This window comes from Cibotium barometz, chromosome 1 (assembly GCF_041138505.1).
Source record: "Cibotium barometz isolate CiBa-2024 chromosome 1, ASM4113850v1, whole genome shotgun sequence".
NCBI lineage: Eukaryota > Viridiplantae > Streptophyta > Polypodiopsida > Cyatheales > Cibotiaceae > Cibotium > Cibotium barometz.
In genome coordinates, this window is record NC_141046.1 from 638,456 (window position 1) to 782,634 (window position 144,179).

At 43.1% G+C, this 144,179-nt stretch overlaps 1 protein-coding gene and 1 pseudogene across 1 annotated transcript; both read left to right on the plus strand.

The window, feature by feature from the left end:
• The first annotated feature begins 14,362 nt into the window (after positions 1–14,362).
• Positions 14,363–74,815, plus strand: LOC147641494 (Zn-dependent exopeptidases superfamily protein). Its single transcript, XM_086783075.1, has 11 exons — positions 14,363–14,598; positions 14,695–14,830; positions 14,917–14,995; positions 37,679–37,881; positions 72,138–72,207; positions 72,327–72,482; positions 72,567–72,722; positions 72,975–73,148; positions 73,337–73,414; positions 73,702–73,842; positions 73,991–74,815. Exons 1-11 carry the CDS (start codon positions 14,511–14,513, stop codon positions 74,210–74,212), a joined length of 1,503 nt encoding a protein of 500 aa, XP_086639201.1. The 5' UTR covers positions 14,363–14,510; the 3' UTR covers positions 74,213–74,815.
• A 24,349-nt stretch (positions 74,816–99,164) lies between these two features.
• Positions 99,165–101,717, plus strand: LOC147641495 (transcription factor MYC2-like; annotated as a pseudogene).
• Positions 101,718–144,179: the final 42,462 nt, after the last annotated feature.

Consider the following 144,179-nt stretch of genomic DNA (forward strand, 5'->3'; position numbering starts at 1 on the left):
TTTGTTGCTGCCCAGCAGAGAAGAAGTGGTAAGGCAGTCCCTTCCACTGTTTCTTCTCCTATTAGTAGGTCTACAACTTCTTCTCCTTCCATAGGTAGTAATAATAGGTCTGAGAAGGCTCTTGATAAAGGCAAGAAAAAAATCAGGTGCAACTATTCTAAGGCAACTGATCATATCATTAAGAATTGCCCTAAGATAAAGGCTAAAGAGGCAAAGAAGAAAGAGTCAAATGCAGCCACAATAGCGGATGCTTCTACAAATGTAGATTCTGCAAATGTTGTGCAGGATACAGAATGGGCGTTTAGCGTGTATTGCCAGTATGACCCATCTGTACATGATGCATGTTTGGCAGCTTCTGTTGACTCTGATGTATGGTATTTTAACAGTGGTGCTACAAAGCACATTACCTCGCATCATGATATGTTCACTTATCTTGAGGCTGTCCCTAATAGGAATACTGTCACATGTGCCAATAATGCTTCTTACCCAGTGAAGGGCATTGGTAAAATTATGCTTACTACTGCAAATGGTAGCGCTTTCACACTTTCAGATGCTTTGTATGTGCCAGGGATAAAGAAGAATCTATTGTCTGTCTCTGCGCTTGCTAGACTTGGACTTGTAGTCAAATTTGTGGATGACAGATGTACTGTTCATGATTTGACTTCTGGTGATATGATTATTACATCTGGCACCTTGTTTCGTGGGCTGTATAGGCTCAATTCTTATGACAAGTGTGTGGAAGATTTAGCAAATGCAGTTTCTGATGAAAAGGCAGTTCAGATGCAAAACTATGGCATGCTCGTTTTGGTCATCTGAACTTTGCTACTTTGCTACGTTTGCAGAAATTTGATATGGTTGCTTCATTGCTCCCTCTTGAGGCACCATTAAAACATGTTTGTGAAGGTTGTATTTTGGGTAAAATGCAGCGTTCTACGTTTCCAAAGGATGGTTCTGTGCGGGCCACTCGCAAATTGCAACTTGTACATGGTGATGTATGTGGGCCTATGTAAACTCCGTCATTTGGTAAACACTTGTACTTCGTGACTTTCATTGATGATTACTTAAGGCATGCATGGGTATATCCACTGAAGGCAAAGTCCAAAGTGTTTTTGTGTTTCAAACAGTTTTTGCTTATGGTTGAAAATGTATCCAATTGTACTGTGGGCACCCTCCTTTCCGATCGAGGGGGGGAGTACATGTCTAAAGAGTTTGATGCATTTCTGGCTAGTCGTGGGATAAAACACCAATGTACAGTTCCGTATACCCCTCAGCAAAATGGTGTTGCTGAGAGAAAAAATAGGTCACTTATGGAGATGGCACGATATATGGTCAAGAGCCAAGCTTTGCCACATGTGTTTTGGCTTGAGGTGTGCTGCATATGTACTCAACAGGTGCCCCACTAAGGCCTTACAGTCTGTTACTCCATACGAAGCTTGGTATATCACGTCCCACAGCAAATCCCACAGCCAATCCGGTTTACGAGCACGAGGCCCATCAATCTCACCAACCTACAAGGTTGTCCATTCAAACACACTACGAGTTAGCAACACATGCTACAAGTCCACGACATCACATAAGTAATAAATCCAACACTTAGTTCCAGCTATCCCTAATTTCATATGTCCTACACATGAAATATTTGGAATCACCCAAGTGCCATGCTTTGAACATAGTGGTAATTAGGCATCTCCAATTAACCATAGAAGGATGGACAAATAAACCGTGACATCTTCCATTCTCTGAATTCGAGAATCTTATTGGGCTCATGTGGAAGAGACGGTGGTTCAACAAGTTCCACCAAAATATTACGACGAGTAACCATGTTCTCCTTATGGTCAATGGTTTTTCAGAGTCTACTAACATGAAAAACAAAATGTACTCGAGAGCTCTCTGACAACTCAAGTTTGTATACTATGCTATCGATCTTCTCAAGGATATTAAATGGACCGCAATATCTAGGAGAAAGCTTTTAACACTTTCCCATCTTGAGAGTCTCCGACTTCACAAGGATTTTCAAGAAAACAAAGTCGCCCTCTTTAAAGGTCACTTCTCTATGGCTCTTGTCAATATATGTTTTTACATGACCTTGTGCACTACGAATGCTATCTCTTACTACTTTTAGCATATCTTACATGTCTTCAAGGAAATCCTTAACAAATTGAATCTTCTCCTTTTGTAGCCCCGCGGTTATAGGAGATCTTAGCTAGAAACCATACATTAACATGAATGGACTAAATCCAATTGCTAAATATTTTGAGCTATTATAAGCAAACTCCAAATGTGGCAAGTACTCCTCCCAGTTGGATTGCTTTTTACTACCATACACTTGAAGCATGTCCTCTAACACTTGGTTGACTCTCTCGATCTAATCATTGACCATACACATACTAAAAGTAGTGTCCAACTTTTTGAAGATGTCCCAAAAGTGACTATCAAAATTTTATCCCTATCTAAAACTATATCTTTGGGCAGGCCATATAGCTTGTAGAGATGTTCGATAAATAACCTAGCTAACTCAAGAGTCTAGTTGAGAGAGAGAGCTCTCGTTGAAGCGTGATTTCTCACTCTAGTCCCAACCCTGCGTCGCCTAGTGCAGCGTGCTTACTCACATGTTGTCGGACGGACCTTTACTGCTATTTGTGTCATGCGATGAGACGTTTGTTGTTATCTAACTTGAGTCCCAGCCTTGTGCCTAATGTACCATAGGCATCTTGGTTGCCTTGTGGTGGTGGATGTGTTGAGTGCTTCTGGGTGGGGATGCCCTATGTTGTCGAGTGCTAGTCTTGGATGGTGAAAATGGGAGAGCTCCTTAACCATACGTTCAGGTACTCTCCTTGCTCCTTCATGGCTCCAAAATGAATCGAGAGAACCCGACTTATAAAGAGCTCACCCCCTTATCTCCTCTCCACCACCCAAAGGTTAAGGTCCTTTACGGGCTTGGCCCCCAGTCTTGTGGTGAGGGAGCACAACCTTGGCTCTGATACCAATGGGATGTCCCTGTCACTCTACGAACACGTACGACACACACTCCGACTATACGAAGATGGAGAAGGCAAGACTCATGTTCACCTCCTAGCCATAGAGCAGAATGAGGAGTCCCCCATCCCATTGGGCTATATGTAGTGGCATGCTTGCCCACACTAGCCTGGACCCCCACATTACTTTGACCCTGGAGTCTCACCCTTAAACCTCGGACCTACTCACCGCCCACTCTTTGATGCGGATACTTGAAGCTCGGTCAAGCTCACATATGCATACACGCTACGTGACATAGCCACTTTAGTATACTGGAGTTATGGCATAGTTAGAGGTGCCAGCTCTGTTAACCCATTCCTAGGGTTAACAAGATCTACCACGATTATCTTACATCAAGGAGTCACAATAGATACACCAAAGGGTCATACATTCAAGATATGAAGCAATGGTGTCCAAAGGTACAACTTGAACGGGGGCTCGTAATGGTTGACGGAGTATTTATGGCAATTCCCACTTCAAGAGCATGTGGCATCAAGTTAGGATGAAGTCCTAAGTGATGTACTTCATGGATATATTATGAGAGTAGTCATTATAATAGCATTAGGCCTCTTATGAGCCTAAAATGCCTAGTCAGCCCCCACAGCTTAAGTGAGTGTGAACACTTATGGCCATGTATATAAGTGAACTTCTCTCATAATACAACATACTCTCCCATTGTGCAATGAAGTCTTGCTCTTGCTAATCTCTCTTCCTAATGCATGCTAGTGAGTGTGTGTGAGTGAAGTGAGATGAGAGGAGGGACGAGTACCCGTAGTGTAACGCGATAGTGTGACAACGCTCGCAGAAGCACGGTGGAATTTATTCTCAAGGAGTTGTAGAGCTTGGAGACCTCGAGCTCGGCCATTGGAAAGATCCTCACACAACAGTTGTGGTTCACCAGGAAATCTCTTGTTGGATGTGTTTCAAGGGGGGTTAGGGTGAGCCATAACATTTTTAGCGCCACTGCCAAGGAGCCATCCCTTGGCTTTTTCCATCGTTTTTCCTCTAATCTACGGATTACCCCCATTTTCCATTATCTTGATTAATGGTTTTCCGTGTAAAAGATATGGATTTGATGGTGATTTATGTGTGATTTGGTGTAGAATAGCTCTCTTTTTTGTTTTTGTAAAGAATATTTTTTGCTTAATTTTTAGCTTAATTTGTTATTTTTGTTGTTGTTATTGTGGTTTTTCATGTTCTTAGGGCTTGCACATAGGTTTTATTAGGCTTAGTTTGCATCCATTGCATCAAACAATGCAATAGAATGCAACTTTTAGTGAATGTTAGCTCTCTTTAGTGTTAAACATAGAACTAAAATCATTGATTCTAGCTTAATTGTGTGTTTTTTGTTGAAATTGTTGTATTAGAGTGTTAGTAAGCATTAGAAGCAGCTTAATCCTTCAAAAAAAATAAAAAATCATCAAAAAATCCTTGAATTCGACTAATTTCTCTTAATGGACTGGTTTTTGTAATTAAGGGTGATTAATCTTGTTCAAGAGACAAAAAATTTAGAAAATGTATTAATTGGGATCTAAATTGATCATGTGAGTAGTCGAAATTAGTGTTTTGAGAACATTTAGATGCATCAAAATACTAAATTACATCAATTGGAAGAATTTTACTCTCTTTGCTTAATTTTGCCTTAAAAGAGGAGACCAAAATTAAGAGTCTAATTAATCTCCTATTTTAGATTAATTTACACATTTGTTGATGCACATAGCTTAGCATTCCCTTGCTCTATCCAATGATATGTTCTATTGTGTGAATTAATTAGAGATTAGTGGTTAATTAGAGTCCTTGATTAGTGTAAAAGAGAAAAGATTAGTGAAAAGATTAATCTTTGATTAATTCTTAATCACTTTTTTACATAACTCATTAAGGCTAATGAGCATTCAATGAGTAGATGCTCATGAGTTGTCAAATTGTCCATTTTGGGGGTCATTTATGAAGGGTGTAAGGGGTGTCATAAAAAGGTTGACTTTTTTAATTCTCACTTATCTTTTCGGGAAAATGCCCATATCTTCTTAATTTTAAATTCAAAAAATATCCCCCCAAAAAAAGAAATTCGTATTTTCCACTAAACTCAAAAAAAAATCGAGAAAAAATGGTTCACGCCATCAACCATTTTTGCACTTTCACGGCCTAAGGTTTCACACCCTAGGAGTCCGTGCTGCCAGGGAAAAAATCAAAAAAAAATTGCACTTTCACGGCCTAATGTTTCACGCCCTAGAAGTCCACGCAAAAAAAATAGAATTTAACTTTTCCAGGAAGTCCCGTTTCACGTCGTGAAATCTTAGGGTTTCACATCATGAAAGAAGTCCCGTTTCATGTCGTGAAACCTTAGGGTTTCACATCATGAAAGAAGGTTCACACCCAAAAAAAAATCAAATTTAATTTTCCGTGAAAGCGAATCCGGTTCATGGCGTGAAATGCTAGTGTTTCACGGCGGTTCACGTCCCAAAAAAAATCAAATTTAATTTTCCGTGAAGTCCGGTTCACGGCGTGAAATACTAAGTGTTTCATGACGTGAAACACTGGCATTTCACGATGTGAAAAAAAAATAAAATTTGTAAAATCTGTTTCCTTCACATTGTGAACTGCACCCTGCTAGTTCATGACGTGAAAGGGGGTCCGTTGGCCCAAAAAAACTCTGAAAAACACCCCTGTTTGGAGGCTCGTATCTCCTAAACCGTTTATCTGAGATGAAGGCGCTCTAGGGCTCATCGAAAAGCTGACATTGAGCTCTTCAACTTTGGTCTTGGCCGTGTGAAGTCAAAATCGATCGTTTTGGCCTCCGACCAGCAGCCTCAAAATTCGACCCAAAAATTGAGATAAAAAACAACCCGAAAGCGTGAAAAATCACAAAAAACAGTACAACGACGTCGAACCATATTCGGGCTACTTTCTGAGGGTCTAAACAACAAAATCACGAACAACTCAGGGAGATAAAGTTGTAGTACTCCAGAAATACAACTCTCATACAGAGTTTCAAAATTCCTTTTGAAACACTCTAAAAAATGTGCTGCAAAACAAGGAAAAAAATTTCAGAATTTTTTTCGTCTTGAGACAGTGATGGAAAATAGGTTTTAGGACCTCCTCTTCCATCTGGGAAGTTACTAGCATGTACTTTTTCCAGAAAATTATATCTAAAAGGTCGTTCACGTGCGTATAGCGCCTAAGCTAATTAGGGCGAATAGACACTCATTTGACCCAACGAAGAGAATGCCAAGCCTCTTAAGGTTGTAACGGGCTGTGAGAAAATATAAAAAGTTAAAAAAAAACATATGGTTGCTCATTAAGGAGCAATTAGGCAATCACACATGGCAATGATAGAGGGATTACCAGGGATCACACAAGGACTGAACCCAATGGCTGACATCTTTGAGCCATTGAGATCTATACCCCAAATGCAACTCCCAATACCATTGGCCATGCTGATAAAAAGCGTATCATTGGGTTTTTCACCCCCTATCACTTCAATCCCACCAGGCTTTGGTCCTTTACCTAATATCTCCACAAATCCTATAGGTACCAACCCTTTCCTAGATGCCCACACCTTCGACATATTGACTAGTATCGGAAGGGGGGTAGCCCAAGGACTCAGTGAGTCTCTCCCAGTGACTCATACATAAATATGGCCGTATAGATTTCCACAATTATGGGCAAATATGACTGCCAACAGATCCAGTTCAATTCATTCAAATGTTTGAATAGAGATGCGAGGCCTTTGGAAATCCCAACTTCCCCACCAAGGTACATGCGTTGAATCTATGTTTAGAGGGAAAGGCTAGTCGATGGTTCATCACATTGATGCCGGTGATCAAGACCAACTTCAAAACCATGAAAATAGCCTTTATCCACGGCTTTTCAAGAGGCCACCACTCAAACCACAACACCCACATGTGTGACATAGTATACAAAAGCCCAAAAGAGAATTCAATCTTGTCGCATGAACAGACATAATGAAAACCTGACAATCTAAAGAAAGTCAGAAGAGGAAACAAGTTCTAGTACATCACTTAGCGAGGATGAAACAAGTTCTAACTCTTCACTCAATGCACCTCATAGACCAATCAAGAAACTAGAACCCACCCAACCACCTCAAATGGAAAATCATGATCATATGACATATGCGAAACACAAAAAGAAAGCTCACAAGAGCATGCTTAGCATGGTTGTCTTACAGGATCACCGGTTGTGATTGAGCCTCATAATGGCAATCCTAAAAAAGTAACCAAAATACAAAGCTCACGAGAGCATGCTTAGCATGGTTGAGTGTCTTACAGGATCACCGGTTGTGATTGAGCCTCATAATGGCAATCCTAAAAAAGTAACCCCCAAAATACAAAGCCCAGAGGAATACCGCTTCCCCTTTCAAGAGGAAGACCTATACTCTCTACAAAAGAGTCATTCGAGAGAGATTGCACGAATTATGTGGTTAAGAAAGCACGTGGGAAATTCAATAATTCCCTTACCAAATTAAAGCAGTCTTCTAAAACCTCATTTGGAGGAATGCTCTTCTCGCATAACATCAGCACTTGCACCCTTAAGGGCTCAACATGAGTTATACCAAGATGTAAGGAGCTCCATAGAACAGGACTGTGAGGATTCACGAGTTTCCGAATAGACCTCATTTAGAATTGTCAGGGGACCAAGTGTACCATTGTACACATTGGCTACTCTTGATGGCTACTCTTGAAAAAGCTGAAAGCCAAAAAGAGAATGAAAGTGAATGGGAATGCAAGAGAAGCCAATGGACAAAATATTGAAATTTTCGGTTACTTTAGCTATGATAAACAATCGGTGGAGATGTAAAATTTAACTTCCATGTTACCCTAGATTTCCTTGAGTATAATGTCGTCTTTAGTGGAACTTGGATACATGACTCGTTGTATTCAATTGATAAATCCATGCAAATAGTCACCTTGAACACTCCTACAGACATTGCACAATTGCTATTTACGGGAGGAAGAGACCTTGGAGGACCTTGGAGGACCTGGAACTTCCAAAATATCTTCCTAAAAAGATCCTTAGGATTCTGGTTGGATTGGAAATTTCAAATAAAATCACCACAACTCAAGCATAGCTTTATCCAACACGAGAACGCAATCTCATGACCCTCGAGTTATGGGATTTGTTAGGTCAACCAACACTCACAGCTCATCATCATGAAAGAATTCCCTTTACACAAGGCTTGAACATGCCATGTTTGAACATACAATGTATATTGAAACTAACCCCCTTACTTGCAAGTTTTTTGTGGTTGAGTATGTGTTGGAAGCAGATTTGATCTTGGGGCATAAATGGACTATTGCTGCCCAAGCACCACTGTGCTTTGCCTAGCGATAGAATCATCATGTGATGGTCAACAACACAAAGTTGACAATATCATACTGCAAGGAAGAGGATACAACCTTAATGGATTTCTATGATGTTGAACGCAAAAGGTTACAAGCCTCTTCCACAGAAACCCCTCTACACAATGACCTACCATCTGCGTCAACGATCGACTCCGATAAAGCATCTACTCCTTCAACCCCATCCTCACCAACAAAGTTAGATGCTAATACCTTGCAATCAACAGCTATTCCTGAAGAAGTTCCCACAGCGCAACCATCTATCTCTTACAAGGAACTTAAAGGAAAAGCCCTGGAGCCTATGCCTCTTCATCGACAAACCCCACCAAAGGAGACAACCACATGCTTGAAAGCCTTATCATCAACACAGGCACTCCACAAGATACTTTAGCCTCATCATCATCAAAAATACCCATGAGTCTCAAACCTGCACTTTCAGTGCCAACCAATGTATAGGAGGTCCCAAAACCTTCCACTTCCACTACAAATAAATAAATTACCAAGATAATACAAATCAAGGTATCTTAATGGTATCAAAATTTGGGTGGAAAAGAAACTACTTGTTGCTCAAGGCTACTACGAAGGTGCCAATCAAATTTGGGTGCCTCGACAGTCAAAGCCTCTTCCTCAATGCAGCACTCAAAGGCCAAGAAAAAATAAAAATACTCCATAACACCATCCACAAAAGCTTATGCGAGTTCCTCACCTCAAAAAGAACTCCACCAAGTCAACAAGTGTGGGTACCAAAAAGATTACTGCAAGCACAAGGGTACTAACAAGGAAATACCAACGCTTGGATTTCCAAGCACATCACAAAGCCCCCTAAGCTTGCACAAATAAGGAAACCTCAGCACCAAATGCATTAGCCACCAATTTATAAGGTTCATCAAAGATGGGTGCCTATGCATGTGCTTCAACAACAAGGATACTATGATGGTAATCCCTTCATATGGTTGCCAAAATCAAACAACGTGAAGAAAACCTCACCACCAACTTCAACCCCAACAGCTTGACCGAAAGTTCTCGACAAGAATGGAGGCCCAAGCAACACAAGCAAGTCACTCAACCACTCTCGTGCATTCAGTACCTATAGAGCTTATGTGTTCGAACAACCCCAATGGTAACCAATCAGCAGCCGTACCTACCACCTCGACAACATTTAAGCCAAAAAATCAAGAATCAATTCCCACATCTACAACAAGGAAGACTTATAAGCGCATCAAAGACAAACTCACAATGCTCTTTTCACCCCTCTGGATGTGAAGTGTAAGTGCAGAAGCTACACAGCAGCCCATAACCTATTCTCAAAAAGGAGAATAGCCACAAGAACCTGTTGCTCGCAAGGTGGTAAAAAAAACACACACACACACACACACACACACACACACACACACACACACACACACAAACACAAGGGAGTCACACATATGGCCTATCAAACAACTCCCAAGGATCTTAAATAGCCATTCCATTTTTGTTAAGCTTATAGCTGACTATTCTTTTGGTTATGATAATGTAGTAGCTGCTCCATGAGGACATATCCATACTCATGCATTGGAGAACATTTGCACCAAAGCCTCACCATCAACAACTTCCAAGTACATCTCTCGATGGGGGGGCCATGGTGGGCGAAAACCTAGTCAATGGTACAACCCATCACCTGGAATTTTCCTTCAAATTATAAACCTCTCTAAACGACGCTACCATCTTCACAAATTAATGATCTTCAATCCTTAGTGAAGATATCTATATTAGCCTCGCAAGTCGACGTAATTTTTTCAATCCTTGCCAACAAGTGGCTACTTCAACACATAGCAGTTCAATAAGAGTCTATATGACTCACTTCTTATACTTCATGCATATCTACTTCATAAAAGCACTTAAATCTACATAAAAAAATAAAAAGCACATGGGAGAGCATGCAGGAACATGTCCTACTCAACAATATTTCATAAGAATCCTACCACACAAAGGGACATCATCGAAGGCCAATTTCTTCAAATGATGAATGTCGCATCAATGAATCAAATGAGTAACTGTGAATCACCATCTCGTTCTGATGATAATGTCTACGTTCCTCCGATTCCTTCCCTCTCTTCTCTCCCATTATTAGCATCTCTTAGTTTCCCCACTAACATAAATCACATGTAACCTTGCTTATGATTGCCAAAAACAAAGTGAGAAAAAAATAAGAACACACAAAAATATAAAAATCCAATCACTCGTAAAAAATCCCACACCCCCACCCCGTTAGGAATTCCCAATAAACCACTAACCTTTTCATTAACTAACTAACCTTTCTTATTCATTCGGAGGGGCAAAAACCATTACGGCGGGTATGAACTTGAGTAGTCCCCAACTCCTTTGCCACCCCCTACTTGCCATTCTTAACAAATCAGCCAGGGTTGATGTGGTTAATACTAGAGCTGGCTCATATTAGTTAGTGCTATGTAGTTAGTCCTGTGAGGTGTGTTATCCCTCCCCCTGTTCCTCTTCCCCTTCTTGGGTTGGTTAATTGGTGATACCCATCCCTGTCGCGTCGAAGGTCATGGGAAAAGGTGGGACTTTCCTATTCATTGGTGGGTAGTTGTTTCCCATTCTCCTTTTCTGGGCTGGGTCCCCATTAGCCTATGAAGGATAGTTGTTTCCCATTATCCTTTTGGATCTTCTTGGACTGGCTCTAAGGGTGGCATCCTTCTACCAAAGCTTATGCAAGGGCTTGGTGGGCTTGTGCCGTAGCCTCCATTCTATTCCTTTCCTTGGTGTTTGGCTTTAGAGGTTGCATTAATTCAAGGTTTCTCTTTTTAGCTAAGGCCATGTTTACATCCAGTTCTTATTTCCTTTAATTTAGGATTATTTGCCTCTAGGCGTCTCTCCATCTCCTCTCTCATTGGGAAAAAGGTCTCTCCATTCCTTGTGATACCTTCCATGTCCCTTTTAATCCTAGGAGTGAAAGAGATTTGCTTGTTAGGAGGTGCTGCTTGAATAACTCATCTTCTTGTTGGGAACATTTGAGTATTGCTCATTGCGCGACCCTCATCAGGCTGAGTGAGCCTCTTGATCCGTATCTGGTTGCAACACTTTGGCAATGTTTAAAAGATGGCTGGATATTATGGGGGAGGTTATAACCCTCTCCCTCACTCATGGATCATTTGAGCTTCTTCCATGGATTCTTCATTAATGGTTTTGCTTGAATTCACACCTTTCTAAGCAAACATACTTTAGGGTGTGCTGGCTAAAAAATCGAATCCAATACTTCTCTAATATAAAGATCCTTGGTAAACACACTATCCTCTAGAGAAATTTTATCTCCAAGAATCTTTTCAGATCTCAAGTGCATGTAAGAATGTTTCATCAGGCTAAATCTTAGTATCTGGACCCAATTTTCTTTATTTATGAGCCTTTGGTTACCCAAGGGCTAAGATATTCACTATGTGAATAAATGTGTTTTTTCATGTATAAACCCTTCAAATTCAAGGTGATAACATGGACTAGCATCGTTCCCATAGTTGATTAGACTAAGCACCATCCACGATTGAGCTAATCCAAAAAATAATCATGACATGAATATCTAGGAGATAATCATGCGCAAAAAAACTCGAGATAGTCACGGCCGTGAAAGACTCTAGTTTTTCACGCCAAATAGACTTGATCTTTTGAGTGCAATTCTTTTCCAATGAACTAACAGTCAGTCTAGATCAGGTAATCACCTTAACAACCTCAATAGATGGAATTATTTTGGTGCGTTTTTCTCAAGAAATTTACGGCATGAATATCTAGGAAATAGTAACACTTGAAAAACTTGAGATAGTTACAATCATGAAAAACTATGGTTTTTCATGCCATTTTTTTCCAAAATAAGAGGATAAGATTTCAAGGATACAACTTTCTATTTTTGGCAAGACAATCCCAAAAATCACCGTGTGATTTTTGAAACTTTTTTGCCACGCTCTGGTTTTCCTCGCTATGAAAAAACTCCTGAGCATGTAAAACTAATTTTAGACTTTGATTTGATCTTTGGGGGTCCAAAACCTGTTTTAACCTCTCAAAAGGTGTAGTTTGAGCCTGCTTACCATAGTTAAAGCAATTAAAAACTTTAGTAAGACTCAAATAATAATATTGTTTATAAAAAGCAAAAAACAACACCACCTTAGTTTTTCATGTGAAAAAGCAAAATGTGAAAAGCATAAAAACCAACAATAAAATGATTGGTTAGCTTCCCAAGTACTCATAACCCAATCCTTTAACTAAAAACAACAAAAAATCAAACTTTTCACCATTCAAAAGTAACCTCACCCACTCAAGTCTTCACTCAAAACCTTATTCACTCAACTCCTTCCTGTTAGGAACCTTTGAGTATTGCCCGTTGTGTGACCCTCATCGGGCTGAGTGAGCCCGATTCGTATGTTATAAATTTTGTAAAATATGGCTGGATATTGTGGAGGATGTTACAACCCTCTCCTTTCAGTCATCGATCATTTGAGCTTCTTCCATGGATTCTTTATTACTACTTTCGTTTGAATTCAGACCTTTCTAAGCAAACACAATTTAGTGTGTAAGTTTTCGGCCTAGAAAGATCGCCCTCTTTCTTTGGTTGATGGCACACAAAAGCTTGGCGGTCGGTACTTGGTCCAATTAATCATTGGCAAACACACTATCCTCTAGAGAAATTCATCTCCGAAAATCTTTTCGGATCTCAAGTGCATGTAAGAATGTTTTATTAGGCCCAAGCGATAAGTTATTCACGATGTGAATAGCTCAGGTTTTTCCTATATAAATAGTTTACTAACCCTTCAAATTCGACAGCGGCACCAAAAATGTTATGGCTCATTTTTATCCCTTTAAAAACTCTTCTCATTTAAGCATGAATAGAAATGGACAACAACCGTCATGGGTGGGGATACTTACATTGCTTCTAAGCCCATGATCTCCATGACCTCCATGATTCACCAGTGGGTGCTAACTCTAATCTTCCAAGCCTCCCTTAGGTCTCCTACACCTCTGTGTAGGGAGACACCTGTCTTAATGTCTACACTCTCTCTCACAAAGCATAAAGAGACACATTTACCAAGAGCAAGCAAGCACCTCCTCTCACCTCTCTCTCTCTCTCTCTCACACACATATAAAAAGGCCTTATTCATCCATATTCAGCAGTTATAGATATCCTTCTACCACACACACACACACACACACACACACACACACACACAGAGGCCTCATCCATCTATCCGGTAGTTGTAGATCCAATATATCCTTCTATGATGCCTCTCCTAGAAGAGGAGGTCACTCTCAATATATGCCTAGTAACAAAACCCATATAAAATGAGTGGTATGTAGGTAAGATTGACAATGGCTATCCAATGAAAACAATGTGGACTACTTATTGGGCCGAGAATTTTCTTACTTATTGGGCCGAGAATTTTCTTGGGAAAAGAAAAGTGAAGTGGGAATTGAGAGGCTTCTAGAGTAGATAGGTCAGTAAAAGAGGCAAGTTTTAGCACACCCATGCACTCCTCCCTTGTTTTCAACATTCTTTGCCAGTACAAGTGGAAGAGAAGAAATGCCAATGTGTCAAATAAGGTGGTTTTTTGCTTTCAAATGCAAAGTTGTGCCTTTATACTCACCCTAAAATGAGCCTTTTTTTTCATTATTTATATTGGCTTGATTGAAAATTTGAAAGTACAGGAAGGAGTTTGAGAGTGACGGGTTCAAATTTTCCCCTCTGCAAGCCATGGCATCTAGTGTGTGTGAGTAGTGTATTTTCAAAAGGATTTTAACTCAGAGTATCTCACGGATTCAAAATATCAAAAAAGAGGGCAAAGAATCAAGGGTGCCATAATATGGCACCAAAAATCTGTTTCATTAATTAATTAGTAGCGGCAGGATAGAGGGGGCTTTGGCCTGGCTATCTCATATATTTGGCCCATCTAATTCAGAATATCAAAAAAGAGGGCAAAGAATAAAGGGTGCCATAATATCATCAAAAAAGAGGGCAAAGAATAAAGTGGTGCAGTCACCCTTCTAGTAGTCGCCAAAATATTTATAAAAAATAAAGTGGTGCAGTCACCCTTAGTTTTGCCATTCCTTGAAAATCATCTCCTCCTCCTGATCAGCATCATCATCATCATCATCATCATCATGGGCGAGGAAGTGGTGGATGCCCATACTGTGGCCAACGAGCTGGTAGCATTCCTCAACGCTTCACCCACGCCCTTCCATGCCGTCCGTAAAGCTCCAATCCCTGCTTCTTTTCATCTGTCAAGAAAATCAACCTCTTCTTTTTGAAAAAAATTAAATTCTAATTTGTTTTGCCCCAACTTAGATGAGGCTAAGACCATGCTCAAGGCAGCAGGCTACCTGCAGCTATCAGAAAAGGCAGATTGGCATCTCAACGGAGGGGGGAAGTACTTCTTCACCCGCAATCACTCCACAATTATTGCATTTGCCATCGGCGAAAAGTATGCATTCTTTTTCCCCTTAAAATTATGTCCTTTTGTTTTCTAAAGGGTAAGGGGTAATCTTTTCATACCTTTTATGTTGGCAGGTATGTCCCTGGGAATGGTTTCATGATAGTAGGAGCTCATACAGACAGTCCGTGCCCAAAGCTAAAACCAGTCTCCAAAGTAAAGATCAAGTGCCTTTGTATTTCCACCCTTTGTCTATGCTGTTTTAGCATTATATTGAACAGAGGAGAGGGAAGGGGGCGCTTTATGTATTACGAACGGACATGCAGTATAGTGGTCAGGTGTTTATTTATTTTTAAAGGCCACCTTTATCCTAAAGAGCAGAACTTAGATCAACTAAGAAGGCCTTGCCAAGCTTGATTAATCAACAGGAGAACATAGATGGTGCCATTAGGATACGATATGCTTGATCTTGTCACTCCGTCAAACATATACAACCTTCGGTCAGACAGGGGATGGGATCTCTCGTTTTTGGGAGGCGTAGATGCATTCAGTACAGGGGCTCTCTCCACTTCTTGGGAGGCATAGTTGCATTTCGTACTGGTACTTCACATTACATGTATCACAAAGGTGTGTTAGGTGTTTAGATATTTTGAAGGCTACGCTAAGGCCTAGTAAGGGTCTTTCACCTTTATCCCAAAGACTAGAGCTAAGAAGGCCTTGCCAAGCTTGATTAATTAATAGGAGAAATATAGTTGGAGCCATTAGCATAGGCTATGCTGATCTTGATTATCAGTCATCAAGTACATACAATCTTCAGGCAGATGGGGGATGGGCTCTCTCCATGACTGGCATCTTTGGGAGGCATAGTTGCAGTTGGCCAATTCCAAAGCTCACACGTGTGATTGCGCTGTTTTAATTGCTGTTTTGACCAGTTGTGAGCAGGTCGACAGCTATATGGGCAGACCGACCAGCATTTGGAGATATTATACAAGCAATGGGCTGTCTAGAGCATAAAACCATCTCACAAGCCAAGAAGGAGCCAAGCAAGGTGGAAAGCGTAGATCAAGGGACAAACTCTAGGCTGAAGGTTATCTTAGCCAAGGGAAGCTGTCTAAGTCAATTCAGTCCTGGCTATATACAGGCAGCAATCTATCATTCTACTCATTTGATAAATCAAATACATCATATGTGGTGGGGGCCCTTGAGAGGGTCTTTGGGACCCAATATTGTAAATTTGTCTCTTCTCTCTCTCTTTGCACTCTTATCTTCTCTACATTGTGCTATTCATTATCAAGAACCAAGGGCTGAAAGTATTTATCAAACTATAATACTCATCTGTAAGCTTCCACATGTTATAGTGGTATCATAGCTTTGCCCTTTGGTGAAGAAATTCAGCCAAGAAAAAAAGGAAAGATTATTTTTCCCGCATGTGGTTGGTTTATTGGCGCTGATAGCACTCCCGATTCCGGTGAGGCTCGTCCCTCCAAGGAGGATGGTTGGTTTTTAGTCTTTGGAAACGACTGGAAATGTCTCCCACACACATAGTGGATTATTTATTTGTGGTTAGGGAATAACTTGACCACTCCCACTATGGCAAAATCCGACGACAATGAGAGAGAACACCAGATCCACGAAGATACTGTCACTTCGATAGCCACGGCATCAGGAAGCAATGTTCCAAGTGGAGACTAGATGCAAGCGATGTTCCAGAGTTTTATACTTCTCATGAAGCAACAAGGGAATCAATTGTGTGAGCAAATAGCCATGATCCAGGTCCTCGAAAAAGCAGCTATCTGTTCTAGGCTCTTTTTCACCCATTCCTCCCTCCTCCCCCTCCCTAGTTCTCACCTAGATCCCTTCCAAGATCCTAACCTCGACTAACTTCATTGCAGAGTTAACGCAACAGGTCCATGCTTTACGTGAATAGTAGTGAGCTTCGGACGCAGGCATCAATCCGCGCTGTTGTGTAGGAGGAACAAAGCCGACACATGGAACACAACGTTTCCTTGCAGCTCTTGATGCAAGGGCGGTACCGGCGACTTCCTCGACTCATCTTCACAAGAAGTAAGTATAATAGTAAACTTGATCCCACAGCTTTGTATTCTTGGATTCATTAGTGTGAAGTTTATTTTGTTGCTGATAGAAAGTCGGATGTGGAGAAAGTTGTGTTAGCTAGCTGCTACATTGAGGGTGAAGCTATATCTCGGTGGACTCATTGGGTCGAGGCTAATTCCCAATTTGGGGTTACTGCCTATGAATGGGACTAGTTTGTCACTGATCTCAAGAAGCGATTTCTACGGCCTCATACCTTGAGCAGCTTCAGGATGAGTTCAGGGGATTGTGTTAGAACGCCCAACCGGTCCTCCAATTTGCCAATCACTCATCTGGCTTTATGGTTGAGCAAATAGGACGAGGACTAGAGAGAGGGCAATTCCTATATGGTTTGTACAATGGTAGAAAGCCCAAGACTCCCCAACCCACAATGCCCAAATCAGCTGATGCCGGCGGCAAGGGCCAGAACCAAGTGGGGTCTTCCCTAGGACAGGCCATGTGGCCATATCTATACGGTAGGTGTAGCTGCGCCATAAAGTTTGGCCAATGTATGACCAATCATGATAGTCCTGTAGTTGCTGGGGTCTAGCATGTCTCCCGCTTTGTGGAGAGGCACGATGGTGTGCATAGTCCACTCAGCTGGTAGGCCCTCCACTAGTGCCCTATTAAAGAGGTGAGCAACAAAGGATCCCACTGTGTCAGCTGCATAAATAAGATGCTCACTCTGTGTACGTGTGTGGTCAGCCGATCTCCCATGCTGTAACCGGCGGATGACAGAGGATACCCCATACAGGTACACCGATTTGTCTCATAGGCCGAGTTCGGTCTTTTGGAAGACGTTAATAAAATCTTTCTTTCTTTCTTTCTTTCTACCATCGAGGCGGTAAAGAAAGTAGAGGTGGTAGGGCGGGACTCCTGTGGCTGTGGGCGGCTGCTGAGGGATATGGTAGAGGCTCTTTGCATGTGTGCCATGTGTGTGGATCTTCAATCGGGGTACGAGGGCGGGGCTCTCTCATCCTGCGCCATGTAGTGGCTGCATCCCTGCTCATGAGTAGGTGGTATATATCCCAGTACTGTGCCTCCTTATATGCACGCCTCTTACAGTGTGTGATTGTCCTCATCTGTCGGCTCGCTTGTCTCTTTGTAATGGTCCCTGGTGCTCTTTGGGCATGGAGGTGTCTATATAGATCTCTACACTCATCATCATACCACCGATTCTGGGGCATGCTCCCAGATCTATCTGTGTGTGCAATGTGTGTATGATGGGGGAAGCTGCGGGTGGCGGTCGTATCTAGTAGAGATGACAGGTGGGTGGTGAGTGTGTCTAGAGGTGACAGGGGATCCATCTGGAATAGCTCTTCATATCGTTATGCTCTCCCTAGATCAGATGACCTGATTGACCGGTTAGCAGGAGCGAAATATTTCACGAAGATAGATTTACATACTGGCTATCACCAAATACGTATTCATGAAAGGCATGTCGAAAGAACCGCCTTTCGGACTAGGTATGGCCATTACGAGTTTCTCGTATTACCTTTTGGGTTAACCAATACTCTAGCCACTTTCGAGCAAATGATGAACGATCTTTTTCGTGAACATTTGGGAAAATTTGTGGTTGTGTTCCTGGATAATATTTTGATATATAGTCGTACTCTTGAGGATCACGTTAGACACCTCACCATTGTCTTAACTATTTTAAGACAGAATCGACTATATGCTAAATTAAGTAAATGTGAGTTTTTCATGACAGACATCATTTACTTGGGACACAAGATCACTAGAGATGGATTGAGCGTTGACTATGACCAAGTTCAGAAGGTTCTGGATTGGCCTATACCGCGAACAGTGAAACAACTTCGTTCTTTTCACGGTTTTGTTGTTTTTCTTCGAAAATCTGTGCGGGAGTACTCTCAGCTCACACTACCGATGACCGACTTGTTGAAAGGTCGTGGACGTAAGTCAAATCAACCTATCACTTGGAATAACGATTTGGATATGGCCTTCACACTTTTGAAAGATAAAGTCAAGGAAGCACCTATCTTAGCATTACCCGATCCTAGTCGGCCTTATGTTCTTGAAACTGATGCTAGTGACTATGCCATCGTGGCTGCTCTATTTCAAGATGGTAGACCTGTTGCTTTTGCTAGACGACACTCAATCTTGTTGAACAACCCTTGAGAAGGAGCTTGATGTTGTGATTCACGCTCTCAAGGTGTAATATGCGGAAGCTTCGGAGAAAGATCGGTAACTTCAAAACTCAGAATTCAGCACTCTTTTTGCGACAGAAATTAACGCACAACACTTGAAAGGAGAAGTGCAAAAAAATAGAGAGAGAGAGAGATGGAGAGGACACAGTATTGGGTCCCAATTACCCTCTGTAGGGTCTCCACCACGGATGGTGTATTTGCTTTATTAGAATGATGTAAATCTGAAAACAAATACAGAATTCTTGACCTTTCTTGGCTGGGAAATCCCTGCCCTTGACCTTCAGAAGTCCACCCCTTTGCTTAGCAATCTCCTTGGCTTGTCTAGCCCTTGATTGGCTTGAGCTCTTGGTGAAATAGTGAGATGAATGATGGGATTGTGGACCTCTCCTATTTATACTACTCTTCAGGGGCAGTCGGCCAGTATAAGAGCAGGCGGCCAGCATCATATTCCCACGACTGAGTAAAATCAGCATTAAATGCTCAAATAAATCCTAATAAATGCTGCGTTTTTCCCCTAGCAAGCTGGGGAGGCAGGCGCTTGCTTCTAGAAGGCTGGGCATAGCCTTTGCCCACAATCCATGGGCTGGGTAGCCTGTATGGGCTGCCCCATACTTGCCCTACAGCCCTATGAAGGCTGTAACCTCCTGAAAATAGCCTTATTCTTGCCTTAGGACTGTCCTACAGCCCTTCCATGGCTGGTGGGTCCAGCCTGGGCCTTACTGGCCCACATGGGGATGGTTTCACACCATTCCCATGCCCATACTAAGCTCCGGGGTAGCCCTATGGGCTGGCCCCTTGTCCTAAACATAATCTACTCAGTGATCTGGTATCTGGTACCATACCAGATACACAAAACCACTGACATCATTCTAGAGGGAGACTCACAGCACGGACTGGCACTGTTTCATGTGCAGGACAGTGCACACCTGACCTCGGACGACTGAGATGGATCCCTGGCTAACTCGTCCCGGACTGGGCTCACATGGGACCGGTTCACCATCTCAGGTCCTGCACCTTTTGTACAGAAATGTCTACGTGGCATCCAAGTGCGGGATGCACGTGACATCCCCTTCGGCTTAACTTGACGGAAGCTGCATAGCCTCCAAATAATCCGTCAATAATGCCGGATAGTCTTCGAAAAATTCTTTGTCGAGCCATACCGCTTCATGAGTTCCTCGGTCCTGAAACTTCGTGAAGAACTGTCGTAGTCTTCGGCCGGAGCCATGCTTGAAACGGTGCAGAAGGATCTGTTCTGGAACCATTACTTCTGCTCCATCCACAATATCTGGTTCGGCTTCGTCTTTGACCTCTGAAGGGGGTGGACCTGCATATGGCTTTAACCAACTGACATGAAATACATCGTGCATAGTCCAACTCGGAGGTAGCTTTAACTGCATAGACACCTCATTAATCTTTTTCCGGATGGGAAAAGGTCCAAAGCTCCTGAAAGACAACTTTGGGCATCGCTTGCCCACATGTTTCAATCTTTGCTTCATTATCCGAAGATAAACCCAATCTCTTTCCGAAAGCTTCATATCCCTTCGGTCTTTATTGGCCTGTCGAGTATAGGTCTCTTGTGCTTTAGCCAATCTGTCCTTTACTGACTCTAAAATCTCCTGGTAAGACTCCGTCACTCTGTTCGCCTCCGGTACTGAAGACGAAGTCCTGGTTAACAATGACTGGAAAGGTCTTCCAAACGCTGTCTCATATGGAGTCCTGCTAATAGCTGAAGAAAAAGAGTCATTCAAAACAGCTTGAAAGGCAAAAACGATTCCCACTTACCTTGCTGATCGTGGACATAACACTTCAGCACATCAAAGGCCAACTGGTTGTATATCTCTGTCTGGCCATCTGTCTGTGGGTGGAATGCACTGGAAAAATTCAACTTAGTACCAAAATTATCAAACAATGCCCTCCAAAAATGACTGGTAAACTTGGCATCTCGGTCTGACACTATGGTCCTAGGAATCCCGCCAATCGGGTACCAATGCCGAATGAATAACTGGGCAACATCCTCGGCGGTCACATTGGCCCTGCAAGGAATAAGCATAACAAATTTGCCAAACCTATCAACAATAGTTAAGCATTGTGTATTACGCTTACTCGGACTGGGAGGCAGATTTGTGACAAAGTCCATCGAAATGTCCTGGAAAGGACCCTCAGGAATTGGCAAGGGCTGTAACAACCCTATCTTCTTTCCACGAGGAGCTTTCACCTTTTGACAAATGTCACAGCGTTGTACATATGTAAACACATCACGCCTCATCTTTGGCCAATAGTATTGCCGTTCTAATTTCTCCAGAGTCGAATTCATGCTCCTATGACCACCTGTAATGGCGTCATGGGCATCATGGAGAAGAGCTGCCCGGAATGACTTCATGACACATAGTCGGCCTTTGTAGAAAAGCCAACCATCGCGTATCAGAAAATGGCATGGTCCTGTGGCATCCAATGCCTGTTCCCACTGAGTACCGAATTCCTCGGAATCCGCGTACGTGTGCTTCATGTCCTCTAGTCCTGTACCAACAAGGTCAAGTCTAGTGGTCTGAATTGTAGATACTTGTTCCTTCTTGCTCAAAGCATCGGCCACTGGATTGGCCTTTCCTGGAAGGTACTCAATCATACCACCGAACTGCTGGAATATCTGACTCCAGCGGTGTTGTCGATCACTCCACTGTGCACTTGGCATCGTCTGAATCCAGCGCAATGCCTGATGGTCAGTGCGAACCTTGAAGTCACGGCCATACAGGAAATGTTTCCAATGTTTCAAGGCCTGTATAACTGCTAGGAGTTCACGATCATAGATTGAGTAGTTCTTTTCGGCGGGCAGTAACTTACGAGACATGTAAGCTACTGGATGACCATTCTGTTGCAATACACCTCCAATTGCGATGTTACTCGCATCGGTGATCACTTGAAACGGTTCGTCCCACGAGGCAAGGGCTAAACAAGGCGCTTGTGATAAAGCCACCTTGAGGTTCTGGAATGCCTCCAACGCCCGTGGAGTCATTCGAATCTTTTGCCTTCTTGTTTCCACTCCCTTTAGCAAATCGGTGAGATCTGCCGAGAGATCAGAAAACTTGTCAATGTGGGTGGAATATGCCTGGCATATACCCACTAATGATCTAATGTCATAAGCTGTCTGAGGTACTTCCCAGTTAACAATCTCGGCCACTTTAGCCGAATCAAGTCGAATGCCTTCAGCACTAAGTATATATCCCAAGTAATGCACCTGGAACAGATAAAATTCTGACTTCTTTTCATTGACGTAGAGCTCGTTGCTTTCCAGCAACTTAAGGACTTTCTCCACATCAATGTCATGCTACTCAACTGTAGCTGAAAATATGAGTATGTCGTCCAGAAATATGAACACACACTTTTCAATCAAATCCCGAAAAATACGCATCATCATGCGGTTAAATGTAGCTGGGGCATTCGTCAAATTAAATGGCATGACCACAAATTCAGTGGGCCCGTTCTGTACGGAAGGTTGTCTTGGGGATGTCCCCCTCTACAATCCGTACCTGGTGGTACCCACTCTTTAAATCCAGTTTTGAGAACACCTTTTATAACCGGTCTATGGACACATAAAGCGGTAATTCATTCACAAATAACCTGGACTTACTGAGACACACAATCACAGAATCCTCGCTCCCTCGCTCAACAACACATTGGCCCCGAAGTCCGGTGCCCCTTGCGGTATTTCTTTATTGTTAAAAGGTTGGAATTTACAAAGCACAAGTGCAACAAAGCACTCTACTTGCATCAGCTGAATTTTACAAATTCTAGAAGAAATTTGCCAGCATAACTGCACTAAAACTGTTCCATAACATCTCAGAATGAATCCCAACTGACAGGCTCACTTCCATAGGCATCAAGCTACCCAATGGAGTCCAAAACATCACAATTCAGCTTGCTGTAATTTTCTGCACAGGCCTGTTTTCAGCTCTGTTTTCAGTCCAAAATAACCCTTGTACTGTCCTGGAGGACTTTAGCAAAGTCCTACTGCATTTTGGCATCAACCGGGCAACATAACAGTCCAAAAACAGCACCTAAACATTGCTGAAACAGCATTGTTTTGAAGAGGTTATTACCCTCTTCTGTCCCTGCTTTGGTGTAGGAACCAACTACACCTGTTCCTGTTCAAGGAGGCAACTAGCCTTTGCATATAAGCATGAAATTCACACAATTGTACCTGATTTTATCTGATGAAAGCATTTCCATAGTCTGCAAGAGAGAGAAAGAGAGAGAGAGGCTGTGGGGAGCAAGCTCAACCCTCAATTCATGAGTTGTAGAGCAAGGGAGTGCACCACAATAGCTGGTTTTTCTGCAACAAAACACCACGATGGCTGCAAATTGAGCCTCCTTCCCCAAATTCCCACGCTTCCCTCTTCTCTACGAGGAAAATGCACCAAAATTTGACACTTGGCACATTTTTAAGCCTTTTCCACATGCAATCTTCCAGGCTAAAAATCTCCTAACTGGTTCACATTCTCACAACAGTCCTTTGTCAGCTTTTGGTCCCCTTGACATTCCGCACAAACTGACGCGAACACTTTTCAATTCCGACACTGCCAAAAATAGCAGTTCCCTAAATTTTAGGGATGATGTCATCTGCATTCCTTTTGGTCTCCTGACCATCTTTGACCACTATGGTCACTTCAGAATTTGCTTAGAATTCAAGATACATTCACATTTCGGTGGCGGCCACTTACTAGTGTAAACTGGCCTATACCCTCATTCAGTGGCCATGTCCTGGACACTGTCCTTCATCCTTTAGTGCCCATGTCCTGGACACTGTCATTCATCTTTCAGTGCCCATGTCCTGGACACTGTCATTCATCTTTCAATGCAGTTCTCAGGCTTAGCCAACCACTGGTCCAAAGTCCCACTGGCTGACCCATTCTGACATTGCAATGGCCCAAGCCCTTCCAAGAGATCCCGGGGGAAAACAACAGCAACCAAAGAGAAAGAAAAGAAAAATATATATATATATATTTAAAAAGAAATGTAAATAAGGAAATCAACTGCAAAAAGTTTCACCTCCTGGTGACATACCCCCCTCTTGAAAGAAGCAAGCGACCTCGATTGCAAGTCCACATGCAAACGGATGACACAGGACGATCACCAGATTCCCCAGGTGATTAGTGTCATCGCATGTATCTCCTGCCAACGGATGACACGGGGCGATGATAGGGATTCCCCACTACCATTTGTGCCATCGCAGGTTCAAGCCTTTCAAATACATGTTTCCGGATGCAACACAGGGCGATAGCATATGTTGTACTATTAGTGTCACAACATGTAAATCATTCATTTGAAGCGTAACAGATACAACTTCAAAGCACTGAAAGTTCATTCATTGATTAAGTCATTGACAACAAATGTCAAAACCGTACATTGCCAAACATATAATACAAATGTACAGGTCATTCAGAATTCAGCTTCAAAAAGCATATTAAATCATTGCAGGTTCTAACAGGAAGGCTTCCTTGTAAAGTTGCATCAACTGAGGTGAATCAGCCAGTTCAACCTCATCCATCCATTTAGCATCCATTGGTGAATAATTTCTAAATTTCACCAAGTATCTTCTTGCAACTTGTCCTTTTAGTTTTCTGTCTTTATGGGCTAGAATCTGCTCAGGAACCAGAATTTCATCCAATTCCTCTACTTCAGGCTGTTCCTCTGGCACTATATCTTCTGGCACGTTGCCAATAAAAGGCCTCAAAAGGCTCACATGAAATGCATTATGTATCTTCCAGGTTTCTGGCAATTTCAGCCTGTATGCTACATCACTTATCTTCTCTGAGACTTGGAAAGGACCATAATATCGCATACTCAACTTAGGAAACAGACGTTCCTTGCCCTTTCTTTTTCTCAGTCGTGCCTTTTCAAAACGCAATAAGACCCAGTCATTCTCTTTAAATAAGAGCTCTCGACGATGCATGTCAGCAGCTCTTTTCTGCTTAGCTTGTGACTTTTCCAAGGCATATTTGACCTTCTTATACGCTTCTTGCCATCCCTCAACATACCGATCTGCTTCAAATATCTTATCCTTTGTCTGCAGAATGGGAGGTACTTTCTTGCCACCTTCAACAATTTCAAAAGGCGCCTTGCCAGTAGAGGAATGCACTGTATTGTTGTAAGCATACTCTACTAATGGCAAATAATGCTCCCAAGCTGCCTTATGTTCTGACACATAACATTTCAGCAGATCCAAAACAGTAGAGTTAGTCTCTTCAGACTGCCCATCAGTTTGAGGATGAAAAGAAGATGAGAATTTCAAGGTCGTGCCCATATTCTCAAACAATGCTTTCCAAAACAAGCTAGTCATCCTTGGGTCTCTATCACTGACTATAGACTGTGGCATACCATGGTATTTAAAGATATTCTGCATGAAAATCTTAACCATGTGCTCGGGCTTTATCTTCTTTCTAACAGGAATGAAGTGTGCTTGCTTGCTGAATCTACATATTATAGTCCAGATTCCATCATTGCCTGTCGTTGTCCTTGGAAGATCAAAAATAAAGTCCATGGCAATACTTTCCCATGGTCTCTCTGGAATAGGCAGTGGTTGCAATAACCCAGGTGCCTTCTGTCTATCAAACTTGACTTTCTGGCATACTAGGCAAGATCTGACATAAGCATCAAGATCACGTCTCAAAGCTGGCCAATAAAAGAAAGTCTCAACCGCTTTCACTGTAGCATCAATGCCTCGATGTCCAGCATACGGTGGAGCGTGACTTTCTAGCATTACTTTCGGCCTTAACTGCTTAGTCACACATAGCTTTCCATGCATCATGAGAAAGCCATCTTTCAGAACATAGTGATCATGATGCTGATTATTCATTAGCTGCTCATAGATTCTGGAAAAATCTTCATCACTGGCATATTGCTCTTTCATATCATCCAATTCCTGGTGATAAGAAATAGAAACAGCTGACACTTGTGGTTTGCGAGACAATGCATCTGCAACCACATTCTTCTTGCCTTCCACATGCACTATCTGAAAATGGAACATTGACAGAAAATTTGCCCAGCGCATGTGTTTCTCTGATAACTTTGCCTGTGTGAGAAAGTATCTGAGCGTCTGATGATCCGTTTGCACAACAAAATCAGCACCAAGCAAATAGTGTTTCCAACTAGTAAGTGCATGGATCACAGCTAGCAGCTCTTTCTCATAAATCTGATAGTTCTTCTCAGTGTCAGAGAGTATTCTACTCTCATATGCCACGACTCGGCCATTCTGCATCAAGACAGCACCAATGCTGTTCCCACATGCATCACACTGCACAACAAATGACTTAGACAAATCTGGCAATGTCAACACAGGATCTGTAGTCATTTTCTGTTTCAGGCATCTAAATGCTGATTTCTCTTTATCTGTCCATTGCCATTTAATGGCCTTCTTTTCAAGCGCATGTAATGGTGAAGCAATCTCTGCAAAATGCCTTACAAATCTGCGGTAGTAAGAGCATAAGCCAAGAAAACTGCGAACATCATGCACAGTCTGTAAATCTGGCCATGAAACGATTGCTTCAATCTTAGCAGGATCCATTGTGACACCATCCTTTGATACAATGTGCCCAAGGAAGTGAATTTCTTTCAGAAAGAATTCACTCTTCTTGCCATTAATGAGCAATCTGTTGTGTTTCAGCTCGTTAAAGACTGCTGTCAGATGGTCTCTGTGCTCCTCTTCACTCTTTGAATAGACTATCATGTCATCAAAGAATGTGCCCACAAAGCTTCTGTAAGGACGGAAAATTCTGTCCATCATTCTGTTAAATGTGGCAGGAGCATTTGTCAATCCAAAAGGCATGACTAAGAACTCATAGAGACCAAATGTAGTGCGAAATGCGGTCTTGTGCACATCCTCGGGTCTAATTCTAATCTGATGGTACCCACTCTTCAAATCTATCCTGCTAAACATTTCTGCTCCTTGCAAACGATCAAGAATATCATCTATGCGCGGAATCGGAAATCTATTCTTGATCGTGTTCTTGTTCAAGGCTCTGTAGTCAATACACATTCGCCATGAACCGTCTTTCTTCTGTACTAGTAACACAGGTGAACAAAACGGGGAACTACTGGGCTGAATTAGTCCCTTCTCTAACAGCTCATTAACCTGTGTCATAATCTCTTTCTGCTGGGCTGCACTAACCCTGTACGGTGGCCTATTGGGCGGACTAGACCCTGGAATAAGATCTATGGCATGATCCTCTGGCCTCTCAGGAGGTAACTCTCCTGGTAAAGAGCAGTCTCTGAACGTATCCAAGAAAGCTTTTCTATCTTCGTCTAGTGAAGACAAATCAGTTTCAACTTCATTCACTTGCTTTGCAAAAACCAAGTACGCAGAAAGATGATTTTTCATTACTGAAGTTATAGCAGAAGCAGAAATAACTGGGACAGACTCTCCTTTCAGCTTCACATCCAAAACATGAGTCTTGTCCCTATGTACAATTGTGATTTTCTTGTTGAAAGCATCCAACACTGCATGTTTCCTATGACACCATGGAATTCCCAACAAGACATCACATCCTTCCAAGGGCATGATAAGAAACTCCTCTGTGTCCACATAACTCTGTATATGCATGCGAAGTGCCAAGTATAGGAGTGACAAGAACTGAATGCCCAGGGCATGCCAAATCAGCTTGTCCAACTGGTCCCATCTCTTCAGCACGAATTCCCAACTTGGCTGCCAATGCCGGTGAAATAAAGTTGGCTCGAGCACCAGGGTCAAAGAAAATCAGCACTGTAGTATCTCTGATTTTACCCCATGCTCTGCACAATTCTGTAGCATTATCACATGGCTGGTCACCAACCATGTCAGGTACCAATCCTGCACTCGGCATTGTTTTCTTCTTGAGTGGCCCTTCTTTATCCTCGGCATCTTTTGCTGGCTGTTGTGGACATTTTGCAGCCATATGCCCTTTTTGTTCACAGATGAAACATTTCCCAGCTTGCATCAATGCCTTTCTCTCTTCAAATGACTTGCCATAGAGTGGCCTCTTCTGTCCTTTGCCTTGACCAGCACTTTTCTGAGGCTGTGACTGCCAAGTCTTCTTCTCAAATGGCTTCTTTCTATAGAATGGTCTAGGTGGGAAATCCCTCTTCACAAGTGGTTCCTGTTTGCCCTGAGGTTCCTTGTTCACTGTGCTCTTAAAGCCACGTGAACCTCCCTGTAGCAATGCATTAGCCATGTTTGCATTTTCAATGAGCTGAGTCATATTAGAAACATTGGTCTTAATGCAATAATCCCTGATTTCTTTGGGCAAACCACAGCAATACTTCTCTATTTGCTCTGACAACGGCACTGTTCTGTAGGAGGTTACTGGCAAGAGTGCATCCCAAAACTTCTTATTATACTCTTCCAAATTTACACAGTTGGCTGCATCAAGTTTGTGCCATGCTGTCATAACATCCACTTCAAAAGTATTTGTAAGCCAGGCAAAAGAGAACTGCTGTTTAAACTGAACCCATGTAGCAGGTGCTTGTCCTTGCATCAACAGTGAGGTCCACCACTGCAATGCATTACCTTTCAAGAAAGTAGCAGCCTTCCGTACCTTAGAAGACTCTGTAAAGTTACCCCCAGTGTATGCTGCATCAAACTGCTGAATAAAAGTCAGCGCTTTCAATTTGTCTTGCATCCCACTGAAAGTCTCAAACTTTACTGCTTGACCTCCTTCTTTGTAATCCTTTTGCACCTTTTCTGCATCAGTCCTTACTGCTCTTTGTCCACTAGGTTGAGAAAATTCAGCCACACTGACAGGCGCTGCAGGCCCCAAAACTGGACTAAAATAAGTTTGAAATCCGGGCTGCACACCTATATTGGCATAAAGAGGGTTCACAGCTTCCATAGGCATCATTCTTGGTGACCCTCTTGACATCAATCCTGGCAAAACTGTGGGCCATGGCCTGGAAAACAGACCCACCACCAAAATAGCCAGGCTGGAAAGCAACGAATGGAGGAATGGTCGGCATGACCCTTTGCACATTACTTTCCTGACCATTAAATACATGTACCTGTGCCTGTGTAACATGCTGCACTGTATCAGCTGCCACTACTGGTGTCTGCTGTACATGCTGTGGCATCCTTGGCATTTGTTCATGTGCCCTCTCAACTGCATGCTGAGATGATTCAGCCTGGGAATCCCCTGTCCTTGACTGCAAATACCTCTTCATCTTGGGATTCTTCACCAACTGTTCAAAGGTACCAACCATGCTCAGGAGCTGCGCATGAAATAAATCCTCTTGTTCCTGTTCTTCCTCTAACAAGGCTGGCTGTACTACTGGCTCCATCCGAGCAGAGGCTGACACCTGGGCACCTGTCACCTCTATATGCTGTCTGCGAGTAGAAGAGGAACTCTCCTCGGCAGGGAGCTTGCCTTTCCCTTTGTCTGTCATACTGTCAACTGAAAGTTTAAGGGAACCTGTATCCAAAGAAAGAGACCGTACTCTTTCTCACCTGTAATCAGTTGTACCTCACTATGTGTGTCTCCTGTTCACCCAATCCAATCCGTGTCCGGGCTCTTGCAGAAAAGAGGACCCTATCCCGGCAATGGAACCATATAACCGGTCTATGGACACATAAAGCGGTAATTCATTCACAAATAACCTGGACTTACTGAGACACACAATCACAGAATCCTCGCTCCCTCGCTCAACAACACATTGGCCCCGAAGTCCGGCGCCCCTTGCGGTATTTCTTTATTGTTAAAAGGTTGGAATTTACAAAGCACAAGTGCAACAAAGCACTCTACTTGCATCAGCTGAATTTTACAAATTCTAGAAGAAATTTGCCAGCATAACTGCACTAAAACTGTTCCATAACATCTCAGAATGAATCCCAACTGACAGGCTCACTTCCATAGGCATCAAGCTACCCAATGGAGTCCAAAACATCACAATTCAGCTTGCTGTAATTTTCTGCACAGGCCTGTTTTCAGCTCTGTTTTCAGTCCAAAATAACCCTTGTACTGTCCTGGAGGACTTTAGCAAAGTCCTACTGCATTTTGGCATCAACCGGGCAACATAACAGTCCAAAAACAGCACCTAAACATTGCTGAAACAGCATTGTTTTGAAGAGGTTATTACCCTCTTCTGTCCCTGCTTTGGTGTAGGAACCAACTACACCTGTTCCTGTTCAAGGAGGCAACTAGCCTTTGCATATAAGCATGAAATTCACACAATTGTACCTGATTTTATCTGATGAAAGCATTTCCATAGTCTGCAAGAGAGAGAAAGAGAGAGAGAGGCTGTGGGGAGCAAGCTCAACCCTCAATTCATGAGTTGTAGAGCAAGGGAGTGCACCACAATAGCTGGTTTTTCTGCAACAAAACACCACGATGGCTGCAAATTGAGCCTCCTTCCCCAAATTCCCACGCTTCCCTCTTCTCTACGAGGAAAATGCACCAAAATTTGACACTTGGCACATTTTTAAGCCTTTTCCACATGCAATCTTCCAGGCTAAAAATCTCCTAACTGGTTCACATTCTCACAACAGTCCTTTGTCAGCTTTTGGTCCCCTTGACATTCCGCACAAACTGACGCGAACACTTTTCAATTCCGACACTGCCAAAAATAGCAGTTCCCTAAATTTTAGGGATGATGTCATCTGCATTCCTTTTGGTCTCCTGACCATCTTTGACCACTATGGTCACTTCAGAATTTGCTTAGAATTCAAGATACATTCACATTTCGGTGGCGGCCACTTACTAGTGTAAACTGGCCTATACCCTCATTCAGTGGCCATGTCCTGGACACTGTCCTTCATCCTTTAGTGCCCATGTCCTGGACACTGTCATTCATCTTTCAGTGCCCATGTCCTGGACACTGTCATTCATCTTTCAATGCAGTTCTCAGGCTTAGCCAACCACTGGTCCAAAGTCCCACTGGCTGACCCATTCTGACATTGCAATGGCCCAAGCCCTTCCAAGAGATCCCGGGGGAAAACAACAGCAACCAAAGAGAAAGAAAAGAAAAATATATATATATATATTTAAAAAGAAATGTAAATAAGGAAATCAACTGCAAAAAGTTTCACCTCCTGGTGACATCTTTGCTCCATTCAGTCTCTCGAGAATATAGTCAATTCGAGGCATCGGGAATCTGCTCTTGATAGTCAGCTTGTTGAGTGCACGATAATCGACACACAACCGGGAAGACCCATCTTTCTTCTTGACAAACAAGATACCTTGCTGGTCCTCAACGGATGAGTCCATGGCTCTTTTTTATGGATCCGTTGGTTGACCTTGCTGATCTGCAACGGAGATTCCATTTTGATATGTGAATATATTGCCGGTTACTATGAGCTAGGAACTATCGAAAAGGCCCGTGAGTGGACAGGTGGTGAGCGTTCTGGTTGCCAATGATGCCATAGGTACACCGATGAAGGAATGATTGGAATTAAGGATTCAACCAGAGATTTTGAGGATTATGATCAGTGACTCTATGATTTCATTAAATGATTGTTTTAAAGACAACTGATTCTGTGAAAAAGGCAATTTCATATTGGGTGTGTAAGTGGTGTGACTAATTTTAAGTTTGCATGAATACCCGGCTAGGGGGCCTGGGAACTCTTTTCCCCTGGTACTCGGGACAGAAGCTAGCTTGCAACAATTCTTGGAGTTGGCGGTCCAACTCCGATTCCATTGCCTTAGAAAGGTGATACGGAAACTTGCTCGGGGGTTCCGAGCCTGGGAGGAGGTCAATCCTGTGATCCTCCGGTCTGGACGGGGGGAGCTGGGGAGGGAGACTGTCCCGAAGAAAAATCTTCTGGAACTTTTCATGGAGAGCCGAGTACTTCTCGGAAGCACTGGCCACCGTCTGGGCTGTCTGGATGTAAATCATCGCACACTGTGCGCCTTTCCTGACTGCTCGCTTAGCCTGCAAGTGGCTTATGAGCGGAAAGTTTTAATGGTCACCGGGGTGTTTGACACATTCCGATTGATTTGGAACGTGTACTTGTCCCACTTGACATCAGGAAGAAACTTGTGAAACCATTGGATACCCAAAATTATGTCTGCTCCTACAAGAGGGGCAACCATAAAGTCACGCACAAACTCTATGCCCTGAATCACTAACTTAGCACCTAGAGCTTCATACTTGAGGCTCGTTGTCATACCTGTGCTAAAACCCTCAACTTGTTTGTCCACCGGAGTCAGCTCGAAACGGGCACGCCTAGCGGCCTGTTCCGTGACCACATCTTCCGTGCTGCCGCTGTCAAACAAGACGACGACTCTCTGGCCACCTATGTAGCCAAAGGACTTGAGCAATTCGTTGCGCTCATAGTCCTGGTCATGGACGCCCTTGTGCTTATCTTCGAGCTCCCGGCTAATAATTGCTCCAACTGAAGCACCGGGGTTTGAAGAACTAGGGTTAGCCGCTGGGGTCTGTGTGGGAGCTGAGCTCACCACGGAAGTTGTGGAGGCGGCGGCGGCCTTTGGAGGCTTCTTCGGACAATCCCGAGAAGTATGTCCTTTTGTATGACAAAAGAAACATCTAGCCTCCTTGTTGTACTGAGAAAGCTCCTCAGCACTCAACTTGCCACCTGTCTTGCCTGCCTCCGCTTTTTGGTTTGGAGTAAGCTTAGACGCATTGTTCGATGGAGAGCGGGAACGCTCCTCCAGAGCCAAGATCCACGCCTTTTGCTCATCCAACTTGGCTGTCTGTTCTGCGAGTGCTCGCATCATCTGCTGGAACATGTCTGTGACACTCAAGCCGGGTGCCCTAGCTGGGCTGCCTGGTGCACTCTGGTCCCATGGTTCTGGGTCTCTCTCGTCGCCGAAGCTCGCCATAGCAGGAAAATGCAATTCCTTTCCGGAACGCAATCTGACCATCCACTATCTATGTGGGAAACTTTCGGAGGCTTCCAGAGGCTAAAAACCAACAGGAGTCACTCCAAAAGGGGTAGTCCACCGGCGTCTAAAAACCAACCACACGAGCGAGAAAAAATTTTCTGGTTTTCTTTGCTGAATCTTTGTCCTTGAAGTAGGCTCTCATACCACTGTAATATGCAGAAGCTTCGGAGAAAGATCGGTAACTTCAAAACTCAGAATTCAGCACTCTTTTTGCGACAGAAATTAACGCACAACACTTGAAAGGAGAAGTGCAGAAAAATAGAGAGAGAGAGAGAGATGGAGAGGACACAGTATTGGGTCCCAATTACCCTCTGTCGGGCCCCCACCACGGATGGTGTATTTGCTTTATTAGAATGATGTAAATCTGAAAACAAATACAGAATTCTTGACCTTTCTTGGCTGGGAAATCCCTGCCCTTGACCTTCAGAAGTCCACCGCTTTGCTTAGCAATCTCCTTGGCTTGTCTAGCCCTTGATTGGCTTGAGCTCTTGGTGAAATAATGAGATGAATGATGGGATTGTGGACCTCTCCTATTTATACTACTCTTCAGGGGCAGTCGGCCAGTATAAGAGCAGGCGGCAGCATCATATTCCCACGACTGAGTAAAATCAGCATTAAATGCTCAAATAAATCCTAATAAATGCTGCGTTTTTCCCCTAGCAAGCTGGGGAGGCACGCGCTTGCTTCTAGAAGGCTGGGCATAGCCTTTGCCCACAATCCATGGGCTGGGCAGCCTGTATGGGCTGCCCCATACTTGCCCTACAGCCCTATGAAGGCTGTAATCTCCTGAAAATAGCCTTATTCTTGCCTTAGGACTGTCCTACAGCCCTTCCATGGCTGGTGGGTCCAGCCTGGGCCTTACTGGCCCACATGGGGATGGTTTCACACCATTCCCATGCCCATACTAAGCTCCGGGGTAGCCCTATGGGCTGGCCCCTTGTCCTAAACATAATCTACTCAGTGATCTGGTATCCGGTACCATACCAGATACACAGAACCACTGACATCATTCTAGAGGGAGACTCACAGCGCGGACTGGCACTGTTTCATGTGCAGGACAGTGCACACCTGACCTCGGACGACTGAGATGGATCCCTAGCTGACTCGTCCCGGACTGGGCTCACATGGGAGCAGTTCACCATCCCAGGTCCTGCACCTTTTGTACAGAAATGTCTACGTGGCATCCAAGTGCGGGATGCACGTGACACAAGGTTTGAAGACATTATTTATATGGCTCCAAGTTTGTGGTATTGACTGATCATTAGTCAATCAAGTATGTGTGTGATGCGGACGATTTGAGAGGAAGAAAATCTCGATGGGTTGAATTAATTGAAGATTTTGATTTTGAGATTCGTTATAGAAAAGGCTCCATGAATAGTGTTGTAGATGCGCTTAGTCGAATTAGAGAGGTGAATACTTTGTGGTTCACCGAGATTTCTACTGACTTATTTCAGTCATTGAGAGAGCTTTGCAGGACTGATAGTTATTTTGGTCCATTTTGGCAGAAGATTCAGGACGGGAGCTCATTGATTGACCAAGACTGAATGACTGAGCAGCATACCATTCAGGCTGCAGGAGGCAAGTGGATGATTCGGAATCGTTTACTATTCTGTAATGACAAAATTTGTGTACCACAGATCCCGGACATTAGGTCCAAGATTCTTAAGGAGTGTCACGACGCCCCTTCTGCTGGACACCCTGGGGTACACAGGACATTATCGTTAGTGAAACACACTTTTTATTGGCCAAAGATGAAAGGGTATGTAGAAGATTATGTTCTCAAGTGTCAAGTTTGTCAAGCAAATAAAGCTGAATGCTTTAGACAGGCTGGTTTGTTGCATCCTTTGCAAATCCCAGGTAATAAATGGGAAAGTATTTTCATGGATTTTATTACCGGATTGCCAAGAACATATCAAGGCCACGATTCTATTTGGGTTGTGGTAGATCGCTTGACAAAAATTGCTAGATTTTCACCGATCCGGAAGACCATTACAGCTACGCAATTAGCAAGGCAGTTTATCGAGCAATGGTTTAGAGTGTACGGGTTACCGAAGGACATAGTCAGTGTTAGGGACTCTAAGTTTACGAGTGATTTTTGAAAACTTGTTTTTGAGAAGTTGGAAACAACTTTGAATTTGAGTTCCTCATATCATCCTCAATCTGATGGCCAGACTGAAAGAGTGAATCAGATTTTGGAGAATATGCTTCGGGCATATGTATCCAAAAGATAGAGTTCATGGGAGGATTATCTTCCTATGTTAGACATATAACAGTACTAAGCATACGAGTACAGGTTATAGTCCTTTCATGCTTATGTATGGTTTTCAATCTAGATCACCTATTACAGTGGGATTCTCAGGACTTCAGCATGATGCAACACGTAATTTTTTGCAAGATATGGAAGAAATGTTACAAGTTGCGAAGGAATCTATTAGAAGTGCTCAAGACCGAGACAGATTTTATTCTAATAGACATCGTTTACCCAGAGAGTTCTCTGAAGGAACGATGGTGTATTTGCGAGTTCCGAAAGATTCCGAGACTTTACGGACAGGTCGATCTCCGAAATTATCCCCTAGATACTGTGGATCATTTCGTATTACACGACGGATTGGTTCAGTCGCATATGAATTGGATTTGCCTTCTTATGTGAAAGTTCATCCTGTATTTCATGTCAGTAGACTTAACGAAGTACTGGGTAGAACAGACCAGATAGTTACTCAAGAAATCATAGATGTCGAGGACATGACATTTGTTCCACACGAACCTGAAAAGATTCTTGGAAGTACTGGGTAGAACAGACCAGATAGTTACTCAAGAAATCATAGATGTCGAGGACATGACATTTGTTCCACACGAACCTGAAAAGATTCTTGGAAGTACTGGGTAGAACAGACCAGATAGTTACTCAAGAAATCATAGATGTCGAGGACATGACATTTGTTCCACACGAACCTGAAAAGATTCTTGGAAGTACTGGGTAGAACAGACCAGATAGTTACTCAAGAAATCATAGATGTCGAGGACATGACATTTGTTCCACACGAACCTGAAAAGATTCTTGGAAGTACTGGGTAGAACAGACCAGATAGTTACTCAAGAAATCATAGATGTCGAGGACATGACATTTGTTCCACACGAACCTGAAAAGATTCTTGGATTCCGTGAAAGAAAATTGCTTAATACGCTTATCACGGAATACAAGATCAAGTGGAAGGATCGTGTTGAGAAGGACGCTGCATGGGAGACATTGACTACTCTTCAGAGAGATTACCCTAGCGTTTTATTGAGCTCAGGAGTGAGCTCTTAGAGGAAGGGGAGTATGTCATGTGCACAGTGTGTATCTATCGTGTGCTACACGCACACAAGACTAGCTTCGAGGTTTGGGGAAGCTTGGAGCTAGGCAGGCTGATTGATGAGCTGAGTTACGGATAGACTAATGGAGGGCACCCAAGTATGGATGGGTGGGCGCCTAAGTGTGGACACCTGATGACCGGCCAAGAGGCTATAAAAGGTGGCCAAGGTTAGTTATTAGTCATATAGAGTCTCGCGTGACTTTGTGAGATTTCTATGGTCAACTTGGAGCTAGGCAGGTTGATTGGCGAGCTGAGTTAGGGCAAGTATGGACGGGCGGACACCCAAGTATGGACGGGCGGGCATCCAAGTGTGGACGCCCGATGACCGGCCAAGAGCCTATAAAAGGGTGGCCAAGGTTAGTCATTAGTCATATAGAGTCTCGCGTGACTTTGTGAGAGCTCTATGGTCAGGAGCCTAGATCTAGTGCAGACGTGCATCTGCTTCATCCAGCCGAGGCCGACAGCAGTCTCGAGGCCCGCAAGGGTAGCTTCGTGGCGGTATGGGATGTCACAAGGTAGAGATTGGTCGGTACGTCCAGCTAGCTAGCTTAGCTCGTGGCTCGGTGGGGATAACCAAGTCTTGTGGGCTTGCGCACGGCTGTGAAGGTTGGGAGGTGAGTCAGGCCTGCACCCCCGTCTTGTTTGTTTGGTTTGTTTGCAGGTTTCGAGTCATGTACCAGGAGAGTTCTACGAGGAGATCCTATGGGGATTTGACATAAGATATGCCAATGCAGGGCTCATAAATTGCCAATACAAGCATGAAAAAAGTGATGTAGACCCTTTGGAGATGATATAATCCAACAACATTGACTTTGACAAGTGACCATCCACCCTTTAAATATGAGTACTGAACTCCCAAACATCATTACATCATACAAGAGGATTACATCTTTTTGTGGGACTTGCATGTCTGATGTGTGTAGGATGTGCACCACTGACTTTTACCACCTCCTAGGCGGTAGGCTGGCAATTGGTCCTTGACAAGGGATCACAAATGGCTGGTGTTGGGCCTTAGAGTTTTGCACTTGTCTTGCATAGTCATGTCCACGATATCCAACTGTTGCATGCACGTGACATCCCCTCCTGCTTAGCTTAATGCAAGCTGCATAGCCTCCAAGTAGTTAGGCAATAAAGCCGGCTTGGAAGAACTTGCGTTGAGCCAAACTGCTTTGTGCGTCTCTCGGTTGGAATTTTGTGGGGTACCGATACTTCATATGACTTGAGCCATGCTTGAAACGGTAGAGTATCACGACTTCTGCTTTGTCGATTACATCATGCTCTGGCTCATCTTGAACTTCAGAATGTTTTGAATAACTGCATTACTATACACAAACGAAGTCATGCTAGCTATAACTATTCAGATTGTGTGCTGTTTGTAGTTGTAGTATACAATTTTTTAATCATGATCTGGTATTTGTCTCTTTATAGGTAAGCAAAGGGGGCTTCTTAGAAGTTGGAGTGCAAACCTATGGTTCTGGTTTATGGCACACATGGTTCGACCGTGACTTAACTATTGCTGGCAGAGTGATGTTAAAGCGAGAAAGTGAAGAGAACACTTCTTTTTCTCATGAATTGGTTAGAATCCGAGATCCCATCATGCGAATTCCAACACTCGCAATTCATTTAGATAGGTATTGGCTCTTGATGCAGCATTATTTTGCATGTGGTTCAATTGATTCTAATCTCTCATTCTTTTAATGGAAATTTGATTTTATGTTAGAAAAATGATAGTTGTAAGGATTTCTTGTTGAGTAAACTGGTTATTTCTTACCACATTGCATTCAGCAAAAAGATTTCAATGATAATGTAGGTATGTATGGTATGAAACCAACATGTTGTGTAGGCAATCACATGCTTTTTTAGCACTAGTTTATCATATAATGCTGGTGTGTACAGTATTGCATGAAGCAATCTTCAGGGTTTTAATGGTGCTAATTGGGAACATTTCATTGCCAAGTATTTAAACGCGTAGATGGAAAAAGGGAAGGTCTAAGTATATTAATATTTTTTTTGAGTAAAATAGGGCTTTTTATATTACCACAAAATCTCATATAAACACGCGCTAAAGCGCCAGAAGTTACGAGTGCGACGAACTGCACAAAGGCAAAATTTATGCCAAAAAACAAAACCTATACAAAATCTCAGGGAGGGAGATAAGAGATACGGGACATAAACCACTGTGGAGGAAAATCTGGCGATGTTTCCAAGTCTCCAAGAAATGTTCTCTTTGCAACTCACCAGACCGAGAGGAGAGAGTCATCAAATAGTCCCATTCACCACGAAGCGTGTGAATAGTGTCGGACCAAATATCTGCCAAAATTTGCTGAGTGGAAGAAGATTCTCCTCCAAGAGTGTGGCGACATCTGGCCCTCCAAATGCACCAGCCAGTAATAGCGCCTATGATACTAAAGGTCTTTGAGCTATTTGATGATTCCCGAGAATGCAGAGCATGACAAGGGATATTAGAAAAATACATGTGAGTAGAGATCCCATGCTCAATGTGGAAAACTAAATCATTTGAAGCAGCCTCGTATCCAAGACGCCGGCCTACCAAATTTGGCTGCAACTAGCAAAACGCACCCCACGTAATGTACCCAAGGTCCGGAGAAATCTATCGGAGAAGCCGAGAAATACCTGTCCACACCATATGAGAGGATTGGCAGGACCAAAGGCAATGATGAGGGGTCTCGAGGATCCCATCTGATCAAACTGAGCATGTGCCAGGAATGTCCATCTGCACTAGCTGCCCACCGGTAGACCAACATGTGCCAACATCCACATAAAATAAGTCGTCCTGTGTGGTCTCCACGAATCCCATAGCTGCCTCCAAAATCTCTCCAAGAAAGCTGGAGAAATCCCCTCTACATGCCAATGAGGGGCTCTAAAAGGGGTGTGTGTGGACTGTTTGAGCAATGTGCGACGCCCAATCTTGGCTGTGTACTAAAGAAGGGAACCGACTCTTGGCCTTGCTGTAATGGAGGCCAAAACCACTAACTTGGATCCCAATCTAAGTCTACCAAAGGTTGGTTCTCCCACAACCACAGTCTGTACTCACATAAACTGGAATCAATCAACACGGGGTCAATAAACCACTCCTTGCTGTGAGAGGCAATGCCCCTACTAAGAGTATCAATCTTTGGGACTGAAGGAGGATCAATCCAATTTCAACGAAGGCGAGGGTGACAATGATACACACCATCTCAAAGTAAGATCTTCGAGGTGTGATCTCCTGGAGTGAGCCTGCAATGTCACCATTTGGCTGCCCAAGTGGTCTTCCTCTATTTCGTGCCAAGGTATGGGAGGCCAGGGCGCTTAATGTAGTCTGTATAGAGGCCCAAGATTCGCGTCTCCTATGGGAGGCCATGTGTTGTGTTGTCCGTAGTGTGGCCATGACGTGGAACCCACTGTCAGGGATCCCAGTTTAGGCTTCCCATTGAGCCTGCTATTTACAGGTTCCAGGAACGGGAGATATATCCATTGTATAATGCATATCTCTGCTTGCTTGAAGTTCATAGGCAGGGGACACCCACTCGTGAACCTTGCGAATGCTTTGTATTTTGACATAATTTGTGGCATGTGAACAGGTCGTAAGTATTCATTTGAATCATTGAAATGGTGGGAAAAGGTTTATAACCTTTGAGTGTTTAGGCTTCATTAAAGTCTGGACTGCCCACTAGGTTATGCTTAGGGCCCAAGAGCCATGTGTGGGCAGTCCAAGCCTTGGGCTGATATGTGGACACCTTATGGAGGTACCCACCATTTTTCAAGATGGGCTGTGGCACATGGCACAAGGAGTCGGGCCCCTCCACCACCTCTCCCAAATCTTCTCCACGACTCTCTCCTAATCCCTCTCCTGGAGGTGGGTGTGGGTTTTCCCTTCTCCCTCTCCCTGGCTGAAAGTTGGCACCCCGTGGGACTCTAGTTGAGAGAGCTATCCAGTTGGGCAGATCCAGACGTCCGAGGGTTCGCGGATCCTTACATCAGAGGCAGTGCCTACACCGGAGGATTCAGAGCATCATTGCGAGGCATCGGGCTCGTCCGACCAGGCATCTCACTATGGCAGATATCCAGGCCATCCGGCAGAGACCCATGCTAGAGCTCCTAGGATGATTACCACTCCAGCCATATACTGTTGTACTCACTGTCACTTTTGTACTCCCCCATATTCATGTATTCATGTATCCATGTACTCATGTACCCCATTTTGACTAGCAGCATTAGCTTCCCACTCTCCCTAGTTGCTGCTTCCGGATGCTCCCTTACTGATGTATTGTAGGGCTAGATACTTACCTTCAGTCCTTTCTTTTCTTTTCCACAGATAGTGTATCAGATGTCATACGGTTGTAACTTGTTGGGGTAAAGGCACTATGCCCACCCTTATAGTGTGTACAAGCCCATAAGTTATAGTACATAGTACACTTAGTACATTAAAAGTACTAAGTGCACTATGTGTACTAGTGCAATATACATGTGTGATAGGGGAGTCACACACTCATCATCATGAGTTGACTTATCCCCACAACTCTCTCTCTCTCTCTCTCCCTTGTTCTCTCTGTGTATGTCTCCCACATGAATTAACCTAACCCTAATTCTTCTCTCTCCCACACAACTGGTATCAGAGCTCCATTCAGTGCAAGCAGATTCTTCCCTGGTCCTTTGTTGTCTTCAGAGTCTCCAGCCAATCCAGAAGCTCCAACTCGTTGAAGAAAGCACGGTGACCAGCATCTGTCCAGTGGCGCTAGAGGGAGGTTTGCCCAGCCAATCAGGCGCATACCCAGGCATTCAGGCGCATACCCAGGCGGGTGCCCGTCAACAGCACATTCAACTGGGCGTGAGCGAAAACACCTAGTAGCGCTACAGATTTTGGACCAACGCCTCGTTTGCTGCAAGCACTGACGCGTGGCTGTGAAGAGTGCGCCACCCGAGCCGTCGACTGCAAGCGTATTAGCGCTGGGCGTTAGACACGTAAGCCAAGGCGTTTGATCGCTAATCGGCTGGCGAGCGTTAGCCACTAGGCGAAGGCCAGCGCGCACAAACAGGGCTTCAGCGAGCTTGGCCGCACGGGGCTACTTGTCAGCAAGCTTGGCTTTTTTTTTTTTTGGAAAAACGATCCTTCTAATAGTTAATGAGAAAACGCCATATGGCTACAAAGCTCACCTCGCAAGGAGGGATAAAAAACACAATGAACACCTGAGCTCCCCCCCGTGGCTGGCCGCTCTCTGGGGGGGGGTCAGCAAGCTTGGCTTTGGTGCCTCCCCCCTCGGTAACGTTTTCGGGAACGTGAAGGAGGAAGACGCAATAGCTTCTGTCCACGAAGCAGCTCGCAGCGGCATCAATTTTTTTGACACTTCTCCGTATGGATGACTGTACGGCTACAGTACTCAGCAGAGTACTGTACGAAGCTGGGCGAGCTGGTATACAGCATGTTTAGTATGGGGCTGGACGAGCAGCATGGTACAGATGGCGCAGCAACTGCATAAGCATCAGCACCAAATTCATCAACCCTTCTGCAACAAAAAAAATCAGAAATTACAAGATATTCTGCTTCAATTTTTTTTGGGATTTGCAATTGAGCAAGTACAATCATCAATTGAGCAGGTACAGGTGCCGAATTGCTCAATTTTTGAGCGAAATTGGCAAAATTGGGTGACATTGGTCACAATCAGGATCAATTTGCAAGAAATTGGATGTCGAAATTTGGGGCTTTTGATGTAATTGTGCAATTAAGCAGTCATACATGCTGTATGATGTGAGAAATCGCACATTCGGGCAAAATTGCAGCAAATTGCAGTGCAAATCAAGGGGCTTTTGTGCCGATTGTATTTTTTTGCAAAATTTGCAGCAAATTGCAGTGCAAATCAAGGGGCTTTTGTGCCAATTGGATTGATTTGCATGCAGGCAATCGCATTTGATGTTGTGGATAATGTGTTGATGCCTTACAAGCACTCAATGTGCCTGTAAATCAAGAGGCTTTCATGTATTGGATGTATATGTGGCCAGGGGGAAGCATCGTGAAGACTTTGGATGCCTTCATGTGCGTCAATGTACCATGTATGATCAGCAATTGATCTTAAATCAAGGGGCTTTTCAAGTTCGTATGCTTGTTGAGCTTGGCAAAGCAGCAGGCAAGACGTTTATACTTTGAATCCTCAAAAATCAGCTTGCAGTCAAGGGGCTTTTGCCCAATTTCTGTTCGGAACTGTTGTATGCAGTATTCGGGACTGTAAAAGTCTGATTTTCACTCATTTGGACAGCCAGGAGAGCATTTATTGCTACTGTACCTGCTGGTACAGATTTGGCACAGCTTTGTGTAAGTTTTTGGCATGGCTGTACACTGATTTGAGTGAGGAAAAGGTTCAATTTCAGCTGCTGTACATGCCGGTACAGGTTTGGTACATCATTGGTGAGCACTTAGTACTGCTGTACAGTACTTTGGAAGTGCAACAGAGCACATTTAAGGTGCTGTCCTAAATCTGCAGCAACCAGATTTTGGTGATTTCATCACAAACAGTGGGAGAAAAGTTGCATTCTTGCTTCCGCAGTGGGAGATTTAAAGCTTGGGAGAACAACTGTGAGCACTTTGTGTGCTTTTGGTGCAGTGTTTGCACATTTTGCAGGGAGTCAGGCATTGACAGGTTGCATTTTGCTATGGCAACCACAGGTGAGAGCTCTTCATTGCTTCATATCAAGAAGCTTGAAGGCTCGCATAATTATGATATTTGGCAAACCCAGTGCTACAATGTGTTGCTCCAGAAAAAGCAGCACAAGCCTATCAAAGAAAGGGGTGTAATGCCCGCTTCTCTTACTGCTGAAGAGTGGGAAGATATGGATGAGCTGGCAAGATCTACTATCATGTTGTCTGTGTCAGACTCATTACTTTTCAGCATTCGTGAAGAGAAGACAGCTTGGGGAATGTGGCAGAGATTGCAGGACTTGTATGCCCAGCAAAGTGCCTCAAGCAAAGTGTATTGGTTGAAGAAACTCATAGGTCTTCAGATGAAGGAAGGGGCATCTATGGCAGCCCACCTCAATGAGTTTAATGGTATTGTCAGCCAAGTTATAAATCAAAAGTTGGCAATGGACGATGAGTTCAAAGCCACTTTTCTCTTATGCACTTTGCCAGAGAGTTGGGACACATTCAGGACAGCCACTAGCAATTCGAATGCTATGCTGTCATATGCAGATGTTGAGGGTGCTCTTCTTCAAGAAGAGATGAATAGGAAAAACAACTCTGTTGGAAAGTCCAATGCAATGAATGCACGTGGGAGATCCCAGCAAAGAGGTAAAAGCCAAGAAAGGGGAAGGAGCAAGTCTCGCTCCAAAAAGGATTTGGAATGCCATTATTGTGGCAAGAAGGGACACATTAAAAAGCAATGCTACAAATGGAAAAATGATCAAAAGGAAAAGGGAAAAGGCAAAGACAAAGAGAAAGATGAAGCCAAAGATGTAAAGCCAAAGGGCAAAAGTGGAGTCAAGATTGAAGAAATCAATGTGTCACATGCAGGTGGCAGTGAGGATGAGGTCCTATTTACGTCTTCACTTGATGCCCATTCACTTCTTACAGGTGGTCATGGTATGCACTCATGGATCATTGATTCAGGTGCCTCCTTTCATGTCACAGGTTGCAGAGACTTGTTTGTCAGGTATACTGCTGGCAATGAAGGAGTGGTTTATTTGGGTGATAACCATGCATGCAAGATTCTTGGCAGAGGTGATGTGAGGCTTGTGTTTTCAGATGGCTCACAGCTTATGCTCCATGATGTCAGGCATGTGCCTGAGATCAAGAAGAATCTGCTTTCTACTGGACAGCTTGATGATGCTGATTATGTTACCACATTTGGTCGTGGAAAGTGGAAGATTAGTAAGGGCTCACTGGTTGTTGCCAGAGGCTCTAAGGTGGACACTCTTTATTTCATGCATGCAGGTGTTTGTCACCATGCTAATGTAAATGCAACCGAGCTGCCGGAAATTTCTATGTGGCATAGCCGGTTGGGACACATGAGTGTCAAGGGAATGGAGCAATTGTCTCGTTTGGGTTACTTGCCTTCTCTAAAGTTTTCAAGTTTTCAGTTCTGTGAGCATTGTATATATGGCAGGCAACTGCAGTGTCCCCATAAGAAAGCTCTTGGACAGAAAGATGGTCAGTTAGAGCTTGTGCATACAGATGTATGTGAGATGCCTCAGCTTTCTTTGGGAGGGGCAAACTACTTTGTGTCTTTTATTGATGATGCCACACGCAAGGTGTGGGTCTATCCTCTTCGTTTGAAGAGTGATACATTCTCAGTGTTTCAGAAGTTTGTTGCTCATGTTGAGAATCAAACTGGCAAAACACTGAAGGCTTTGCGTTCCGACAATGGTGGAGAGTATATGTCCAAACAGTTTCAGGACTTTTGTGATGCTAAAGGCATCAAGAGGGAGCTCTCTACTCCTTATGATCCTCCACAAAACGGGACAGCAGAGAGGATGAACAGGACCATTCAGGAGAAGGTCCGTTCTATGTTGTCACATGCTGCATTACCTCATGGTTTTTGGGCTGAAGCTATTATGACAGCCGTTCACCTTATAAACAGGTCACCTAACACGAGGCTTGGTGGGAAAGTGCCAGAAGAAGTATGGACAGGGAAGCCTCCGTCATACAAGCACTTGAGAGTGTGTGGTTGCGTTGCGTACGTGCACATACGCAGGGAAATGCGCACCAAACTTGATCCTAAGTCTCACAAATGCATATTCCTAGGATATGGTGACAGAGGTGAAATGGGGTATAGACTTTGGGATCCCGTGAATAGAAAGATTATACGCAGCAATGATGTCATTTTTGATGAAACATGCATGTATAAGGAGCCTGCAAGGCAACAGGAGCCTGGCAGAGTCATCTTTGATGATGATGGACATCATGGACAACAACCAAGGGCTGTAAATCAGCCATTACAGCAACAAAACCAGCCCTTAAATGGTGCTGAAAATGGTCCAAATGGACAGCCAGAGATGGCAGAAGATATCCCTATGGATATACCACAGTTAGAGGAGATACCGGGCATGATTTTTCAGCCTTATGGCATGGAACAGGAGCCACCAATGTGTGATATGCAGGCTGGACAGCAACTTGCAAATGATGGTCATTGGGTACGGAGGTCCACAAGACCCTCCAGAGCCCCTGACAGGTTTGTTCCAGGGGTTGACTACTTGATGCTCACTGACTGTGGGGAGCCCTCATGTTATAAGGAGGCTTTACAGAGGGCAGACAAGGCTCTATGGGAGCGTGCCATGAAGTCAGAGATGGATTCTCTGCATAAAAATGGAACTTGGAAGTTGGTGCATTTGCCTGCAGGCAAGAAGGTTTTTGCCATGCAAGTGGGTTTACAGGCTCAAAGTTGCACCAGATGCAAAGCCAAGATACAAAGCCAGGTTAGTGGCTAAGGGCTTCAAGCAGAAATATGGTGTGGACTTTGATGAGATCTTCTCTCCAGTGGTCAAAATGACCACACTTAGAGCTGTGTTGGCTTTGGTTGCGCATGATGATCTGGACTTGATTCAGATGGATGTGAAGACTGCTTTTCTTCACGGTGATCTCCATGAGGAGATATATATGCAGCAGCCAGAAGGTTATGCACTGAGTGGAAAGGAGAAGCTTGTATGCAAGCTGAAAAAGAGTCTTTATGGGCTCAAACAGGCACCAAGGGAATGGTATCATAAATTCGATACATTCATGAAATCCCAGAAATTCAGGAGAAGTGACATAGATCACTGCTTGTACACCAAGAAAGCTTTGGATGGCAGTCTTTTGATCCTCATCTTGTATGTTGATGATATGTTGATTACCGGGAAATCTCGTAAAGAGATGGATGCCTTGAAGCAGAGGCTCCATCAAACCTTTGATATGAAGGATTTGGGTGATGCAAATCACATCTTGGGTATGCGGATACTTCGGGACAGAAATCAGCATGTGTTGTATTTGTCTCAGAAGGAATACATTGGCAAAGTTTTGCAGAGGTTCAATATGGACGGGGGGAAGAAGACTAGTACTCCTTTGCCTCCATATGTGAAACTCAGTGCTATGGACAGCCCACAGTCGGATAGAGACAGGGCTGAGGCCGGACATTGCATTTGCAGTGGGAGTAGTTTCTAGATACATGGCTAAACCTGGCAAGAAGCATTGGGAAGCAGTGAAAGGTGTCATGAGATATCTGAAGGGCACACAGGATATGTGCATTTGTTTTGGCAAACAGGATGCATTAGTGCATGGTTACACGGATTCGGATTTTCCGGTCATCCAGATAACCGGAAGTCTACTACCGGTTATGTGTTTACATTCACAGGAGCAGAAGTGCACTGCCTTATCTACTACAGAGGCCGAGTATATTGCAGCCAAGCCTGGATGCATAGACTGCTGTGGAATAGATGGCTGTCCAAAAAAGGAACTCTGTGAGTTGGCACCAAAAGTATGTTGCATGTTCGGAAACTGTCCAAAAGATGGATCCTGTGGGAAGGCACCACTATTACCCTGAGGTGGGTTCTTAGAACGCACTTTCTTCTTCTTTTCAGGCTTAGAATGGGATCTCATAAATTCAGCAAACTTCTCACTTTGAGTGAGCTGCATAAACACATCCATTACTCCTGCCAAACGATTTTTAAATTGAGCATCATCTTCCTCTTTACTAGGCATATCTTCTGGCTGTGTTACATCCTCATATTGTGCATCATCTGCAGCGTGTTCTCCTGCAAGAATATCCTCAGATTCATTTCTCTCAAGAGAGGTCTCTTGCTCTTCCTCTTCATCATAAAAATATTCATCTTCTGTGTCTGACATGCTGCTGAATTTTTCAACAATGACTTTCCTCGAGGCAACCACGAGCTCACCCCCTTAAGAAAGTTGATGATGGCCCCGGCAACGGAACCTTGAAACCGGCCTCTAGTAGAAACCAAAGTGCGGTAGACTAGCAGACACCCTTCCAATTGTAGTCCAGTTAAATAACAAAATAACAGGAGCTAGAATGCCCCAGAACTGAAAGGAAATCGACACCTGTTGGCCCCAAAGCTTGGCGCCCCTTTCGGTATTTCTTTATTCAAATTCAATGAAATGTATAACTGAGTGCAACAAAGCCAGTCCAGGAGAGTAAACCTGCATGTCCAATCTGGCAGCCGTCAAGACCTCTTAGCACAGAGGATTCACACAGATCTGTGTCCCACAAAAGCAACACACTGTGCTTCCTTCTAATCAACCAAGACAATTCAACAGGGCAGCCTTGAGCACACATCTGGCTGTTCCATGAACATGGTTTCAAACTCGGTTCAAATACACATCCACTGCCCAATCTTTGTTTCCACCCTTCAAACTGCCATATCCTTCCTCTCACAAAGGGCCAGATGAAACAACTCTGCAGCAGGAGACATAAGCCAGTGGAAAGAAAGAAAGATTGATAAGTTCAGAGCTTACCAATTTCAATGCGTGGTTCTGCACCAGAGGGACTGACCGTACCAGTCTGTACCGTTGGACTGTACCGGACTGTACCCGCCTGTACCTGTCCGTACAGGACTGTACTTGCATACGTCAGTGAACTTGCAGCCGCCTCCGTCAGAAGATCTGCAGCAGCCATACCAGCCTGCGTCAGATGACCTGCAGCATCTGTACTATTCTGTCCGTACAGTACCCGCCTGCAGCCCCTGTACCGTACAGGTCTGAACCTGCACAACAGTCGCCTGGACCTGCAGCCGCCTGCTGTCCGTACCCTGGTGGCCAACGCCGCCTGAACCAGCAGCCAATAATCCTGCAGTCGCCTGCTCTGTACGGGCTGCAACCACCAGCTCTGTACGGCCTGCAACTTCCTGGTCTGTACGGCCAATATTCGGTATGGCATGTGTTCTGTACGGCCTGCTCTCCACGGAGCAAAACCAGCAGCCCCTCTCTATGCAGCCAGTCGACTCTTTTTTTTAACCTTCTCCTCCACGCAGGTAGCTTGCACCACTCCTCCCAAAAGCAAGAGAGAGAGAGAGAGAGAGAGAGAGAGAGAGAGAGAGAGAGAGAGAGAGAGAGAGAGAGAGAGAGAGGCGTGTACCTCCCAAAGTGGAGTTGCCCCTTTTCCCAAAAATATCCTAGTGGCCCCTTTCTCAAATTTATCAAACTTTCTAAGGGTCACTTATGCCTAGGGGCCACCCAAGGTTAAAACATTAAAAATAATAAATCCCTTGGTCCCCCTTCACACTTGGGGATGTCCACACATATTTCTATTTGTCCAGGAACCCAAATGTGAATCATTAAATATTTATCTTGCTCACCAACCACCATGCCCACACTCTGCTGTTCCACTTTCACAGGGTCATGACACCATCCCGCCCTGACCAAAGAAAGTTCCTGATCAGCCTCTGTACCTGGCTGATACAAGAGCTCGAGAAGGTCCAGCAAGACGTGATATACCACATAGTCGCTAAAAGCACCTGATTTGTCACCACCACCCTCCCAGCCAAGGAAAGCCGAGCTGTACTCCAATATAGAAGCTTCTTCGCGAATGCTCAGAAGAAGCGGGGCGATCTGCTGCTCAGGTGACAAATCAAGTCCAATCTGGCATCCCAGATACCGCACTGTTGTGCTAGGAGGAATCCATCTAAAAACTGGGTCTGGGCTCCATGCCCGAGCGGGAGCGCTACTGATCCAAAAAGCCACTGTCTTGCACCAATTGATCAATGCTCCCGAAGCCACACCAAAAACCTGTAGAGACTGCTCTGCCCTCTGTAGATTGGCCTCCTTGCCATGCAAAAACAATCCCGTGTCATCAGCAAACTTAGAATCAAGCAAGTCCTCACCCCGGACTGGAAGCTGGAGTCCTCTCAAGCCAACCTCCTCTGATGTCAGATACATGCTCATAGCCTCTGCAAAGAAAAGAAAAAGGAACGGAGCGAGAGGGCATCCTTGACGGACTGATCTGGTCAGCCCAAAACTCGGCCCCCGTCCTCCTGCCATCAACACCTGGCTACGAGCTGTGGAATATAGAGCCGCCACTCCTCGAATCCAGTCTGGCTCAAAACCCAGTCGAAGCATAGTGCCCTCCAGAAAACCCCAATCGACTCTATCGTATGTCTTCTCAAAATCGAGAAGCATAACGACCAAGTCCTCGCCGAGAAACCTAGCTCGGGCCGTCGCCTCCCAGAAGGTGAAGATGATGTCAAGGATACTGCGCTCCTTGACAAAGCCTGTCTGGGTAGCATGAATCAAATCCCCAAGGAAGGGCTGGATCCTCAAACTCAAGGCCTTGGCTAGGACCTTGTAAACAGTATTGAGGATCGTAATAGGCCTCCACTGCCGAATATCATCTGACACTCCCTCCCCCTTGGGGATAAGAAAGATCAAGCCCTCTGAAAAACTCTGTGGCATCACCCCAGTGTCCAAAACATGCTGAAAACCCCGGCGGAGGCCTGGCTCCAAAAGGTCCCAATAGCGCATAAAAAAGGCAGGCGTCAAACCGTCCTCCCCAGGGCAACTATGACGCGGGAGGGCCCTCAAAGCCTCAACAAGCTCATCCTCTGAAAGCGGCGCACCCAAAGGTGTGCGCATACGATCTGTGACCCTCCTCTACACATGGGTCCACACAGTCTGTCTGCAAGCATCACGTGCCTTGTGGCTGGCTCCGCTGAAAGCAGGTCTGTGTAGAACTCAGTGGCAATAGCTCTAATCTCCTCGGGCTCAGTGGCTAACGATCCGTCCTGCCTCCTAAGCTGGCGTACTCCTGCTCGAGCATGGCGGGGTCCGGTGATCTCAAAGAACTCCCCAGTCACTTTATCACCAAGCTGAGTCCACTGAGAGGCCTGGCGATGATAGTAAAACTCGTGTCTCTGCTCCGCTGCCTCTCGAACCTCATGACGTGCCTGGCTCAGCTGGGACGCCACCCACTCACATGTGGGTTGCTGCTCCTGAAGGCGCTGGAGCGAAGCAAGGCTACGTCTCAAGCGACGCTCCCGCTCTCGTGTCTCTCCTAGGCATGTCAAGGCTATAGCGTGCAAAAAAGAGCTGAGCTCGATGAGCCCCTGGGCACACTGGCCTGCGGCATCCAGGTCAGAGCTCTGGCTATCCTGCCATATCCTCTCGATGTCCTCAAAAAGACTGGGGTCTGTAAGTATCCTGTCACCAATTGGCCGACCATTTGGTCCATTCCTAGTTTTTGCGTCTCGTTCACTTGAGGCCAGGCCGGTGTCTCATGTGAAGAGGCCAGTATTTTGCTGACATGGACGGGAGCCAGACTGGTGCCACCCGTGTGTTAGCAGGATGGTGTCGTATGGACGGGAGCCAGATCAGTGCCACCCGTGTATGACCTGGACTGTGTTCGATCCATGGGACTGTCACGCCATGGAAGAGCCAGTATTCGTGCCGTGTTTTCGCCTATGGGACTGTCACACCATAGGGAGACTCGTGCCTGGAACTGTGTCTTACCTATGGGACTGTCACTCCATAGGAAGACCAGGATTTTATGTTTTTATGTCGTGCCAGTTTTGTGCCGACAGATATTTTGTACATGTTCCATGAACGGGAGATATGTCCATGTTACTTTTTGCACATGCACACATATTTTGCATGTTTGAAACTGTTTTCGCATGACATGTATTTGTGTGTTTGCTTGCCTGACGTGTTACTTACTGAGCGGGGACGCCTGCCAGTGAGTCGTGAAGTCTGCCCTGTATTTTGACAAGTTTCAGTGCATGTGAACAGGTGGTAAGTATATGATACTTGTTGTTTTAATGTTATTTTATTCTAACCCCTTTATTTTATAAGGTTAGGGGATTCACACTTATTTAAAAGAGGGCACCCCCTTTGGGCACCCACTTTGGGGCCAAGGTGGGGAGTCCCACTTTTAAGTGAGTGTGGGGGTGGGCATGGTCACCTACCCCCACTAATCCCCCACATGCATGCGTGGGTATCACTAAGGTTAACTCCACTTGAATATTATTAAAAAAGCTCCTTCCTTCAAGCGTGGTACCTCATCGCTTCTTCCTGGCGTTGCTTCATCACCCTTCGTAAGCTTCCTGGCGGCTGGAGTTTGCTACGCTTGCTGCTGTACGGCTGCTCATCCAATAGGCGGCTGCCTGCCCTGCACAAAGACGGCAGCACCCACTACTCAGCCTGCTGCGCCTGCCTTCCCTACAAGCTGGTTGCAACTACCTCCAACGGGCAACACCCTCTGCTCTGCCAGCTGCGCCTGCCCCTCTACAGGCGACTGAACCTGCTGCTGCAGGCGGCTGTCTTCCATCTCCTCCTTACTGCTGCGCCTGCCCCTCTACAGGCGACTGAATACTGCTGCTGGTGGCTGCGTTGAAACTTGCAGGGGACTGCTTATACTGCTGCTGGCTGCGCCTACCTTCCCTGCAGGCGCCTACACCACCTCCTCCTCGAAGCCAGGTGGCTGTGTTGCTCCATCTACAGCAAACAGCTGCGCATACTCCACCTCCTCTCCTGCAGGCAGTTGTGCTCTCTCAACAAGGTGGTTGCTCCCTCTGTCCAGCAGGCTGCAGGAGGCTATATCTTTCTACAGGCCACTACTCCCCTCGGCGTGCTGTTGCATCTTGGTGTTCGTCGCTAGTAACTGCACACATGGGTATTGGTTTCCTATCAACCATCCACAAGTAAGTGATTTTCAGATTTGAGTAAAGTATTATATGTTTAAATCTGATAAAAGATTCGTCCCGCTCGGCCAACACCCGTTCGGTGCCGGGTTGTCCAAGCTATTTTGGCACACCTCGGTCCAAAGGTGCTGAGATCGGGAGAGCCAGGCGTTAGTACGAGAGCGCCTGTTTGTGCGTGGTCTCGGAACACCAGTGTGGCGCTCTCCGCGGAGTCCAGTGAAAGCACAGGACCGTAGCGATTGGACCACCCTAGTGGTCATTCTGCTTCGAGCTTCTACATCGGAATTCGAGCCTACTTGTTTGGTACTGTTTTCATATGTACATGGACATTATCTGGTTCTCAGAACCCATGGAGCATTGTATTCTTTAAATACTCCCAATAAATATATCATATATTGAGGGGGGGGTCGGCCCGTTCCGGCCCCAGTGCTGGTGTCCATCTTTCCATTTCTGTTCATTTACTTTTCAAGTTGTTTTAAGTTGTCCATTTCATATTTGTGGTTTTAAAGTTGTGCTATTAAGCGTGTGGGTGTCCAACGGAGTCTTTCCCACTTGACGGGATCGGTTTCATTGGTATCAGAGCACGGTTGTTTCCCTCTTCCTAGTGGGGAAACGAACCTGTGTACTGGACATCCCGCTTTTAGCAAACTTTGAACACAATGGACAGCCAAGGCAACCCTTTGGAAGTACCAAATTCGAGGGGTCCCTCTAGTGCTTCTCGTGGGTGTGATGCCCTGCGTGGTAGGCACAAGCCCCTTGAAAGGGTTTTGGATAGTGAATCCAAGGGTCAACTGTCTCCAGGGAAGACAGTTATGCTTGAACAAGACCCTGATGCTATGAGAGCTGAAATGGAACATATGAGAAAACTTTTGCAGGCTCAAGAGCAAGAATTGAAGTTTTTGCATGAAGATCCTCATCTACAAAGTGCTATTGAAGCCAGGAAGGCTGATGCTATGGTTGATGTAACTTTTGAATCAATGGCTCGTGAAGTGGGCAAGAAACCAAGGGAGTTGGCACTTGCCTATCTCCTTCGCAAAGGTGATATCAAAGAGGGGGATGACGGAGAGCTAAAATTCAGAAATCCACCTCGTTTGAAGCATGGAGATCCCGCATCCCAGAGGCTGAAATCTTTTATGCAAAAGGAAGTGGTGATTGTCACCTCTCGACATGCATCCTCTCCCCAAGGCACTAAGCCTGACAGATTTATGTATGCCAGTGCTCATGGAGGGCACGAAAGTCACATGCATGCAAGATATGTATCTCATGGTGACAGGTCTGCTTCCAGAAAAATTTTGCCTTCTGAGTTGTCTCATGGAGAGACTATGCCATATGCAGGTAAGTCACATGCATCTGAGCTTCGAGTTCGTGGAGCACATGCCACCGTGCCCCATGAAGCTTCTTTGACGGCCCATGGAGCCCATGCAGACAGGGCTACCCCGTTGGATAAGGGGAAAAGAAAAAGAGAGGACCATGAGCCTCATGCCAGGAAGCTCAAGGAGTTCAAAGCAGGTGATAAATCTGTCAAATTTGATGTCTTTCATGGTGAACATGATGCTTCTAAGGTGTTAGCGTTTGTCGCACAGTTCGACATTGCTTTTACCGATGAGGACTTTACAGAAAAGTCGAAGGTGCGCCATGCTAGCATGTTTTGAAAGGCACTGCTGCTCATTGGTGGATCACCGAAAAGATCACCAAGGATCCCATCTCTACTTGGAAGGAATTCAAAGATAGATTTTATGCTCAGTTCTTGCCACCCAATGCGGAGCAAACTCTCACTCAAAAGTGGGACAGGCTGGAACAAAAAGACAATGAGAGTGTGCAACAGTATGTTAACAAATTTTGGAAAGTGTTGCTGGAAGTGACTCCCTTCATGCTAATCACAGAGGATGAAAGAAAGAGGAAGTTTCGTTCTGGATTGCAACCTGCATATAGATCGGGTATTGAATTGCACCCAAAGCATACGTTGCAACAACTCACAGCTTCTGCTCTTGCCACAGAGCAATTGGTGCTCAAGATCAAGCAGGATCAAGGAGGTTCCAAGGCGAAGGACAAGGCTGCCCCAAATCAGCAAAAGGGCGGACAGCCATCTAAAAAGAACTTCCGGGAGCCTTACAAGGGTGTTAAAGCTGAAAATAACACATCTAAAGAACAGGGCCCAAGGAAGAACAAATTTGGATTAACTCCGGAGCAAAGAGAGCAATATGCTAAGGATGGAAAATGCTTTTCTTGTGGTAGCAAAGACCACATGTTTCGGCAATGCCCAGATCGCAAACCAAAGCACGAGGACAAGCACACCAAAGCAAATGTTCATGCAGTTCCTGATGTGCAAGGTAATACAGGTCATGATGCTAAAGAGAGAATGGTTTGCAAGGCTTGGGGGCAAATCAAGGATCAGCCCGCACTATTTATGTTTGATGACTGTGCAACTGACAATTTCATCTCTATGCAAATGGCAGCTGCATTGGGTATTGAGGTTGAAAACATGGGACCTCAGATTGAAGCTGAAGCTGCATTTATTGGTAAAGAGGTGCAGGTTACCCCTTTGATTGGGAAGTTGCGTATTCATATACAGGGCTATCTTGATAATGAGCATTTCCTAGTTGCTCCTCTGAATGGATGTGATGTATTGTTGGGCAAGCCGTGGCACCATAGGCTTGAGCCCCGCAAAGACTACAAGTCCAATATGATTTCTTTTATGCATAAAGGCCGCATGCACTTTATTGATGCTGGCAAAGAAGGGGATTCCATCCCAGTTGTATCACACATCCAAATTAATAAAGCAATGAAAAAGAGTCTTTCAGCGTACTTGGTTTTTGTGCGTGATAGTCTTGTGCCAAATCAACAAAATGTGGATGCTATGTCTAATGATAGGCTGAATTTTCTTAATGCATTCAACGACTGTTTTGCTGACTCATTGCCAGGTGAATTACCTCCCCAAAGGCCCGAAGATCACCGCATAGATCTTGTGCCAGGTAGTTCTCCTCCTAACAAACCCGCATACCGAGTGAGTGCTGCACAACAAGAAGAAATTATGAAGCAGGTAAACGAGCTTTTAGAGAAAGGTTTGGTTCAGCCCAGTTCCTCACCTTACTGCTCTCCTGTGCTTCTTGTTCAAAAGAAGGACGGATCATTCCGTATGTGTGTAGACTATAGAGCTTTGAACAAGCTTACCATCAAGAACCGATTTCCTATTCCGCGTATTGATGATATCTTGGATAAGCTTGATGGCTCAGCTTGCTTTAGCAGACTTGACTTGAAGAGTGGTTATCACCAGATACGCGTGGTGCCGCAAGATGTCCATAAGACTGCATTCAGGACAGCCTTCGGATTATATGAATTCTTGGTAATGCCTTTTGGTCTCACCAATGCTCCTGCTACCTTTAATCGTATGATGGATAGGATATTCCGAACTCATCGCAAGTTTACAGGAGTCTTCTTTGATGATATCTTGGTTTTCTCCAAGAATGAGCAGGAACACAGAACTCATTTGGTCACAGTGTTCGAAGAGTTGCGGAAGCATAAACTTTTCGTCAATGCCAAGAAAAGTGAGTTTTTCCTTTCAGAGATTCATTATCTGGGACATATTGTATCCAAGGATGGAGTTACAATGGATCCTGCAAAGATAGAGACTATTCGGAATTGGCCCGAATTGCAAAACGTACATCAAGTACGTAGTTTTCTGGGATTATGTTCGTACTATAGGCGTTTCATAAGGCATTTTGCTATGATTGCCACTCCTCTACACGATCTCACGAAGAAGAAAACTGCATTCAAATGGACTTCAAAGGAACAGGATGCTTTCTTGCAGCTCAAGCATGCGATCATATGTGATCCAGTATTGATTGTTCCTGACTTGCACAAGTCATTCGTGGTTGAATGTGATGCTTGTGGTGATTGCATAGGAGCTGTCCTAAATCAAGAAGGGCATGCAGTTGCATACGAGAGCCGTCGTTTGCATGATGCTGAGCTTCATATGGATATCTATGAGAAAGAGCTCTTGGCTGTAATTCACGCCTTAAAGATTTGGAAACACTACCTTCTTGGGGCTGAATTTGTAGTCAAGACAGATCATCAAAGCTTGAGATACTTTTTATCTCAAACCAAGCTTTCAGAGAAGCAGATGAGAATGGCAAATTTTCTTTCCATGTTTCATTTTCAGATTGTGCATACTCCAGGAAAGAAAAATGTGGTGGCCGATGCACTTTCTAGGAGGCCTTATATTGCTGCAGTCTCAGTGGCCTCTCATGGAGATCTATCTGCTATGAGAGATTTGTATCATTTGGATGCTGATTTTTGCCATATATGGACTGATTTGATGGCTGGTCATTCACATGCTTCTTATATTATCAACGAGGGTTATCTCATGAAGGATAATTGCCTATGTGTGGTGAAGGATTTGCGTCCAAAGGTTATGGACGAATGTCACGCTCCACCTTATGCTGGTCATAGGGGTATTATGCCTACTACTCGCATGATTCAGAGGTATTTCTTTTGGCCAAGCATGCGTAAAGACATTGAGGCTTATGTGCGTGCATGTATTACTTGCCAAAAGGTGAAATTTGACAGGCAAAAGCCTCCAGGTTTGCTTCAGCCATTGCCTATTCCCTCGCAACCTTGGGAAAGTATCACGATGGATTTTATTATGGATTTGCCTAGATCCCAGCATGGGAATGATGCTATTTGGACTATTGTGGACAGGTTTAGCAAGCAAGCTCACTTCTTGCCCGTCAAGAAAACCATTAAAGCTGATCATATGGTAAAGCTTTTTCTTGCTAATATTTTCAAGCATCATGGTATGCCTAAATCCATTGTTGGGGATAGAGATCCCAGGACTACAAGCCTATTTTGGAGGGCTTTATTTGATAATATGGGTACTAAGCTTGAATTTTCATCAGCTTATCATCCCCAAACGGATGGCCAAAGTGAAGCTGCAAATTCAGCCGTGTTGGATTTGTTGAAGTGTTATGTGGCAGATCAAAAGAGTGCATGGGAGAAGTATCTTCCACTTGTTGAGTTTGCCTACAACAATACGATCCATGCTTCCACAGGAAAGGCTCCGTTTGAGATTATTTATGGCAGAGTGGTCTTGCCACCCATCCTTCGTACAAAGGATGAGATTTTTGTAGCTGATGAATATGTTCGTGACTTGGATGTTGCCTTTGGTCAGGTGCGGACAGCCATTGCAAGATCTCAGGATAAGCATAAAAAGGCTGCTGACAAGCATAGAAGGGACATGGAAGTCAAAGAAGGTGATTGGGTATTGCTGAAATTTGAGAAGGCTAGGCTTCGGAAGAGGCCAGGACGAGAAGGATCATATCCTAAGCTTTCTCCTCGCTACTATGGACCCTTCAGGGTGATTCATAAGATCAATGAAGTGTCCTACAGGCTTGCTTTACCTAGTCATTGGAAGATTCACAATGCTTTTCATGTGAGTCTGTTTCGGAAATATGTGGGGCCAGATCCTGATGAGCCTGTCACAGAAGATCCGCCAGAAATTGAAGAGCTTGAGGAAATCCTCCAGCCAGAACAGATTGTTTTTCACAAGGAGAGAAAGCTACCTGCAGGAAAGCTTTCCAGGAGATACCTTGTGAAGTTTAAGAATTATTTGCCTATTGATGCCAAATGGGTAGTGAGGATTATTTTGCAGATTATCCGCAATTGTTGCAGGCATATCTTGAGGCTTTTAAGTTGAGGTCAACTCTTTAGAAGCCCGGGGGGATGTCACCAATTGGCCGACCATTTGGTCCATTCCTAGTTTTTGCGTCTCGTTCACTTGAGGCCAGGCCGGTGTCTCATGTGAAGAGGCCAGTATTTTGCTGACATGGACGGGAGCCAGACTGGTGCCACCCGTGTGTTAGCAGGATGGTGTCGTATGGACGGGAGCCAGATCAGTGCCACCCGTGTATGACCTGGACTGTGTTCGATCCATGGGACTGTCACGCCATGGAAGAGCCAGTATTCGTGCCGTGTTTTCGCCTATGGGACTGTCACACCATAGGGAGACTCGTGCCTGGAACTGTGTCTTACCTATGGGACTGTCACTCCATAGGAAGACCAGGATTTTATGTTTTTATGTCGTGCCAGTTTTGTGCCGACGGATATTTTGTACATGTTCCATGAACGGGAGATATGTCCATGTTACTTTTTGCACATGCACACATATTTTGCATGTTTGAAACTGTTTTCGCATGACATGTATTTGTGTGTTTGCTTGCCTGACGTGTTACTTACCGAGCGGGGACGCCTGCCAGTGAGTCGTGAAGTCTGCCCTGTATTCTGACAAGTTTCAGTGCATGTGAACAGGTGGTAAGTATATGATACTTGTTGTTTTAATGTTATTTTATTCTAACCCCTTTATTTTATAAGGTTAGGGGATTCACACTTATTTAAAAGAGGGCACCTTTGGGCACCCACTTTGGGGCCAAGGTGGGGAGTCCCACTTTTAAGTGAGTGTGGGGGTGGGCATGGTCACCTACCCCCACTAATCCCCCACATGCATGCGTGGGTATCACTAAGGTTAACTCCACTTGAATATTATTAAAAAAGCTCCTTCCTTCAAGCGTGGTACCTCATCGCTTCTTCCTGGCGTTGCTTCATCACCCTTCGTAAGCTTCCTGGCGGCTGGAGTTTGCTACGCTTGCTGCTGTACGGCTGCTCATCCAATAGGCGGCTGCCTGCCCTGCACAAAGACGGCAGCACCCACTACTCAGCCTGCTGCGCCTGCCTTCCCTACAAGCTGGTTGCAACTACCTCCAACGGGCAACACCCTCTGCTCTGCCAGCTGCGCCTGCCCCTCTACAGGCGACTGAACCTGCTGCTGCAGGCGGCTGTCTTCCATCTCCTCCTTACTGCTGCGCCTGCCCCTCTACAGGCGACTGAATACTGCTGCTGGTGGCTGCGTTGAAACCTGCAGGGGACTGCTTATACTGCTGCTGGCTGCGCCTACCTTCCCTGCAGGCGCCTACACCACCTCCTCCTCGAAGCCAGGTGGCTGTGTTGCTCCATCTACAGCAAACAGCTGCGCATACTCCACCTCCTCTCCTGCAGGCAGTTGTGCTCTCTCAACAAGGTGGTTGCTCCCTCTGTCCAGCAGGCTGCAGGAGGCTATATCTTTCTACAGGCCACTACTCCCCTCGGCGTGCTGTTGCATCTTGGTGTTCGTCGCTAGTAACTGCACACATGGGTATTGGTTTCCTATCAACCATCCACAAGTAAGTGATTTTCAGATTTGAGTAAAGTATTATATGTTTAAATCTGATAAAAGATTCGTCCCGCTCGGCCAACACCCGTTCGGTGCCGGGTTGTCCAAGCTATTTTGGCACACCTCGGTCCAAAGGTGCTGAGATCGGGAGAGCCAGGCGTTAGTACGAGAGCGCCTGTTTGTGCGTGGTCTCGGAACACCAGTGTGGCGCTCTCCGCGGAGTCCAGTGAAAGCACAGGACCGTAGCGATTGGACCACCCTAGTGGTCATTCTGCTTCGAGCTTCTACATCGGAATTCGAGCCTACTTGTTTGGTACTGTTTTCATATGTACATGGACATTATCTGGTTCTCAGAACCCATGGAGCATTGTATTCTTTAAATACTCCCAATAAATATATCATATATTGAGGGGGGGGTCGGCCCGTTCCGGCCCCAGTGCTGGTGTCCATCTTTCCATTTCTGTTCATTTACTTTTCAAGTTGTTTTAAGTTGTCCATTTCATATTTGTGGTTTTAAAGTTGTGCTATTAAGCGTGTGGGTGTCCAACGGAGTCTTTCCCACTTGACGGGATCGGTTTCATATCCTCTCTGGGATCCTCAACTGCAAGCTGGTCTCCCGTGTCCTCTCCTCAAGAGTCAAAATAACTGGCGCATGGTCTGAGAAAGAGGTGCCAGCGAGAATGCCAACGGAGCCACCACGCTCCCTGACCGTCGCCCACATAGAAGCGATCAATCCGTGATAAATTAGTCCCTCCCTGCCGGCGATCCGACCGAGAAAAACTAAGACTGTCCTGAGAACGGGAGAAAGCCTCATGCTGCCATGCAGTGTCATACAGAATCGCTCCCAAGCTGCAAGCTCCGTGCCGTGCACTGTAACATGACTGCCTCCCACCCTATCGGCCGGGTCCTCAAGCATGTTGAAGTCTCCCCCAACACACCAATGTGCGGCCTCGGGCAATGCATCTGTAACAAGGGTCCACAACTCTGCTCTGGCACTAGCATGATTGGGCGCATAGACATTGAGCACACCAGTGTGCTCATCGTGCATCCTCAGAATAACATACTGCGCTCTACCAGGCACAATGACCCCGCGATCCACAATGGCTTGCTGCCATGCATCCGCAATGACCATACATACTCCTCCCTGCCCTCCCAAGGGGCCAAAACCTGCAGGCCAAAAATTGTCCCATCTACCAGGCATCACCAAACCATATCTCCGAATCCTGCTCTCACTCAAATGGTGCTCCTTCATCATCAAAATATCAATACTGCCCCCAACCAGGCATCTCTGTAGCTCCTGCCTCAAGCAACCACGATAACGTACATAATGTGCGCCGCCAAGGCCCTGTACATTCCATGAGATGATTCACAAAGGGCTCTATTGAACATGTAGGCTAGTAGGGGCGCCAAGGTATCATCGGCATGCGAGATGTACTCGGTAGTGAGTCCCTCATGATCCTGGGCTCGCCCATTGCGTAGTCTACGCATGGCCTTGAGGACCATGTCCTTTGTGAAGAAGGTGGAGGTGGTGGGACAGGGATCTGGTGGTGGGGTAAGGGTGGCTGATGGGCGATATGATAGAGGGAGCGTGTGTAGGAGTGCCATGTGTCCGGGAAAGTGATAGGGGGAACAGAAAGAAAAAGTGGGCGAAGAGACAGAATCAGCAAGGGCGAAGAGAGAGAGAGAGAGAGAGAGAGAGAGAGAAAGAAAGAAAGAAAGAAAGTTGTATTAATGTCTACTAGAGGCCGAACTCGACCTATGAGACAAATCAATGTACAACTGTCAATGTCTTCTGGATGTCCAAAAAAAAAAAGGGACAAAATGAACATGAAAGTATTGAGCTAGTGGGGGGGGGGGTGATGGATGGAGCACTACTGCTAGAGGCTCAGTATGCAACCTATATGCGTAGGGTATACAAGAATGCAATGCAGATCTATCTAGCTCCAACCAGTACCATAATGGGGGTGTAATATGTGATACATAGGCAATGGTGAGGCAAAAATACCTCGGAGCATGATCTCCGGGTGTGAGTGTAAGTGAGCTAGCCGCTCCTGGATATGGTGCTGATGTCGAGCCCGTATCTCTGTGATCTCCCTCTGATGTAGTCTGGGACTCTGGTAGCCTGGTGCTCTCGGTCTCCGTTTGGCTCGGAGGTAATGCGACCAAAAGTAATACAATGGTACCATGGATATGTTGAACCATGGAAAACTGAAAGAAAAAGTAAAATGAAAACATCTGACAGTACATTTGATCGACAGATGATCTTGTGTAGAGCGAGATATGCTGTGATTAGCTTATGAGGATACCCGCCTCGGCCAGAACCGATCTGATGGTGGAGTGAATGTCAGGCCTTTGTGATGGGAGCGTGTCATGTCGGTGGAGAACCTCACGAATTTGTCTCTGTGTGGTGGAGGGACTTGATGCTCTGGGTCGGGGACGTCTGGCTTGTAGAATGGATCGAGTTCTCTAGACTCTCGCTAAGAGCTCCTTTGGGCGTGGAGCTAGAGCGTGGGTACGGGTGGTGGGCTATGATGTCATAGTAGAGGAACTGTTGTGGGCAGTGGATTCCGATGTGGATGTGTGTACCACAAAGAAATCTGTGATGGCTCTCTGTGAGGTGTCCTGTCGGAGCGGGGGCTGTCTCTTAACACTTACATCCCTGTGTCGTCTGAGCTCCATCAAGTACATGCCCAAGCACCTCTGATCCTCAAACTGAATCACCTGTGTGAGTGGTCCGAATCCCTCTCGGAAGAGGCAGTGGAATCTCCCCCGTATCTCGTAGTAAGCCGGGCAAGTGAACATATAATGGGCCTCATCCTCTACTGCTCCTGCAGTGCATACTGTGCATGTCCTCTCAGCCTCTACACACATTGCACTTGGATCACACCTCCGGAGCTCCCACGAAGATGCACTTCTACAGAGATCACTTCCTCACACTCACTGAGGATGGATTCACTCACTGAGGATGGTTCATCCAGTAGCCGGGCTACTTGAGTGTTCACATGTCCCATGCCATGCGGATTGCGATTGGCCAGATACGGGTTTCATCCCATTGCCTGGAGATAGGTAGAGCTGAGCGCATCTTCAGAGCCGGGAAGCTCATACGGAGACCCAGAGAGGAGAGGATCCGCCAACTATGCCACACAGAGGTTGAGACGGAGGAGCATTACATATGCCGCTGCCCAGTATACTATGAGATCCGCGAGAGGTTTCACTGTCTATTTCGTGAGGGATTCTGTCCACTCTCCAAGATCAATGACCAGTGTTGCCTGGGCCTCTTCCTGCTTGAGCTCCCCAGACATAGGGACACCTTCTTGAGAGAGCCTCGGCCCCAATCACCCCACCTGTCACCATTTGGCCACCCGAATGGTTCACTCTTGCTTTCACACTATGTACAAATTGGATTAGTGTCCTTGGCTTATGGAATATGCCTATGCAGGTGGTTGACACGTGTCATACTGTATAGTTGGATATGATATTCCGTTGGGACTTGATGTTATCATGCCCGGAATATCTGGAGGACTTGGCTTTCCGCTGGGACTTGTGCCTTTGTGTACATGCCCGGAAACGCCTGGAGGACTTGGCTTTCCGCTGGGACTTGTGCCTTTGTGTACATGCCCGGAAACGCCTGGAGGATTGGCTTTCCACTGGGTCTGGTATCGCATATACTTGCCTGGAAACGCCTGGTCTTATATGGTTTCATGAACGGAAATTGCTCATGCCAATGCTGCATTGCATAGCATCTTTATGTGCTTGCTTGCAATTGAAATTGCGTGCTGTTTTCATGCTTGCTTGACCAATGTGTAGTTCCGGGTAAGGGGACGCCCGCCCGTGAACCGTGCGTGTGAAACTGTCTGCTGACATGGTTGTGTGGCATGTGAACAGGTGGTAAGTATTACCCAATCTAGGCTCAAATAGCCCTTAGGACTTGGCCAATATTTATAAGTGAGTGCGTTCCCATTTCATTAAAGTTTGGGCGCCCAAAAGTCACTTATAAATTATGACCTCTTCCAAGTTCACACTCACTGAAGTCCCGAGGCGGACAAGACTCAATGTCCAGGACCTGATCCTCCCCTTTTACTCATAAATGGGCATCTCCCCATGTCCCTTCACCTGATTGGACCCCAATTCACTTACTTATTAAGAGAAATTCGTGTTTTCTCTTGATGAGGATTTTTGGAGGCTGAAAACTCTGTTTTTCCACCATTTCTCTCCATTTCCAAGCTCTCCATAGCCATACCCAACTTGCTAGGGTGTTTTCCAAGCTTCCAAGAGTGTTTCCAAGTGCTAATCACTCTCCTACTCACTCCCAATGACTGAAATTCAGCAAAACAGCTCTCATTTTTGCTGTATTTTTTGGTCTTTTTGCTGAAAACCCTAATTTCAGCCTTCCTTTCTCAAGTTGAACCATAGGGGAAGCTTTCCCAAGGTTCCCTTCATCCTCTTGAAGACTTTTGTCGCGAAGGATTGCGGCAAATCGAAGATATCAACACTTCTAAAGCTTCCAACGCGAAGGCTTCCGCTTGCAACAACTTCTATGAAGACTGGTAAGGTAATTGGACAATGTATTGTCATTACTTACTCAGTAGAAGGGCAGGACTCCTTGTTTAGCTGCCCTGTGTAGTATTTCTCTTGTCCTATGTGCTCTTGAAGATGTTGCTACCTTGCTTGGTAGAACATAGAGCCAATGGTAGAGAATATGAGCACTGAAGTCGGGCCGGGCATCAAGGCAGCTCCTTGGTGATCTACATCGACATACCATTGTTTTCTAAATGCTGAATTTCATATGCATTGGCATGGAGGATTTGGCAATGGATGCCCGTGAAACTATGTATTGAATTTCTCCAATAGTAATACAATTTACTCGAGGGAGGGGTCGGCCGTTCCGGCTCATTGTGTGCCTCTTGTCAATTCAGCAATTTACTTCTTGTATTTGAGCAAGTGTCCTTCAAATCTTAGTGTATTTAAGTGTATTGATTAGCATTGTGTTCAACCAAGTTACATTGGTATCAGAGCATACGGATGTTGGAGATGCTAATACAAGAGGCAGGGACAATGAAATGCATGCCTCCAATGCTTTACAGGATGAGCAAACTCATGTGGTGCACAATAGGGAACATGAATATGTGGGACAGCCGTCCCGTGGCAAAGAGAAGATGCAAGAAGAAGAGTCCATAGTCTCGAGGGCTGAACTTACTCGTATGCAGGCTCTTCTCCAAGCACAACAAGAAGAATTGAATCTCTATCGCCGCGAGGATCCATTGGTACATGACCGTTTGAAGACCAAGAAAGCTGAATCTTATATGGATCATGCAATGGCAATGATTGCTCAAGAGTTGCACATGCAACCGAGGGATGCAGCACGTGCATACTTGGCTCGTACCGAGGATGCCTATGCAGAAAAGGCAACCATCCCACATGTCTTGGAATCCCCACAAGTGCCCGAACAAGAAGTTATGTCTAAGAGGATGAATCTCCATGCTATGGGAGAGGAACAATCAGTGACTTCACGCCATGCAGGAATATCTCATGTAGCCCGTGAAGGATACAATGTTTATGGCAGTGGTCAAAATGTATGTCAAATGCCATTGCCGGCTGAAAATGTACATGCACAACACATGCAACATGGGCTGCAATTTTCGGTTGGTGCAGGTATTCCGCGTATCTCTCATGCCACTCATGCCTTCGAGTGTGCTCGTGAGGGAGAAGCTATGGCTGAAAATGTATCAATGCATGTTGACGGGCCAGCCATGCCTCATGCTTACAGGGCACATGTATCTATGCCTTATGCATCACCTTTTGGTCCAAAAATGATGCCAGTCTCACAGGAGCTATCCCAATGGACAAACATGGGGGAAAACATGTTGAGATGCACACACATGCATCAAAGTCTCGTGACTTCAAAGCCGGAGACAAATCTGTGAAGTTTGACACATATCATGGAGAGTATGATGCATCAAAGGCACTTGCTTTTATTGCCCAGTTTGATATTGCTTTCAGTGATGAGGATTTCACTCAGAAATCCATGATCCGGCATGTAAGCATGTTCATGAAAAGCACTGCTGCCCATTGGTGGCTCACGGAGAAGCTCTCACCGAATCCTGTTAGATCATGGAAAGAGTTCAAGGAGAGGTTCTATGCTCAATTCTTGCCTCCCAATGCATTGAATGAGATAACAATGAAGTGGGATTGGGTAAAGCAAAATGAGGGGGAATCGGTAAATGCATATGTACAAAAGTTTTGGAAAGTGCTTTTGGAGGTGTCTCCATTTATGCATGTCACCGAGGCGGAAAGGAAGAGAAGGTTTCAATCGGGATTGCAACCCGTGTACAAAGCGGGATTACAAATGTATCCTGGTCATACCTTACACCAATTAATCGCAGCCGCTACCGCCACCGAGCAATTGGAACTCAAATTGAGTCGATCCAATAAGGCTAAACCCTCATTTCAAGGCAAAGAGAGGGCTGTCCAAAACCTGCAAAATGATGGACAGCCACATAAAAGGGACCAAAACCAAGCCAAATCAGGTCCAAAAGCTGAAAATAAGTTTGCTAAAAAGCGCCCTTATAAGCCGGCAAACTTTGGTCTTAGTGCTGAGAAGAAGGAGCAATATATGCGTGAAGGCAAATGCTTTACTTGTGGCAGCACTGAGCACATGGCAAGAGCATGCCCAAATAAGAAGAACAAAGCTGAAAATGCTAATGTACCGAAGCCTAATGTGCATATGGTTCCGGATGTGCAGGGCAACACTTCACATGATAGCAAAGATAGGGTTGTATGTAAAGCTTGGGGACAGCTCAAAGATCAACCTGCTTTGTTCATGTTTGATGATTGTGCATCGGAGAATTTCATATCCACTCAGATGGCAGCTGCTTTGGGTATTGAAGTGGAGGACATGGGTCCTCAAATTGAAGCAGGGGCTGCCTTTGTTGGTAGAGAAGTGCAGGTCATGCCTATTTTTGGCAAGTTGCGCATACACATTCAAGGCTATGTGGATCATGAGGATTTTCTTGTGGCGCCTTTGAATGGCTGTGATGTATTGCTTGGAAAGCCCTGGCATACACGTATTGATCCGTGCAAGGCTTACAAGACTAACAGGATCACCTTCATACATAAAGGCCGAGAACATGTAATTGATGCTGGTGAAGAGGGTGATACCATTCCCCTTGTATCTCATGTACAAATTAAGAAAGTAATGAAAAAGAGTATTTTTGCGTACTTGATTTTTGTACGAGATCCTATTGAGAAAACTAATGTACATGTGAACACTCTTTGTAATGATAGGCTGTAATTTTTGCAAGAGCACAATGATTGTTTTGCTGATGAGTTACCAAATGAGTTACCACCTGTACGACCGGAAGATCATCGCATTGATCTTGTGCCGGGTAGCTCACCACCTAATAGGCCAGCCTATCGTGTAAGTGCATCCCAAAAAGAGGAGATCATGAAGCAAGTAAATGAGCTTCTTGAGAAGGGTTTGGTTCAGCCAAGCTCTTCTCCATATTGTTCACCCGTCCTCTTGGTTCAAAAGAAGGATGGATCCTTTCGTATGTGTGTGGATTATAGAGCTTTGAATAAGCTTACCATCAAGAATCGGTTTCCGATTCCACGCATAGACGACATCCTTGACAAGTTGGATGGATCGGCATGCTTTAGCCGAATTGATCTCAAGAGTGGATATCATCAAGTGCGTGTAGTGCCTCAGGATGTACACAAAACTGCTTTCAGGACAGCATTTGGGCTTTATGAGTATCTTGTTATGCCTTTTGGTCTTACAAATGCCCCGGCTACATTCAATAGAATGATGGATCGCATATTCCGTGGGTATAGGAAATTTACAGGTGTCTTCTTTGATGACATACTAGTCTTCTCGAAGACCGAAGAAGAGCATAAAGCTCATTTGGCTATTGTTTTTGAAGAGCTCCATAAGCATAAACTGTTCATAAATGCAAAGAAGAGTGAGTTCTTGTTGTCAGAGATACATTATCTTGGGCATATTGTGTCCAAAGATGGAGTGCGGATGGATCCTGCAAAGATTGATGCGATTCGGAATTGGCCCGAATTGAGTTCAGTGCATGAGATCCGCAGTTTTCTTGGATTATGCTCTTACTACCGTAGGTTCATTCGGCACTTTGCATGGATTGCTTCTCCTTTGCATGATTTGACAAAGAAGAAGGCCGTGTTCAAATGGACTAATGTAGAGAGAGATGCATTCCTCACATTGAAAGATGCAACTACTCATGGTCCAGTGTTGATCGTTCCGGATTTGCAAAAGCCTTTTTGTGTGGAATGTGATGCATCTGGAAATTGCATAGGGGCTGTCCTTAATCAAAGGGACATGCCGTGGCTTATGAGAGTCGTAGATTGCATGATGCAGAGCTATCTCTTGGCATTTATGAGAAAGAGCTCTTGGCTGTAATTCATGCACTTACTATATGGAAACATTACCTTCTTGGGGCTGATTTCACTGTGAAGACAGATCACCAGAGTTTGAGATATTTTCTTACTCAAACTAAATTGTCAGAGAAGCATATGAGGATGGCCAATTTCCTCTCTATGTTTCATTTTCAGATCTTGCACACCCCGGGAAAGAAGAATGTAGTGGCCGATTCATTGTCACGAAAGCCGTATGTAGCAGCTATCTCGGTTGCCTCTCATGGGGACTTGTCTACCATGCGTGATTTGTATCATGCGGATGTTGATTTTGCCACTATTTGGGCTGATTTGATGGCTGGTCATGCACATGCCTCATATGTGATCAAAGAGGGTTATCTCATGAAAGATAATTGCCTATGTGTGGTGTCTGACATGAGGCAAAAGGTTTTGGATGAGTGCCATGCTCATAGAGGCATAATGCCTACTACGCACATGATTGAGCGGTATTTCTTTTGGCCAGGTATGCGGAAGGACATAGAGGCACATGTACGTGCATGTATCACCTGTCAAAAGGTAAAATTTGATAGGCAAAAGGCACCAGGTTTGCTTCAGCCATTGCCTATTCCCACGCAGCCATGGGAAAGTATTACAATGGATTTCATTATGGACTTGCCACGTACCCAACAGGGTAATGATGCAATTTGGACAATTGTGGACAGGTTTAGCAAGCAAGCTCATTTCTTGCCGGTCAAAAAGACCATCAAAGCTGAGCATATGGTTAAAATATATCTTGCACAAGTGTTCAAACATCATGGAATGCCGAAGTCCATTGTGGGGGATAGAGATCCCAGGACTACAAGTCTCTTTTGGCGGGCCTTATTTGATAATATGGGTACCAAATTGGACTTCTCATCAGCTTATCACCCTCAAACGGATGGGCAAAGTGAGGCTGCAAATTCAGCCGTGTTGGATCTCTTGAAATGTTATGTGGCGGATCAGAAGTCTTCTTGGGAGAAGTACTTACCGCTTGTGGAATTTGCATACAACAACACGGTGCATGCATCTACGGGAAAGGCCCCGTTTGAGATTGTTTATGGTAAGGTGGTTTTGCCACCCATCCTTCGCACAAAGGATGAGATATTTGCAGCTGATGAGTATGTAAGAGACTTGGATATTGCTTTTGCTCAGGTGCGGACAGCCATTGCAAGGTCACAAGACAAGCATAAAAAGGCTGCCGACAAGCATAGAAGGCAATTGGATGTTAAAGAGAATGATTGGGTATTGCTGAAATTTGAGAAAGCAAGACTTGCAAAGAGGCGTGGCAAAGAGGGTACATATCCTAAGCTTGCAACCAGGTAGTATGGACCTTTTCGAGTGATCGAGAAGATCAATGAAGTGGCTTTCAGATTGGCATTACCTAGTCATTGGCACATACACAATGCTTTTCATGCGAGTCTTCTTCGCAAGTATGTAGGGCCGGAGCCCAGTGAAATGGTCACTGAGGATCCACCAGAAGTGGATGAGCTTGAGGAGATCTTGCAGCCAGAGCAGATTGTGTATCACAAGGAACGCAAGTTTGCTGCAGGCAAAGTTGTGAGGCGTTACCTTGTGAAGTTTAAGAACTATCTTCCCATTGATGCTAAATGGGTAGATGAAGAGTTCTTCAAAGATTGCCCGCATGTGCTTCAGACATATTTGGATGCATTTCAGTTTGCGGACAACTGTTTAGAAGCGGGGGGGAATGTCACCATTTGGCCACCCGAATGGTTCACTCTTGCTTTCACACTATGTACAAATTGGATTAGTGTCCTTGGCTTATGGAATATGCCTATGCAGGTGGTTGACACGTGTCATACTGTATAGTTGGATATGATATTCCGCTGGGACTTGATGTTATCATGCTCGGAATATTTGGAGGACTTGGCTTTCCGCTGGGACTTGTGCCTTTGTGTACATGCCCGGAAACGCCTGGAGGACTTGGCTTTCCGCTGGGACTTGTGCCTTTGTGTACATGCCCGGAAACGCCTGGAGGATTGGCTTTCCACTGGGTCTGGTATCGCATATACTTGCCTGGAAACGCCTGGTCTTATATGGTTTCATGAACGGAAATTGCTCATGCCAATGCTGCATTGCATAGCATCTTTATGTGCAATTGAAATTGCGTGCTGTTTTCATGCTTGCTTGACCAATGTGTAGTTCCGGGTAAGGGGACGCCCGCCCGTGAACCGTGCGTGTGAAACTGTCTGCTGACATGGTTGTGTGGCATGTGAACAGGTGGTAAGTATTACCCAATCTAGGCTCAAATAGCCCTTAGGACTTGGCCAATATTTATAAGTGAGTGCGTTCCCATTTCATTAAAGTTTGGGCGCCCAAAAGTCACTTATAAATTATGACCTCTTTCAAGTTCACACTCACTGAAGTCCCGAGGCGGACAAGACTCAATGTCCAGGACCTGATCCTCCCCTTTTACTCATAAATGGGCATCTCCCCATGTCCCTTCACCTGATTGGACCCCAATTCACTTACTTATTAAGAGAAATTCGTGTTTTCTCTTGATGAGGATTTTTGGAGGCTGAAAACTCTGTTTTTCCACCATTTCTCTCCATTTCCAAGCTCTCCATAGCCATACCCAACTTGCTAGGGTGTTTTCCAAGCTTCCAAGAGTGTTTCCAAGTGCTAATCACTCTCCTACTCACTCCCAATGACTGAAATTCAGCAAAACAGCTCTCATTTTTGCTGTATTTTCTGGTCTTTTTGCTGAAAACCCTAATTTCAGCCTTCCTTTCTCAAGTTGAACCATAGGGGAAGCTTTCCCAATGTTCCCTTCATCCTCTTGAAGACTTTTGTCGCGAAGGATTGCGGCAAATCGAAGATATCAACACTTCTAAAGCTTCCAACGCGAAGGCTTCCGCTTGCAACAACTTCTATGAAGACTGGTAAGGTAATTGGACAATGTATTGTCATTACTTACTCAGTAGAAGGGCAGGACTCCTTGTTTAGCCGCCCTGTGTAGTATTTCTCTTGTCCTATGTGCTCTTGAAGATGTTGCTACCTTGCTTGGTAGAACATAGAGCCAATGGTAGAGAATATGAGCACTGAAGTCGGGCCGGGCATCAAGGCAGCTCCTTGGTGATCTACATCGACATACCATTGTTTTCTAAATGCTGAATTTCATATGCATTGGCATGGAGGATTTGGCAATGGATGCCCGTGAAACTATGTATTGAATTTCTCCAATAGTAATACAATTTACTCGAGGGAGGGGTCGGCCGTTCCGGCTCATTGTGTGCCTCTTGTCAATTCAGCAATTTACTTCTTGTATTTGAGCAAGTGTCCTTCAAATCTTAGTGTATTTAAGTGTATTGATTAGCATTGTGTTCAACCAAGTTACACCACCCCTCCCTCGCCAGCCAACCATCACTAGTTTCTTCCGGACCCAAGAGGTGGAGGACACCGACATAGTGGATCTTGTGGACCCTCCATGAGCTGCTCTGGACCTACCTCGCCCGAGAGGAGTTACCTCGGACTGAGCCTCTGCACTCCAACGTGCCCGACGCCCCCAACCCCCCCGTCGGCCACGATCACCTCATCAGCTTCAAATCCAGGACATGCTCCACCGCCATTGAGCTACCTTTCCACGTGACATAACTGAGGGAGACCTCTCGGCCATACTCATCAGCCCCATGCTTGATATTTTGGAGAGTGGTATACCAACTACTCGGAGCTGATGTTGCTTTCATGTTTCTATGTTCTTAGTATTCCATGATGAGTTTCCATGGACAGTTTTGTATCACCCAAGTGAGATAGCTATGTTTATGTTTTCTTTCTGTTTTATTTTCCATTCCATGATGAGATATGCCAGGGACATTATTGTATCGCTTTGGTCTCATATGCCCATTGGGTGTTTAGTAGACGCTTAATATATCTTTCTTTCTTTCTTTCTCCTCGTGTGGGATATCCTCAGCTCTGCCAGGCTCTACTCTGAGGCGGTGGGAGGATACCTTGAGCTGGCTGATCATGATATGCATAGCATGTGACGTGTATCTGTATGTATGCCGGGATCTCAAAGAATCCATCCTCGGAGAGTCTCAAGAAGTGATCTTTGTAGACAGTAGAACTAACACTTCTTATTACCAATCTTTGACGGAGGCACCCATGTCTGGTGTGTATGTAGCCTGAGTAGATCTAACTGGATGATCCAGTTGATCTCCTGTCGTGAGAGATCAAGGTAGGGGGAATCCAGGCTATACTGAAACAGGGGGAGACGGTCCATCTGTATGCCATGTGCATGAAACCACTCGACTATCCAGAGTACCATGCATGTGTCAGTAATGGTGGTGGCCGTGTTACAGGGGGGGGGCGGGGGGGGGGTCCAGCTCGTCTCAATCGCTCCCTCTCCCTCTCGCGGTATAATTGCATAGAGGACTCTAGTGCTAGTCGTGGGAGGCGATCTCTGTCAAGCGTGTATACATGCTGGATTTAAGTGGCAGTCTGAAAAGGGCATCTGTAACCAGAGAGAGAGAGAGAGAGAGAGAGAGAGAGAGAGCTGTATTAACGTCTACTAGAGGCCGAACTCGACCTATGAGACAAATCAATGTACAACTGTCAATGTCTTCTGGATGTCCAGAAAAAAAAGGACATCTGTAACCACACACACAGAGAGGCATTTGACATATTATACTTGTGGTATATGCTTTGATGCAGAACTGTTAATGATGGCTTCAAATTCAACACCCAAACACATCTCGCACCTGTCCTAGCTACTGCAATCAAGGTTAGATTTTTATTGCTGATGAGGCGGTTTCAATAGCTTAAGCTCTTTTAACGAACATCTTCAAAGTTCATATACTGTTGATACTGCAGTGCATAAGCTTTTTCACTTTTTTTTTGCAGGCTGAACTCGTCAAGCCTACAGGCATTCAAATTTCCAGCTGTTCAACAGAGGCAAATGGTTCTGTTACATCTACCAATGTCCAGAATGCACAACCCGATACCACAGATAAAGGAGGAAATGCAGCAGTGGAAATCCATCATTCTCTGCTTTTGGACGTTAGTCTTTGAGCGGATGCATGACTTGACCTTTTCTGACTCTGATTTTCCAATCTTTTTTAATGCCTAGTTCTTTGATTGCAGCTGCTTGCACAGGAGTTGGGGTGCGGAGCAGGAGAAATTTCTGACTTTGAACTGAATGTGTGTGATACACAACCCAGCTTGATTGGTGGGGCTCTTAAAGAATTTATTTTCTCTGGGCGTCTCGACAACCTTTGCATGTCGTTTTGCTCTCTCAAGGCAATGATTTACTTGCCTTAGAACTAACAATTTTTAAAGTTCAAGGACTCTGAGTGTTTGATTTTGAATGCCAAGGACTCTTTGCCACCCTTGATATCTAATAGAAAACAAAGAATCTTGAAGCCAGCTGAAGAGAGACGGCAAGCTGATCAAGGCTCAGGGTTACTGAGTTACCTCTGTCACTATCATGACCACTTATTGTGAATACACAATCTTTGGTTGTAATATTGCTGGGTTCTATTCTTGTTACAGGCTCTGATCGATGCAACAAAGCAAGGTGCTTTGGGACAGGAGGAGGGAGTAAGAATGGTGGCTCTGTTTGATCATGAGGAGGTTGGATCAAACTCAGCACAAGGTGCTGGATCTCCTGCTATGTTCGATGCTTTGACACGGATAACTTTATCATTTTCCAGTAACGGTTCCCAGGTAAACGCCTTAAAGAAACACACCCTGTAGTTTGAAACTCCTACTACATTAATGAACTTCATGTGATCAACTCATTCCACGTGATTTGTAAGGTGCATTTTGCTTATGCTTAATATTATGTCCCACTGCATGAGGATTAATATATCTAGAAGTGTGTGTACATGATTCATCGTTGGGTTCTCACGCAGGTTGTGGTTGATAAAGCGATTCAAAAGAGTTTGCTTGTCTCAGCAGATATGGCCCATTCCTTACACCCCAATTATCTGGTATGTACACTTTTTTTAATTAAGAATGTAATTTATTTATTTAGTGATAGCGTTTAGCAGCTGCAATCAGTGGGGTTTGAACTCAGGCACCCTCCTAGATATTCAAACTTCTTACCAAGTGGCCTACATGGCCGAAGACAGTCGAAGGGAGGGAAAATAACTGCATTGCTCAGAGAAGTATGAGGTTCACAGGAAGCAAGGAGTGGGCGGACAGCCCTTTTTTATGAACACACCTTCAAGCTCTTACTTGTGTGATTTTAAAGAGGCTTTTATTTTGGGATTTCTAGGATAAGCATGATGAGAATCATCAACCAACATTGCACAAGGGTCTTGTCATCAAGCATAATGCCAACCAACGGTATGCTACCAATGCAGTCACTGCTTTTATCTTTCGGCACATTGGGAAGAAGCACAAACTTCCGGTTCAGGTATCTGTTGATCTCTTTGCATGATCCTCCTGTTGGGACACCATGCATTATTTCACGCTGCTTCTGAGCTTCCAAGTTGAGGTTGGTACCGGTCAAGTTCCTTGTTGAACTCACAGGAATGTCTATCCTTTGTTCTGTCGATGATCAGGATTTTGTTGTTCGTAATGACATGGCTTGTGGTTCAACAATCGGTCCCATTCTCGCAAGTGGTGTTGGAATTCGCACTGTTGATGTTGGAGCTCCACAACTTTCGATGCACAGCATACGGGAGATGTGTGGTGTTGATGATGTTGGCTACTCATACCAACATTTCAAAGCTTTCTTCCAAGAGTTCTCTCAAGTCAACTCACAAGTTGCTGTGGATTGCTAAAGCACCATTTGGTACAGATGACTGCTTATCAATGGGCTGACAGTCCTCATTTGCCAGATTGAATGATGATTAGAAGACTTAATTATACATAGAAATGAGCACTCTGTGCTGTGTGACTTGAACTGCAAAGCAGGCAGTTTGGCATGCATACTCCATCAAACCGAGGGCTAGCTGGCTGCAGCAGCCCCCTCATGCTACTCCACCCTTGGAGAAGCATGAAATTACCTTTTAGCAATTAAGAAAGAACTTCAGTTTGGCATGCATACTCCATCAAACCAAGGGCTAGCTGGCTCCAGCTAGCCCGTCATGCGACTCCACCCTTGGAGAAAGCATGAAAATACCTTTTAGCAATTAAAAAAGAACTTCAAGCTTGGCCCAATCTAATTTGATTTCATAACATACATAGAAACTACCCTAGCTGATCCTCCTTGAAAGTAGCTGTTTGGCATGTGTGCGCCAAAATGCAAGATGAAAATTGTTGAGCTTCCATATATATGGGTCTGGCCTTCCACATACCCAAGTCTTTACACCTAAGTCCTAGATATGGATCTCCTTATGTGAAATAAATATATGTTTATGGGCATGCTACTATTGTCCTAGAAATTTGGTGGTGCCCACATGCAGAGGATTTGTCTTGAGACAGCTTAGAGGCTCGGACAATCATGCAAACACAACAGATCCGGGTCCATTCCTAGAGAAGATTATAAGGAGGCTGCATCTAATAATTGTGGTATGTTCTTAAGGGTTTGACATGTAGACCTTTGGATCGGAGTATCTTAACTACTTGGTAACCTTGTTTCTCGGATAGAGAATGATCTTGCAAACGTAGCAAGAAGCATCTAACCCACTTCTTTCTTCCTGACCATCCTTTTAGAGCTCTCACTTGCCTTGAAAAGTCCTAGATGTTACATTTTGGCATGGGTACGGGTAGGTGCTTTACGGGCCAAGGGAGTATCACACTGATAAGCAGTTGGCTTTTGAGAGAGCTAGACAATTATCCCATATGTGTATGGATGGAAATATAGCACCAAAGTCGGCTGGTAACTTAGTTTGTTGAGCCAACCTTGTGTGGGTCGTGATCTAGGCTAGCCCTTGAGGTGGGTCTAGGGTTGTCAATCTTGGGGGTTGATTGCACTCGTGGTATGGGACACATATTGTGGTGGTCCGTCAGTAAGGTGGTTTTAAGCTATGACGACCAAATGCCATGGTGATGCATGTCTCTCTGCCAAAATCGAGGGTGGTTTGGTATAGCGAGCCCACAAATTGCTTTTCTTCGTGTATGCCTGTGAGTGCTTGATGCAAGTTATTCACGGGAAGGCATCATGAGGGTGGCACAATTGGTATGAAGCCTGACTTGCATGGGAAGCAGAGCTATGTAATTTCCACTATAGAACTAGGTATGGTTTGTGGTGATTTGCCTCCATTTCTCAAGGAGGAGAAAAGGAGGGATAATAAACAATCCCCTTTTCTTTTATTGAGTGGGAGAAGAAAGAGAGTTGAGTTTTGACGACTCTGTTCTTGAGAATGGGTTTAAAAAAACACTTCTTAATCTGGGGTTTAAAAAAAACTAACCTTAGCATTTAGGTGGTGGTTTTGCAGTGCCATACATTTATCATTTACGTAAAAAAATTTGCCAGCTCCTTGTCTTCCGCTTTCATAAGCCCTCACAGGAATATCTACCACTTTTATAAGCTCTCACATGAGAATATGGTCATTTGATTTTGAATTTCAACATGTAGAATTGAATTGCAAAATGAAATGCAATAAGCCCAAATAATTTTACCAAGTTGGTATGTCATTTTCAGCATGTATAAGGAGTGGCATATATTGTTAATGCTCTTAAATGCAAGTCTTTCCTGTCTTTAACACTAAGTTCATCTTTGTGCATTTCAAACAAATCCTTTGAAAGTGGCTTCGTGAACATATTTGCAATTTATTCATGAGTACCTACGTGTTACAATTGTAGATGTCTTTATCCCACGTCATGAGCTTTATGCATATCCTTAGGTGGTACGAGGATTGGTGATGTGTTCTTTTTGTTCCTTGAGGTTGCATGGGAGGATTTATCTGATGTCATGATGAGCGAGCCATGGTCCTCACACTAGCTATGAACACCCTCTTATTCAAGGCCAAAAGATAGGGCATTCTTGCCTATAAAAGCATTGTATGTGGTGGAAGTCTTATGTTATAATTCATTCATCATTGTGTTGTGCAATCTTGCTCTCTTTTGTATTGTCCTCTATCTCTCTCTCTGATTTCTTCCAGAGATCTATCCCAGTGCCTACCCTAACACAGGAGGGGGTTACACTTCAGCGTGCTGCGGACCTTCGAGCCAAACGGAGACCGAGAGCACCAGGCTACCAGACTCCGAGACTACATCAGAGGGAGATCACAGAGATACGGACTCGACATCAGCATAGGGTGGCTCTTTGACACTGTGGTGACAGCGGCAGATATGTATGGAGCAGCATTTTGGGGACCATATCGTTTGGCAAATGGAGTACGGTGGAGAGGTTGTAGGTCATATGTACTCAAGGATGATCTTAGAAGCAAACCATTAGTACCACATCAAGTTGTCATAGTGGAATTTGGAGCTTTCCCTTGGTAGTAGTAGAGGCTCTCTTCCAGATAGTGACATATACAATGGATCTACAGCCTGAGCCATGATAGACTCCCACACTTAGCACTTGAGTCATCACGGAGACTCACAACAGATGGTCAGTCCACTTCATAGTATGCTAGGGTGTGGAGATGGTTCTAGATACATGGTTTCCAGACTGACTACCTTCCACCCTTCAACTATAGCTTGGATGCTCCCCTCTTGCTCACACGTCAGGAGATTAACCGCCTCATACGAGCTGACCACTCATGACTGGAGACCCACATCACAAAGCACCCACCCGAGCATTTTGGGACCAAGATGCAACTCTATAGAGAGGCTTTCCTATGGCTCACAATTGATGGCTTCATTCAGAAGCTTGGGTACCTATTCGGACATGTCACATGGCATGAGGATAGCTATTGGGAAAATCCGAGTCTCCTCACATAGGCTTAGAGTGGAGACGTGGAGAGTTGAGGGTATTGATAGTGTGGCATATGCACACGTGTTCTCGCTGAGGTGGAGATTGATGAGCACTATGTTTGCTGATGCCCGGTGTATAATGAGATACATGGAAGATTCCACCCTCTATTCAAAGAGGGTTTTGGGCCATTATTCAGAGTAATTGACTATTCGGATCAGCGTTGTCTTAGGCTCTACCTTTTGGAGTCGGGTAGACACAAGGACCAACTGCTTGGATCACGTTGACAATGTCCGGGCACATATACCTTGCAGCTTGAGGTCATGAGTTTTTTCTCCCACATCCAGGAAGCCTCTCGAGAACCGTCCCAAGACTCCCTACATCTTCGATGAGTTAGACAGTCAAACAAGAGCCACTCCGTTTTCTTGGAGTTACCAATAGACCAGGTGGTTCAAAACCAACGAGCTATGTGCCTAAGACCTACTGGGTTGCATAGGCACTCCGCTTGCCATCGGCTCCAAGTCCAGGTGATGCTCCAGCATAGAGATGGCCACATAGGACATGTGGACATTGATGCTCTTTACGCAGTTCCTGAGGATGATGATGAGACCTCTCCACCAGCCACCCTAGCTTTATATTCCTTGGACCTTGGGTCATCGTGCTTTTGTATTCCCGATGATGTATTTTGTGCTTTTGTATTCCTGATGTATTCTGGAGGATGCTACTTGTATTTATAGCTAGTAGTCTTTTTCTAGTGTTTTATTTTTTTGTTCTACCAGGACGAGTGTAACACTTAAATACTTTGTAACACATTCTTGTCTCATATACCCTAGTGGTCTTTTGAAGATGTTTAATAAAAGTCTCTCTCTCTCTCTCTCTCTCTCTCTCTCTCTCTCTCTCGCGCGCGCGCGCTGTCTCGCTATCTCATCCATGTCTATGCTCCCACATTCCATGGCTTGATCTCTCCATCTCTTCCTTTCACTCTTACTTCCTCCTAGGCTTGACACCATGGTTTCTTACATTGTTATCACTATAGATTTGTCATCATGAGCTTTATTGTGGATGCAAATGCAGCCATTCGAAAGTTTGATGGGGTTGATTATGTTGGGAGAATGATGAGTGTGAACTTTCCAAACCACTCTAGGGGTAACAACATAGCAGGTCCCTCTCCTTGCTCTAAGGCTGTATTTGTTGTGTGTACAACATTGCTTCATGATCCTTACACCAGTAATTGCATTTTTCGCATCTAAATGCGCAAATAATTCTTGAATTGATTCTTCCTTTAAGCGATAGGCACTAGGTCTCTAAGGGTTATTTCTAGCTATACTCGTTAATCAATTCTAAGACATTTCCTATGAGGTCATAGATCTTCTAGATGTTTCTCTATTTCTCGAGTCTATAGCTAGGCCCTAAGTCCTATTTAAAATATCATATTCAAGTCCTTATTCCAAGGTCTTGATCGAATGTCATAATTATATTCTTGATGATAAACCTTCCAACTTTTGAGGTAAAGTTTGGATTCATAAGATTCATTGCGGTAGTCCCAAACTTGTCAAGTCCTTTTTCTATCCCTGGTCCTTCCTTTATATAAGGTTATTCTTATCCTTAGAAAAGTCTGTCTAACCTTGAGATAAACTCAGCACCAATGTTTGGGTCAATTTCGATACGAAGTTATAGAATATTTTACCACCCTCTCTCTTTCTAGGCCTTTATTGGACATTGGGTTAGACTTCTCTCCTTTCCATAATGGTCTTGATTTATATAATTGCCTTCTGAGCCTAAGCTTTCCTTAAACTTAATTCTATGGGATGATCAATTATCGACACTTGACTTTCTCTTTGTAGGTCCACATTCTCTCTCGAGATTCGTAATGTGGATTTAAAGTTCTTCCTTTATAAAATTCTCCTCTAAGTTTGGTTGCTTTCATGTACATTTCTACTCTTTCTTTAAATCAAATTTAATTCCTATACAAATAAAGCCCATAAATGATATACTCTCTCTCTAGGATGGTTAGATTTTTTCAAGGTTTAAGATCATTTTCTCCTTGTTGTATTTACCAAAAAGGTGCTAGATATTCTAGGGAGAATAATCTCGTCTTTTCACTTATTATCCGGAGGGTTCTTATATGGACAACGTTATGATATATGTTCCTATGCTCAAGGGTGCACTAGGGTTTTTGCCCAATTTGAGCATAAATTAACCTATTTGTAAGCTTATTCTAGATTTTTTCCCACCAATCTTGCTAGAATTAGGGTTAATTCCAAGTCTCTTTGAACCTGAAAAGATCTAAAAAGTCTACATGTGAAAGGGGAAGGTAAAAGTTACATTTGTGTGCATCTTTTATGTGTACAACTAATTAAATAAAATCAATCTCTACATAACCTTCTAAATTCTAATTTTTGAAGTTTAATCTATCTTAAGAGTAAGGTGAAGGGTAATTATATTTACTAACAATGCTAACTCTAGGTTACCTAATTTAAATTATTAAAACATAGCTTAAAGTTTTTATCTTATGATTTATTGGAGTTAATTTATGCATAGACTAAAATAAGATATTCCTTAAAAAGGTTTGCTATTTGCAATTTCTAAATCTAGTGCTGCTTGCAAATACCTTATAGTGGAATTATAATTATTGAATTGGAAGATTTATATGGTCACAAAGGTCATATTTAATTGATTTAAACATCATGAAATACAAGTATCCAATTGTACAAAAAGGACTATTGTAGTTTTAAAAATTTGTAAAATATGATACACTTCTAGCTTTTGGCGTCAAGCTTCTATCTAGATGCATTTGGTATATGCACAAAACATTCATACTAGCCAAATGTTTTGAAATTAGACACTAAAGGTTTCTTATTAGAGTAGGTCTCTTGTGGTGTTAAACCCATTTTGGGGTCAAACTAGCATCATTACATATAAGAGAGAAAAATAAGTGTCACGAAATGACACTCTAAATGTTGGTTGTGCCACAAAACTATGTAAGCATTTAGTTCATCTTTTATTAAGTTTTGGGTGCCCGTGTGAATAAGGGCCACTTGACTAAATAACATTATTCTCATAATGTAAGACACAATCCCTCTTTTTGTGCCAATTGAGTCTAGTCTTCTCTCCTTGCTCTCTTTCTTGTCTATGGTGTGTGAGAGAAAGAGAGAGTTGAGACGAGAGGGAGCTACATTTTTGGTGCACGTTCCTTTCATGCTTGTATTCTTGAGTGTGAGAGTAGAGAGGATTGAATATACTTGTATAGAGAATGGAAACCTCATGGTGATAGCTTGAGGAGAAGGCAAGAGAGTGGTACTAGCTACCACTAGCAAAGCTTGAAGTCTACTCAGTACGAGCTTGGACACACTGATAAGTTTCCCACGACAAGTTAAGGTGAGCATTATCCATTTCACTAGGGGAGGGAGGGGAACCACCGGTCTTTTCTACTCTATTTGCACTCCATGACATCTTCTTATAAGTTCTTTTCCCTTAATATGTTTGATTGAAGCTGTGTGATTGGTAGAGAAGAGAATATAATGTGGAGAAGGTTGTGTGAAGAAAGAGGAAAAAAGAGGTGAGACTATTTTGCGTTGCCTTAGCATTTGAAGTTGTTATTTTTATTGTTTGAAAGTTAGGAAGACAACAAAACAAGCATTTTTATCGACATTTACATGGTGTGAGCTCTTTAATCACGATCGTGATTGTGAAGGAAACACCCATTTGCTACATTTTTTTAAAATTTTAAAAAATGTAAAATATTAAGATTCGTTGATTTCATTGCTTATTGTCATTTGAATATTCATGCTGCAAGGCATCAAACTGAAAAATTGGAATTGGAAAAAATAAGTTTTATACCCATGAATTATTGATTTTTGGTCAACACCTGTAGAATCACGTCGTCCATGATTCTCTGCAGACTGTAAAGTCACAGGGCCATGATTTTCACTCATGGTGTAATTTCTTGATAAACTTATATGTTCCATGATTTTTGAGATTTTGCATTAAATGCACCTTATCTTTGAAAGATTCTCTTATCCAGTTGTGATCACGGTTAACAAATCATGGCCTGTGAGTTTCAATCATGCCCGTGATTTATGACTATCCAAAATCCATGAGTAGCAGACAAGCATCCCCCTTCAATGATGGCCTAAAGTTCAAGGTCAGTCTTGACTCTCGGCGTTTTTAATTGACTTCTTTATCTTCCATGAAGACTTCAATGTGCCATTCTTCTCATCAACCTACTTCTTTCTACAGTCTTCATGATAGCGTGACCCTTCTTGTCACAGTAATAGCAGCTCCCGTGAAACTTCTTCTTCTTTGGCTTCTTCTTCATCAGAAGATGCCGCATCTTTGCCTTTAGCATTGGTGATTGAAAATGCAGTATCACCGCGCCAGCATCGTCTGGTAGGTCTTTGGCTTGCACCTCTTCCCCAAGCAACATAGCACACTAAATTCTTCAAATGATAGAGGTCGTACTCTAATATGAGTGTTTAGTGCCATAACCAAGCCATCGTACTTTTGTGGAAGAAGAATTCAGATATACCTCTAGGCCAGTTCCTCATTGGTCTTTGTAATCCTCAAAGCAGCCATTCGATCCTGCAAAGTTTTGATCCATTTGAGAAATGCTTCAGCAGATTCTTCTTTAGCAAACTTTTTAGTGGCAAGTTGATTCCCCAAGTTCTGAATCTTGGTCTGATTCCTTAGGATGGTCCAAGCCTCTGATGCCTTTGTTGTGTGTTGAATCAAAGTAAGAATAGAATCACTTACACTGGTGACGATGGCATAAAGAGCATCAGCATTGCACCTCTTCCATGCCCGAAGAAGTGTAGCATCTAGTGAAAATATGTTCGCGCTATTATTGGGGTAAAGGGTCCCAACACTGGTTCTACATCCGTTCCCAAAAAACACTTTCTAGAAGCACATATAATATTCTAGAATGGCATTCATTTTGAATTTTTAGAGAGTGTAGTTTGTCTCATCAAGATTGCCTTTTGTGAAGGCTGGTAGACAAAGGCACAAGACTAGTGCAGTAGCATCATCAGAGGTAGAAGCCATCACCCCTAGTATACTATGCAAAGAAAGGCTAGACTTGATGCACTATTTCTACTAAAAGCACCTAAGCTCTGATATATAAGAATATAGTATAACAGAAAGATAGATAGAAAAACAAAGTGCAGTAGAAAATGCAATAGATATGAGACATGTACAATGTGATGGTGTTGTCCACCCATGCGCTCTCAAGTAGAGTTAGATGGTGATTTAGATAGACTCTAGATAGAGGAGTACAAAGTGTAGAGGGTGTGGATACTCACAAGTATTGGATACCTTAGCTTGTGATAGTTATGTCCATATATAGTGCTACAGATGGTGTGGTAGATGTGTATACAACGCGGACGGTTACACGGTATGTATGTGGTCATCACCGCCCGTGTATCAAGAACACGACAACCGTCCACTACTTCCCACTAATAATGAACTTAGGTATGTTAGAAATTATTCCAAGAATATTCTCCATATCTCGGGCCTAAGTTAATGCTTGCACCCTTGACCATCTCCTAACCATGAATGGTCATAATAAAACGAGCCCATCGACATCTAAGGTGGGGTTTCCACCAAAGACACATATTGCACCAATGGCTTCTTCTCATAATGGGAGCCTTTACAAATGTGTGCCAAACATAGATGTGAGATACATGCTGAGAGGTGGGCATTGAGTGTATACTAAACTATAGGTGACCTTTCTATGATCACCCATCCTTGGGGCTTTCTGAGAACTATTGTAGCAGGATTGGAGGTATATGGGTTACGGGTAGAATTATTATAGTAGGATTGGAAGTATATGGATTACAGGCCTTCATTTTCTCCTACAATGATTTCTAGGTTTTTGATGAGGCTTCTTCTCCTTTGGTTGGGCTTTTAGACCCGTGGCTTTTGGTTTTAAGGGATTTGGTGAGGGTTGATTGGATGAGACCTTGAGTTTAGAAATGATTACATTTACCGACTTGTAATAATGTCAGTAACTTCTAGACCTCGGTAGAGATTTGTCCCTGGCTCTCCTTCATCGCCAACGTCGTGAAGAGTATTCGCCGTCCATTATGCTAGCTTGATTGTGGCCATCCTCATGTGGTGATGGGATGATTCTACTCTAAGATTGGGTGATTGTACTTTGTAGGATCGATCGATTCGACTGTTTATCGATTGTGAGTGTGATTTAGGTAACATCCCGACTACAATGCAATTATTACACGTTCACCAAATATTCATGCAGACTTGATAGGTATTGTGGCACTAAATTCCACATTCAAAGATGGTTATTGCCAATTAATGGCTTATTGTGGCACCTCCATAGACGATTCCAGAAGTTAAGTCAACAATTGTTCCAGCCTTGTCAAAACAATTTGACTGTAGGTGCTGGATTGGGTGATTCTACCCCAAATGATCCTACTTCCAGGATCGAAACGATCTGGCTAAGAAATGATTCCACTTTATAATGAGTTTTTTTTTGCTGGGTACCTAGGCTAGCAATGGTTCCAAAATGGTTATTCTACCATGCAGCCTCAAAATGAATAATTATTGTGGAATAATTAAAAGAATAGGCCAATTTTTTCCTTTGGAGATACTGGAAAATTACTAAATTAACTTGATTAATCTAATCTAATGCTCATGATGTCAATAGAAAAGCCTAACAAGAGAGATTGCTAACCTCAATCTTTCAAGGGGGAGCCATCCATCTTCACCAATGAAATAAAAACAACAAAAAGATAGGAAAGAGGGTTATTGGTTAGGAAAAGCTTAGTCTACTCACACAAAACACACCATTACACTTCAAATCACACCAAACTCAACACACAACACTCTACCCATAAGTTATGTAACTCATAGGTGTGAAAAAACAAATAATGGATCATTAGAATGTCGAGCACTAGTTCCACTTCTCGGTAGCAACACCTCTTGTGTAGAGAAGTTGTAGTCTCACAACACGCATGCCAACACCAAGGATTACAAACCATTATCAGGGATTTCATTAACGTCTTCACAATTTCGTGATCACGTTAACAAAACCTAGTGTTAACATATTAAAACTTGTGATCACATTGTATATTCACATGACCTGAGAAATGACCTGCCGGAACCCACTAGTCCAGTAACACCTCCGGGCTTCTATCTTTCCCGGCGGGCCCGCCGGGATATAGAGTTTTCCCGGCGGGCCCGTCGGGAAAGATAAAAGCCCGGCGGGCCCGCCGGGAAAAAGAAGGAACACCGACGGGGTATTATTCTGTATATAAACACTGCCCGACACCCATCGTACAACTTTTGGGAAGATAGTCCTTGTTTTGGGGGCGTGATATCTCTCCTCAAAGTACTTGTAGAGCTCTCGAGTTGCTAGAAGTGTCCTCTTGGGAAGAACGTCCTTATTTTAGGGGCTGTTGTCTTTCCTTGTAGGCACTCCTAAGGCTATTGGGCCACTCGTCCTTAGTTCTTTGAACTGGGGGCAGGGTGTGGTTCGTAGCTAATACTTGCGGAGATTTAGGGACAAATTTGGAGTCATTCAGCTTTGCATTTGAGCCACGTACGTAATCTACCTCATTCTGCTTTATGAATGGTTTGATGGAGCCAAGAGTCCTGCTTAGGGGCTTGTATTGGTTCTTGATACTTGATATAGTTTAGAGTAGACAAGGGTCTATTGTCCTATACTAGAGTATTGGGCAAGCATAGATCTTTGATTTTTTTTTGTGAATGTTAGAGAAGGTCTATTGTCCTATACTAGAGTATTGGGCAAGCATAGATCTTTGATTGTGTAAAGTATCCTTAATTGGGTACAAAAGGCATCCTTCATTGGGGGTGCAATGTGCATGATAGTTTCGAAGTAGTTTTGTAGTAAGACCTTGCAAGATAGTTTGAAGTAGTTTTGTGTTATGTGATGATCTTTTGTATTTGTCAAGATAGTTTCGAAGTACTTTGTCTGCAGATGTATGTTTTGTTATACGTGAGTGATTTGTTGTTTTTTCATTTGTGTATTCATTGTTATATGCTTGGTTGAATAGGTTATTTGTTGAGATGGAGGACAATGTTGGATCCAGTGATACCTCCAATAGAGTCCAAATTTCAAATAGCAGGAAAAAAAAGGCACCTGGGATAGAGTGGCAATATGCAATTAACGTTGGTGATCGATTCATAGATTGGGAGTGTAAGCTATGCCATGCAGTAAAATCAGGTGGGGCGCCTCGACTAAGAGAACACTTTTTAGGTGGACCGAAGAAAAAGTCATGTACCCACCCCTCTGCACCTATAGTGGCCAAACGCATAAGAGAAGAAATTCAAAAGAAAGATTCAAGAAAACATGACACTCCTACCGTTAATGTATCAAGGCAGTAAGAACACTGTTGTTCTAATCATCAAACTCCCGCTACATCGCCTACTTGTACCCCGAACGGCAATGTGCAACCAGAAAGTAATCTACCCAGTGCATCTTCTTGCAAGCGAAACTTTGACGTAGGAAATATACCCATGCGTCAAACTTCATTGCAAGAAAGCCTACGTCAAGGTCGACTCGATGATGCACAACTCGTCCTTGCTGAAGCGATTTACTTTTCTGGGAGTGCTATGATGATGGTGGACAGTGAGCATTGGAAGAGAGCATGGAAGAAAATTGGTGAGTTTGGACCAGGGTTTTCACCGCCTACGTACCATGCTATGCGAAATGATCTATTAGAGAAATGTTATGCGCAGGTAAAAGAACGTGTACAAAGAATAATTCTTAGCAATATAGAGCTTTCTGGATGTAGTATAGTAAGTGATGGATGGTCTAATGTGCAAAGAAAACCATTAATTAATGTAATGGTTATTTCACCTAGAGGTGAGACTTTCATCCGTGCCGTGGATTCAGCTGGTTCAATCAAAACTGGGGCTTACATTGCTCAAGTCATTAGCTCTGTGATAGAGGAAGTGGGTGCCAAAAATGTAGTCCAAGTCGTCATGGACAATGCAAAAAATTGTAAAAATGCATCCAGAATCCTACAGCGATAATATCCACATATTTTTCCGGTAGGCTGTAATACTCATAGTTTGAATCTTGTATTAAAAGATTGGTATAAATCTGATGATACCAAATGGTTTGCCTCAATCGTCGACACTGCTCGCCAGCTTGTGAAATTCATGCTCAAGAGACAGAGAGTTTTAGATATGTTTCGACCTCGCATGTCAGTTATGTTAAAGCTTCCAGCGGAGACTAGGTTTTGCACTCACTTTTACACTTTTGAGTCTCTTCTTAGAAATAAAGATGCAGTTTGTGAAACATTTACATGCATGGCATTTCATGACTGGGAGAACACTCAACTTGAAAAAGTGAAAGAGAAAATCAAAGTCTTGAGGGGAGCGCTTACGAGAAGAAGTTGGTGGAACAGTGTGATGGATGCATACCATGTAATGATGCCTGTTATGTATGCTGTACGAAGTCTTGATCAAAGAGCGCCTAATCTCGGAAAAGTATGGATGCAATGGTGGATTGTCCAGCGGAGTTTGGAGTGTCCTGAGAAATTAGAGCATTCAGTGGTGGAAAAGCAATGGCGTGTACCATTCTCCAGTAGACAAAGAAAAGTTCTGTTGAAGTACTTTCATGCTAGATGGATTGGAGCGCATTCACCACTGCACAGTGCTGCTTACATGTTAGATCCTGAATATTGGAATATGGATTTGATGTCCAACGTTGAGGTGGTGCAAGATTTTTATAAAGTGGTAAACACTTTCTATAATAATGATGATGATCGTGTACAGTGTATAAAGGAGATGACCTCATTTCGGTTGAAAGAGGGTTTATTTTCCAACTCCCTTGTTCAACAAATGGCTAAAGAGCAACCTGCATGGAAGTGGTTGTTAAAACCCTAAGATCTCTCTAGATAATTGTTATGCATAAACATGCATAAATCAGGCATAAACTCAACCACCCAACCACCCTCGAGCCCAAGGGATGCACACATGAATAATGAATGAAATACATCATACCTCTACCTTGATGTCCCATACCATCAAGAGGTATAACACAATCCAATAGCATGTAGCTATAGTGTGAAATGGTAGGTGAGTAGATATGGACCTCTACACAAGAGACCATAGCATAAGCCTCCAAGCCCTCAAGCTCCCCGCTCCCTTGAGTGTGCCCCATGCCCCTATTATATAGGAGGGCCCTCAAGTGACTCTTGACTTTCCATTCCTCATGTGTGACCCTTGGATGCCTGACCCTAACCTTAACCCTTAAGGTTAGTCCTAACCCATGCTCCACTAGACCTTGTTCCCATGCTCCCATGCTCACAAGTCTAATGTGGGTTAGCCTCCTAGTATATGCACACATAATGTGTATATAACATAGCACACATAATGTACATATAACATACTTCCCCTCTCTCAAAACATTGCACTCTTGCAATGAAAAGAAGGAGAACTGCGCTGAACAATCTCAACCGACTCCCAAGTCGAATTCTCAATTTCCCTATCTTTCCACCTTATTTTAACCTCAGGGATTAGTCAACTACAAAGTTTCCTTTCCCTGAATTCAAGTACCTTATCAGGTTCATGTGGAACATAGGATAATTCATCGACTTCAACGAGTTCTTGAGGAGTAACTGTGTCATCCTCACCTCCCAGATTCCCTTTCAATCTATCGATATGAAAGACTGGATGAACTCTAACAGTTGGAGGTAGTTTTAGTTCATACGCAATCGTGCCAATCCGATATATAACTCGAAATGGATCACAATATCTAGGAGATAAATTCGAGCATTTTTCCATTGACAAAGTTTGAAAATCTTTAAGAACATTAAAATAAACCAACGCTCCTGGTTCAAAAGACCGAGATGAGCGTCCCCTATCAGCATAAAACCGTGCCCTATCATGAGCACTCCTGATAGAATCCCGAGCTTCGGTCAGCATTTCCTACATATCACGCAAGAAATCCCTCGATGCATCAAGCTCGATGTCCTTATTTAAGACCAACATCAACAGGTGCCCTAGATTAATACCCATACATAAGTATGCACGGACTAAAACCAATAGCCGTATATTTAAAACTGTTATAGGCAAATTCCATCATTGGAAGATATTTTCCCAATATGATGATTTTCTAGAGACATATGCACAAAGCATATACACTATAATCTGATTCATACACTCTGTTTGCCCATCAGACTACTGCGGAAGATCAGAACAATTCACATTCAAAGTAACTTCCTCGTTGTAAACCATTTGGAATAAAGTAGGAAAACATGGCATTATAACAGCAGAAACCAGGGATTCATCGGCGCCCCGACATATCCACATCTGCATATGGAATAATCAACGTCTCGAGTTATCCATATCAACATAGAGAATCATCAACGTCTCGATGAGTCACATATGTCCATCCGTAAACCTATCAGGTTGATTGTGTAAATCACCTAAAGTACGGAACTAAAGAAAGAAATGCCAACAAAGGAAGAATCCAAATTTCCTTATCCGAACACAACAAGATAAACTTGTTTGAACTCTAAAGAAAGAGATTTCAACAAGTGAAAATGCCGATGAGATTGCCCTCATCACAACATGTAGGTTATAGATAAAAGAAGTTTATCTAGTGAATGCCCACACTATAACTTCTAGTGAATTTAGAAAATAAGATTGTCTATGAATGTTGAGGTCAACATGCTAAGTGATGTAAGCAAAGCAACAATCTTGAGCCCAAATTATCCCATAAGATAATATATGTGAGGGATCACTAGCGTCCCATACCACCATGATACCACCCATACATACCTTAACAATTTGAAACTCTCTAGTATGCCGTCTAGGAAATATGAATAAAATCCTGTATAAAAGGAATAAGATGGCCTTATCCAGACTTTCACATACTAAACCTGTCTCTATATACCTGAGACTACATCAAGGAATAACTCCTTCTGAGTACATCATTAGAAAAGAAATTGAATTATTGGCGCCTTTCTAATGATAACTACCCAAAACACAATAAAGTTAGGGTAGAAAAATAATTCACCTAGATATATAAGCAACTAGGTATCCGAGTTGGAATATGTACAAGAGTACAAGAAATATACTCCAAAATTACGTGCAAAAAACGAAGGCAAATGCTACCTTCAAAGCACATGTAATTATTCAAAAGATCAAAAGATCCTTATAAAACTATGGATAAAAGCATAGAAGCTCCTTAAATCCATAAAAACCATAGTTGATCATAAAAATCAATGCATACCATCTAATGGACATAAATCATGCCAAAAGAAGCATTAAAATTGGTGGCCAACTCATCAATCCAGAGTATATGAACGTTGTGTTGTTCAAATAAAACTCCAAAGTAAGAAAGTGAAACACATGTGTGTAGCACTCAATAAAAAACCCCTAGACACAAGTGATCTAGGCAGATCCTGATGAGTCTATATAAAACTTGGAAAACATCCAATAAAAATCCACCAAAACAAACCGATCAACTAACCCATGATAGAGTTTGTGGATGTTCCTTGAATGTATGGCAATATTTAAAAAAATGACACCAATGTACAAAAGGAGGAAAAAACCCTAAGAAATTAAGCACAATCCACACTTTAATAAGTGCCAAAATAAATTATCATGGAAAAATGTCAAAGGTGAAACACACTTTGAACGAAAATTATAGCCTATCAAAAGAAATTAAGGAACATGTCCAAAAAGAATGGCTAAACAATGGTAAAAAATCATAAATAGATCGTTTAGAATTAATCCAAACATAAATATCCATTAATACGAGGTATAATCGTATTAATAATATGCGAATAACTCGCATCTATCTAATGTCAGCATGAGAAAACGTACTTCAACATTAAATAACCCTCGAAAATATTATATTCTTGAGAAAAAGAATTATCATGATTTTTTTCTAATTTTTCTAAATTTATAGGGCCTCAAAATATAATAATTTTGAATTCCACCAAACCTATCTCATGGCATTCCAAACCTATATTTTTCCAGAAAATTTTCAGCAATTTAATTTGCCAAAATACCATTGATATTTTAAATACCAATTTTTAGGATTTCTAAATATAATATCTAGAATATTCCTAATTTTTCCTGAGAATCCCATCGTTCACGAAATTTTCAATTCCGCCCGACAATTCTCAAATCCAATGAAAATTTTTAATTTTAATGGATTTTTCTAATTTTTTGGTTCAAAAAATATATTTTCAAAGGAATTTGAATGGTCATTGGCGCCCGAATGGACACATCACATGCCAAACACCAACCCCACATTTTCCCGAAATTTAAAATAACCTTTGTCTAATTTTCCACTAATTTTCAGGAATTTTTTGAAATTTTTAATCAACCCCGAATGCATTTAGAATACGAACAGTCAAAAAATTTCGGAATTCCAACGGTTTTCCCGGAATACGGAAAGCCAAAAGTTTTGGGAAAATGAAAAGACAAAAAAAAATCGGAATGTGAAAGGTCAAAGGTTTCCGGAATACGGAAGGTCAAAAGTTTTTCCGGAATTCGGAAAGCCAAAAGGTTTCGGAAAAACGGAAAGCTAAAGGTTTTCCGGAAGATGAAAAGCCAAAATTTTTCAATAAGAATTTTCCAGGAATTTTTCAGAGATTTTTAAACCTCAAATTCCAATTTTTCAAAAATTTCCAGGCTTTTTCCAAGCTTTTTTTTTTGAAATAAATTCAAAAGCCTTTTAAAAACAACTCATTTTTTTTAAAAAATGGAAAAAAAAATAATAAGCTTTGATTAGCTTATATAAACTTTGATTTTTTAGGGGGGGGCGTTTTTTCGCCGGCGGCTGCTGCGCAGCCCCCCCCTCCCGTCGCCTGCGTGAATGAGAGTGAGAGAGAGATGGAGATGGTGAAAAACCTTCTTCTCCCCTCTTTCCTCTCCTTCACCTCCTTTCCATTCTCTTTCTCCACCCTTCTCTGTTAATCAGAGATTAGCTTAATCTTTAATTAAGCTTTTTTGATTAAACTCATAATCATAATTAGACATTAATTATGATTAATGTTTAATTTAAAAAATTCCTTTTTAAGAGAAATTTCAGAGAAAAATGAAGGAAATATCAGATTTGAGAGGCGGAGAGGACCCCACGCACACGGGAGAGCTATTTATGCATCAACACACTGTCCCCTACTGAATTTCAGTAGAAAATTGACAGAAATTTGATCGCATTCCCGCGGAAAAAACCCGCAAAAATGTATAAAAATACATTTTAAATCAAAAAAATGCTCAAAAAATTCCTAAAAAATTAGAAAAAAATTTCTAAAAATTCTAGAAATTCAGGGAATCCATTCTACAAAAATATCCACCATAAACTTTATGGTATTTTTGTAAAAAATTCCATTAATGCTCGATTTTAACCATAAAAAATAGGAAAAAATAGCATTAACTCACGGTATTTCCCCGCAACATCGATTCGTCCATTGAATTGTAGTTACACACGTTCCAATCACCATATCGATGATCCACGTGCAATTCATCAACACAAATCAACAAAAGATAATATTTTATTAGTAAATATTAAAATTTACTAAAAAAATCAACAATTAAATAGAGATTGCTCTGATACCACTGTTAAAACCCTAAGATCTCTCTAGATAATTGTTATGCATAAACATGCATAAATCAGGCATAAACTCAACCACCCAACCACCCCCGAGCCCAAGGGATGCACACATGAATAATGAATGAAATACATCATACCTCTACCTTGATGTCCCATACCATCAAGAGGTATAACACAATCCAATAGCATATAGCTATAGTGTGAAATGGTAGGTGAGTAGATATGGACCTCTACACAAGAGACCATAGCATAAGCCTCCAAGCCCTCAAGCTCCCCGCTCCCTTGAGTGTGCCCCATGCCCCTATTATATAGGAGGGTCCTCAAGTGACTCTTGACTTTCCATTCCTCATGTGTGACCCTTGGATGCCTGACCCTAACCTTAACCCTTAAGGTTAGTCCTAACCCATGCTCCACTAGACCTTGTTCCCATGCTCCCATGCTCACAAGTCTAATGTGGGTTAGCCTCCTAGTATATGCACACATAATGTGTATATAACATAGCACACATAATGTACATATAACAGTGGTGGATGATGAATGGTGGTGAGCATTATGCTTTATTGCGCAACCTTGCGATGAAGGTTCTAAGTCAGTGCTCTTCAAACTCAGGCTCAGAAAGAAACTGGAGCATGTATAAATATATTCATAGTACTATTCGCAATCGACTTCTTGCAGATCGAGCAGATAAACTTGTTTACATGTACTGCAATGAAAAGATCTTGCGAGACATCGAAAGCGAAGAGTATGAAGAAGATATGCCCAGATGGATGTACAATTGTGAAGATGTAGTAGACGAGAACTTTGATGTTGGACGTACGTTGTGCACCACCCTTGAGATAGAAGACAATTTAGACATTGACTTAGATGAGCTTAATTTAGCAGACGAGAGAGTAAACGGTGAAAGAATTTTGGAGCAAGATACTGACATAGAGGAAGAAGTCACTTCATTAATTTAATAAAAAGTACTTGTACAAATGATCATATTTGGAGAAATTATCAATACAAAAGTAGAATTTGTTTTTCTTAGCTCTCATCTTGAAATAAATTGCGAATTGCACTAGGAGTTGCATCTAAAGGTCCTGGTGGTTTATATTCGCTAGCCATGCCGAACACTGTATAAATACCTTGATTTATTGGGACATTGCACAATGCACATGTGGAAGTATTTTGCATTTGTCTCACTAAACATATTAAGTGGTAGTAGTGTCCACATGGTAGTATATACTGGCCGCTCCACCCATCGAATACTTTGTAACATACAGGACATTGGGGGGTGGAGGAACTTGTAGCCTCAGCAGAAACTCCCACAAGATCAGGATGTATCAAAAAATGAGAGATGTGGTTTCCTTGGCGCACAGGAGCAATACGTGAAGAGATGCTCTGCACATCTTGGCTGATCTTTGTTAGCTGCTCTTGAATCCCTCTATTGGCCGGGGGAGGAGTTGACGCTTGAGTTAATCGGTCAGCTTCTTTCTCCTTCTCTGCTAGCTGTGCCCCTAAGCTTTCTTTGACTTGGTTTAACTCCAGTCCAGCGCCCTCCACCATGAGAGCAAGTTCTTCTCTTGTGAATGTCACTGTCTCTTCACGTATGTCGTGGGTGTTGACAGTGGCCTCTCTGGAGGCGAAGTCCACTGGAGTTTCTAGGATAAAGTGAGCATATAGCATTTTAGCAAAATAGAGTGGAGCGTCGGCGTTATGGAGAGGACGACCGTACACCTCCAAGAAAATGCGCTCGGCATTAGTTTTGATATCATTGTGAGTGCAACGAGAAATCTTCCATCTTCCCTTCTTAATCTCGCCATCTGGACATGGCCATATTTCCTTTATCATCTCTGTGGTTACGCGTTTGTTTATGTCTTTCCATTGGGCATAAGTTGGATTTGTCCATTTCGATAACCTGCATGCTGTTCTTGTAGCTTCGCGGGCTGTCAGGCCATGTGCAAGGGCCTTCATTCGCTCGTATGCCTTCTTGGCTAACTCCTGATGCTCGTTCGCTTGCGCCTGCTCCATATCTGCATGAACGTAAATGACTTTAGGATTTTAATGAACTGTAAAGATCAACGTAAGATAAATTGACCATTACTCTCAAAATCTTGAAGTCAAACACCACGAGAGGAGATATGTATTGCAAAGACTCGATGAGAAATATCCACTTGACTCCAAAAACACTTCAAACAATGCTCGCACATCAAATTTTGAAGAGAAAACATAAACTTAAACACCACAAGAGGAGAGAGATATTGCAAAGACTCAATGAAGAGAGAAACAAAATTTTGAAACATTGGACACATCAAATTTTGAAGAGAGAAACAAAATGCCATTCCTGAAACTTAATCTCTTGATACTGTATCATTACAAAGTTGGGGTGAATGCCACCGATAGCTCTACAAGAGGACGTTGTGCCCTCGTAGGGTCAGTATTTAGTGATCTAAAAAATTCAACTACTTGCAAAATTGATTTTCGCTCATTGCGATTAGGCAGAAACATCCAATTTTTGACTCTATGAATAATAGTATCCATGGTAACTTTGTCATGGGAACTATTATCCATCCACAACTCTTGCACTTTCTGCCAAAAGTCATATAAAGTTTGTAATAAATATCCCAAGGCAAAAACATCAGATGCAGGAGTGTATGCATCTGCCAAAAATGAATCATAAAGCTCTGGGGCTATCCACGGCCGTTTATTTCGCTCTCTGTCTGCGTAGGAGACTGCCTGTGCCACCTTCTCAGGGTTCTTGTCTGCTTCAAATACAAAATTGAGAGACACCCGTTTTTTGGGCGCTCTCAGCAGCAACCCCCAATCGATAATACCTATGCGTGGCTTTAGCTCTTTTGTATAATCCAACACTACATTGAAAGGATGTAGGTCGGTATGTACAATACCTGCCATATGTGCTGCCGCTAGACCTTCCACCAGGGCATGCATAATATGTGGCATGCTTATTACTATTTGTTTTATTTTTGAAAGTTCTAGATGACTTAAAGGGATATTATCAGGCGGGGGTTGTCTCCATCCTTGATCCAAACAAAAAATTGCTCTGGTGAACTCACTGAATCTGAAGGGAACCTTCAGAAGAGTATCACCAAGAGCGCCGCCATTATAGTACGGAAAAATTGTGATCCAAGGAGCCTCTTTTGTAAAGGCAATGCATCGGACAATCGATGGATGTAGCACTTGCATACCCTGCTCTGCCTGGAAGCTCTCGAACTTCGCGCTGCCTTCTCCTTTGTAGTGCTTTCCGCAAAAAGTGATGTGCTCCGGTAAAAATGATATACCTTTAATTGCATACTCTTTTACTGTTCCAAAAACACCGGAGCCTATTGTTCGTCCTTCGTGAAGAGCCTCGTGCGGGATGCCAATAAGATGTGTGCACATAGAATTGTAGATGGTACGATTAATGACACCTGTACCACTTGCATCTGCCTGACTGGACGTTGCAGCGACGTCCTGGGCAATGCGCACTCTTTTGGGGAGGGACTCCACATCCAACGCCTTCATGCGCTTGCTCTTGGCTCGTTGCTCGCTCCATACAACGTCCCATAACTGCAGACGTTGCATATTGGCTTCAGGCGGGGCAGCATCTCTAAGATCACTGCATGCTACACGCATGCTCCCCAAAATGGTTCGTGTTATGTGCTGATGGTTGAAATCTGCTATCTTCTGTCTATCTAGCAACTCAGCGTAGCCTCCGCTTCGAAGCCGACGCTGTGCATTTCCCATATTTGGTCTATTAGATCTCGCATGAGTATCTCAGACTCATTGATCTTTTTGACGACATCATCAGTACATTGTGATACTGTGATGATCGCTTCAATGCGAATTGCTCGCGGAACGATTTTGCGCTCTTCGAGGAAAAGCATGTTGATCGTCTTCGTAAATCTAGCAAATATCACTAAACACAAAAAAACAGAATATCAAACATTACTGAAATAAACATCAAGCAAACGTGAGAGAACAGCAACAAGTATATCAATATCGTCAATGTTCATACAAAAACGGAATATCAAATAATTTTAATGAACTCAACATCATCCAATACATCATCAAACGTGAGAAAACAGCAACAAGTGTATCATTACTTATCAATGATCAAACAAAAACAGAATATATCAAACAAATTTTTCTGAACTCAACATCATGCAATACATTATCGAACGTGAGACAACCGCAACAAGCGCATTATTACTTACGAAGTGTATACATTATCAAATGAGAGAGAGAGAGAGAGAGAGAGGGGGAGGAAGAGAGAGAGGTGTGACAGATAGAGAGAGGAAAAATTAAATGACATTTTTTATAGTTTTGTGAGTTCCTAAAGAGAGAAAAATAATGTTTTGTAATCCTAAAGCACTCCTCATCTACATACCTATCGTGATAGAGAGAGAGATGTGAAGTGTATCATGAGAGAGAGAGAGAAAGAGTTGTGAAGTGTATCATTGCGAGAGAGAGAGAGAGAATTGTGAAGTGTATCATGAGAGAGAGAGAGAGAGAGAGGAGAGGAAGAGAGAGTTGTGACAGATAGAGAGAAGAAACATTAGATGACATTTTTAATGTTTTTGTGAGTTCCTAAAGAGAAAAATAATGTATTGTTTTAATTTTTAAGTAAATAGAGGGAGAAAAAAGAAATTATTAAGAATTATGTATATTTTAAGAGAAATAAAAAAAAATCATTATCTACACATCTATCGTGTTGTGAAGTGAATCATGAGAGAGATAGAGAAAGAGTTGTGAAGTGTATCATGAGAGAGAGAGGGGGGTAAGAAGAGAGAGATTCATATTTTTCGAGTTATGAATCACGATATTATAAAATAAAACGTTTAGACAATATAATGTAAACTTTGATCCATGAAATACTAATGCCGCGTTAGCAACCAAGTATCGCATGGATCAAACACAATAAAAACAATACAAGTCAAATCAAACAAATTTACGACATTTATTCGACCGCGTTAACGATCATATGCCAAAATACGCAAGCAAATTTACGACACTTTTTCGACCGCGTTAACGATCAAATGCCGCAATATGCAAAAAACATTTTATGCACTAGCGGACGACACCAACTTGCCGTGTTAACGACAAAATGCCGCCCGATTCTATGGGAATACCAATAGGATACGAACATACACTGGCCGCGTTACCGACCATATGTCCGCATTTGACAAAGGGAAGGGAAGGGAAGGTGACATCGCCATAACGATACTATGCTTGCCGCGTTACCGACTAGTACCGCTACGGCGTGCCATACTTACCATAGGACACAGACTAGCCGCGTTACCGACTAAGTGCCCCAGGGTAAGCACCATTCCGAAGAATGGCCTTACACACACACCAGTCGTGTGGCGGGCCACCCAAATCCTGCCGCGCATTGCGACAATGGGCGGCTGCCCGCACGAACTCACCCACACACACATCCCTCGTGTGGCGGACCACCCACATCCTGCCGCGCATTGCGACAGTGGGCGGCTGCCCACACGAACACACCCACATACACACACACACACAAGTTTTCATTACCTGTGTATGCTGTCAGCAATGAAATCCCAAAGGGCCCCCCGAGCCCATATATATAGAAAATTGTACCCCGCCGGGCTATATGACGACCCCGCAGGGACCCGCCGGGCTATATGACGACCCCGCAGGGGCCCGCCGGGTATAGCAAAAGCCCGGCGGGATTTTTCCCGGTTACCAGGTCGCTTGCCACCGGCTTTTTTGAGAACATGTTAACATGTGAACATGTTAATAACATGTTCACACATGTTATTAACAAAAAAAATTTTGTGATCGCGTGAATATAAAATCCCTGCAAAGGTGGACCCTTTTTCGTATACAATGTGAAATATTTAAGCTAGGGTGGGGATTACAAAAATTATTCATGCACATGCAATTGTCAAGTGCTTTTATCCGATCTATGCATGTGTGTGATTATGGAAGTGTATTCATACCTACAATGTCCACCCAAACCCCTTTAAGAAGTTAAGATAAAGCCAACTACGAAACATATAGCATTGCTTCCCATTCAGTCTCTTTTTCTAAGTGCAATTATAATTACTTTTCCAACTATTATTTCTTCTCACACCCCTTTGTACTCTTTAAGAAAGATCAAAGGTCCCTACCATTGCTCCACAAAAGCACTTTTGTAACCAATTGAAAAAATGCAACTCATCAAATCTACCGATTCTCAATACGAGAATGTAAAATATTTTTAAAAAAAATAAAAAATAAAAATGTATAAAAACTTATTAATGGCTATAGGAGTTTCTTGCTATTTAAAAAGTGTTCCGATCTAAACAGTTTGTCTCACAGTGGTTTTTTTATGCTACTCTGGCTGTTTTTACAATCTTTAGCCATACACCAATACCATTTTTTTCTAGCTCTTGTCATATTCTTAACATTCCTTACTTATCAACTTTTTATTTTCCTAGTGTAATTTTACTCTTAGTCTAATAAGTGCGCATCATGGTCTAAATGATATTATTTTTTAAAAGGTAGCCTATTGTGCATGTAAGATCAAGTTGGTACATTTTAGTTTAAGAAAGCCCCCATGCTTCAATCATTAAGCTTGCTTTTGATGTGCACCAAGGAGTGCTTGATAAAAGCCTTTCTTCATGAGGACAACTCATGAAATCATTAGATTTTCATTGAAATGTATATTTAATGTCTTTTTTATAACTAAAATGTATAAAATTTCATCGTAAAAAAAAGGGTCACAAAAATGTTTAGATCCATTTTACACAAGAGTAAAGTATGGTAGTTTTCTGAAAAAAGATAAACTTAGACGAGTTGGTAGAATGGTGGGGTCCAATTGAGAGGACCCACCAATGGGACCCAATGCCATCAGGCTGCGCAAAGTGAGTATGTGTTGTGAGCTATATATATTCCACAAACACAGAATTTGAGAAGGAAAAACTACTCAATTGTGTGGAAAAATGTTTCACGACACCCTTTTGACCCAGGTGGCAGGGACGATGGATGCCTGCCGGTAAGACCGTAGGACACGGCTGTAGATTAGGAACAAAGCCAAGGGGCTGTGTGACCTCTGCGGAGAGTACACTGACGAGGAGAGGTAGTGAGCCGTGGCCAAGGAGTGACACGACAAGAAGCAGGCGTTTTCTGCTTTTGCGAGAAGCTGAAGGGGGGGAGAAAGTTATATATTTACATCACGCTAAGCAGCCATCCCACCGAAATTGTATCATTCAGGTTTAAGGATTGGTTGGCGACCTCCCAGGCTCAAGAGGTCCTGAGCTGTTCAATGGGATAGGCTTTCCTTTGTCATCATTTAGTCTCTCTCAATTATCAACTTGGTTCAGGCTCAGGCTAGGCTTTCTTTTGTCATCATTTACTCTCTCTCAATTATCAGCTTGGAAGAGGAAGACGAAGAGGAAGAGAAAGAGCAGGAGCAGGAGGAGTCAGACCACCAAGTGAGACGCCATAGTTGCCTCTGCCGCTGTCGCAGGCTCACCTCACTCCATGGCTGACTTCCTGCTCTGTGACAATGACCAAGCCTTTCTTAAAGCGTTCATTGGCTCTTATGACGACCCCCTTTGGCCTGCTTCTTCTAGCCCCGCTGTGAATGCGCCAGCCCCGTCCTCTTCTTCCACAGCACCAGAAACGGCCTTGGCGGGTAGGGTCAGAAGCTCCGCCGCCGCCTCCGAAAACGGCTTTCAACAGCGTCTGCAGTTCGTGGTGGAGACCTGCTCGCCGGCGTGGACGTACGCCATCTTCTGGCAGCTCACCGTCTCCAACAAACGGGAGCAGGTGCTGGGGTGGGGCGTCGGATACTTCAATCCGCGGGAAGAGCACCAGCAGACGATGGTGAGCAAGGTGGACCAGCAGCTGAGGCGGAGGATCCTCCGTTAGCTGCAGGCGCTCATCGGAGGGGATGGCGCTGCGGCGGCGGGGTTCGACGCTCTGGAAACGGACGTCACCGACACAGACTGGTTCTACCTGGTTTCTATGCTGTGCTCGTTCCCGCTGGGGACGGCCACCCTGGGCAAAGCTTTCGCGAGCTCTGGCCATGTGTGGCTGCGGGGCCTGCAGGGCCGCGACTGCCCCCGGGCTCAGCTCGCGCAGCGCTTCGGCATCCGCACGATGTTCTGCATCCGCATTGACAACGGGGTTGTGGAGCTCGGCTCCACGCACATAATGCAAGAAGACCCTGCCCTCGTGCACAGCATCAGCTCCGTCTTCTCCAACCGCTATCCCCCCCTCCCCAACGCTTTGCTTCTCCCTTCTCCATCTTACACCACAGCTACCTGCGTGCCCAGCCACAGCGATGCCTTCACCTCCGGCTATGCCACAAGCCGTGTCTCCCCTTTGGCAATGCCGAACAGCAACCTTCCCTGTCACAGTTTCAGTCCCGACCTCCTTCAGTTCAACCCTATCTCTGCTTCCACGGATAGGGCGGGCATTCAAAACCTAAGCTTTACCCCTCCCATCGACAGGCCTCCTCCATCGCTAAGGATACTAGAATCGGAGATGAGAACATATTCCCAGCTCTGAGCGAGCTCAACAAGGCCTCTGTCTCTGATGAAAGCTCCCTCTTGTCACAAACCAGCGGGGTGTTTCTAAGCCTAGCTTCGGGTTCCCAGAAATCTCCCACTCCATAGGAAGCCATCCTACCAACGGCCATTTCCCCATAGCTCCGACAGCACAGATGTACGAGGAGAATGTGGCTAGTGGACCCAGGGGCCCCATTCAAAAGCCGGTTGAAACTGCCCACCATCCTAGCTCTCTGCAGAGCTTCAGCCAGTCCACCATAAGCTCGGGGCCCGGGGGCTTCATCTCTGCAATCTCCACCGCCATGCAGAGAAGGCCAAACAGGCAAGATTTTATGCAAGTCTTGGATGTGCCTGCTGCTAAGTCTGCAAGCGATATCCATCCTGCTGTGAACCTTTCGCAGCTGGGAGCCAGCACTCAAGTCTTAGGCCAGCATCAAGCACCATCACAAGGCTTGGCCGATGGTGCTGCCAGGCGAGACAATCCACTCGGTATGCATGCAACCGGACCCATTCCTTCGAGCTTAGAGTCAGAGCATTCTCATGATATGGAGACCTCATTCAAAGAAGTGGAGAATAGCCGTACCATTATTGAAAATAAGCCTCGCAAACGAGGAAGAAAGCCTGCAAATGGCAGAGAGGAGCCCATGACTCATGTGGAGGCCGAGCGGCAGCGAAGAGAGAAGCTGAACAGCCGCTTCTATGCCTTGAGGGCAGTGGTACCCAATATCTCCAAGATGGACAAAGCCTCACTACTGGAAGATGCTGAAACATACATAGAGGAGCTCAGACGCAAGGTTCAGGAGCTAGAGATTGAGAAGAAGGAGGTCATGGCTCGGGCAAAGCCCAATGATAAAGAGAACTTGCCTTCAGAGACCATGCCAAGCCCTGACCCACCAAGTGAAATCAAAGAACAGAGCAGCTGCACAAGCTTAGATGCAAAAGACATCAGTTTTCTGCCTTGCCCACATCACACGTTGGAATTGAAGGTCCATTTTCTTCATGGCAAAGAAGCCTTGATTTGCGTCGAGAGCTCCCGACAGTTATCCAGTGGCTAGGGTTATGATGGCTTGGAGAGAGCTGCAGCTTGAAGTCTATCACTCAAGTGTATCAGTCCAAGACAGTCTGCGTATACATCAAACCACAGTAGTGAAGCTTGCAGACTCCAAATATTCCGCTGAGGAGGGACTAGCAGCTGCAATTGCTGCAAAGGGGACTAATTGCAACTGTGAAAGGAGCCTCTAATCTGGGAGAGAGCAGGATCTAGGCTAACGGCGTATCAGACCAAGTTGGGAGATAGACAAGGTGTTTGCTCTCGGACGATTAACTTTTTTGGTGTCGAGAGGGTGCTCACAAGAAACAAGGAGTTATGTACAAATTGTTTATTAAGCTTGATGCTACCTGCCCTGAGTTCTCTAATGCGACTTGTAATCCTTAATTGTATTAGGTAAGATAATTAATGACGATTTAATTAAGACCAATATCCGCTTCTCTCTGATTGCTCAAGGCAAGCAAGTATACGTTATGCATTTTAGAGCTTTATGCTCATCCAAGTTGTTTGGCCGCATTTTTTTCAAAAAAAGGCAGGTGTATTAATGAAAATAGGAGGAATCCCAGATACAATGGCCACGTGTCCATCATGCAGTGGACAAGTGGCAGGAGTAGATGGCACAACGTGTAGTCGCATGTGACTACACGTGTCATCACATGCAATGCGTCTTTCTAATGGCTAGTAGTCTAGTCCAATTCCATCTCAATTGTGGCTACTCCACCCTGCATGCTACCTTCTCTCTCATTCGGCTCTGCACTTGGGGGTGGCTTGATGAGGCTATTATCTTCATCCTTTCTGGCGCACGGCTACCTCTACCCGCGGGGAACTGCCTTCGTCTCAATCTTCCTCCCGGTGAGTTCTTTGAGTGCTTCGTGAAGGTGCCCATGGTCAGGTGGAGGAGGCACATCACCGGCAAGCTCTCAGGTAAATTTAGTTCTCATTTGAAGGAATTTTCCTGGTTGTTCTACTTTATCCCTTCTGCAGTCGCCCCAGTTAGGAAGATTAAGGCCTCTCCTGCGGCGGCGAGTAGCCTTCGTCTTCCTGGGTCCACCATTGGCCAGTTCCTTGAGTGCTTCTTGGAGGCGCCCAATTTCTGTGGAAGGCGGCTCATCATCAGCAGTCTCGAGGTAAACGTTGACCATAATCAAAGCTTCACTGTTCTGATGCTTTTCCACCGGCCTTGCAGGCAGATGCGGACGTGGATAGCTGCTGCTTCTTGTTGTTGTGTACCTGTTCTCGATTATGGAGAGGACTGTAGTCGATGGTATGTCTGCGGCCATGATTTTCTTTGGACAGAACTGAACTGTTCTGTCCTCCTTGCAGGACACTCCCACGAATCAGAGGCGATCAGACGGAAGGAGCCACTCTGGAGCTAGGGAGTACACCAGGTCACTTTGCCTTAGCTTCTTTTTCTGCTTCTCTGGATTGGATCCTGGTAATTGTATGCATGTTGATCCTCTTCTGCTGCTATAGGGGAACGAGCTGGGTTTACTGCATTCTGCATATTGCTTCTATTAATGCTCTGTCCTTAGAAAGGATTAGGATAATCTTATCTCTGGTTTTTTCCAGTTTTTCCTTGGTGTAATCTGAGGCTCTCCTTTGGAACTTAATCAGTAACCTCTTCTCCAGGCTGAATAGGACTTGAGTTTGTTTGGTCCAATACCTGATGCATGTTGTAATTAAACATACAAAGAGAGAAGGGCCCTTGATTTCAGGGTTGTCAAAAGTGACAGCAACCCCTGCAGCCAGGCGTGCCAGAGATACTCACATCTTATTACATTCCATAGAGTTGTCGTGCATCCTATGTTTTCTCCTAACATTGTATTCTTCCAATTTACATCTTTACCCCAACTAAGAATAGCTGCATGTAACTCTTTGAAAGAATTTGAGATGTGCTTGCAGTGGAAGAAAATGTGAAGATTGTCCTCAGGTAAGCCGCATCTTGCACATTGGTCTGAGGCAATGTTATACTTTGCAGCCTTGCGACCAGCCAGGCTAGGCATGCTTTCTTGGGTTCAATGTGTGGGCTCCAAAGCTTCTTAAGACTGTTGTACCATCTTTTCCTGTCCCATGTGATATTCCATCTGCGGTTAAGAGTGACATGGATTGGGGGGGATTTTTCGAGCTTAGGGATAGGGAGAAGGGGTTTGTTCTTTAGCCAGTGAAAAGCTAGGATATTGAAGGTGGGGGGTCTGCAGATTTTCCAGATTTCCTGTGTATTCCATTGACTTGCTTTGCTTTGGATTAGATCTAGCTCAGGGGTTCTGCAGTCGAATTTGGCTACTAGATCTGCTCTTGTGAGCCAGGTACCGTGGTGGGGGCTGAACATATCTGCCCAGGTTGTTAGACCTTTTTTGTGCAGATTAAGGGCTATTTTCTCTTCTTCTGGCTCTAGGAGGGTGTGAGGGAGAATAGACCACCAGCAAGAGTCGGTGGCTAATATACCTTCTGATTTATTGTCCTTGGGACTGATGGTTAGAAAACTTTTAATTCTGAACCAGGCCTTCCAGATGGATGTAACTAGTTGGCTCCCTTTAGGGGTTATGGGGTGCTTGGGGGCTACTAATGTGATGATGGGAAGATTGACCCATTGTGTTAGTGTTCTAATCTTGCAGTTAGTTATGTTCAAGTCCCCTGTGTGAGGTGTCCCTGCTAGTAGTTAGTGAGATTTCTGTGATGATTAGGATTAGGGCTGTATACTTGTTAGAGTGCATCCACGGTAGCCATTGAAGCAGTATACATAGACAACGAGAAAACAGAGCAAAGGTGTTAATGTTAAGAACCCTACATTAATGTATATGTACGAGTCGTGTGATGATTCAAGGGTGTTGTGTGCCATTTAAATATGACACCAAAATTGTAATGATGGCAAAAAGAAAGAGAGAAAGATTGCACTCATGATGGAGTACCACATGCACTCAAGATAGAGTACCACATGCACTCAAGGGAGTACCACCATAGCCAAGAAGCATGAAGCTCCAAGAAGTTAGATTTCATTGATAAAAGTATGTTGGTAAAAGTATGGTCCCCTAGTTACAATATTCACTTATATACTTGCCCACCATTTCACACTCATTAATGTTGGGCCTCCATACTTGCCCGGCCATACCTATGCCCATGGGCTTTCTTTGAGTCTAATTCCAAGTCCCCTTCATTACAAACCATCCCCACCCAAAGGTTTTGTCCTTGAAACCATGTATGGAGCAATGTATGGGCTGTTTGGAATCTTCTTGACTTCTCTCATGAATGCGGAAGTACATTTGTTGCATCTCCAAAAGTGCCTCACATAAAAGAACTCCACATAGAGCTGTCCACTTATTTGATGTACATATGGATTATTCTCTATGATATCCATATGGATTGTTCTCTATGATATCCATAAGCCCACGGAGTCTTGTTGAGTGTTGATTGATGCATGGTGAAGTACACTAATGACCATGACTGTCCATACATTAAATTTACAACAATGGCATTCTTCATATCATCATCCCATTCCATGCATATAGCTGTCCAAAGGTACCATACAACTGTACTTATTCCATGAAAACTCAAGCATAAGGCAATAGGTGACCCACACCAAGTACCCATCAACAATAAGGTTGACTTCCAAAGATGCCTGATTCAAAAGGAAACCCTTCCGCTTCCAATGGCAATACATAGTATCCACTTGGGTCAAATGGAAATCCATCCACTTCAAGTGGCAATGCATGTTGTCCACCCGGATTATATGGAGATCCCTTCGCTTCAAGTGGCAATGCATGCTGTCCACCCGGATCATATGGAATGAATCCACATCAAGCATCTTTCCATGTATACCACTAGGATCAAGTGGGTATGAAACATCATAGTTGGAAGTGTCATCAACCAACCAATGATCCACCATCAAAGTCCACCCATGAATCACTTCTGTGAACCAAAGCATTATCATCATCATTACCCAAAGCATTTTCCTCATAAATGTCATCATACGGATGGATCACAATCAACCACATTATTGCTTTCATCCACACAATCATTTTGTGAATCCACATCATATGCCACATCTTCATGGTCGGTAATCACAAATCCTTCATGTAATGCAACACCATGACGATCTTCGTAAGAGTTGTCTCCTTCATCAAGAAAAGTCTAATTGCATTCATCCTTATTGTAAGATTCCTCCTCAGCGTGAATATCAAATAAGCCTCTGCTTCAATCCCTTGTAATCATTTTATGATTCTGAATACAAGAAAATATCATTTTTCCTTGTTTTGCCTAGTGAGATAAAAAATTCTAGAGAGTGGTAAATCAAAATTGGGATATTTTTGGATAAATAAATTCTTCAAATATCAAAAAAATATTTTCCTGAAACAGAAAATCAAAATAGATTTTCCAAGGTGCAATTGGAATTAATTAAAATTGATTTAGAAGACCTTAGCCTAAGGGTCCAGTTTTCGAATTTTTTTTTATTATGGTCCAATTAAGGTTCCTATGGACCAATAAGATTAATCCAAGCGTTGGGACAAGATAAATCCAAAAAATAAAAGAAAATATCCAAAAATGAGTAAATGCCCACATAAGATGAAGAGTTGACCAAGTCTAGGTTTATTAGTTAAAAATTATGGTGTATTAAAAAAATGAGATATTTTAGAGTAATCATTCATTTTTGACACATGTGTAAGGAAAAGGGAGACCTTCAAGGAGGCGCCTATTTTACATGCTTGGATGAGTTTAAAACTCAAAAATAATAGGATATTTTTATCTCTCCTCTCTCCTAAATCAAACTAAATAAAAAAGGGAGCCAAACTGATCCAAAACTTGTCCAAATTCAGTCAAACTGACGTTGGAAAATTCTAGAACTTAGTTGGACTCAGTTAGTGGTCTCCCTCTCCTATAAATAAACCCTCGTTCCTTTGTATTATTATGTGTGAACTAAACTATGCTGGTATTACTGTAAACTGAGCTTAATTTCTATTATCCTCTAAAAACCTTTACAAAATTGAAGAGATTGGAGCTTCTCTCTCTCTCTCTCTCTCTCTCTCTCTCTCTCTCTCTTCAATCTTCCTTGGTGACTCCTACGACATACCAAACCAATTGATTGGTTGGGGGCCTCTACAGTGACTAAAGAATCAAGTATATTAGGAAGTAAAGAGTGGATTATGATCTTTTTTCTATAATTTTTAAATGTTTCTTTCTTCTCAACCCTTCTCAAGCTTGAGAAGCTTTAATTTGAATGGCTTTTGAATATTATTGAAATGCTATAATGTATTGTAATAAAGAAACACATAAAATTTTATTTATGCTTAATTTTAATGATTTTTAAGCATTTCTCTCTCTTCCCCCCAAAGAAAGGTCATTCCTATGACCTATTCTCAATCCAAATGAAGCTTCTCATGAAGCATTTCTCTAATCCAAAGTAATTTTTATGCTTGTCTGATTGGAGGCCAAAATAATGGCTTTTTAATGCTTTTATGATATTTATTTCATAGAGAAATTATGAATCAATCCATAATTGGATAATGACCTAATTAGTGGTCATTCTAATCATACTAATAATATTAAACTTCATTCTCTCGAGAATTATCAGTAATAGTAGCAGAGCTATGGTAAAATTTCTGTAAAATAAACACATAAAATATTTTCATTCATAATATGAAAAGAGGACTTCCTACCATATTCTAGGAATTATCATCCTAGATTAATTGAATGATTCTCATTGTAATCATGAAGAAATTTAGTTTTATGATTATGCATAATTAGTAAATTAGAAAAAAGAGAAATTTTTGGTTATTTATTTTTATGTTGTTAAACGAGTAATCCCCAAGACATTGGAAATCCATGTATTCCAATGATTTAGAGAATAAAATTAGAATGCTAAAATAATATATAATTTATGAAAGATTTTAGTTAAATTTATCTTTTTGTATATATAAACTTTTATGATGAAAGAGGAATTCTCACCATATTGAAATTCAAATATTTAAATAAGGAAAGTATAATTCCTAGTGCAAAGAAATTAATGAAGATTTTTATTTATTTTTTAAGAGAAAATATGGTTAAATTTATCTTTTAAGAGAAAATATGGTTAAATTTATCTTTTTGTATAGATAAATTTTTTTGATGAAAGAGGAATTCCCATCATATTGGAATCCAATTAATTAAATGAAGAAAAGATAATTCCTAGTGTAAAGGAATTAATGGAGATTTTATTTAAATTTTAAGAGAAAAAATTAATTAAATTTATCTTTTTGCATAGATAAGTTTAAATGATAAAAGAGAAATTCCTACTATATTGGAATTCAAATGTTTAGATGAGAAAAGTGAAATTTTTAGCTTAAAGGAATTAATGGTTATTTTTATATAATTTTTAAAAAGAATTTTAACAGATTTAATTTAGGGAAAAGAGGAATTCCCATGGTAATTGGATTGCACTCATGGAAATGAGAAAAAGAAGGATTTCAAGTTTATTCAGAAAAAATAGATATTGATATTTTAGTTAAAAGATGAGTTTTCATGATAATTGAGAAAAGATGGATTTGAATTAAATTCTAATGTCAAAAAAGATGAATTTCCATCATAATTCTACCTAATGAATTAAAGTTGAGAATTTATGTGGGAAAAAGAAAATCTTGGATAATTGAATTTATAAAATCACTAAATGGATATTTATCCAAAAACTAGATGTTTAGTTGAAAGTGATCCTGGTAGAACTAAACTGAATGAATTTAGTTAGACTACGTGAGGTTGGATAATAAACCTAATTGTCCTTCTCTCGCACTAAATCAGACAAAAACTTCGTGACCAATTCCAGTTACTAAATCCAAAGAATAGACTACCAAAACTAATCTAGTTTTTCCCTGACCAATCTCACTAAGAATCTAGTTGGATAAATGGATAAAATGACGGGTAGATTACCCTCATGAGAGATCAAGGATCCTCATTATGAAGTTGGGAATTATTGGAAAAAGAGTCTTTGGAACCAATCTCAAACTGGAATCTCACTTGCATTGGAAACTCTGTTTTTCATTCAAAGGATTGTTTTACGCCAGAATGCTGGGAGGAAGCATTTGGCTTATGTTTTTCTAAAGGAGGTTCGTTGGAACACCTGGCGGGGAGTCATCAAGGGACGTCGCCCGCGGCGGCAAAGCCTGCCTAGGTCTTAACCAGCCTCGGTACGGTTAAAATGGTGTGCTTCCGGTACGATGGGCGAGGGCCGACGAAGCGGTCTCTGAGTGAAGTGCTAAGGAGGATCCTAGAGGGTTTTGACCAGGCAATGCACGGGCTCGCGGTTGCTAGGACACCCAGGCGTACGTCGAGGAAGATATCTGATGTGGACAAAAAGGAAAGGTTTTTGGGAACAAAAATTTGATACTGGATCTCGTTGGTTGGCCAGCTGGTCTTCAACAACAGAGAGTTCAGATGATGCATTTTTGTAATACAATGAACTTGGAATTTTGAAAAATGATGATCGAAAACATTATGATTTTATTCAAGGATTGTCTTAAAGCCAGTCGAATCTGTTATAAATGGCAATTTCATATTGGGTGTGTATGTGGTGTGCCTATTTGATTTTTGTATGAATCGCCGGCTAGAGGGCTGGGAACTCTTTTCCTTGGTACCCGGGCAAAAACCCAATCAAATCTTTATAAAGGAATCCCACCAATTCAGTGGTCGGGTGGTTGGCTAACCCATGGGTCGGATGGGGTTAGGCTGGATCGGAGGATTCCTGAGAAACAACTAGATACGATTAGTTACATTAATCAGTTTAAATCCTGAGAAGACCTTGTTCTCTGTGGGAAGGGATCATCGACTGTGCCTCGAAAATGAGGAAAAAAGCGGTGATTCCATGGACCAAGTGCAAGTCTCTTCTTGATCTGACCATGTGACTTCAGGCTTGGTCAAATCAGTTTAATTTAGTCAAGGCTTGACTCGTTAGAGTAATCTCCTAGTTAAAAGATTTTTCACCTTCTTGGCAGAATCGCCCGTGCCTTCCGGGCGAGGGGAGTCTTCCAGGCCCGCCGATCTCGGAGGGACCGGGCTAGCCTCTCATCTCGAACATCCGCGGGCGAGGCCTCGAGTGTGCAGGACCCCCGCCCCGCAAGCATGGGAGGCCCACACCCGCTTCCGCCGCTGGCAAGAGCCCTGGAGCGGCGGGTGGGTGGGGGCCTCACACTTATCCATACTATCCTTCCCAAGAAGAAATCCATGTATTTGCTGTTCATCTTTCCCATCAACACTTGCATCTTCATGGCTGTCCACTGGTTCATTTTCAGCCATCCATACATGCATTGAAGTCACTTGACACAAATCATTAGCATCGCCTTCATCACTTGAAGTGTCCCCATAGCAATGGCTTCCAATAAGAGATGTGGACTGAAGTGAACTCCTAGTAGAAAGCCCATGTATAGATGGGGTAGGCTTGTAGAAGAGCTCCACTAACAACATGATATGTACCATATATCGACTCAAATTCTCTCGTATACACGCTATCGATTTATTTATTTTATCTCAACAGAATTTGAAGGAATTAAGAGCAATTTCATTGTCAATATCCATGATGCATTGGACCATATGCATGAACTCCTTGTCTAATTTTTGCACAAATCCACCTATGATCTCCTTCTCCTTGATGTTAGGCACAAAGAAGGAAAGGTACCAATATTCCTCGGCATACTTAGGCAATGAATCCACATGTAATAATGGCATGAATTTTTTCCTAAAGCTCCATTGCTCTTGAGTAACCACACAAAGTTTTGTACCACTTCATAGGCTAAATTTGCCCAATCCCATTTGTACTCATGCATTACTTATAGCCACCATTGTTTAGCTTTGCCTCCAAATTTTCATGTCATTTGCTTCACTTTGTCACCCTCATTGCATGGAAATGCACAAAAGTAGGCATCCCAATTGCGAATCCATTCCTTGAGCTATATAATACAAGTGACTTCTTCCCCATCAAAAGAGAGCAACGATTCTACAAATGATTCACCATGCTTGAACCATAAGCTTCCAATAGAAGTCGAAATCATACGTTTCATAAATTCATTCTTTGCCAAGGACTTTGGTAACTTGGAGTGTAAGACCTCATCAATAATTGTGCATATCTATCTTTGTTATCTCATTGGCAATTATGGCTATTTCCTTTAAAATTTGTTTTGACTCCATCAAATCTTGCCTATGTTTTTCCTCCTTTCCATAGGGTTTTGAAAATGGTGAATCAACATGAGAAACATCTTTTGGGTTCTCTTGAAGTGCTGTCTTCATACCTTGAGTGTACCCATTGGAAGTTTCCACCTCAATTTCAACCTTTCCATGACAATTAAGCCCACGAGATGATGATGGATTTGGAAATGACCTTTGTGGTTGTGACCAGCCTCTTGTCCTATCAAGGGAAGTGTCAATCTTTTCCACACACCTTTGCACTTCATTTATCCCATCACCAAGCTTCTTGAAGCCCTCATTCATGGAATTGGACATTTGCTCCATGAGAGCATTGCTTTGCCGCAAAAATGCTCACTATTTTGCCTCAAAAACTCACTGTTTTGGAAGCAAATAACCCTTTGTGCATCTTTCATAGCTTCGGTGATAGTAACCTTTAGCATATCCAAACCTTTAGCATATCCAAAGTAATGCGCTTCAAAGAAACTTGTGCACTTCCACTTGTGTGCCCTAACATGCCTTCATTCACCATGTGATCATTCGTGTCATGTAAAGGCATTCCTTCTTGTTCACGGTCACCCATGGTACCAAATGAGGGTTTTTGGTGCTACTAATGTCAAAATTGAAAGATCAAAGGCTTGCCATGTCCGTCTCGATGAGAAGAACACTTCTATGACCTTGGATCACCACCTTGAGCACCCCAATACCTCTCTATTTTGACCTTTTTTCTAAAAGTCAACTATGAGAGTTGACCATCCATACGGTTATGGAATTGAAAACTATTTGGTTCATTGGGAAGCTCTTGAATAGTATTATCAAGCTATGTAAACACCTTTAATTGAATCCGTAGCATTTTTGACTAAATTAGGGTTTTCAGCCTGACAGAACTGTCCACTTTGCACCCTGAGATGGTGTCTAAATCCACCACTCGATAGCTAGTTGAGACCACCTTAAGACACCCTTTTAAGAATTCCAAAGGCCCTTGAGATATCTTGAGTGAGTTGGGACTGAATTGCACTTCTTTGCCCACTGCAGAGTGCAGAAATTTCACAAGAATTTTGCCATAGTTTCCTCGCAATTTGACCCAAATCTCAATCAAAATGTAAAAGAAATTGCCCAATATCCACTCATGATCTAATGCCCCAAATAATCATCATCAAAAGCATATGGTTGCTCATGTGACCTTTATGCTTTGACCACTAGCAAACATCCATGACATATCCAATCAAGTGACCAATGGCTTCCATAGCCTCGGCATGCTTGCAATATAGTTGATTGTGTGTCGAAGAAGAGCTTTATGCTTGCTGAAGGCTCCTGGCCAAGCCTTCCCACCCTCGTACCTAGTTCGATTCTAGGCACAAGTTGGGGCCAAGTCTTCACATCCAAGTACTTAATCCCCCTCCTTGCCGCATTACCAAAAGCACTCACGACAAGGAGAGTTCATGCCCTGCTCTCCCTTGGCCTCTCCAACAATGCCAAGGGTACCCTCACACACATACTAGATTCTAAATCAAAGTGAATAATCCAAAGTGTAGGGATGGAATCACGTACAAATACTTTTAAGCATGACTCATTCTTTTAAGCATGAGTGTAGGGATGGAATCACGTACAAATACTTTTAAGCATGACTCATTCTTATCATATGACCATTACAATAGCATGTACTGATGCTTTATGTTCTTCTTCACATCCCATATGATCCCATCAACACAAGGCAACATCCAACAACACCAAGTGATGATAACAATGCCAATTTCAATCTTGAATCACATCAATAGAATGTCACATATGCCCATAGCATCCCAAAAGCAATCAACCATCGATATGCCTCTAATGCCAATGATCTTCAAGTATGTAGGCCTTCCAATAGGCTATAAGAAGCCATGGTAATCAATATTTCTTGCAATTTGGTCAATGCTTCCACATGTCATGAGCATTCCACATTATCGCTATATTAGCATGCAAGTAGGCAAAGTAACGACATTCCAAGCACTTAAAATGCAACCAAAAGCATCCCATATACCATAATAATGATGTTCCTTAGCAATGACATTCAAAACATTTAAATTGCAACCTTACTATATGCGATTTGAAACAAGAAAAAGTCCTGCAAAATTACCTTCAAGAAGCTGCCATCACTTGTCTTGTTGAAGATATTGAAGAAATGAGATGATAGGAGGTTGAAATCACTCTTCAAACAGCCGAATCAATGGAGGTCAGTCTAAATTTGGTGGGGACACACCTTATACTATCATGTTGGACCCGACATTTGTGGATATAGTACGAAAAAGGTCCATGTCATCAGTGTTCTGATTGATAACACGGAGAAGCAGTCTGGTAGTTTATATAAGGACTGGAAAATGCTCCCTCCAGAGAAGATTAAAGATCCCAATGCAAAGAAACTTGAGGATTGGGATGACAAGGAGTACATTGAAGAGCTGGAAGACAAGAAACCAGAGAGAGATGATGATATTCCAGCTAACAAAGAAAATAATGAGAAACTTTGCTGATTAAGGATCCTTTGGAAAGAGATAAAAATGTAACACTTAAATCCAATGCACACATGATGTACTTGAATTGAAACACCTGGTGAATAAAAGAAATTGGCATTAAATCCAAAAGGCAGGAATTACCCTAGATCCAAGGGCATTGGCTTAGGTATTGGGAAAAAAAAACCTCATCAAAATAATTTAAATACACATAGGCTAAGGTTTGCATTATTTAAAGGGCAAGGGTCAAATAAATTAAATGGGTTACGGGCTAAGGTTAGAAATGGGTGAGAGAAAACCATGGGTTGCTATAATACCATGTGGAATTGGGCAAATAGTTTGTGAAAAATGGTAAGTAGTATTCCAAGCTTGAGGTTTTGGTTAGATGGTATTTACCAAAGTGGTTTGGTGGTGTTGGGCTCCTTATTCTATTAGTTTACTAAGTGACATTTGAGTTCACCTTAGTCTAGTCCACAAATGGAGATTCATGCATGTGTTAGCCTCCTTTTTTTCAATTAAGATGGAGTTTACTAAGGTACATCGTGGTAATACCATACTGGGAGCCTTCCCTATTGTTGAGATATCCCATAAAATGTCTGAAGAAACTTGATAGGAGAATCTCTTGAATCTTGTTTGTCTCTACATAGACACACACACCGCGCACACGCACACTCTTATTTCTAGAGTGCAGTATCAGAGCATGAAGGGAGAAGGCAAGGAAAGCTGAGAAGAAGCATAAGACAAGAGGTAGAGAAGCCCACACACATGTATTCAAGCTGCAACAAAAAATCAAGACAAGAGGTAGAGAAGCCCACACATGTATTCAAGCTGCAACAAAAAATCAAGCAAAGAGGAAGCAGGTCCGAAAGAGGAAGGGTATTTTCAAGAGAAGAAAAGCTCACCTCTACATAGGTTGTGTAGCTCACGGAACTTATGGATTGTACCTTTCACTCGTATTCAGGCAAAAGAAGGAGCTTGTGATTCACTATATGCTTTTGAAAGCTTGAGAGAACACAGAGGTTGTTGAATATACATGTACATGCTATGGGCTGTTTTGTAAAAGTGCAAAAGTGACTAGTGGAGGACGATTTGGTGACTAGAATAAATTCAAATCCATAAGGAATTGAATTCTGAGCTGAACTAGAAAGTTGTAGACTTTTGAACAACCTAAAACTTTGTTCATTGGAGATACGTGCAAAAAGTTACGGGACCTGCAAAACAACAAAAAGTTGTTGTAACTAAGGCGGGTCTAGCGGACGCAGCAACATGTCAGGCAAGGTGGGCACACACCCTTTGGCTGCATCCACGGACATCCCCAAGTTCCATTTCACAAATGCCGCCCGCTTGCAAATATAACATACCAAAACGTTGGACGTTTCGCCTAACGTTTTTTTTGCCCAAAAGAGACACAGAAGCTCAATCAAACAGCTTTCTTCAATCAAACAAATCTGTTGCTGTCTAGACGGGGAAATATGAATCAAAATACTTGGGATGCAAAATCAATCACTCAAATCAATGGATCACACAGTGTTAAATAAAATCTGCTCTTTAAGAGATTTCTTCTTACAAAGAAATTAATTTCTCACACCTGGACAACATATAAATGAGTCTCTTCGATGCTCTCTCTGATGGTACAATTGCTACTACACATCACCTTTGTCTTCATAGTACACCTGCAAACAAAACTTTACAGAGGTAAAAGGAAGATGTATACACATATACCATTTCATAGACCGCAAACTTTTCAACATGCCATGTTTTGATGGTGTACCTTCTTCACAGAGCTTCTGAATGTGGATTGCAATTCAAAGTGCGGGTTTTGCAATGTACAAAATTCTGATGACTCACAGCACACTACGACTCCTGCAAAAAAAGAAAAACAAATGTATTCTCTCGCAGAGAGGATAGGGGAGTCGAACCCCTTCACCACCACAAAACAAGTGTGGCTACACCGAAGCCCTCTTCGAGAAAGGGGGAGACGGTGAGTGTGGATAATTGCACCATCTCCCTCCTTCCCAAATGCAAGAAGTAGTTAGTATCAATATGTGAAGACAAAAATACATTTCTATTACAAGAAATATAAAAGACACAATCATCATTGCTTTGAAACCATGTATATCACAAAAGAAATATCCACCATATCAGAGAATAGATATCCACCATATCAATAGCACTTGGATTAACACTAAAAATTTACTGATGCAATGGAAAGTTAACACCACACATGCATTTAATCTCAAGTTCCTCCCGGACTCCAACCTACATCAACCAAGTTCCTCCTTGTCTGTAATGTCTTCAAGATCAACATGTCGTTGAAGGTACTCATGATACATGGACCTTGCCAGATTGTCACGTCGATTGGATCCCGAGCCACAACCATCATTCTCAACATCATCCGTGCTCTAATACTCATACCCAATATCATCAGCCCCATTCTGTCCTCGTTCAAGTATGTCATTGGCATCTTCTATTGCTACGGCTCGGACCTCGGCCAAAGTGCTTGCTATTATCCCTCGCGTCTCCTCTACATTGCCTCCAGCTTGGAGTTTAGTCTTTGCTTCTTGCACCCAATTCAAACGTGTCACGATGCACAATGCACATATTGTGCAACACAAGGCAAGCATCTACCATGTCAAGCACATTTGCAAGGTCCATGTCACACCTTTTCATAAGGATGCGGAATCTTTCTTTTAACATACCGAAAGCTCTTTCCACAGCCATGCGTGAACTTGACTGAACAAAGTTCTAGTGGTTCTTGCACCTGGACAATACATCCTTTCCACCTTTGAACGAAGGCAACATAAACTTGCTCGTAGGATATGCACAATCACCCAACAAATAGTATCTTCCAAGCCCCCTGCTTTGATATCTCTGCCCAAGAGCACTGTGAGAAAACAGCACAGAGTCATGCATGGACCCAGCCCAGCCTACATTGTAGTCCCACACATGACAGTGAGTTGTAGTAAGATAGAGTGAAACCCCTTCCAATTGTAATAATCTGCATGGTTGCTCCTTGGCGTGATGATGGGGATGTGAGAGACATCTACGGCTCCTAATGTGGCAATGTCAGCTGTATGGCGACTATCAGGCCACCTAATGTACAGGTCACCGAAGACCTGATTTCTTTATTGCCAAGAAAAATTGCAAGACTGTGGTGCAAGTGGTGCTGGTAGCACAATCATAAAAATCTCCTAGCACCTGAAGATTTGAGCATGTAGCCATTCTATGTAGTGCCAAGCAAACACGCTTCTCCATCGGTATAGCTGCTCGCATTTGCGGGGCAACTTTCGTGCAAATGTAAGTAAAGTCTTCTTGCTCACACGCATTCGCCTCTTGAACACGTCATCAGAGTACGACCCAAAGAGGCATCTCTCCATGAAATTTTGGGGCCGTTCATATGCCCAACATGCACAGTTGTCATGCCTTTTGCGACGCTTGCACAGTCTAATGGCTTGAGCCACTCTTCCATAGTGCTGATTGGCTTGAGACCAAGGCAATATGTCTTCCTCCTCTGTGTAGTCATGGGTATGCACAAGTTCATCCATCAATGCAATGAGTATTGCACAAAATGAGGTGCAGACCATGGCTTGTTCTGTAGACATATCCATTGCTCCACTCCTGTTTTTTTTTAAAATGCAGACATACCACGCCAATTCACACATATGCGAATACAAAAGTGGAAGCAAAGCAAATGCAAACAAACATCAGCCACGTAATGGTAGTAGCATGACAGAAACAAACAATGTCTTAAAGCACAAATTCAAGCTATTCTACCAACATCTGAAAACAAAAGAATAATGCCTAGAATAAAATCAAATAGTCCAAACTCTTTCTTGTTCCACAAAAGCGGGTGTCATTTATGGGATGCATGATCGAGGAAGCGGATCATTGCAGATCCCAAGGTCTCTAGGATCTGCAACCTTTGTCCTTCTACTGCCTCCCTCCTTGCTTCTGCTACCTCCCTCCTTTCCGTGGCTCGCTCTAGGTGAGCAAGAATGCCCCGTCCATTCTGGGTCACCTGGGCAATGAATTCTTCCATTTGAGCATCTTTCTTTCTGCCCCACGGCTTTGGGTGCTAGATTGTGGCTTGTGGACATATTGAGGAATAGATGGATCGTTCTCTTCATTTTCTATTACATGTGATTGTGGACTATCATCTAGCATCATGGACTTATCAGTGGTGGCAAATGCATGGCTGTACACCTGGACATGTGCTCGATCATGCATGTACTCATCCACGATATCATACCACTTACATGTTTTTTGAGCATTATTTCCCGAGACAGAGTTGTGAAGTCCTTTTGCCTTGAATTGATCATACACATGACCCCACTTCTTACGGTAAGCTTCACTGTCTTTGTCGACGTCGTCGCTGTATGTGGATGCTAGTTTATTTGCAATCCTTGACCATAAGTCCTAGCCCTGTTTCGTAGGCTTGTTGAACTCGTCATTGAGTCCACCTTGTTCATGGCATAAGCTAACCTGGACCCAATAGTCCTTCCAGATTAATGATTTCCCACCCTCCGCCTTTGTTTGGTCCTCCACACCGTGCACCTTCTAGGTCTTCTTTCCTCTAGTCTTAAGCTTTTTGTCAGGTGGTTTTGAGGAGCTCCCATTAACACGTTTTCTTCCCTTCTTCGCCTCCATAATATTACTCCCCTCTGCATGGGAAGCTGGCTCTGGGAAGCAACCAGACCATGGCCATCATGGCCTCGATATAGCTGATTGTGGTGAGGGCTTGCTACGATCGGGGATTTTTGGAAGCGAATGCTAGGAGGAAGACTTGGTGTGGTAGGTAAGTGGAAAAACATCGGCGAGATGAAGAAGGAAACAAGGGAGCAAAGCTCGGGGAAATGAAAGGAGTTGAATTGGCAGTGAAGGACTAGACATTTGGCTCTCAGTGAAGAAAGATTGTGTGGTGTCAACAAAGTCTTCATCAACTTGGGCATCAATCAGAAGTCGTTGCATCGACATTCTCTGGCACTATCCTACAATGGATGGGCCAGCAAGACACTAGAATGAGTCTCTCTCTCTCTCTCTCTCCCTCTCTTAGTATAATCCTTTGATTAGAAGCTCCATAATTACAGTAAGTCCCATAGCTATTGCAGGCCTCAAGACTGCAGAGAGTGCTAGAACAGTCTGTTGTGCAGATTAAAGGAGCACTAATGGTGAACACATTGTGCAAAATTTTGGTGCCAACATTATAGCTTTCTAATACCATAAAAAGGCAGCATCTACATACCAAATTGCAGTTGCAGTGCAGGACCTCTTCTTTCTAACAGTAGCAAAAAGCCAAGCACAAATTATCTTGTGAAACTAGCAATCTAGAAGCTCAAGATAGATACACGAGTAGCATGAATAATCTATTCCAACAGGTAGATGCTTACATGTGTTCAAACAGGTAGATGCTTAATATAATCTATGTTCCCAATATCTACACATACATCGCATATCTAATGAATGGTGCCTAAAATGATAAAATCTGTGTTCCTAAAAGATATACACATGCATGCATATGAGTATGATAACCCATATGAAAATCTCACATCCAAGTAGAAGAAAGCATTAAACTAAAGGTTTAATGATTACAAAAAGCATTCTGGTTTGTTGGTAGGAGTGCGAAGAAAAGAACTTGCTGTTAAGAACATGGAACGATTGCCTAATCAACGCATTAATCACACCAAACCAGTTCTCGGACAGTATCAATGGAGAAGAGGAAACATAATAAAAAACAGAGAAGAGTACACGTAATCTGAGAAGCATACCTGTTTGATGAAGATTGATGCAGTTTGGTGTTTGTGAAACCCTCTGTTGGAATGTGTACCTACTTGATGGAGCGAATGCCCTTTTATACTCGCATGCAGAGATGGTGGGAGCAGGGTGTGATGGGGCGAAGGCGGGAGAGGTCGTGATTGACGCCGCAGAGCACGTGGGCATGGGGTTTGTGCTTGGGCAAGACATCCATGCCGGTCACGAAGCAGGGTTTCTTGTTTGTGAATAGGCATGCCACCTACCAGACTGTGGTATTCGTGTGAATAGATGTGGCGCGCCATCCAGTACGTGGCATATATGTACTGGGGGGCGGCGCACACGTCTGCGCGGCGGATGCTTGTGAAACCCGCCTAATACTGTACCATAAGTGATGCATGAGTGACCAATATTGATGTGAAAATTAGTATATGAATGCCTAAAAGACTCAGATTTGACGACATTTTTGCAGGATTTTTTAAATGTGCTATGGTTATGCATTGATGCATTTGAAGCTGCCATTGAGGTGGATGGTTGTGCAAGCGATTGGAAGGCTATGTATGCTACAAAACAATGAAAATGCAATGAACATGAAGTGTTTTTGGATGCATTTTTACCCTTGTTGGGCATTACATTTTGTGTGGAAGGCTTGTTGGCTGTTACTACAAGGTGCAATGTTGGCAAACGGATTGTGGACATATATGTGTATGCGGGATACAAAATTTAGCTCAAGCAATGACTTCATGGAGTATGGCACGAAAATCACAACATTAGTGATTATGTAGCTGAGATCAAGCACTTGGCAGAAGACTTTGCGTCTATAAGTGTGATAGTTGAAGTTGATGATCTTGTCTTGGTGACATTGGATGGTCTTGGTCCACAATACAAATCCTTGGATATACCAGTATTTCAGTCAGGGGGAGGGTGCCTGATTTTGAGGAGCTTGTTGCACTAACTGAAGACATTAAGCTCGGGTTGGTAGGATTGAGTAGTGGGTCCAACATGGACCAACTTAGTAAGTCTACCACAGTCGTGGTCATGGTGGGACACCTAGGAAGAGGTGCTCCTAGAGACCGTGGAGACATGCATGCTTGCGGACGGAATGAGCAGTATGGCTCATACTTAGGTTTTAGAGGATTAGGCAGAGGTGACTATATGCCAAGAGGCACACAGAGAGCCACATCCCGTGGTAGAGGCCATGCAAGCTATGTGCAGAGAGATGGTGAATGCCACTATTGTGGCAAGTATGGCCACTTTGAGAGGGAGTGCTTCCACAAGCAAAATAATAGTCATAAGGTCGATATCAGTATGGACAATATGTTGGCTATGAAGGTGGATATGGCTATAGAGACACAGGGAACATCTATGAAGGTGGCAGGTCAAGCGGTCACTTATTTACCATGGAGCATGTGCTAGGAAGCATGTTGGAGCCGCATAATAGTGATGATTGGTTCCTTGATTCAGGTGCTACAAACCATATGGACGTATCACGGCGAGTGGTTTAATTGTAAGGAAGAAATGCAAACGGACGAGTCATGGCTACAGGGAATGACACTATGCACTGGATTACCCATGTTGGGAGTGTGCCACTACTAGCTAAGAATGGGACACAAAATGCATTCGGTGATGTGCTGTATGTACCAACCATAACGAAGAACCTTGCATATCGGTTGGTCAGGAAATGAAAATGTATACGTCACTTCCTCCTCTGGACTTCAGTGGAATTTGGATGTATGTGTTAGCTACCATTGATGTAATGCAGCCCAGAGGAACCCAATATTTGGAATCTGGAACTATCCCTACAACCTCTATTAGCAAGGTTAATTGGCAGATCAGGGATGAGGAATCTGGAGGGGAGACATCAAGTACAGAAGGTACTGTAGCACAAAGCCATACCACTGCTCAACGCCTCAGATGATGGCAGAAACAAAAACGGTATATAGCCCGACGAAATGCCCTATTTACGAAGAAAACCCACGGATGCCGAGTGGCTGAGATACCTCGAGGCCACTAAGGTACACGATGAGTTCTCAAAGGATTGGGGCGAGGATTTGAGTAAAATATCATTGGAGGGAAGGCACAAAGAGAAAGTTGTCCTTCAAGAGCCAGACACATTCAAGCTTACAAAAGTTGGGCACTGAAAGCGCAATAAAGCCCTAGCAGAGGCAGAACGTGAGGCTAAAAAGATCATGGCTAAAGCCAAAAGTGAGAATAAGGACAAGTCAGACTTGCTTTTAGTACCTGACCATGTCAAGAACTACACTGTTGGACGAACCGAGGGTGGTCCGAATGATAGCTACTAGGGTGAAAGAGGATGGGCTATCCACATCGTACGATGGCCCGACAGAAGTCAAGGAGGTGGATATTGCGGGACCAAGGGAAGAAGCTCCGCCCATATACATTGCTAAAGATTTGAATTCGGTTGAAGAGGAAGAGCTCATTACTCTTCTCAACAAGGAATTTAAGGATTTTTTTGCCTGGAATTACAAGGAGATGAAGGGGGTATCACTTGAGGTGGTATAACATATGATTCTAAGCATGGAATGATCGAGACCAACCAGGAAGAAACCATACCAGATGAATCCTAAGTATGCAACAATTGTAAAGAAGGAAATTGACAAGCTCATTGCGCGGATTTCATCTATGAAATCAAACATATGGATTGGTTGTCACCAATCATGATAGTACCAAAAAAGAATGGGAACCTTAGGGTATGTGTTGATCTGAAAAAGGTTAATGCAGCCACTAGGAAAGACCATTATCCATTGCCTTATATAGAACACATTTTGGAAAGAGTGGCTGGGAGAGAAGCGTACAACTTCTTGTATGGATTCTCCAGCTGTAATCAGGTGTCCATAGCATGAGAGGACTAGCACAAGACAACTTTCAACACAATGTGGGGGACATTTGCATACAAGGTTATGCCGTTCGGCCTCACAAACGCCCCAACAACCTTTCAACGACGACGATTGATGTGCACAACCTTCAAGGGCTGCTTACAAAAGTGGTTGAAGGTATTCATTGACAATCTATGTGCACACTCTCGATGGGTCGACCATCTAGCCTACTTGAGGAAAGTGTTCAAGCGGTGTCGATTATATCGTATATCACTAAACCCCTTGAAGTGTCAGTTTTGGGTCAAGCATGGTGTAATATTGGGACACACTGTCTTAAAGAATGGTATATCCACTGACGATAGCAAGGTCAAACAGATATTGGAGCTGCCACCGCCTACCAACTACAAAGGAGTGCAAAGGTTTATGGATCATGTGGGGTATTATCGACGCTTCATAATTTTTCATGCTGAGATAGCCAGACCTTTGTATAAGCTTCTCATTGTCTTTGAGTGGACTGAGGAGTGTCAGGAAGCATATGATCGTCTGAAGTAAGCATTAGCAAGTGCGCCAATTCTACGACCCCCTAATTGGAATCTCGTATTTCACGTGCACATTGATGCATCTAATTTTGCCATTGGTTGCATACTAGCCTTGCCTCGTGAGTTCAAATTGGACTATCTAGTTTGCTTCGCTAGTCATTAGTTGAATGATGCAGAGATGAATTACACCACGACAGAGAGAGAAGGATTGGCCATGGTTTACGCTGCCAAGAAATATCAACATTACCTCTTGTCCAACCAATTCGTATTTTTTGTGGACCATTAAGCCTTACTATACCTAGTAAATAAACCTTGCACCATGTGGAGAATCATATGATGGTTACTATTGTTATTGGAATTCGACTTTACAGTCACAGTAAGGCAGGGAACACAGCATGTGTTGGCTGACCACTTGTCAAGAATTCCAAATGGGGAACCAACAACTGGTGTTAATGAGATGACCTTCCTGATGCTTGTTTATTTAAGTTGGACATGGTACCCGAATGGAGTGAAGAAATCTCAGAGTATCTAGCTTATGGTTTTCCACACAGGAAATACCTTTGAACAAAGATAAAATGCGACGGCTTATCAAGCTGGCCGCACCCTATCAATTGATTGCAAGAGAACTATATAAGCTGGGAAAAGATAATGTGCTCAGACTCTGCATTAGAGAGGATGAGTTCGTCTCACCATATTGGAAAAGGCTCATTCAGGGACAGCATGTGGGCATTTTGCTAGAGAAATCACAGTCGAAAGCAGGACTATGGTGGCCTACGTTATTCAGGGATGCCATAGAATTTGTCAAAAGATGCGAAGAATGCCAATGTTTCACTATCCCATAGCAAAAGGACAAGATGTCGCTCACCCCTATTATTGTGAGACAACCATTTGAAAAACGGGGGGTAGATTTTGTAGGACCGATTAGTCCAGCGGCACATCCATCCTCAAGCCCAATACATAATCGTGGCCATCCACGGACTATTTCATGAAGTGGGTAGAAGCCAGATCCTCAAGGAGAGCTGATGCGTAAACAACTGCAAAATTATTTTATGAGCAAATTATCTCGAGGTTGGGCTGCCCATTAGAATTACTGAGTGATCGTGGCTCACATTTTATCAATGAGGTGATTGATCATTTACTTGCAGGATTCTTAGTGATCCATAAAAAATCATCACCTTATTATCCACAAGCCAATGGTCAAGCAAAGAGTACAAACAAGATTTTGTGTACTATCTTGATGAAAACCTTGGAAGCAAGTCGAACAGGCTGGGAACATAAGCTAATATCATATAAGGTAGCGACGGGTTACACTCCCTTCTGTCTAGGTTATGATGTGGAAGCAGTTATGCATCTAGAATACCTAGTCCCAAGCTTAAGGATCGCTGCACAAGAGTAGCTAACGGAGAATGCATTAGCCGAAAGGCTAATTGACTTAGAAAACTTTGATGAGACTAGACTGATAGCATCACATGGACTCATGGTTGAAAATTACGAAGGAAACACTAGTTCGACCAAAAACTCAAGCAAAAAGAACTTGAAATGGGGGACCTTGTCCTCATGTATGGTGTGGTAGCGCTAGGAAAAAGAAACTTAAATACCGAGGTCTCGGACCATTCTGAGTATCGAAAATCACACCTCAGGGGTCTGTCCGAATAGAGACAATTGACGGCATCCAAATGGAGGGTTATGTCAATGGTAGTAAATTTAAAAAATATTTTGGACCATTGACCCAAGAGATGCTCTTACAAGAACATCTCTTGAAACAACAGAAACAGCTTGCAAAAGAAAACACAAGAAGAGGCTAAGGCTAGAGAGATCAAAGCCAAACAATTACTGCACAAAAGACTGCTACATGTCAACATGGCTTCTATGACCCTTTTGGACAAAGGGGAACTAAACATTGAGCCAGAATGACTCAAGGTGGGACTTACTTCAGCTAAAGGCCATGCAACAAACATTGCATTAATAGATACAGGGTCAAGTCATAACTTGATCTCATATGAGACCTGGGTAGCATTAGGTAAACCACACCTCGAATCCCCACCACTGATACGCAAGTTCGTAGCAACCACAAAAGCTGAGAGATTTGTAAATGTTAACATTTCCATAAAAAATAATTCCTTGGTCGAAAAGGTGTTTGTCATACCTGCAAGTTCCATGGAAGAAGAGATGATTCTAGGAAGATCTTGGATCTGTGCTAGTAAATGTAACATCTAATGGGAAGAACGAACAATAAGCACAGGAGAGAAGGTCATGTCCATACCCTTATGGAGCACGATAAATAGAGGAAAGTAGATCATAAGTGATGAGTAAACAACGAGTGCAAAGAGGACAAGACCAGAAAACTGTTCTACGATGCTCACCCACACAATACCCTACATCTAAGGGTACACGTAAGTGGGTGCCCAAGAATTAACTAACAGATCAACCAGATAAGATGGACACCATAAATGATATAAGGAAGCCAAGAGCCTACAAACAATTCAAAAGTTAAATGTTGTGGACTCAAACCAATTGGCAGGACTCCAAGCATCCAAAGAGATCTCAACGAGCATGTGAGCAATGGGTCCGAAAGGATTTACTGCGAGCACAAGGATACTACCAAGGCAATGCAACAATATGGGTACCCAAAACAAACTTAGTGGCCAATACCACAAACAGGTCAAGTTATCAAAGAGGGTGGTAAGAGTGTGTAACGTCTACTCCCAATCCAAGCTAGCACCACACCAACCCTTGTGTGGAGGAAAAAGCAACCCCAGTCAAATGGGTTGGGAATTCCCAAAGCAACGAAAGTACCCACTTTGGCTACAGAACTGAGCAGGGAACTTAAGGGTAAAAACAAAGGAATTCAGCAAGGAGATACAGATGGAATCCCTCCACAACCAGACACAACAACAAAATTGTTCAGTTGGGTGGAAGGAACAATTAAAAACTCCCACATGGAACTAAAACGTTTGCATCTACAAATGCCCAAAAGTGCCCAGGTGACCCCTTGGTTCTCATGGGGTGGCGATAAACAAAAGGTATCCAATGAGTGCACAAATGGGTACATGGTAAGCAATGCATCATTCACTCATCATGTGCATGTTTGATTGCTTAAGCACAAAGAAAAAAAATGAGAAAAATTCTGATCTTATGCATGTTTGATTGCTTAAGCACAAAGAAAAAAAATGAGAAAAATTCTGATCTTATGCATTCCACGTGAAATTGTAGAAAAAAGGTGTTCATGATGCCCTGAACCACATTACAGTCGTTCATGCCGTGAACCACCTTATAGAGTTTCACGCCCTATGAAATGGTAATTTTTTGGCAGCCAATCACGCAGTGCCACATGGCATTCTCCATTAAGATAGCTGCTCTGTCCGACGGCTATGTTATAAAATCAATTTTCTTTCCTTTTTTGTCATTTCGTATCGTGTGATTGGAGTGAACGTTGCATTCCTGTGCATTCTTCCAAGCTCGCCATCTCTCTTCATGGATTCTCGACTAGTCTTTCGAGGTGGGAGCTTGATACTGGTTTTTCTTTACTTTTCTTTTTCTTTTTTGGTTGTTGTTTTTGTTTCTGTTTTGTGTTCTTAAAAACACAGTACACAATTGAGTATAAACACAAATGATCTGGCTTTTCTCACAAGTAATTCAATCCAAAAAATTTATAAAAGATTGGTATCTCCACATACACCAAATCAATGATTGAATATAATGTTACACTCTCACGAAATTTATGTCAGCACTTTCATGCTTGAGCCTTCCACAACCAGAGCAGTTCACGAAAAAATTTCGACACTTTCACGTAAAAGCTGTTCACACCTGAGCCTTTCACATGACTAGAGCATTTCACATAACAATTCATGCACTTTCACGGCTAGAGCCCTTCATGCTAGAGCCTTTCATGTCTGAGCATTTCACGCATGAGCATTTCACGCCAGAGCCCTTCATGCATGAGCCCTTCACGCTAGAGCCTTTCATGAAAAGATGCAGGGGAGAAGAGAGCTTGAGCTCTTGCAAGCACACACACACTCACAAAACCCTAAAAGAGAACAAACAAGGTGAGAGGTTGAAAATCTTCTTCTTCTTCACACAACACTCAACACACCATATACAAAGATAAGAGTACACACAATATGAAAAGGTACTCAACCAAATACATACTAGGGTTCTCTATAGTGTGAACCCAACTAAATGAGTTGGCGCTATAACTATGCCAGTCTCTAGAATGGCTGTCACATAGCCTGTCATCCCACTGGCCGCATATCACCCATGATCTCACCAACCATGCTAGTGGTATAAGTGTGGGGCCTATCCCCCAGGCGGGTCATCAGTGTCCACCGCCTCACTAGATGAGCTCGATATCTGAACACTCCCCCTCGAGCTCAACTCCATCTCATGTACACCAAGCGAAGCCCTGAATCTGTGGAGCTTCTCTGTACACCCAATGCTTTGGTGAAGATGTCAGCGACCTGATCCTGTGTGCTGACATAAACAAGGTCAACGTCTCCTACCAACTCTCTGACAAAATGGTAGTGGACCTCTATATGCTTCGTGCGAGCATGAAAAATTGGATTCCTGGCCAACTGTATACTGTTAATGTTGTCATAGAAAATGACAACTTGTCTATACCGATAGACCCAAATCTGCAAGTAGCTTTCTCAACCAAGCTACCTCACATGCTGCCATAGCAGCACCATGTACTCGGCCTCTGTACTGGATAGAGCAACCGTAGGCTGCTTCTTGTTGCTCCAAGTCATAGCAGCACTCCCTAAAGAAAACATGAAGCCACTAGTAGATCTTCTATCTGAGATACTACCAGCCCAATCAGTATCTGTGTACCCATGTACACATATCTCTGTCCCAGTTTCATTAAATAGTCCACAATGCAAAGTAGACCTCACATACCTCAGTATGTGTCTCAATGCATCCAAATGTGGCTTCCAAGGAACTTGTATAAACTGACTCACCAACCCAATAGCATAGCTCAAATCTGGCCTGGTGATCGTCATGTAGATCAAGCTTCCTACTATGTGCCTATACATAGTAGGATCCTCCAAAATTTCTCCTGAATCTACACTCAACTTGCCATTTTGATCCAATGGCACTGAGATAGGCTTACAGCTTGTCATACCATACTTGGACAACATGTCCAAGCCATACTGTCTCTACACTAATCCAATACCATGTGGTGACCTAATCACCTCAATGCCCAAGAAATATCTGAGCTCCCCCAGATCCTTCATCTCAAACTTCTATCTAAGCAAGATCTTTACATCAAAGATCTCTGCATCATGGTCCCTCGTAATGATCAGGTTATCTACATAGATGAGACAACAAGCACAACCCCTCTTATCACTGTGTCTCACATACAGCAAGAAATCTGCATTGGCTACATGAAAGCCAATAGTGACAAGATATTCAGAAATCTTGTTAGACCATGCTCATGGTGCTTGTTTTAAGCCATACAAGGCTTTCTTCAACCTGCAAACATGCTCGGGGTGACTCACATCCTTATAACTAGGTGGCTGCAACATATATACCTCTTCCTGCAAATCCCCATGCAAGAATACATTCTTTACATCCATCTGATGTAAAGACCATTTCTTTGACGCAGCCACTGCTATCACAACTCTCACTGTTGCCATCTTGGTAACTGGGCTGAAATTTTCCTCATAATCAATGCCATATGTCTGCGCATATCCTTTGGTTACCAATCTAGCCTTGTACCTGCTTATGCTTCCATCACTATTATGTTTTACTTTGTACACCCACTTGCATCCAATGGCTTTCTTGCCTACAGGCAATTGCACTAAATCCCAAGTCTCATTTCCATATAGTGCATCCATCTCCTCATCCATAGCTTTCTCCCAACACACATTTCCAACAGCCTCATCAATGCATGTGGGCTCTACAACGTGCACAACTTTTGCCATGTATGCATAGTGATGTGCCACATAACCATCATAGGTAAACCTCTGCACAAGATTCTTCACTCTCCCATATCTTTGCAGCTTTGCATTCATGGCTTCCATAGCCTTCTTTACACCAGGTGTTCACATAGCTGGTATCCCAAGATCCTCATCAAGGCTCATCTCTGAGCCACTAGACTCTCCATCAACATGAGAATGCCCTGCAGAAATGTCAAGCATACTAAGGGGCTCAACCACTTTCTCGTTGCCTTTATGTGATGTACTAATCACATTTGGAGGACTGGTATTATGATGCAGCCTGCCACTCCATGGTCTATCAACTGAACCACTGGATGAGGACTCTCCTGGTCCACTCAAAGACTGTGATTACTGACTTGTATTATGTGCAACCACATTTCCACTCACATCAGCCCCAATAGCTTCTTTTTCAGCAGCATACCAGCTGCTCATCTCATAAAAAACAACATCCCTGCTTACCCTCAACTCACGTGTAGCAGGGTTATAACACCTGTATCCCTTTTGCTCAAGGGAATACCCAATAAACACACATTTTTCAGCTTTTGGATCTAGCTTAGTTCTCAGCTCATCTGGCACATGCACATATGCAATGCATCCAAAGACTTTCAGATGAGACAAATCAGGTTTTCTGCCAGTAAACCTCTCCTATGGAGTTACATCATGTATGGCTACAGTTGGAGTCCTGTTCATGATGTAAACTGCTGTAGAAACAGCCTCAACCCAATAGCTATGCGGCATATTCTTCTCTCCCATCAATGCTCGTGCAATCTCAGCAATGTGCCTGTTGTTCTGCTCAGCAACTCCATTTTGCTGCGGAGTGTATCTGCATGTAAACTGTCTCTGAATACCATTCTTTTGTAAAAATTCAGAGAACTCATTGGAGAAGTACTCTCCCCCTCCATTTGACCTTAGGCACTTTACATGTTTCCCTGTTTGCTTTTCAACCAAAACTCTGAAATTCTGAAAATGAGTGAACACCTCACTCTTCTCCTTCATGAAGTATACTCACACTTTCCTTGTGTAGTCATCAATAAATGTCACATAATACCTGCAGCCTCCCATAGACATGGTTTTCGTAGGACCCCATACATCTGAATGCACAATATCTAGTACATTTCTGCTCACATTTCTGTCACGTGGAAATACATGCTTTGTTTGCTTTCCAAATTGGCATGCTTCACATATTTTCTGCATACCTTCAACTTTAAAATTTGGCAGCCCTGTCACAATTCCTTTAGTCTCCATAGACTTTATTCTCTGCACATTCACATGTCCAATTCTTTTATGCCAAATGTCTATGTCTGCAACAATTCTTGAACCATTTTGCAGGCATCGCAGCACTCACTTCAGGCATGTTTACATTCAATGTAAACATTCTGCCCACTCTGTTGCCTTTTGCAACCAACCTGCACTTGCCTTTAAAGTCTTCAACATAACAACCGTCAAGGTTAAACCAAACTTGCAAACCCTGCTCAATCATCTGACCAACTGAAACCAGATTCTTTGTTATGTTTGGAACATGAAGTATATCTGCAAGGTACTTCACTTTGCCATCTTGTGCATAGACAATGGCACATTTTCAACATGGGCAATTGGATGAGCAGTGTCATCCCCTGTTTCCACAAAACCTAGTCTTTCAAGGTTTTTCATCTCCTTGAACCGCTCCCCATGACTTGTCATGTGGTTCGAAGCACCTGAATCAATGTACCATACATCATCTTTATGTGCTGCTTCAACATTTTCAGACATGGCATTAACGACATGCTGCATAACAAACAACCTTTCATTATCCTCATTGTTTCTGCTCGAGGATGCATAGTTGTTTTCCTACAATTTCCCATTTTGCATGTCAGCCTGCTTCTTATAACAATATGCCTGTACATGTCCAGGCTTACTACAATACAAGCATCCACGTGTATCATTATACTACCTTTGCCAATTTCCACGACCTCTTTGACTCCCCCTGCCTCTGAATTGGCCTCTTCCACACCTGCGTGCTGTTGTTATAAATTCTGGGACTATTGTTGTTGCTGCTACTACTGGCCATAAATCTGATTACCTGTTCGGCCACCTCCTTGGCCGCGTCCACGGCCTCCTCTACCTCGTCCTCTTCCTAAACTTGTGTACAAGGCTTGTTGCTCTGAACTATTTTTGTTTTGTGAAGACTGTTGGTCTTCACCCAAGCTCTTCTCTTCTATAATCAACATAGATACCAAATCTGTGAAATTGGGAATGTTTTTCCGAGTTTGAATAGACATCTTGAACGCCTTGTATTGTGGCCCGAGACCACGTAGATAGACTTCCACCTTATCATCATCATCTAATAAAATGACAATAGATGCAAGGGATTCCACAATACCCTTGATCTTCAATGCATAGTCATTCACAGAGATATACTCTTTTTCTCCACAGTATGAAGTTCATTCTTCAAACTGTATCTTTCATGCCTTGGTATTCGTTTCATAGAGTTTTACCAAGGTGTCCCATGCCTCCTTGGGGGACTTGGCATCCTGTATGTGCCCAATCATGGTGTCCTGTATATACTGATAGAGAGCCAATACATAATTTTCTGGCTCTTTGGTTCCAATCCTTGAACTCTTTCACATCTGCAGAGCAGTCGGATTGATCTCTGGTATCTCCGGTGCCTCTTCATGCTGCTCACCTTCTATGTAGTCCTAGTAACCCTTTCCCATCAGGAAATTTGTCAACCTGAATCGCCAAGCATGGAAGTTGTTCTTGTCAAGCTTCTCAGCAACAATCTGGTTTATGCCATTATTTGACATCTTGCCAGACACACAAATTCACCAGAAACAGCACTCTAGTTTGTCCTAAACAAACTGCTGTATTTTCTGTAGCAATACTGTACTACACTCAAATGGCAACTATTTTACCTCCTTGCAGCACACACAATATCTGCACAACCAATCTGTCTTCCTACAGCTCTTAAAACAGAGTTCTCCATAGAATCGAGCAGTGCTCACAAAATCACCTGTTTTTTAAAAAACGGAGGTCCTAACGTGCCCGAAACGCATTTTCAGTCCGAAAAATGTTGTTTGATAGGATGTCTAATAGGAAAATATAGTTTCCCTATAGCTTTACTCCCATGAAGAAAGCTCTTCAATCAGAGATCGTTTGCCGGTGCCTCCCGTAGAGCTCTCGACAAGGGTGTAGTCACCAATACAAATAGGGAAGAGTAGATGAAGCTTCTCAATCAGAGATCGTTTGCCGGTGCCTCCCGTAGAGCTCTCGACAAGGGTGTAGTCACCAACACAAATAGGGAAGAGTAGATGAAGCTCTTACCCTCGTACCACTTCCTGTGCTTCTCTTGCTTGTAGCTCAGCCCTTAGCATGAACCAGGCTCTGATACCATGAAACGATGCAGGGAAGAAGAGAGCTTGAGCTCTTGCAAGCACACACACACTCACAAAACCCTAAAAGAGAACACACAAGGTGAGAGACTAAAAATCTTCTTCTTCTTCACACAACACTTAACACACCATATACAAAGATAAGAGTACACACAATATGAAAAGGTACTCAACCAAATACATACTAGGGTCCTCTATAGTGTGAACCCAACTAAACGAGCTGGCGCTATAACTATGCGAGTCTCTAGAATGGCTGTCACATAGCCTATCATCCCACTAGCCGCATATCACCCATGATCTCACCAACCATGCCAGTGGTGTAAGTGTGGGGCCTATTCCCCAGGCGGGTCATTAGTGTTGTCCACCGCCTCACTAGATAAGCTCGAGCCTTTCATGCACGAGCCTTTCATGCAAGAGCCTTTCATGCAAGAGCGTTTCACGCGGCGAGAGCCCTTCATGCAAGAGCCTTTCATGCAAGAGCCTTTCACGACGAGAGCCCTTCATGCCAGAGCCTTTCATGGCAGCCAGAGCCCTTCATGCCAGAGTCTTTCACGCCTGAGCCTTCACACGAGAGCCTTTCATGGCCAGAGCATTTCACGGAACAGTTTTTGCGCTTTCACGGTGGCGGCTAGAGCCCTTCACGCGGCTTGAGTCTTTCACGGAAACTCTTCCTGCACTTTGACGGTCTCACCTTTTCGTGGCTGCACATTCACGTAATACCTCCTACTCTACCATGAACTGACTATTAAAAGACCAATGGATTTTACATATACTAACACTCTCTTCAACCATACTAACCTATTCCCACTAACTTATTTATTATATAAAAAAAAGAAAAAAATAAAAAAATAAAAATAAAAATAAAAATAAAAAGAAAAAGAAAAGGAAAAAGAAAAAGAGAATGATATCAACCCCACCAGTCATTCGACTGATCTTATGTTCCTGATATAGATGTCGGCCTCGGAGTTTGTAGCCCACGAGAACCCATCAACCACTCAAGCAAGCAGTGCCATTGGACCCCCAGCCAGCCAGAAACGACGGGGAACATAGAAACCAAAGCTGAATTTCTTAGGTCCTTATGCCTGCCCGTTCCATATGGGACCCTCATCATCTGGAAGGAAACTGCTACAGCCCATGGAAAGGTAGCTCTCCAGTACCACAACCCGGAGTGTCTACAAATACTGGAAGATGCTGAAGTGAAGGCCAAGTTAGACAAAGTCGGTCTCGGAAGAATGGCAAAGATACTCCCCTGGAGGAATATCGGTACTTGAAGACATATGACAAGAACAAAAGAGGGAGAATCACCAACAAGGCAGATGGCACTACTGAAGAGCTCCTCACCATAGAGGACTCAATAAGAGAAGCTTTGCAACTTCAAGCTGCAATTAGGGTCCACATACACAACATTGACAAGATGCCTTTAAAAGACATGTTGAAGAAGAATTCTTTTAATTCGAATGGTGCAGAATATGAAAATATCCAAGATGAAGCTACACAAAAGGCATGCAGGGCAATGTCCTTAATGATGTAGATAAAGCCTGTGGTGGACAGATACAACAGAGTGGGTCTCAAACCAAAGTACATGAAGAGAAGGAAGAAGATTGGGCATTCTATCTACATGTGTTGAGATTCAAGCTTGATGTCAGTGCGCGCCAGCTATGCTATGTGCTGGCATGTTAGGTAGGAACATGTGTGAGACATAAATGACCGCGTCCAGCTAGTCATAGTGTGTGGACATTAGCTAGGGTTAGATGTGTGTGGACACAACTCATAGTGTGTTGTGTGTATTATGGATTATGGCTTTATGCATTGTGTGAGAAGGGAGATGGCTTCCCTCTATGGTTAGGGTTTGCAATATACATTAGGGTTTGCTCCTGTGTGTGTGTCTCCTCTCCCTCTACCGTTCTTTCAACATGGTATCAGAGCCTTGTGCTGTCTATTAGGGTTTATGAGTGAGTGAGAGAAGAGGGAGAAGACGCTGTGAAGAGAAGCTGTGAAGCTTGCCATTGGAGCTGTGAAGCTTGGAGCACACCGATTACTATCAGATTTGAGAGCTTGGCCTACCGGGTAAGGTCTTCTAAACATCCTTGAGCGGATTGCAGGTGATTCAGGCAAAAACAAAGCAAATTAGAGCAACTCAAAGCAAAGGAAATTTCTGGTTTTTGAAAGCTTTCCATTAAAGCTTGGAAGCACTCATGTATAGTGGAAATACATGTAAATTTGGCAAAAACACATGTATCTGTCGAGGAATGTATTGGCAACTCATATGCAAGCCCTACACTGATTTTGGAGCAATTTACATGCATTTGAATGAGTGAAAAATTCTAGTTTTTGAGCTCTCACAAAACAGAGAAAAGGAGGTCAAAATTTAATGCATTTGGAGCATGTTTTTGGCAAAAATCAAAGCATTGACTAGTCGCACACATACCTAAGTGTGTTGGGGACTTATATCCATCGTCAATTAGCATCACAAACACTCCCAAATCCTCCTACAGCAGGCGGCGTAGCTCCTACAGAGAAACAGGGCAGTTTTTTACTATTTTGCAAAGTGGAGGATCAAAATCAACTCTTGTGCTTGACATCTTTCAAAATTGGTTTAGCAAATTTGTGGTACACACTAGTGAGAAGGATGCTACATGATTGGATTGATCAATTATCATCAATTGAGCTGGGAATGAGCTGATTAAACAGGCTATCCCACTGGTTTTGCAGAGAAACAGAGTAAGTTTAATCGAGCAATTAATCTTTGGTCTTAAACAATTGGACAAATTCCTCTTACATGGAGTTAGTGGACATCATTGCTAAGCTATTGAATGCCTGGTTGCTCAATTTGGACAAATATTGAAGAAATTAGAGTAAAATTACTATTGGTTTTTCTGATTTTTTTGGTTTTTCCCAAAACAGAGAAAGGGGTTTTCAAAAATTGATATGTACACATGTCAGATGATATTGATATTCAACATTGAGGTTGTTTAGGTGTCAATGCAAGTTGTCCATACGTGATTGCACCACTACATTGTGATTTGGAGCCGTGGAAAGCGCATCAAAGTAGGGTATCTCGGACTGTGTGAGCCAGTTCATTTTGGATGCATACAGGTTGATTTTCTACATCAAATTTGACGTTTGTTGATTACTTTGGAGTATCTGGAACACTCATTGGAGTGTGGTTGAGTTGAGGAAGGCTCGTCTATAGATTTAGAAGTGTACGCAAGGTGTTTTTGCATTGAGCAAATATGTCGGATAATCCAGTACAGATTGTTGGTGAAAAGCTGGATAGGAAGAACTTCCAGGCATGGAAGTACAGGATCAAAAGTTTCTTAAAGGAAAAAGGTTTTTGGAATCTCATTACAGGTGCTGAGCCAAAGCCTGAGCTACCCCGACAACCTACACAGCAACAGGTTATAGCTCACAAGCAATGGTCAGAAAGAGCATTCAAAGTGTTGCATTATCTGTCTATATGTATTTCGGATGCTATGCTCATACACATACAGGATGCTGAGAATCCCAAAGATGCATGGGATACTTTGGTAAAGATGTTTGATACAGACACGAGTGCTCGCAAGTCTCAATTGTGACAACAGATACATAATGTGAAGCGGAATAAAAGGAGAATCCATGATTATGTGCAAGAAATAAAGAAGTTTGCAGATGCATTGGCAACAATAAATGCCCCCATGCCTGATGATGATTTGGTGGATACTACCTTGCGTGGTGTTGGCAAGGAATATAAATCTTTTGATACATCTATCTTGGTTCAGAGTACAGGTTTACCAGACTTTGATGAGTTGGTTTCACTCTTACTTGTTAAGGAAATCAAACTCTATGATTCATTTCTGGATGCATCTACTAGCCATGATGATAATGGTAGAAATCAGGCTTTCTATTCGCAGAGAGGTTTTAGAGGCAGGGGGAGATTCGCATCACGTGGCCGTGGTGGTAATGGTCGTGGATGGCTGGACAGGCCACCACAATAGAATTTTCAGCTTTCATATGGTGCTAGAGGTGGTCGTGGATATACACCTCAGAGAGGCAGAGGTAATCGTCGTGGTAGAGGACGTTGGCAAGGTCAACAAACATCTATGCAAGATGTGGAATGCCATTACTGTGGGAAATATGGTCATATGGCAAGAGATTGTTTCCGCAAACAGAATGATTTGAGAGGGGGTAGAGCACAACGTGAAGGACATTATGGTGGACATTATGCACAACATGGTGGTGGAAATTATGCATCAAGCAGTAATGATGGCATTGCAAATCACTTGTTTGCCATGAAACATGTGGGATCTATGATGACAAATGTTGAGAATGATGATACTTGGTATATGGACTCTGGAGGATCAAACCATATGACTTGTCATGGTGAATGGTTTGAGCATATGAAGCCTATGGATGTGAAAGGCTATGTGGAGACAGGAGATGATACTCAGCATGCCATTACACATGTTGGAAGTGTACCATTGGTTATGCACAATGGTCAAACAAAGTCTATGTCAGATGTATTGTATGTGCCTTCTATCACAAAAAGCTTGGCCTCAGTTGGTCAAATGGTGGAACAGGGATTACAGGTTTGTTTCAACGAGCATGGTTGCTTCGTTGAGGATTTCAAACATGGATGTAGAGTCATTGCTAAAGGCAAGAAAGAAGGCAGATTGTTTAAGCTGGATGCTAGAATTCCTGAGTTAAAATCAGCCATGTTCTCTAAAAGCAGAAATGTGGTACATGACATTGATATGTGGCATAAGAGGATTGGACATGTCAATATACAAAGATTGAAGAACATGCAGACAAGAGGCATTGTCAGTGGATTGCCTAGATTCAAGTATGATGGGAATATGCATGTTTGTGAAGCCTGTTAGTTTGGAAAGCAGGCAAGGTTGCGGTTTTCTAGAGAAGGAAATATGAGTAGCAGGCCACTTGAGATAGTACATAGTGATGTATGGGGTCCTGCACAAAACCCATCTATCAAAGGCAGTTTATACTATGTGACATTTATTGATGATTTTAGCAGGATGACATGGATATACTTTCTCAGAGAGAAGAGTGAAGTGTTGAAAAATTTTATGGATTTCAAAGCTTTTGCAGAAAAGCAATATGGCTGTTGGATTAAATGTTTGGAGGAGGTGAATACACCTCAAAAGCTTTTGAGCATTTCTTGAGGAAGCATGGAATAAGAAGATAATTGACTTGCAGGTATACACCTCAGCAAAATGGTGTGGCTGAGAGAAAGAATAGAGTCATATGTGAAGTGGCCAGGGCAATGCTCAATGAAAAAGCATGCCAGATTATTATTGGGCAGAAGCATGTGCTACTGCAGTATATATACTGAATAAAACACCTACAGCAGCCATACATGGAAGTACGCCAGAGATGCGGCTTACAGGTTATAGGCCAGACATTGGACACCTCAAAGTTTTTGGATGCATAGCTTATGTACGTGTGCCTGATGAGAGAAGGAGAAAGTTGGATCCTAAGGCAGAGAAGTGTGTATTTGTTGGATATGCACAGGATCGTAAGGCATACAAATGTTATAATCCACAAACTAGACAAGTTGTTATCTCACGAGATGTGGTGTTTGATGAGCTTGCTAGTTGGTACAAAGCAAAGGATGAGGGTGTCATTGAGTCACTTGAAGCAGATGTGCCTGTGAACTTGCCACAAGCAAGTTCTAGTTCTACTTCTATGTCTGGGCCAGCACAGCAGAGGCTGAGAGTAGTACTGTACGTCCATGGTCAGGACGTTTGAGGCATGAGAGTGTAAGCACTGGGAGTAGTGCTATGGATAAAGGAAAGAAGAAGGTTGAAGGAATTGTAATTACAAGTTATGAGTCATCTAGTTCAGAGAGTTTGGATGAGGAACTTGGCATACCTGTTTTACGCACACTTGGTGCTAAGCAGGATAGATATGTGCCACCACATGCTAAAATGGCAGGTGTTCAGAGTGATCCGCATGCATTGCGGAGATCCCAAATGGTCAGATATCCCGTTGACAGGTTGACATATCGATATTTTGCTATGCATTATGCATATATGACATCTTTGGTGAAGCATGTGAAACCTACATGCTATACAGAAGCTATTGGAAAGCATGTATGGGAGAAAGCAATGGATGTTGAGATGGACGCATTGGTTCATAATGATACATGGGATTTGATTGCATTACCAAAGGACAAAAATGTTATTGGTTGTAAATGGGTTTACAAAGTGAAGTGCAAGTCTGATGGTTCCATTGAGAGACATAAAGCAAGATTGGTAGCTAAGGGTTATGCACAAACCCAAGGTTTGGACTATGATGAAACATTTAGTCCAGTGGCAAAGATGGGAACAGTGAGAGCAGTCATTGCTATGGCTGTAGCTAATGGTTGGGAAATGCATCAAATGGATGTCAAAAATGCATTTCTAAATGGTGATCTACAAGAAGAGGTTTATATGGCACAGCCAGAAGGGTATGTACACCCAAGATATCCCACTCATGTATGCAGATTGAAAAAGGCATTATATGGTTTGAAGCAAGCACCTCGTGCTTGGAGTGATAAGATGAGCAGATATCTTATCTCACTTGGGTTTCAGGTTTCTACCGTAGATTCTTCACTATATGTGAAGAAGACAGATCATGGGATTGTTTTACTTGTCATCTATGTGGATGACTTGATTATCACAGGTGATCATGGTACAGATGTGATGCATGTCAAGAAAGCATTGAGTGGGCAATTTGACATGAAAGACCTTGGTGAGTTGAGATACTTTCTTAGAATTGAAGTGATCAAAGACCATGCAGGTACATGGTTAGTACAGCGCCAATATGCATTGGATATGTTGGCAAAATATGGCATGACAGGGTGTAAGCCTATGAGTACACCTTTGGAGCAAAATGTGAAGTTGCCGACTGATTATGGTGAGGAGTTGGATGATCCATCTATGTACAGAAAGATGGTTGGTAGTCTCATTTGTTGAGATATCGAGCTCGTCTAGTGAGGCAGTGGACACTGATGACCCGCCTGGGGGATAGGCCCCACACTTACACCACTGGCATGGTTGGTGAAATCTCCGGTGATATGCGGCCAGTGGTATGAGTACCTTTCATATTCTGTGTACTCTTATCTTGTATATGGTGTGTTGAGTGTTGAGTGAAGAAGTAGATTTTCAGCCTCTCACCTTGTGTGTTCTCTATTAGGGTTTTGTGAGTGTGTGTGTGCTTGCAAGAGCTCAAGCTCTCTTCCCCCTTGCATCTTTTCATGGTATCAGAGCCTGGTTCGTGCTAAGGACCGAGCTATAAGCAAGAGAACCATAGGAAGCGGTACGAGGGTAAGAGCTTCAACTACTCTTCCCTATTTGTGTTGGTGACTACACCCTTGTCGGGAGCTCAACGGGAGGCACCGGCAAACGATCTCTGATTGAGGAGCTTTCTTCGCGGGAGTAAAGCTATAGGGCAACTATACTGCCGTATCGGACGAAATATTCTGGGCCGAAAACGCGTTTCGGGTGCATCTGGACCTCCATTTTTTAGAAAGCAGGCGATTTCGAGCACTGTGGGTAAGTCATCGATTCTCTGCAGAACTCTGTTTTAAGAACTGCAAGAAGACAGATTGACTGTGCAGACACTGTGGGTGCTGCAAAGAGGTCAACAGTTGCCATTGGGTGTATGTATGCACATTGAAGTCACTGGTTGTGACATTTGAGAGTACTATAGTACCGCTGCAGAAAATACAGCAGTTTGTGCAGAAAAACCAGAGTGCTGTTTCCGGTAAAATTGTGTGTTTGGCAAGATGTCAAATGATGGGATAACTCAGATTGTGGCTAAGAAGCTTGATAAGAATAACTTCCATGCTTGGAGGTTCAGGTTGACGAATTTCCTGATGGGAAAGGGCTATTGGGACTACATAGAAGGTGAGCATGAAGAGGCACCAGAGATACCGGACATAAATCCGACTGCTGCTGATGTGAAAGAGTTTAAAGACTGGAACCAAGGAGCTAGGAAAGTAATGTATTGGCTCTCCATTAGTATACAGGACACCATGATTGGGCATATTTAGGATGCCAAGTCCCCCAAGGAGGCGTGGGATACCTTGGTTAAACTCTATGAAACAAATACCAAGGCACGCAAGATACAGTTGAAGAACGAACTTCATACTGTGGAGAAAAAGAGCATGTCTGTGAATGACTATGCATTGAAGATAAAGGGTATTGTGGAATCCCTTGCATCTATTGGTGTGTCAGTAGATGATGATGATAAGGTAGAGGTCTGTCTACGTGGTCTCGGGCCAGAATACAAGGCGTTCAAGACGTCTATTTAGACTCGGGAAAACATTCCCAACTTTACAAATTTGGTGTCTATGCTGATTATAGAAGAGAAGAGCTTGGGTGAAGACCGTTGGTCTTCACAAAACAAAAACAGTTCAGAGCAACAGGCCTTCTACACAAGTTCAGGAAGAGGACGAGGTAGAGGAGGCCGTGGACGCAGTCAAGGAGGTGGCCGAACAGGTAATCAAAATTATGGCAAGCAGCAGCAGCAACAATAGTCCCAAAATCAACAACAACAACAACAACACGCAGGTGGAAGAGGAAAATTCAGAGGCAAGGGGAGTCAAAGAGGAAAATTCAGAGGCAGGGGGAGTCAAAGAGGCCGTTGAAATTGGCAAAGGTCGTATAATGATGCACGTGAATGCTATTATTGTGGTAAGCCTGGACATGTGCAGGCAGAATGTTATAAGAAGCAAGCTGACATGCAAAATGGGAAAGTGCAGCAAAACAACTATGCATCCTTAAGCAGAAATAATGAGGATAATGAAAGGTTGTTTATTATGCAGCATGTCGTGAATGCCATGTCTGAAAATGTTGATGCAGCACAAAAAGATAATGTATAGTATGTGGATTCAGGTGCTTCGAACCACATGCAGTCAACGCGGTAATGCAAAAATCGCAGATATTGGGCAAAATCGGCCAAACCGTCTGGTGGGATGGGATGCTTTGATGAACTTAAGGTTCCCCCAGAATCTTGTGGGAAATGGTGGGGAGAGTTGGGAGAACTAGCTCCTTGAATCTCAACCTCTTTCAGGTAGAAGATAAGGTTTGGGTTAAGCGAGTGATTAGTGACTACTAAGTAAGGATTAATGCAATGTGAGTTGATGGAGTGCTGAGATATGGTCTGAGCTTGCAATGATGAGATTTGGAGAAGCTCATGGGTGAAAGAGGTGGCTCTGATACCATGTTAAAATCATGGGTACCATGTGTATGGCTATGGCGATTAGTACCAATACTACATTAATTTGGTGATTAAGCTAATCTAAGGTTGGTGAATCCTAAGCTTAAACATAATGCCTAAGCTTAAACATGTTGATTAACTACTAAATTAATTATTCTTAGAATATAGCACAATTAGGTTACGATATTGAGACTTGTACTCATAAAGAGGCTTAAGAGCTTACTTCATCTTTCATGGCTTGAAATGACCCCCTTTTATATGAGGAGATACACCCTTGGGCTTGTACATCAATGTGGGGTAATTCCCTTTGATCATGTGCCTTCATGCTAGACTTTTCTCTTGCTTGGCTTACTCAACCTACTCCCTATCTCTTCCTTATGCTCTATGGCACTACATTTCTCAACAAAATCAACTTATCTTGGTAGTCTACTAGGTTACATGCAAACTACCAAACTCACTTATCTTGGTAGTGTATTGGGTTAGAAGCTGAGGATTCAACTTTTAGGTTTCAAGGCAAGGTCCTTGTTGGGGGAACAACACACTTCCTTCCTTAGATCCTTAAGCAATAGGATCAAGGGTTATTCTTGGCATAAATTTATAGGAATAGATAGAGATCCAAGGGGGATAAAAGAAGTCAGAGAGGAAGTGTGCAAGATTTCGTCACTCTCTCTATCCATTAAACCTTGGATAATATTGGACTTGGTTTGAGCTTGTGTGAGCATCGTTGCATCCGTCAAGATTAAGGTAAGCTCTTTTCCCTTAAAATACTTAGCATGTTCAATTACATGAGTCGAGATTGGGGGTAAGCTCTTCTCCCTTAAAATACTTAGCATGCTCAATTACATTCGTCAAGATTGGGGTAAGCTCTTCTCCCTTAAAATACTTAGCATGCTCAATTACATGTGGTGGGTCCTTGACCACTCCTCCCTAGTAGAGAGATTTAATAGGGTAATCTTGGATAATGTGAGTTATCCACTAGTTCAAAAACCACTTTGACAAAGCAAAGACGTTTTTGGTAGCTTTTCTGAGACTCTTTAGGGGCACTCCCTTTTAAAGTGTGCTTCTCCACCAGTGTAATAAGCTAAGGGTTGGCCAAAGGTTGTAGAATTCATCTCTCAAGCCTTATAGCTCATTGGTTGTCACCCATGGCCATAAGCTCTAGCAAGTGTCATATTTGTAAATAGGAGCCAAAGTGTTGTCTGGCATCCTCACAAATTCTACATTAGGTTCTAGAAATGGTACATAATAGGAATGATATTCGGACGGTATTTCTAGAGGCTGAACAGATTAGGGAAGGTGAGAGAGCTTGAGCTCTTACAAGCACACATGCACTCACACAACAATGGATAAGACACACACAAGTATGCTAGGGTGAAATAGTATTCTTCTTCTTTCTCTCAAAAGAGGTCTATAAAAAGTAAGTGAAAACCAACATAATTACTAGAGTACTATGTACAAGTAGTCTATAATGTGAACACGTTAAGTAGGTGAGTTGGCAAGATGAGTGTGCCATAACTCAGTTGGACTAGGTAGGTGTAGTCCAACTGTAGAATTACTGGGCAAAGATTCGCCCATGTGAGATACCAAATGTGCTAGTGGTATAGAGGTAGAATAGTCACCCAAGCATGTCATGAGTGTCAACTCGTGTTGAGCTTAACATCTCCACTCTCCCCCTAATAGCTCAACTCCATCTCCAAGACTTCAAGCCTAGTGTGAAATATATGAAGCATATTTTCTCCCAAGGCCTTGGTGAAAATATTGTTGAGATATCGAGCTCAACTAGTGCTACGGGGCGGACATTGATGACCTGCCTGGGTTAATAGAAATCAAAGCGGGGCACATATGGGAGCACACACACCATAACTAATCCATTAACACAAGCTACACAAGACAGAGTGGAACCACAACTTTCCTCACTCCATATCACAAAACAGCACACTATAACTTATGTGCATATCCACACTGAAATAAACCTAATACTAATGTCCATCCACATGACTAGCTATGCCCGACCATTTATTGTCCGCACATGACTAGCTATGCCCGACCATTTATTGTCCGCACATGCTATCTACTAAAAACTATACAACTACAGCTAACCACCAATTGTAGATGAGCTTGCATTCTCAACACTCCCCCTTAAGCTCATCATATCCATCTCTTGTACTCCAAGTCTATCTCGGAAGTACTCAAACTTGTTTTCTTCCTTATGAAATGATAATGGACCTCTATGTATTTGGTCCTTGCATGATAGACATGGTTACTAGCCAGTTGTATACTGCTCATGTTGTCACAATGTATGACAACTCCATCATCACAATGCTGACCCAAATCACCAAGTAGCTTTTTCAGCCACATCACCTCACATATGGCCATAGCCGCACCGCTATACTCTGCCTATGTAAAGTACTAGACAAGACAACTGTGGGTTGCTTCTTGCTACTCCAACTCACTGCAGCACTCCCAATGCTAAATGCATACCCACTAGTAGATCTCTTGTCATATGAACTCCCTGCCTAATTTGCATCTGTGTAACCATACACATTCAACTCTTTTCCTGACTCATAAAATAGACCATAATGGGAAATGGTCTTCACATATCTCATAATCCTCCTGACAGCATCCAAATGAGGCTTCTTGGGACTCTATATAAATTGACTCGCTAGTCTCACAGCATAACATAAGTCCGGCCGCGTAATAGTCAAATAGATAAGACTACCAAAACCATTTTCCTGTACATGATGACATCTTCCAGTTCATCACCCAAATAAACCATAGGCTTTATATTCTATTCCAAAGGTGTCATCATAGGCTTATAACCTGTCATTCCATACTTTGCTAATAACATGTGTAAGGCATACTGCCTTTGCACCAGCCATATACCATGAGATGTCCTGATCACCTCAATACTAAGAAAGAATATGAGTTCACCCAAATCCTTCATATCAAACTATGTGCTTAAATATGTCTTCACATCCTCAATGTCTTTCCCATGATCACTTGTCACAATTAAGTCATCCACATAAATTACTATCACAACCAATCCATTATGTATCTTCTTTACATAAAGTGAAGAATATGAGTTTCCCACATGAAAACCAATGCTCATAAGATACTTGCTTATTTTGTCACTCCAAGCTCTTGGTTCTTGCTTTAAACCATACAATACTTTCTTCAATCTGTATACACGTGTGGGATACTTAGGGTGTACATACCCCTCTGGTTGTTCCATAAATACTTCCTCTTGTAGCTCACCATTGAGGAAGGCATTCTTCACATCCATTTGAAATAGATTCTATCCACGAGAAGCAACCATAGATATCACAGACCTAACTGTAGCCATCTTAGCCACTGGGCTAAATGTCTCATCATAATCCAAACCATGTGTTTGTGCATATCCTTTTGCAACCAACCTTGCTTTATGGAAAATCTACCAAATCCCACGTGTCATTATGCACCAAGGCATCCATCTCCTAATCCATGGCTCTATCCCATGTCTCTTTGCCAATAGACTCTTCAAAACATGAAGGCTCTACATGCTTTACCACCACTGATGTCACATATGCATAATGCATAGCATAACCCTTG

Excerpts from the sequence above, each read along its gene's own strand:
- LOC147641494 (XM_086783075.1), top strand. The coding sequence starts at position 14,511 with ATGGGCGAGGAAGTGGTGGATGCCCATACTGTGGCCAACGAGCTGGTA. Across the intron at positions 14,599-14,694 it reads CACGCCCTTCCATGCCGTCC|ATGAGGCTAAGACCATGCTC; the intron begins GTAAAGCTCCAA and ends GCCCCAACTTAG. Across the intron at positions 14,831-14,916 it reads GCATTTGCCATCGGCGAAAA|GTATGTCCCTGGGAATGGTT; the intron begins GTATGCATTCTT and ends TTATGTTGGCAG.